The sequence below is a fragment of the Prionailurus bengalensis genome, chromosome D2 (genome assembly GCF_016509475.1).
Source record: "Prionailurus bengalensis isolate Pbe53 chromosome D2, Fcat_Pben_1.1_paternal_pri, whole genome shotgun sequence".
NCBI classification, from domain to species: domain Eukaryota; kingdom Metazoa; phylum Chordata; class Mammalia; order Carnivora; family Felidae; genus Prionailurus; species Prionailurus bengalensis.
The window spans coordinates 16263254-16407432 of NC_057351.1; the positions used below are offsets into that span (position 1 = coordinate 16263254).

The 144179-nt window shown below is 44.8% G+C and overlaps 1 protein-coding gene across 1 annotated transcript; it reads right to left on the reverse strand.

Annotated features, from left to right (window-relative positions):
• Window positions 1-25006: 25006 nt before the first annotated feature.
• LOC122492742 (disrupted in schizophrenia 1 protein-like) lies at window positions 25007-103523 on the reverse strand. The gene is made up of 4 exons (XM_043596306.1): window positions 102697-103523; window positions 52109-52385; window positions 34794-34911; window positions 25007-25565 (listed from the first exon to the last, which is right to left on the reverse strand). The coding sequence occupies exons 1-4, from the start codon at window positions 102732-102734 to the stop codon at window positions 25426-25428; spliced, it is 573 nt and encodes a 190-aa protein (XP_043452241.1). The 5' UTR covers window positions 102735-103523; the 3' UTR covers window positions 25007-25425.
• Window positions 103524-144179: the final 40656 nt, after the last annotated feature.

Genomic DNA, 144179 nt, shown 5'->3' on the forward strand with positions numbered 1-144179 from the left:
CCTGGTTTTCAGCGCTCAGGCTGGCTGGGGGTGTGAAGAGGGACGGTTGACACCTGCTGGTGCCTCTCCCCTCCACCCTGCCTTCCACCCTCCCACCACAGACTCCGCCCCTGGATGGCTGCTGTCGCCTATCGCCAAGGCAACCACCCACCCTGAAGCTCTGCCATCTCCAGAGCAAGAAAAGAGAAACTGGAAATCTCTAATATATGGGAAAATCTCCCCAGTGTTTGAGGTTGGTAACAAATTCAACTTTTTACATGCACTGCAGTCATCGACTTGCGCCGGGGGCTGAGTTCAGAATCCAGCACTCAGATCGCGACCGCCCAGCCATCCTTTCTATGAGGACAAAGTAATCAATTCCATGGTCTTTCTCTCTCTCTCTCTCTCTCTTTTTTTTTTTTTTTTGCCACTGAATCAACACAGCATAAACAACAGCACTATTAATTTTTCAGTAACTCATCCTGTCACAAAAGGCAGAGTGGACCTAGTTGTGTATGTTCGAGGAGCCCGAGGCCGCTGGCATCATTCTCTCTAAAACGGGAATAATAAAGTCCTTGCCTTACAGATGTTACAAGGTTGCCTTGAGGGTCAAACGCGGTAAGAGGTGCTTAAGAGTTCTCAGGACGTAAACACACCGCACGAAATTTGGACGGTACCCGGTGGAAGAAAAGAGGGCATGAGAATGGCTGGTGGATGCTTTCCTGTCCTGGCTGCAGACCTCGTCACTGGCTAGAGCCACGCTTCCTTTCTTCATGTTTAAAATCACCGCTTGTCACAGCGAGCGCCGCCAGCCCACGTAGCCGGGCAGGAAAAGGACAGTCCCCTTCCACGTCAGGTGGCTTTGAAGGAATTGTGCATGAATAGACACAGACCGCAGGCTGCATTACCCAGGAAGAAGAAAATAGTTACCCGTAGCAGCATCAAACTTTGCGGATGAGAATGCAACCGTATCCAGTGTGCTTACCGCACTTAGGAAGATCTGCCACCCAGAGTGGGTCCCTTTAGGGTGGAAGCCACAGGCACAGAGATGTGGCCTCGTAGCCACCGCTTAGCCCTCTGGGGCTCACTCAGGCGAACAGAATAGAGCCAAAGAGGCGACGAAAAGAGATTCCAAGTATCAGATGCACACTTTGTGTTTTCCTATTCTTCTTTGTTGTTCTGCTAACATTATTTATTCATGCTAACAGGTAATTAGATTGTGCCCTTCAGGACCAGCTCAACAGATGTGAAGTGAGAAAATGTGACTGTGTGTATGTGCGTGTGCGTGTGCGTGTGTGTGTGTGTGTGTGAGAATGTGCCAAAAATAAGTACAGGGGCCCCTAAAAGCTTCACAAATCACACCAAGAATACTTCACATGCTTTACAAAGCTTTAAAAATTTCAAAGCACGTTCTTGTGTGTTCTTTCATACATTATGCGTTTGGATGAACATTGTGAGTCTGTGGGGTGGGACGAGGGGTCACGTGGGTGTTCTGAGGTCCCAGGTCACAAGCACGAGCTAATGGAGTTGAGCCTTTCCTGAAATGTCCATCAGCCCCAAGGACTCTTTCTTGTTCCGCTTCTCCCAGCAAACCTTTGTAGCCTGGCACCTTCCCCGTGAAGCCATGGGCACCGTGAAGGGCCACTGAGGATGGGGCAGCATCTCAGAGGCTGCAAGTCGGACCAGGGCAGTCTGGAGGAGGGGCGACATCAGAAGGGGCGCAAAGAATGTCACCTCGAGCAACTGCCCAGAGCGCAGGTGCAGGTGGCCGGGGCCAGCGTCACCTCTTGCAAGAACTGACGTGAACAGCTTGTTGGAAATGTGCCGACTGTATAAGAGGACGCTTCCTGCACACCAGGCCAGCCAGAACCACCTTGCACCCGCTTCCTCACTTCACCCCTTCCACCAACACGCCCCCACACACATGGACACACTCGCAGACACACACACATGCAAACACTGTCAGCCCCGGTGTCCTCCCAAAGACTCACCCAGTGTGGACAGCTGGCTGGCTCTCAGGAGGGAGAGTCAGAATAGAACAGAACAGATGCTAGCCATGGGGAAATGTGGAAGGAGAAACACAGAAGGACATGCCCAGCCGGAGAGGGGGGAGGAAAGTGCTTCCGAAACTGTAGGAGCAATCATGAAGTGGTACCTGGATTGGGGTTATGTGCCAGCTTTCTGCCAGAGATCTCAGAGGGCTTTACCAGCATCATTGGAGAGGGGCTGTCACTTCCATTTTGGCTGGGGGGGTGGGGGGTGCTTTAGGGAGAAGAACTAGATCCATTTGGCCAAGGGCAATGAGTAAGCATGATGGGGAAGGCACCCAGGGTCCTTGCTCTGAGCCTTCTCCATTGGATTAGTTCAAATGCCTGGGAATCCGGCTGCACACTGCCATCCCAAGCATTCCTGCCCTGGACACCCCATGGGACCCCGGGCTGCAGAAACTTTCCCTTCCATTAAGACTGAATCACATGCCACAGGAAGGGGAGGTCTCTAGTCCAAGGCTTTGTCTGCGGCCCCATCGCTTATCATTTGCAACAATTTTTGTAAACTTGGTTATCAGATTTGCAGCTGCCAAAGATTTGGGGACGTGGTTCATTCCTTGGATGACAGAATTATATCACAAAACAAGCTTTTTAAAAGCTGGAACGATGGGTCTCAAAAATAACGATAAAATTTTAAGGGAATTAATGCAAAATCCTAAACTTAGGTTCAGAATGTCAATATCACTGCTACATGGCATAGGAAACCAATAATAACGATCTCTGTGGAAAGGATCTCAAGTGTTCAGTTGACTCAAATGTTTATGGAAAAACTTCCACGAAAGCTAATGCAACTAAAGACATGTTCATGGACATATACAGTCATGCAGTTAAAGAAAATTATTACTGAAGGTGACATTAAAGGTCATCTGACCCACGTTCATTACCTTATGGGACTGAAGCCTTCAGAGGCTACACAGAAGAGCAAATAGAATGGATATAAGACGGGTTCCATCTGGGGTACCAATGCTAACCAATGGCAATTCACTGTCCGGAAAATTGATTTTGAGAATTCTGAATCCTTCTCTAAGCTCAGCAGAAAGAAGGGCTGTGACGATTGGGTGATTCTACCATGGTCTGGAGAGGGAGCCTAAGAGTCACTGATGCAGACAGTGCTGGGCCCCACCTCTTCAGCCCCATGGAGCCTATCCATTCCAGAGTGTTCTGCATTGGGTCCTATACAGCACCTGCTATCTCTGCCTGGAAATTTCTCCTCATCTGCCCTGGGCCAGGCTGGAGTGCTGTGGAGTGAGTCCCCTCTGATAGACGAGAGCTTCAGGGTAAGTATCTTCACTTCTGTGCCCAATGCGGGGAATATTCCGAGGGGTTCTCTATAGTGTGTCCCAGAGTTGGCCAGCAGGATCAAGTCTCAGTTGCACAGGGCGGTAACCTGGCTTTACCTTTGACCAGCTTCCTTTCTTATCTATCCCACCTCCCCATCCCCTGCAGGTGCTTCCTGAAAGCATGTCCCAGATGAACCATGTGCACTCAAATCCTTATCTCAGGATCTGCTTCTGGGGAGCTGACCTCCCAGACAGCTACATAGTTGCCATCCAGATGGAACAAAGGAAATAACATCCACCCCAACCCCAGTCCAGTGATCCTACAGAGTAGAGTGTGGAAGACCAGATCACTGAGAGACCAGGGCACAACCTAAGGCCTGAGACCGGGATTGTGGAGGGTCTTGTGTTTCCTCCAGTAAGGCAGGGCTCAGACAGAAAGGAGTGATGAGTTTGGAAAACAGGGAGGGCAGATCTTTAATGACATGGAGGTTGTTTAGCACTGAGGTTATCAACACTGGCTTTGACTTCACAGTTCTTCGTACACAGGTCAGCTCTGCTCCCTACCAGCTGTGTGATCTTAGATAAGTTTTTAAAATTTGTTTGTACTCCTCTAAACCTTAATATCTTTATACTTTAAACTCTAATATCTCACTACCTTCCTCTAGCCCCTTCTGCCAGCTCTCGCCCTGACTTCCCTTCCAAGGCCCTGGTTTGTTTAAAATCCCCGGGGACTCTTTGTTTTCCTTCCTTATAAGCATATTTCTTGCAAACACTAATCTCAAGAGGCTAATTTGGTGCCATCTGGAAACAGCACTTCCGTCCTCCCCAGCACACCGCTTCGGAGATGTGTTTGCAAGGAGCCCCAGGCAGGAAGCTCGGCAGCCCAGTTCCAGGGGAACATATGGTAGAGGGAAGCCACCCACAGGGCTCTGGGAGAAGGGCTGAAAGACAACTTCCTTTCTTCCCTGATCTAGTTGTGAACAAAAGGTTCATGAACAAGTTGGGCGGTGGGCTTGACCAAAACCGGTGTCGGGCGGTTCCCCCCCAGCGTGAGACCCAGCCCGTCCGGACTGGGCAGCTCAGACTGGCTGTACCATCAACAAGAAGTCACCTCCCTTCCTTATCCAACATGCGATCTGCCTTCATTGCCCCGGCCCCGCCCCGGCACTGCAACAGGGCCATCGCATCCAGACTCTCTAGAGAGAGTACACACACACAACAAACTGCTGCTTTCTAAAAACATCTAAAACCTGAAAAATAAATAAATAGCTTCGGATCACACGCACAATACTCCCAACAACATCAAAATTAACCAAGGTTATTCACGTAATGTTATGTCGATTCCACTCTACTTGCAATTCTCATAAAAATATACCATATTTGAAAACCAATTTGCAGGTTAGAATTCCTAAGTTAACAAGTTCCTGAGTAAGCCCAATTCATTTGCTGGATAAACCACCGCTAACCCTAAACGGAAAGGCATTCTTACCAGCCAGTCATTCTTCAAGTCAACAAGCATTGATTGATGGTCTGCCCAGCAGGTGTCGTTTTAGGTGCAAGAGATTCAACCTTGAACAAAAAAAAAGACAAACTCCTTGCCTCCATGAAGAAATTCTTGCAAACATAAAACAGCATTCGGTGTGAGGTGTAATTGCTGAATGGTGTGGGTGAAGTCTATTTTGATTCAGAGTGCCTGAGCCTACAGAAGTCTGGACACACCAGCCCTGAACATTGCCTCAGCCATCTTGTACACCGTTAACTCATAACTAAGGAGATATGGTGAAGTATGAAGACACAAACCTGCACGTTTTGTCCTACAGATGGCCGCTGCAGGGTCACAGGAAGAACGAGACATGGGCACACCTCAGAGCGGAGGAGAGACCTCATCGGGAGGCAGGGCTGAACTTGAACAAATTCCACGCCTTTTCTACTCACCTCCCATGGTAGTATCTTCACTGAAGATACTTGTTCAGAGTTGGGGAGTAGCTCACGTTATTGCCCTGGTGGTAGAACGCAGCAGAATCCTAATCCTATAAGAAGGGAGTGGGATTTGGGGCGCCTGGGTGGCTCAGTCGGTTAAGCGTCCGACTTTGGCTCAGGTCATGATCTTGCGGTTCGTGAGTTCAAGCCCTGCATCAGGCTCTGTGCTGATGGCTCAGAGCCTGGAGACTGTTTCAGATTCTGTGTCTCCCTCTCTGTCTGACCCTCCCCTGTTCATGCTCTGTCTCTCTCTGTCTCAAAAATAAATAAGCGTTAAAAAAAAATTTAAAAAAAAAAAAAAAAGGGAGTGGGATTTTTCCAAAATAAGGATATAATTTGTATTGCTTAGGGTAGAGCAGAGTGGCTCTGTTTCTGAGGAAACAGAGCAGATTTCAAGACATGAGGCACCCCCTCAAAACAATACTTCTTTATCTTCTCTCTTGGACCCCAGGAATAGTTGTATTTAGCATCCAGGATAACTTTTAGCTCTCACCGCCACTCGATTTCCGTAACTCCATGCTCGCAAATGCACAGACTTGCGCGGGCGACATGACAGGGCTTGATGAAGGGCAGTAAAGGGAAATGTGTCCTCCCTCATCACCACCGAGCAGAGTCGATCTCTACTCTGAGTTCTGGTGATGTCTTTACGTCTGAGAACAGGGTAGGCTTTTCCAAATGTTCAGTTCTATCTCAGGTCTTTCAGGAATGCCTTCAGGTTTTCCTGACACAGGTATGAGACACTTCTCGTTAAAATACATCTAAGTATTTCATATGTCTAATTATTGTAGATGAAGTTTTTAATTTCTATCTTCTAATTAGTGTCCTACTCCTATTCTATTCTATTCTATTCTATTCTATAATTTCTGTGTATCCTGTTTCCATGGACAAAGACTGTTAAATTGTTGGCTAATACCCCCAAACACTATGTGAAATAACAGTGACTTTAGTGCTCCTGGTTTTAGCAGCAATGCCAGTGTTTTTCTCATCAAATAAACACGCCAGTTTGGGGGCTGAGATATTGAAGTACTCGTATACTTTTTATGTTTAAGGAGTATCTGACTTCTATTTATTTCAGGGTTTTTTTTTTTTTTAAGTTTGTTTATTTTGAGAGACAGCACGAGTAGGGGAGGGGCAGAGAGAGAGGGAGAGAGGGAATTCCAAGCAGGCCCCAGGCTGCCAGCACAGGGCCTGATGTGGGGCCCAAACTCACGAAGCCGCAAGATCACGACCTGAGCAGAAACCAAGAGTCGACACTTAACCGACTGAGCCCCCCGGGCACCCCTATTTCAGGGTTTTTCATTATAAATTTTGTGTGTGAATTTTGTCAAACTCCTTTTTCAGCATCTATGGAAAAGGTCATTTGCTTTTTTTCTCCCCTCAGTTCTAATAATATGTAGAATTAAATTAATGGATTTAAAGATATTTAACCATCCTTTCAATCCTGAAATAAGCCCTACCTGGTCATAATGTATTCTTGGAACTATTCCATGGGGTCATATATTTTTCTGGGAACAAACATAGAGAAGGGTTTTACTATGTGAACTTAACCATAACACTAAAGTAAGTAAAAAGAAAAAAAAAAAGAATTAAATGATAACACACAATATTTTTCTCCTTTTATATAGCAGGCCTTTATAATTTTCCCGAAGATTACTTCTAGCGGCTCTTTAGCAGATAATTTCAGCCAGCCTCTTGAGCAACCTAGGATAGGAATTATTGGGTCTTGCAGATTTGATCGTAATAAATCTGAGCAATTTTGACCAATATCCTTTCTTGATCCTGATTCAGTCTATGGAAGGAATACGGTTGTTTGTGGTACTACTTAGGTTACTGGTATCCAAGGGGTTCTTTGGAATACTTCTGTATTTTCAGCTCCCCAACAATTTTTTTTTTCCTTTTTAGTTAAAAAAAAGTCTTTCCTTTTAATCTTTTCATGAGTCTAAAGCATAACCTTATGTATTTCTATTTTACTTTATATCTCTTGGAAAACGCATTTTAGTTTTCAATTGTGTTGTTATTTATGCTGGGTCTTTGGCTAGTTTCTTTCTTCCCCCTCTCTCTCCTTCCTTTCTTATAAGCTATTACAGGAGATTATGTTATTTTTTTCCAAATATTTATTTCCCCCTTTGCTGTATTGCCTACTGCTATAAGACTAGTGTGCCTCCCATGAGAAGGGTGAGATGGCTCACCCAACTTCGGTTGGACTTGGCCATGTGATGCTCTTGGATCAATGGCATGTAAGCGGAAGTGACACATTCCATGTTCGAACAGAAATTTTAAGAGTTGTTGCAAGTTTCATAACGTATACAGCTACCAAAGTGATACTGCCTCCATGGGAAAGCTTTTTATTTTTCCTAGTGATGCTGCTTTAATGCAAAGCATTTTTGAAACTTCTCTTTTGGAATTACCTCCAGAGTCCCTTTTGAAAATCTTTAAGAGAGTCAGAGCTTCATCTTTCTGATGGCACATTTACTCTTTGAGAACAACCTAAAGCCTATCACAGCCAAGGACATTGCAATGGGGAAGAGCATGAGTTTAGATCAAGGCACACCTGTATTCGAATCACAGCTCTGCCCTTTTGTTTCTGTGGCAGTTGACTCAGGGAGATCCTCTGTGAATGGGAACAATAATAGTGCTGAATATTTTTGGTAACTGGCATCCATTCCTACTCCCTTCTGCTCCCTTTACTAGATCACAGGAAAGAACGATATTTCCCAGGATATCTGACATTTCTCTGGTTGTGGGCACACAGATGTGTGTCAGGCTCTGTGAGCCTCTGCAGGGGCCCCCAGGCCCCCCTCTGCCCTCACCCACCTTTGTGCTGATGGTTGACCATGACATTAGTGGAAATCTCTTGTAGTATCTTAATATGGACTATAGCAGCCGTTGCCTGATTCTCTGAACCGTAGTGGTGAACCTGAGAGCTGGTGGTGACCTTCCTTAACTTTTCTTCCGCTACCCCTTCTAAACCCCAAACTGCTTAGAAACCTTCGCAGGGTTCTGTTCTTCTGATTGAACAACTGATCTGCCATGGGATTGCTGAATATATTAAACGAAATGATGTATTTAATATGCATAAGATGTTGCCCCCAAATATTCCATAGGTATTACCATTGTTAAGAAGGTGACCGAAGGGGGGCGCCTGGGTGGCTCAGCTGGTTAAGCGTCCAACTCTTGACTTCGGCTCAGGTCATGATCTCGAGGTTCATGGGATTGAGCCCTGCATCAGGCTCCACACTGTCAGTGTGGAGCCCATTCGGGACTCTCTCTCTCTCCCTCTCTCTCTGCCCCTCCCTTTGCTCTTGTGTGCTTTCTCTCTTTCAAATTAAGCATTTAAAAAAAAACATTAAAAAGAAAGAAGATGACCGAGGGGCGCCTGGCTGGCTCAGTGGGAAGAGCATGTGACTCTTGACCTCGGGGCTGTGAGCACGAGCCCCATGTTGGGTGCAGAGATTACTTAAATAAATACAAAAAAAAACTTTAAAAAATAATACAAATTTTAAAACAGAAGCAGCTGATTAAATCTTTCCCTGTCACTGTCCACATTATTCTAGAAATGCCCTTTGCTCCAGACTCCTCTGTGATGTTCACACGCCAGCTCACAATCTTCTGTGTAACCGTATGGTCAATACGATTCCGTGTTGCCATCGACTATCCCACCTGCATTGATCTGCCCTGTCAAACAAACTGTAGGTACCTGTCTTACTTCGTTCAGAAACTGTAGACTGGACAGCTTAAACAATAAATATTTGTTTCTCACAGTGCTGGAGGCTAAAAAAAAAAAAATAGAGAAAAGACAAGAAAAAGAAGGTGGCGATCAAAATGGGAAAAACATCGTAAGTTGAAAAAAAAGTGGCTATCTGGGTGAAATTGGTATTCACGCATGGTGTAGAAATGGGATCCGAAGACAATTGTCAAAGCGGAATTAAGCTCACTAAAGTAAGACTGTCATCTCCTAGAAATCCTTCTTTTAAAGAATAATAGCCACTTGTATGGATGAGTTTTTCAATATTGGTTGTTACATAAGCCATTAATTTTTAATCATGCTTTGAAGTATTATGCTCAGAGGTCCCTTCTATGCTGGGGAATATACAGGCTGTGAACTAAGGGAAGAAAAGTGTTTCCTGCCACCACCATTGTTACCACTTTTCTTTTTAAAAAATTTTTTTTTAACTTTTATTTATTTCTGAGACAGAGAGAGAGACAGAGCATGAGCAGGGGAGGGGCAGAGAGAGAGGGAGACACAGAAACTGAAACAGGCTCCAGGCTCTGAGCCGTCTGCACAGAGCCCGATGCGGGGCTCGAACTCACGGACCACAAGATCATGACCTGAGCCGAAGTCAGACGCTTAACTGACTGAGCCACCCAGGTGCCCCAGTTACCACTTTTCTTCCTCCTCCTCTGCAAAGCCGGGGCACCGGGATGGACTGAACCGACCAGCATCTTCTTATATTTTCTGTGATTATTGCCTTTAGTTTAACAGCACCAGACAAAACTCCAACCATCATTCACACCTTGGGAAGGGGTTTACCTTATTCATATTTGATGTGGGTACTCAGCTTCCCTAGACAGCAAAGAAAGGGTTTTGGGAACAGAGTCGGTGTCATTAAGGGCAGATTAGGCTATCATATATGTATCTATAAATGTGGAGGAAGGCGGACCCAAAATAGAAGCTTTGAGAAAGCTGTGATCTTTTTGAAGATGGGCTCTGCTGTGAAGTACCCATTCAACTATTTATCAACAGTGGGGCGCTCATCGGCTCCTACTGTCTCCAGGATCGCCTGACATAATTTGGTCATGAAAATGACAAGCTGTGGATGTATTAGTTCTGCGTCTACCTACCGTGTCATTAACAGTTAGAAGAGAACAGGATGTGCCTGTGCGTTGGCTTAAGGCTACATTATTTTAATCATAAGACAACATGAAAAGGGAAGAAGGGTGTTTTCCTTTTCTGTTAACATTACTCTTTTTGGATATCTGGATAGAGGGCATCCAATATATTTCTTTACATGGAGTGACCCATAAAGTCAAGTTTCCTCATCTGCAGAAGATGGATGATAGTAACCACCTTGCAGGGCTACCAGGATTAAGATGATTTATATGAATTGCGTGAAAGGTCCCCGACCTTAAGTTCCCTACCATCTACTACAAGGTATCTGCTGTTCATCACATCAAAACTCCTCCCCAAGGGTTGGTGATTATTGCAGACTCCCATGACTTCTCCTTTTCTCCTCTTGGATTTCTCTTTCCTTTAAATATTTCTCTATTGCTACTTAGTTTTACCCATTTCCATGGCTTTAAATACCATCCATGTGACATGACTCTCCAGTCCAATTCAAACTCATACTCTCTGCCTGGAATCTCCATCGGCATGTCTAATAAAAATAATTTCAACTCAACGTGGACAAATTACTGGTAGCCTCTCCCCTTCCCAACACACACACACACACACACACACACACACCATTATCCTCTCTTTGCCAAAGCTTTCACTATATGAATAAATGACATTACCACTTGCTCAGGTCCAAAACCTGGGGCTCATATTTGATTGCTTTCCTTCTCTTGCACTCTTGACAAGTGAGCCTAAGTTAGATAAGTGAATACCAGCATTCAAGGTTAAGAGCACAGCCATGAGAAAAGCTATGTAAAAATAGGTGGAAAGCTGAGAAATGGTGAATAACCTAGAGCAGTTGGAAGGAAGTATTTCAAGATGAGTCTGGAAGGATGGTTTGGTCACAGACAATGATGATCTTTGAATAAAAACTTTATTGTTGACCCACAGCTAATACCATCCTCAATGTGGAAACACTGAGAGCCTTTTTTCCCTATGGTCAGGAACAAGACTGGGATGTCCCCTCTCACTATGGTTATTTAATATAGTACTTAAGTCTTAGCTTCAGCAGTCAGACAACAAAAAGAAATAAAAAGCATCCAAATCAGTAAGGTAGAAGTCAGACTTTCACTATTTGCAGACCAATGACATTCTATGTAGAAAACCTGCAAGACTCCACCAAAAAATTGCTAGAACCAATACATGAACTCAGCAGTTTCAGGATATAAAATCAATGTACAGAAATCAGTTGCATTTCTATACACCAGTGGCGAAGCAGCAGAAAAACAAATCATGGAATAAATCCCATTTGCAATTGCACCAAAACCAATTAGGCACTTAGGCATAAACCTAACCAAAGAGGTAAAGATCTGAATTCTTAAAACTATAGGACATTTATAAAAGAAATGGAAGATGGCACAAAGAAATGGAAAAGAATACCACGCTCATGGATCAGAAGGACGACATTGTTAAAACGTCTATACTATCCAAAGAAATGTACACACTTAAGACAATCCCCATCAAAATACCACCAGCATTTTTCACAGAGCTAGAACAATCCTAACACTCGTATGGAACCATGAAAGATACCAAATAGCCAAAGAAATCCTGAAAAAGAAAAACAAAACTGGAGGCATCAAGATTCTGGATTTCAAGCTATATTATAAAGCTGTAGTCATCAAGACAGTATGGTACTCGCACAAAAATGGACACACGGGTCAATGGAATAGAATAGAAAACCCAGAAATGCACCCACAACTATATTGACAAAGGAGGAAAAAATATCCAATGGAAAAAAGACAGTCTCTTTAACAAACGATGTTGGGAAAACTGGATAGCAACATGTAGAAAAATGAAGTTGGACCATTTTCTTACAGCATATAAATAAATAAATTCAAAATTAAAAAAATTCAAAATGGATGAAAAACCCAAACGTGAGACAAGAAACCATCAAAATCCTAGAGGAGAACGCAGGCAGCAACCTCTTCGACCTCAGCCCTAGCAACTTCTCACTATACACATCACCAGAGGCAAGGGAAACAAAGCAAAAATGAACTGTCGGGACCTCATCAAAATTAAAATCTTCTGTACAGCGAAGGAAACAATCAGCAAAACGGAAAGGCAGTCTACAGACTGGGAGAAGATATTTGCAAACGACAGATCTGATAAAGGGTTAATATCCAAAATCTGTAAAAACTTAGCCATTGCAACACCCCAAAACCAAATAATCCGGTTAAGAAATGGGCAGGAGACAAAGAAGACATCCAGATGGCCAACAGACACATGAAAAGATTCTCAACATCACTCCTCATCAGAGAATACAAATCAAAACTGTGATGAGATACCACCTCACACCTGTCAGAATGACTAACATTAACAGCACAAGAAATAAGAGGTGTTGGCGAGGATGCCGAGAAAGGGGAACCCTCTTGCACTGTTGGTGGAAATGCAAACTGGTGCAGCCACTCTGGAGAACAGTATGGAGGTTCCTCAAAAAGCTAAAAATAGAACTACCCTAGGACCCAGCAATTGCCCAACTAGGTATTTACCCAAAGGAAACAAAAATACAGATTTGAAGGGGTACATGCACCCCGATGTTTATAACAGCACTATCAGCAGCCAAGCTATTTAGAGAGCCCAAACGTCCATTCACTGACGAATGGATAAAGATGTGGTATGTGTAAACATATATAATGGAATATTACTCAGCCATCAAAAAGAATGACATTGTGCCATTTGCAACAATGTGGATGGAGCTAGAGTGTATTATGCTAAGCAAAATAAGTCAGGAAGAGAAAGAGAGATACCATATGATTTCACTCATATGTGGAATTTAAGACACAAAACAGATGAACATGTGAAGTGGGGAAAGAGAGGGAAGCAAATCATGAGCGACTTAAAGATAGAGAATAAAGTGAGGGTTGATGGAGAGAGGTGGATGGCAGACGGGTTAGATGGGTGATTGGTATTAAGGAAGGCATCTGTTATGATGAGCACTGGCTGTTGTAAGTAATTTGTGTAAGTAATTGGTGAGTCACTGAATTCTACTTCTGAAAGCAACATTGCACTGAATGTTAACTAGTTAGGATTTCAATAAAAATTTGGAAGAAAAAAAAAAAACTTTGGGCAACCGCAAATCATCGAGGGATTTTGAGCCTGTTCTGCGTTGGTATAGGAAAATAGCTTTGACCGTGGATTTAAATTGTGAGAAATTGGAGAAAGAAAAAACAGAAACCTGTAGCAATAGTTCAAGTGTGGCCAGAATCTGAACTAGACAGAGAATGAAAGAGATATGAAAACTCTCAATGCTAAAAGCAGAAAGACTTTTCTGATGGGACATGGAATGAGGAAGAAGTAGGAACATAAAGCAATTGTGAACCTTCCAGTCAGTGTCTCTTAGAAGATAGAAGAGCCGGGGCGCCTGGGTGGCTCAGTCACTTGAGCGTCTGGCTTTGGCTCAGGTCATGATCTCGCGGTCCGTGGGTTTGAGCCCCGCGTCGGGCTCTGTGCTGACAGCTCAGAGTCTGGAGCCCGCTTCGGATTCTGGGTCTCCCTCTCTCTGACCCTCTCCTGTTCATGCTCTGTCTCTCTCTGTCTCAAAAATAAATAAACGTTAAAAAAAAAAATAAAAGAAGATCCAAGTGCCAGATTCCAGGGTAAAGAACAGCTGAATGGTAGGTAGATTTTTAGAAGGAAAAAAAAACGAAGTTGGTTTTTTACTTTGAGATGCCTAAAATGTAGTGATAGAAATGTCCAGCAGAATTCAAAGCTCAGAAAAGAGGGCAAAGCCAGAGAATGATTTGAGCGTACTGTCCCATAAACAACTTTGAATTTGGGGCCTCACCTAGTACCTAAGGTGCTAGGTGCACGATAAATATTGTAATCGAATCTTATGCCTTTGGGAACAATCACTATAAAGATGATGTTGAAATTGTTGGAGCGGATGAACATGCCCAGGAGGAAAGGAGATTGGAGGACAGGGCCTTGAGGTATCCCTCTCCTAAGCCCGAGAGAGAGAACAATCATGCAAGAAGACTGATGTTAGGATGAGACCACAGGGGAATGTAGTGTCATGGAACCCCAGAGAGAAGGGAGGGTTCAACGAGAAAGAGATTTGCTTCAACACTGGACACTGTTGCCAAAATGCAGAGTAGAACAAGCCCAGAGAGAATGCCGTTGGATTTGGCAGATCATGTTCAAGATCTTCAGTGGAGTGATGGGACCAGGAGCCACAGCACAGGGGCTAAGAAGTGAGTGTATGACATGAGATCACAGTGATACAGAGATATCCTGTAGTGCTGAGTCCTGGAAAATATCTTAGATATCTCCCCCGTGCAGCTTTATAGTTCTCTGGTAGTTACATGGGCATTAATAAATCTTTCAGTCCTTCTGTCCATGCATATAATCGTTTGTTATGAGCATGTGAAATATGCCCAGTTGTGACAGTTCTATTCAGCTTTCCATCATGGTTCCAAACCAAAGCGTAAATTTTACCCCAACAACACTGTGTGGCTGTCCCAGGGGAATCATGTATCTGCCCCAAGAAACGTCTGGGGCAGGATGGAATAAAAGCTTCCACCCTGTGTGCCTTTATAAACGTTGCTCCTAATTTAGAAAGCCTTTCGGTAGCTCAAGAAAATTCTTTACGTCCTCTAGGGGAGAGAGGGATCTCTTTATGATTGAGGAAAAAAACATCACGGTAAAGTGAGTCGTCGTCTCTTGATAACAAAGCGAAAAATAAGAACTAAGCAGGTTGCGAGAGATTCTACTAATCTTCTTAGAGGCTATGGTTTCAGATTTGCCAGAACCATCATAAATGAAAAGATGATTTAACAAGAAAGAGGTTTAACCACAGGGAAAGGGAGAGTGGGGATGGGGGGGGGGGGGCGGGGAGAGCCGGGAAAGGTTTCTTTGTTGGCTCCTATCCTGCCCAGCTGAGACATTTGCAATTCTCTATGGGGCGACCCCAATTTCACCCTAGGGACACCTGCTTTAGGTCGATCCTCCCACCGGCCTGTCCCTGTCTGCCTTTGGACTTCTTCCCTGGACTCCTGGCATAGCCTAGACCCTGAGCAGGGGGGACCAGCCAGGCCTGATGCCTCCACACTTTCTCTGCCTGCCCCCCGCCCCGCTCACTGCTTGCCAGGGAGGCACAAACATAAAAGTGCACCGGAACACCAAACCAACGATTTCACTGCGATTTTGTGTGGACTGGCAGGAAACTCCTCCTCACAGCTGAGACAGGCCCGCAGTGCACCTGTCTCATTATGTGAGAGGATGCAGAATCCTCCTAGCAGAACACAACCAGATGCCCTTAGTTCAAACCTCTCAGAGTTAAGCAGCTCCCAGGTAATTGCCTGCTTCTGGGGCCAGGATGAGGCGCCCTTGTACAGTTGTCCTTAAAACTCAAAACCCGCGCTTAACGAGGCACCACTTGGCACATGCCCTCTGCGTTTCTGAATTTGTCTGGAAAATAATCCTTCAGCGATCGTTTTCTGTGCATCGTGTGGTCCCCGCCACCGCACAGCGGTCTGCTTCATTTTCCTTTTTCCTCCGAGGCTGCGACCTGTCATTTGCCTTCCGCTGGCCCCGTGCACACTTTCTGTCTCTTCCCGGATTCTGCAAGAGCGCCTTGTTTCACTGTCCCCTTGGCATCTTCCACATCTTCCTCACGCGACAAGCGCTTTTGCCCACAGGGTCGGGCGTCATCAATTTCCCTCCGGTTCTCTGGTTCCTCTATAAAGCGGTTCTTATGCTACTTGTAAAGGAGGAAACTCTCTGGGCCGACACAAAGCATCAGAAGCTACTATCCGGGTGAAGAGGGGCGTGGGGTTTTTATTGACTGAAGCCTCCCAGGAAAGCCAAGCGACGACGTCTCCGTTCCCAGCGTCCCCAGCTGTGTGGTTGTCACAGATGTGACGGTCCTGCTGAGAGCTGGTGCCCCCACCGAAGGCGAAGGCGGAGATGAATGCCGGCTTCAATGTTGGTAAATGAAGAGGGTGCTTTAGAATCACGGGGAGTTCACCCGGGAGCTCTCAAGTAATCAGAAACTGCCACTTTTCCTTTCTCCCCTAAAGAGGAAATGCAAATAAATGAGGTGAGGAAAAGAGATTAAAACAACGAAAGCACCCAGTGAGAAGGATTGGTAAAAGTGAGGACAGAGGGCCATCAAAGTTGGGTACAGGTAAAAAGACACCTTGAATCAAGCAGGTAAAAAGACACTGTGAATCAAGCCTGCATGGCTCAGTCGGTTAAGTGTCTGACGTTTAATTTCATGATCAAGTCATGATCTCGTGGTTTGTGGGATCGAGCCCCGCACCAGGCTCTGTGCTCACAGCACAGAGCCTGCTTGGGTGGGATGCTCTTCCCCCCCCCCCCCCGCACCTCCCCTGCTCATGTTTTCTCTCTCAAAATAAACAAGTAAACTTAAAAAAAAAAAAAAGAATGCATCTTTGGGAAGGAGATCAGATTCTGTGGTAACCTACAGGGGTCTAGAATCTTCATTCTCACGTCACTCAGGGGCTGAGGACATGAGATGGGTGGGGGCCAGGCTGGGGAGGGAGAGCTCTGGCTAAGGTCATCCAAAGCCAAGCTCAGGTTGACATGCAAGTCTGCATATTGCAAGACGATGCCTTAGAAAAAGACCCTTGCTAGGCTGAGTAGAGGAAGTCAAAGTAATCCAGAGCACTTTCTAGTTCAAACTTTCATATTCTTCTTAGTGAGAGCACCATGGGGTCTGGCGGGGGAGGGTGGCCAGAGCCACAAATTGGAGACCCTGGTTTTTTTAAGTTTATTTATTTATTTTGAGAGAGAGAGAGAGAACAAGCACTCGGTTTGGGAGAGGGGCAGAGAGGGAGAGAGAGAATCCCAAACAGACTCTGTGCTGACTGCACGAAGCCCGCCGGGAGGCTGCAATGCTCGAACCCATGAACCCTGAGATCATGACTTGATCTGAAATCAAGAGTCTGGTGGCCAAATGATAGGGTTTTGGAGTGGTGTTAGGAGTCTGAAGCCCACAACCAAGGAAGAATTCTTGAGATTTCTTGGGGGCAAAAAGGTGACTTTATTAAAGTATGGGGACAGGACCCGTGGGTAGGAAGAGGTGCCCCTGGACTGGGATTGTGGGGACTGACTTGTTATATATACTTGGGAGTCGGGGGTGGGGTGGGGAGGGGGAGGGAAAGTCAAGGAGAAGTTTCCAAAGGATTCTCATATGCTAAAGAAGACTCCCAGGATACTGGAGGCCTAGCTATTGTCAGGCTAAGGTTGGTGTTCCCTCTAGCAAAGCATTAAGACAGTAGCGAGCTCCTGGAGAAACGCTATACTGCACCTGCCTCAACTATTTGTCAATAGTTTATTTGCAGGTTATAAAAACATTTCATTTTACCTGCATTTCCTTCTGCCTCTGTTTCCCACCTGGAGGCTTAACCTACTGAGCCCCCCGGGCGCCCTGGAAACCTTCTTTTTTATACTAACAACTCCCCCCCCTCCATACCCCACGCCAAGTACATCCCAGAATGTACTTCAGGACGGGCACAGTGGTCTGGCCTGGGTTGTGCTCCCTCTTTGGCTGATTCTGTTCACTCCCCATTGGAGAAAATGCTCCTCACTTTTAAATGCCTGTATATGTGGCTTTGCTTTTGAAAAATCTTTGGGTAGACCAGCTGGAGCGGCTTCGGAAAAGCTCAGTGCCATATAGCTGCAGACAGAGCCCACACTGCTCATTTTAAATGGCACGGATTGCCCAACAGTGACTTGCCTGATGCGGTTACCGTGGACACATTCTTGCTGGCAGGGAACGCCACAAAATCCATTATGCCGATCAATGCCGGGCTGCACGTAGCGTTGCCTGTTACTTTCGGTTCACTCCCCAGCGCAAACTTCATTTCAACTGTGGCACACTTTCTTACCTTTTCTTGTCCCCTCACTCCTGGGACTTGTTCCTACGGGCATAATTCAAGGGCAAGAAAAAGCTACCCGCATGAAGATGTCATTGCAGCTGTCTCTAGAATGGCAAAATACTAGAAAGATTAAATACCCCGTTACATAGGAATATCTAAGTTATGGTAGATCGATTTGAGAGACTATTATATAGCAATAAATACAATGACGATAACGATTATGTGGCAAAATGGGAAATGCCATATTCAACATAAGAAGTGGAATAAAAATATGCTGGCTATAGTTTTTTTTTTTGTATATACATAGAGACTGGAAAAATAAAGATAGTGGGCTACGCATGAATTTTTTTAAATAATGTCTTTTAAATGTTGTTTTTACAGGGCCGCCTGGGTGGCTCAGTCCGGTAAATAGCTGCTTTGGATTCTGTGTCTCCCTCTCTCTCTGCCTCTCCCCTGCTTGCACTGTGTCTCTTTCTCAAAATAATAAGTAAACACTGAAAAAAATTTAATGTTGTTTTCACCAATAAAAATCATACAGGAAATAGAAAATAATAAATACTTGTTTGCTCAATATTAGCTGAACTATTATTGTGTCTCCGTGCGTGTGTCTGCGTGTGTGTGTGTGTGTGTGTGTGTGTCTGCACAGATGTGTATACGTGTACATGTGTGTCTGCATGTGTGTGTACGGTCTAATCACTTATTTAGTAGATTTAAAACTAGGGTCCTAGGAATCAACACTCAACCCATTTTCATTACTTGCTGGATGATTTTCACTAACCTTTTTAACACCTCTAGTTGTAAATTCATCTGTTTATAGGAAGAACAATTTTTATAGGAGGAGTTCAGTAAGTGTTTCATGGGCACTGGGAAGAGGTCAAACTCCCGTGACAGACATGAGCTTTGTTTCTAGTAGATGCTTTTCAAACTCTTGAGAAAGGGTGCTATAGTGTCAAGAACTTCTTTCGTGTTCCTGGAATAGGAAGGGAAGAAAAGGTATTCTCCGAACTGTCCTTCATTCCGGTGTCTGTGAGAACTTCCTTTCTAGGGTAGGAAAGTGCGTGTGATAGGTATACTCAAAAGCATACCTGTGGAAACAGAACACTAATGGAATGAGTAGGTCCCCCTAAGGGACAAGAGGGGACAGATGTGACTGTGTTTTCCCACTCCCCACTCTGCCTGCACAACCAGCCTACAGGGCTCTTTGGTCTACTATTCCAAGGAAGAGGCTTTACCGAATTCCCTCACCTAGGATGAGAACTGAGGTCCCAAATGGGACCGAAGTTTTGGTACTAAACTACTGAACGTGGATAGGTGCTCAACAAAGTGCCAAAACACATCCATCTCTTTCAGGTGACAATATCACAGCGGCACCTGGGTGGCTCAGTCGGTTAAGCAGCGGACTTTGGCTCAGTTCATGATCTCACTGCTCGTGGGTTTGAGCCCCGCACCCGGCTCTGTTCTGACAGCTGGGAGCCTGGAGCCTGCTTCGGATTCTGTGTCTCTCTCTCTCTCTCTGCCGCTCCCCCACTTGCTCGCACGAGCGTGCGTGTGCACTCTCTCTCTCTCTCTCAAAAATAAACATTAAAAAAATTTTTTTAAGGATGATAATAATTACAATGATCACGGCAATTACTTTCCTTCAAGGCATTCAATCATAATATGTCATAGTTGTCTTTTTGTCACCAATATGTGGCACACTGTCTCTCCAGCACCATGCTGGGCACACGGTGGGTGCTGAATAGGGAGTGAGTCTTGCATCACCTGGGCCTATGTGCCCTGCTCTACCTTAGGGCCTGTTCCTATATCTCCATGATTTATGTTTTTTTTTCTGCAAGAAATTATTTTATTTTTTCTTTTTTTAAAGGTTTATTTATTAATTTATGAGAGAGAGAGAGAGCACAAGCCCAGGAGGGGCAGAGAGAGAGAGGGAGACACAGAATCCAAAGCAGGCTCCAGGCTCAGAGCTGTCAGTGCAGAGCCCGACACGGGGCTCGAACCCATGAATTGAGAGATCATGACATGAGCCGAATTTGGACACTCAACCAACTGACCCACCCAGGCACCCCTATTTTATTTTTCAAATAAGTAAATATAACCACGTGGCATAACAATTTTGAAAGAATAGCAGTACACGGGAAAGTAAGTCTCCTTGCTACCCCTTTTCCCTAAGTCACCTGCGTCCCTTTCCAGTGATATCTCTGCAGATACGTATATGCACATAGAAAGATTTTAAAAGCAACTTCAAAGCATTCCATAGTGCGGATATACTTAATTTGTTTAAACAGTTTCCTATTGATTACAAATGAGGTTGCTTCCCATGGTTACTCTTGCACCCAGGGGTACTGGTAAAAAAGAAACTGAGGTGTATGAAGACATTTTAGGAGTTTGGGGAAACAGCAATTCAAATCAGGCAGCCGCAGGCTGGACGAGGCAAGGAGCACTCCACTGGCAGAGACTTGCGTAGAGAAAAGGCAGAAACGAAGCATGGAAAATGCTGACTGGCTGTAGCTTGAAGGCTAGTTGGCTGTTTTGATTGGCTGCCCTTGGGTTTCCATTTCGAGACCTTGAGGCATTTTCAGGCCTAGAGTTTGGTCTGTTTATGTCTGCCACATCCGTCTAACGGCCCCTTGCTTAATCAGATTGGCAATCGAATCAATTGTGTGCACCTGTAAGCATGTCTGTAGCACACTGTGCCTAGATGAGAAATTGCTAGAAGGAATGGGACAAAGAATGGATACTGGGGATATCTAGACATCTATGACTCAGCTGAGACCAGATAAAACTTATAAATTAATTTACAGAGATTGGACAATTTCTGATGACTTCATATCCAAAAGCTTGATGAGTGTTTCTATTTATTCAGTTCTCTTGTGAGAGAACTCTTCCTTCATCTTAAAGTTTCCTTCATCTAAGACTTCCTCATTTCTGACTTAATTTTATTCCTAGCTGTTTTCTCTTCCATTCTTGTTGCTATTAACTAATGTGGTCTTTTCTTTAGACTTTCTCTTCTGATTGTTGTTTGTATATGCAAAGCCCATCGACTTTGATGTGTTAATTGTGTAAAAAAAACCACATTTCTGTTAATTCTCTTAGTTTTCTTTTTTTTTTTAAGTTTATTTATTTTGAGGAGGGGGGGCGGGGTGCGGAGAGAGAGAATCCCAAGCAGGCTCTGTACTGTCAGAGCAAAACCCAGTGTGGAGCTTAAACTCACAAACCGTGAGATCATGACCTGAAGCAGAAACCAAGATTTGGACGCTTAACTGACTGAGCGACCCAGTCGCCCCTCTCTTAGGTTTTCTAGCTTACAATTACAACTCCTGTAAAAACTAATGCTGTATCTCCTCCTTCCCAGATTGTAACCCTCAACTGTTTTTCTCTCCTAAATGAATTAGCCAGTATCTCGAGTAAAATATTTCAAGTGGATACCCTTGTCTTGTTCCCAACTATAGTAGTAATATCATTTTCATTATCCTCAATCAAGAAGCCTGGAATATAAAATTCCATTGTTTTCTGATTCATTGAAATGGAAAGTAAACACACACACATTTTAAAGCAATGCTTTATTAGAAACGTTTTGTGCAATGTAACTGTACAATCAATCATCCTGCAACAAAAAGATGAAATGGATAAACCTGATACATTTTTCTGTCATCCATACTCCAGAAGACCAAAAAAAAAAAAAAAAATGTTAAAGGTGCACCACGGTTTGGATATCAGCTTTAATTTCATGTAACAAGAGTAAAATTTATGAAGCAATAAATTATATGACAAAATTCACAGATTAGATAAGGTGAGGATATTAAAAATAAAAGTACTCAATCACTTATACAAGGAGGCATTAACCAAAGGGTACAATGTTGTTTTCTCGAATGCTTTCAGGAAGGGTTTCTTTCTTTTTTCTGAATGATTTCTTTTCAGATTTCCAAGAAAATCTCTCCATTGCCAAGCAGTAAATGGTTGTTCCTGGTATGGTTTTTGTGGTGGATTGGGACTGAATGGTTGATTAGGACAGCAGGGTGGGTAGGTCTGTTGAAGCCTGTCTGAGCTGAGCCAGACTTCTGGGGCTTACCAAGGTGTGGGAAGCTGAGGGTTCCCTAGCAGGATTCCCAAGGTGATCATGCGTTCTTAAGTGAACAAAAAAGCCCCATGGCTCGAAGCCTCAAAAAGACATTGAAGCGGGGCGCCTGGGTGGCGCAGTCGGTTAAGCGTCCGACTTCAGCCAGGTCACGATCTTGCGGTCCGTGAGTTCCAGCCCCGCGTCGGGCTCTGGGCTGATGGCTCAGAGCCTGGAGCCTGTTTCCGATTCTGTGTCTCTCTCTCTCTCTCTGCCCCTCCCCCGTTCATGCTCTGTTTCTCTCTGTCCCAAAAATAAATAAAAAACGTTGAAAAAAATTAAAAAAAAAAAAAGACATTGAAGCATATTAGGAAGCGCATTCTACCCGTCTCTGGCCCCTACTGTCACTCCACAGGTCCCCAGCTCTGTGCCTTGGGGAAAGCTCACTGGTCCTCGAAGGCTCTGTTTCGTCATCTACAGACATCTATAGGGCTGATACGAGAATTTAATGAGATAATGATTATAGAGGTCTTAGGACAGTCCCAGTGCACACAGTTGAGCCTTTCCACATTCCTGGAGTGGGGAATCCAGCCTTACTACAGAGGAAGAAAGGTTTCCAATGTTAGATTTGGGGGAACATCATTTCAATCTTGAAATTTCAGGAAGTTGGAAGGAACAGAATTGTTACCAAATGAGATCATGCCCTAACTCAGGCTGGTCAAAGATAAATGGGCGGCCATTTGAATGCCAGCATCTCAGCCTGGTGGGCAGAGTAACCTGTGACTCATTCTGTCATACCACGTCACAGGGAAATCAGACTCCAGGTCACCATTTTCAACCTGCACTTTGGCTTGTGGTCTTGACTATCTCCGTACAAGCTTCAATTTGCATTGTGGTTTTGGTGATTTTAAATTCAGGCCCTGACAAAAACTGTCCTATATTATGGTTTGGAACACAAGGTCCCGGGTCCTCGAAGGTCACAGTGGCTGAAGAAGGGACTTGTCCTGAGGAGGCCATGTGGCCAGAGGAAACGTGCTGGCCTTTAGCAGGCTTCCTGGTTGACTCTAACAGCAGCATAAAGTACAGATGGGTGGCAGCACGTGGTTAGAGCATCATTCATCTGCCCTGATACTTACTCGGGAGTCTCGACAAAGAAACAAACACACTGTTCACTTGGGGGTCCTAGAGAACTCTTATCTGGGGCACATTGACAGCTGTTATTAGCTTCCAGAATTTTCAAATACGTCATGACGTCACAGAAACACTCATGATGGTATCTGAGTAACACGAAACACGTGGCTTAGTGCCTGTTAAGACGTCTTGTGTCTGGGAGCCTTCCCAAAATGATGCATGTCAAAGTAGACATTTGTTACTGGTGATATGGTCAATCCTGACTCTTCCCAAGTTTGGCTTCACTGGAATTAATTCAAGGATTCAAGGATTCCAAGCGGCATGTCACAAGGACATCACACCTTCCTGACATGATCATAAATAATTCACTAATTTGGTCCATCATTAAAAAAAAACAAGAATTCCTAGAACAAATTAATTATACTTATTATTGAAATGTGTACAGTGTATTTTTTTAAACGCTCAAGATAAAATTGAGGAACCACAATCAGCAAATTCACATGTTGTGCTTTCGCTTTGTTCTCTGGACCCTGGCCAGGTGCTGGCTGAAGCAGGGCATCTCTGAGGACATAAGTGCTGCCCAGCACGGGAGGCTTCGCAAAGCACCAGCTGGCTTCCGGAAATGACAGTGCGATTTCAGGAAATGACAAGAACTGTCCAGCCCCCACGGATCCTAACGAAAGGAGGGCCATCACTATTCTTGTAAGTATAAATGAGAACAGAAGCAAAAAAAAAAAAAAAAAAAACCCTCAACAAATCAATTAGACTTATCAAACCGTGGCAAGCAGTTCCTAAGCTCAACACTGTGCAAAAGCTTGAGTCTGGCTGCTGTCACAGCCGTGTACATGATGGAAATCAGTATTTGTTTGGACCATGACTTCCCCCAGAGAACGCGGTGCTGCACAACATAGATTGGCAGGGTCTTAATAGGACTTTAATAAAATCTATGATCCATTAAAGTGTAGGTTAGACCAAAAAAAAAAAAAAAAATCAAGCGGGTTTCTTTACTGAGCTCTGTCCCAGTCTGATATGCTAATGTGCACTGTGGCTCTCCAACCGGAAATGATGGCATGGCGTATTTCCCAAACGGATCTGACCGAGGGAGACCCGTTCATTTGTGGAGCATCTCTTAGAGGCTGCTGTGCTCCCTGCACCTTGGGAAATGCTGGCTAATTGAACGTAGCCTGTTTTACAGCTGCCTCCACAGGGAGGGGCCTGCAATGCCCCCCATTACTGAGTATTTACTACCTTACAGAGGCCTGTGCTGCCTTCCTGACTACTGCACTGCCTTCCTGAGTATGCACTGCCTCACTGAGCAGGCACTGACTCAGTGCAGAATACTATACCGCACGGAAGGTTTCCACGCCCATGCCCTGCCTGGCACGGAGCCAAACAGGTTTGCGAGGAAAACAGGAGAGGCCCAGATGTTTAAACATGTCACCCGATCCCTTCATGCCCCTGCTCCCCTTCCTGCTGTCATTGCGGGTGAACTTCGGGATGTCCCGGTGAAACACCCTTGCCGCACAAACAGGTGTTGCCACGATAGGAAAACCGAATGACTGTACCTCACTGACAGGCTGTTACTTTAAAGGAATATCTTTTGGAATTCTTCATATTAATTCTTCTGAGATTTTAGTGACTCACAGAAGGTGAAAAGCTGTTAATTCCAGATTCTGGGGTTAATTAGCCTTCTTATATCGTGTGCCTGTAGGAAAGTATAACAGGTGTGGCGAGAGAGAGACTTACGTTTAGTTTCCTTGTAACGGGTTCTTAAATCAGGAGATATTTTAATTGACGGGTTCTTAAATCAGGAGATATTTTAATTGCAGCAGAAAGCAAGACGGCACAGGGAAAGGGACATTTTTCTAGCAGGATTCACCCCTGACTTCTGTCTGATGGGGGCTGAGACGAGAAGACGTTCAAGTCTTGCGCAGAAGACTCGCGGTAGGGACACGGGGCAGGTGCCTCTGGCTGACATTCGGAAGGAAATTCAGATCGGTCCCCTCCTGTATTCCCATATGCGGTCTCCAGGATCTCGGCCCCAGGAGAGCCAACAGGGACCACCTCCCTGCACGGAGCCCTCCAGGCCCTATCTCCACAGTGGATTCAGGCACATGGGTCATGCAGGGGAGGTGAGCGAGGCCTCCCACGCATCTATATTGATGGCGTGGCCACTCCCCCTCCACCCCCCCCCCCCCCCCCCCCATGCTGTCCTGCTTCAGGCCTGCGCTTCCCGGACACCAGCTGTCACACAGGAAGCTGAGGCCTCTCTTTCTCCCGCCTCCTTTGCTGGCTGGAGCTGCAGGATCATGGCCTGCAGAGTTTCCTTCACCATCTGGAGCTCCCTCTTGAGAGACTGTGCGAACGTTGTTAAGGAACACACGCGAAGGTGACGGGCGGCCCTCCGCAGCCTCCCAGGGATCTCATAACAGCACGTGTGCCTGCCGGAAGCAGATGGGCACTGCCATCTAATTGCGGTGTCGAGTTCTCCCAAATTGTAGGAATTAAATATTAATACAAATTTTACACTTCGTGCAAGAGCGATTGCAATCTCTATGAGGCCTGAGGTTATTAACTCTCTCAAGGAAGGTTTCAAAACGGAAAAGGGAGACTCAGCTCTTAGACCGAAACAGATGGCCAACTGGGATGCTCCATGATGTTGGGTCAGCCTGACTGACTCCTGCTAAGGCCCAGGCTGGGGCGGGGCAACTGTTCCCGGTGCTCAGACAGCCGAAAAGGGCAGAAGGCTGGAAATGAGAGCTTCCTCAAGAAATCTAGGATTTGGGGGCCCCCGTGGGTCTGGACTTATGTGGGCCGTAAGTCACCTTGTGCAAATCACTTGGAACCTCAGTTTTATCGTGAAACAGTAATTTCTAAGCCCCTGTCGATTCCACTGTGCCGTCGCGTGTCATTTATAACCCCCAGCTACTTGTGAAATAGCCGTTCAGCCCACTCAAGATTTGACAGAGTGCGGGGAGCTTGCCTTTTCTGGGTGGGCTGGTTGGGTTTTCCATCAACTGTTGGGTTGTTAGTTTCCCGACCTGTAAAGTTGCTTCTCCCATAGAGAAAACCATCACAGAGAACTTAGCAAATAATAAACAAGGCTGTCATTCTCTTAAGAAATGAGCCCTTTCCTGGGACTACATTTAACAAATGGTGGTTTTTCTCTCCATGGTCAGGTCCCTGTTTCCTCTTGTACCTGGAGTCAGAACAACTCAAAGATGAACGGGATGAGAGACAGACGACATCCTTTTCGATTCATAAGCAAATTAATTTAACTTCATCCAAGAGGAATGAAGGGGGATATGGAAATATGTCAGTTAAACATCACTTCAATACTGTTAAGTCATCACATGAGGTCAGACGACTTAAACATTACCAGACCAGACATGAAGAAAACAGAAAGCTTTGGGAAAAGTAGATTGTAGAGATCTTAACCATTCACAGCCTGTCAAGGCTACAATGTTGTTTTATTTAAGTACAATGTCAGTGCAATGTCAAGAGAAAAAGAGCCCCCCGGGTTATGACTGTAGAAAGCTTTCTCTTTCTTTTTTAAATAAAGAACTCCGGAGGATCCTGGGAGTTATGCAAATGAACTTCTCCTAAGCAAAAATGCTGAACCACCCTGAGAAGCTTCTGGCAGCTTTTCTCCCTGAAGCTCCCCTCCAGACTTCATCTTTCGTGTAATTTACATTCATTGACTATGATGGTTCACTCCTTGCACTTGAGCTTGAGGGGAATGAGGGTGGGGATAAGCGGGTGCAAGGAAAGAAATAATCCAATATTTATATGTATTTTTTTTTTTCTTTTTGAAAAGGCTTCATTTTCCTCCATTTCTCTGGACAGCTCTGCTAATCTTTAGTGAAAACATATATGACTTTGTACGAGTAGAAGCATAAGTGGTCCCAGACTAACTACCAAGCTGCAATTTAATCACAAAATTATGTCACATTTATAAAGAGTAAGCACAGAGCTTAAGCAGTGTATGAATCCTGACAGATTCCTGAGATGTAATTACCTTTGATACTCAGGCTGGGACTACACGCCCCTATTGATAATAGGCTAAAAGATGACACAGGTTTTTGAGAGAACCGACCCAAAATGAGATGCTTCTTAAAGAACTTGTACAATTTCTAAGCCCTCGCAGAACACACTGAAAGGTCTCTTAAAAGAGACCGAGGGAGAAGCCACAAAGGAAGAAGGCTAAGTTACAGAATTAAACTAGCACGTCGGCCCTTCACACGACAAGCCGCATTGACACAGAGAAGCCAGAGGATAGAGGTTGGAGCAAATGATCACCAGCAACAGAAAGCTGGCAAATCACTTGATGTTTTCACTGTCTCACTCAGAAACTGCATATGCTCGGGAATCTCTCCTCTACCTTCTAGAAGGGATGCTGCTCGATTCATGAGCTATTTAAGAAGCAGCTTATTAAATAGTTCATGATCTTCGTGAATGAAATAAATTCACCATTCGATCTTCAAAAAATAAAATAAAAATAAAACACATAGTCTCATACCTTCCTCACAAGGCTAGAGTTAAAAGAAATATTCTTTTTTCTTGTGAGCGGATCGTGCCTTTTGTGAGGCACTATTAGACTTAAGGTTTATGCACTAATGTAGCAGATACAGCAAATACCTCAGGCTCTGTCAAAGCAGGACTGGATGTCGAGATCCTGGATGCCTCGTTTAGTGAGCCTATGGAGTAATGATCATCAGAATGATTAAAATCATGTTTTTATCACAACAAGTGTTGGCGAGGACGTGGCGAAAAAAGGAACCTTCATGCACTGTTGGTGGGAATGCAAACTGGTGCAGCCACTGTGGAAAACGGTATGGAGGTTCCTCAAAAAAATTAAAAACAGAATTACCATGTGATCCAGTAATTCCACTATTAGGTATTTACTAAAGAATGCAAAAACACTAAATTGAAAATATGTATGCATCCCTATGTCCATTGCAGCATTATGTACAAGAGCCAAATTATGGAAGCAGCCCAAGTGTCTACCGATAGATGAATGGATAAAGAAAAAGTGGTGTGTGTGTGTGTGTGTGTGTGTGTATAATGGTATAATGGAATATGACTCAGCCATAACAAAGAATGGAATTCTGACATTTGCAACAACATGGATGGATCTAGAGTATTATGCTAAGTGAAATAAGTCAGTCAGCGAAAGACAAATATCATATGATGTCATTCATATGTGGAATTTAAGAAACAAAACAAACCCCCAAAACAGACTCTTAACTATAGAGAACAAACTGATGGTCACCAGAGGGGTGGTGGGTGGGGGGAGGGGGGAAATAGGTGATGGGGATGAAGGAGTGCACCTGTTGTGATGAGCACCGGGTGAGGTATGGAAGTGTTGAATCACTATGTTGTACTAATATAGCACTGTATGTTAACTATACTGGAACTAAAAAAAAAACAACTAAAAATAAATCATGTTCTTATTTATAAAATACCTCCTTCTAACCAACCTGGCTGTGTGATGCCTTATTAAATATAAGTTCCAAAACATTTTGAATGCGCTAAAATGGAAGCGAATCCAGGATAAAATGGGGGGGGGGGAAGCAAGTTACAGAACAATTTATATGGAATTATCCTAATTTTACAAAAAAAAAAAACAACCAAAAAACCAAAAAACTCTAGACAGAAGTGATTTCTACCTAGAAAGGTGCCTTAGAAGGACACAGTGGTAAGCTTCTAGGGATTGGTCCTGGGAGGAATATGTAGCCTTTCTCCCCCATACTTCTGTAATCTTCAAATGGACACACATCCTTCTATATTTAAATCAATGTGTTTATAAAAGAAATCACTTGAAAGGTTCCGCCATTAAGCAGTTGGGGAAATAAAACAGAAAAAGATCCTTGTTCTTTCCTTAACTCATTCGAATTTTCAAACATCTCCTGAGCTCCTGCTGTGTACTAAGAAAGGTTCTGGATATAAGAAGCAGATGAGTGTAGTGCCAGTGCGTGGAGCAGAACGTAAACCCGTATGGGCAGGTGTGTAGACTGTGAGATGGGGGGCATGGAGGGTTGGAGCAGGGCAGTGGCTGATCACTTTGGCCGCTTTCATCCCTAATAGGCTAAAGGGGTCAATGGCAGAAGCATGGAGATGAGAGGAGGTGGTTGCAATAAAAGGCAAGAAAAGGTCACGTACTGAACCTGGGTAGTGGCCATGGAGGTGAGAGGTGACCAGATCCTACATATGTTCGGAAGGTAGAGCCAACGGCATACAGTGATGGACCAGATGTGGAAGGCGAAAGAAGGAAAAGGCATTGAGAATGACTCCCGGATTTTTTTTTTTTTATCTAAGCAATGAACTTATAATTTATCAAGGAGGAGACTGAGTACGTGTTGGACTTTTTTGAGGGTGGGGAGGAATTTTTGGAAAATCCTACTTGTCAGTCAAGGGGAGAGGTCGAATAGGAAGTGGACATGAGTCTGAGGTTTGGGGTGAGATCCAGCCTGCACACATGTACTTGGAGGTTATATTGAAAAGCAGATTTTAAAAAATATTTTCATACTTTCTCATTGTATTCCATTTGATACAGCTAACCAAGATCTTGAGGCTACTAAGTGATTGAATCTAGACTCAGAGTGTCTGATTGCCAGTCCAATAAACTCAAAGTGGAAGCCCACCGACATATTTGGCCTTCTTTTTTATCCAAGTGCTGAGCAAATAAAGTACACCTCCTGTCAAAATGACAGGAATTTTAGGTATATATGATAGAGGTGCTCACTACATCTAAGAGAAAGTCTCGAAGAGCTGAATGATTCTTGTGACACCTGTGCCATTGAGACCTCTATATAGCTAAATAGAAATTTCCCCTGTAACAGATATGTCACTAGATATCTGTGGCATCTAAGAAAAGTAGCACATTAATTACAATAATGGCACAAGGATTAATATGCCAACATCTTTAAAAACACCTTGGGAACCCAAAACCATTCTTTACCACTTTGGGATAGACTATACACATATTAAGCAAGGGTCTAAGTTCTTATACCCTTGCTAATAAAATAGGGCAAAATATGTTTGCAGTGAGCAAAGAAGTAAGCCAGTAAGTCAACTTTCACAGATGTCATCCAGGAATACAGTAGTAAGGCGATATTGCCAGTTGGGGCAGCCATTTGCAAAGACCCTCAAATTCTTTCAAAGAGGCTTTTTGTTTACGTTTAATAACCGTTGAGGGTTTGACTGTCAATTGGGTTTCCAAGCAATCTTTTAGTAGCTTGGTCAAAAGTAGGTCAGTTCATCTGGTCTGGTTCAATTCAAAAAGAGACAACAGTATTCCTTTGCAACAGCCTCTCATTTGCTAAAGTGTTTGTCCGGGATCAGCAGTGATGCCTTCCCAGCCACTGTGGCTGACAGTGAGAGGATTTACCTTCAGGAAAAAGGAAGGCAAGGAACACCGTTGCTGAAGAGCCAAGAGGAAAGCCTTACCCATACACGTGTCCTGCCTCAGTGGGGTTGATGCTCTTACAGGAGAAACTCTTCATGGTGCCCACCAAGTGCCCAGTTCGCAGTGCGCCAAGCCAGCAGGAGGACAGCCCGGTGCCCGCACCGCCTCCTAGGCTTCCTCTCCCCACCCGGCTCCCTTTGGTGGAAGCCCCTGGAAGAAAAAAAAATCCTGGCCACCATATCCGCATCTGCCCAGCGCACACGATGCTTTCAGGGACAACCTCTTAAGGTCTGTTTTCTTATCCGTAAGATTCCCAAGTAGAGTTAGTTCTGTGATCCTCATGGTGTCTCTTCCAGCCTTTTAGCTCTTCAGTGGAAAACATTTCCAAGAAGGCACAGCAAATCTCCCCAGACTCCTGTTACTTTTGTTTAAGCTACCCATTGGAAAGTTGAGCCAGACAAGGGATCGTAGGGGGATGTGATGTTTGTGCACGCGCCTGGCTGTATTAGAGCATTTGCATGCCATCAGGCACCACCAAAACGAATCGATTGGGCACCATGCATTCCAAATAAGCAGAGAGAACAGAATTCCATGATGGTCTCCCGGACATGGATGCAAATAGAACCAAAAGAGAAGCCGCCTGTCCCATCTCATCTGTGATTCAGAGGTGGGCAGAACTGCCCTGGGGGCTTTGAAATATGCCAAAAGTGTCCCAATCTGAGATGCACTCTTTCTTTCCCTTCTGGAAGTGTGTTGTAGAAGTTGAAGGAGAAAAAAAAAAAACAAGAAGAAATCTGCTTAAAAAAATCCACCTCACTTGGATAATTTTCAGTTAAAGCATTCTGAGCATGGAGGAACCGTTCAAAATGGTTTTCAAAACAGAACTGCTAATTAGGACCCCAAAGGACTGTGAAATTGCACTAGAGACTCAGACTAATGCTCTTGGAAATCCCGACTTGACTGGCAGGGGAGTCACGCCTCCTGTCCTCTCCTCAGGCACCAGGCATGAGTCACCTCCGTGATGCCGGCTCTTCCAATTAATGGTGGAGACTCTTTTCAGACACTTGCCGGTACAGGTCTGTGTCACCGTCTGGTCATGCTACGTGTAATTTAGTGAGTCCGTCAGGATGATGAAGACACGGGGTCTATTTTCTTTCCCTTCTCGGAGCTGTCAATCCAATGTCTTCTTCATAAAAGCAGGACACTCCCAGTAGGCTGCCCAAAGCCCCTATATCCAGTCAGGATGCCCAGGGGATCTGTCTGGAAACGCATCCCCACTGTCGACGAGTGGTCCAGCCCTCTGTTGACACCTTACTAACAATGCTTTCTCACATGCATGGGCTTCTGTGGAAGCCCAGTGCCCTCCACACGCCAAAAGAGCATTCGTAGCATCCAGGGCTGGAATGTTCTGGACGTGGACATTCACTGTGGACTCACGTTAATCACGTTCGCGCCATATCATCTGCGCGCTAGGCTCTGGCAGAGTGCTTAATGGAATCAAACAAAAACATTACACTCACTGTGTAATTCTTCCGTGTTGTTGATGGCAAGCTGTTTCTTTCAACTGTACTCAGCTTTGTATCTTTGATCAAGAAAGGAAACACCAACCAGTCAGAGTTTGGCTGGCGGATTCAGCAGCCTCTTTGAACCTGTAGATAAGGTCTAATTTGAAACAAGGGCTTTGGTTTGTGCAGGGAGCCTATGCAGAGCCTTGTAAATACGTCTTTCTATTTTAAGGTGCCATACCCCACTCCAATCTAAGGGCTGTGTTGTATGAGTTCAAAGATACCTTCTGTGTATTTGCTGTCAATCAGTGACACAGAACAAAGTTTGGGCTTCAGAGGAAAGTTTGGATTGAAATCCATATGGTAGTACAGATTTGCTTTGAGGGGTGGGGAGGGGAGTGTCTTCAGTAACTAAAACAGTGTTTCCCAGCCCTGGGTTAACATGCCCCCCACTACGTCTCTGCTTATCTCCGCAAGGATCGGCAAAAGTCTCAAAAACCCTAACGTCAATGAAATACTTTTATTATACCTTAAAAACTTTAGACTATCTCTGTGTCCACAGAACAGGCCTGACCACTTCCTTAGAGGTTGAGCTACCTCGCAAATGGACCGAGGACCATGGAGCTTGCCACTCATTAGAAATGACCCCGGGTGAGTCACGGAATTGCTAAGCCTTGGTTTTCTCAACTTTCAAGTAGGAATAATGAACCCTAGGCGTCTACGGCTGTTTTTTTAAACTTAAATAACTTTTCATACAGGCCACTGTGTGGTGACCAGTGGAGTCATTCAAGCATCATGACGAAATAATGGAGTATGCCTACCTTGAAAGGTCTTACATATAAATGGGATGTGGCTGAGGCTTTTGACACAAACACTGAAAATGTTGAGGCAAATGGACTTGTAGAATGTCATTTTCTACCGAAAACCTAGCACTTGTCATGTCCAAACAAGTTCAAGATTTTTCCTGAATCTAGCCTCATGAACCTGCTGGGCACCTGTCACACTGTTGCAGACGAGAAAGCTGACTCATAACAAGGCTTTATCAATTGTCCACGGTCTTACTGCCTCTGAATCTTGGATTGGCTGGAGGACGACTTATTTATACACAGCTCTTTACCCTCTCAGCCTCCGTCCCTGCCACTTGACCCTATTAGGGAGAAAATCTAATTCCCTACAAACAAACTCGACTATTAATTTTAGAAAATTTAAGTCTCTAGATCAACACAGACCCTGCCTGCTGCCCTCAGAATTGCGACCTGACATCACTGTAAGCCCCACTGGGGAAGCCCCCACCTGCCGGGCTGGGGCCAGGCACCCCTCTATACACATTGGCTCTCTGCAGTGCTTTGCTTCCAGGCACAGAGACTCATTTGTCCATTTGCTGGAGCCCATGTCCCCTTAAAGTACTCAAATTTAGGTGACCCATAAACATGGAATAAGCAAAAATGCAAAAAATTCTTCTGCCGTTTCTTTGGCCAACTTTCTAACAATGGCTTAAACACCAGTTTTGTAAGAGGCAGGAGGTTGTGAAGAACAGAATGTCTGCTTTTAAAAATCTACCTTGAGCAACGTGAAAGTAACCACTGATTAAGTTGAAGAAATTTTCTGCTAAGTTTAATAACCTAGGTCTAAGATTTAAGGTTATAATGAAGAAGGAAACAGCGTTGACTCCGTCATTAAACTGTGGATCTGAATATTTGTGATTACGATTAGTCCTTGACCATTCAAAGCCACTTACACACACACACACACACACACACACACACACATACACACACAGAGAGAGTCACTCAAGATAAAGTATAAAAAGAGCTGGAATTCTGAAAAGTAAATCAGCAATGAGAAGAATACATTTCCCACATTATAGCTACATTTCCCGCAAACACACGTAATTAGAGTCGCACTACTGAATAGAAAGTATGAGTGAACGGAGAAGGGTTTTTGTCTAGAGACATGCCCAGTTCTGATTGAATCATTGAAAACTGACAGAATGGGGCTTCATACCCCTTCATCCATCCACTCACCCTTCCATTTGCCCTCAAAATAACTAACCAGAACTGACGGCGTCCACCCATCAGCCCGGGATGTAGGGCTCCATACGGACACATCACAATGCTTCAGAATGTTCTCCTGCCGCCTTGCTCAGTGGCAACTGGTGTTGGTGAAGGCATCCGCGGATGGGACACCAAGTATGTGGAGTCTCGTGCAAGAAGAAATTGAAAGGGAATGATCCAAAGTCCTGTCAGTTATGACACTCTACTGCTCATTACAGAGCAGGATTGTACGGTAAAGAAAACCAAAGATGGAGTTGGGTTTCTTGGTACAGAGGAGCCCCTAGAAAACTGAGCCAGTCCACGTCACCACCATCTGAGCCCCACAAACCCAGCTTCCCACCTGCTGAAAACTGCATTTTGTTTTGGCCTTGTGTGTAGGTCTGAACTTCATGGTTAATTTTTAACGGTCAGGCTTAATCATCGAAAATGCTGAATTACCAAAAGCTAGAGAGCGAACGTCGCACACAGGATTATCTCCGAGATCTAAGGTGTGCCGTGCTATAAATAACAGCAGTATCTGTTTCCATGTGCTAGGGCATGGAAACACTGAGTCTTTTTTTAAGACTTGCTTTTACAAAAGAACCTAGCAGGTGCTTAATCTGCAAGATGAAAAGGATATGAATGAGATCTTCATCATGACTGTGAATTGCCGCGTGCAGCTGATCTTCCAAGTACAAGAGCTTCTTGTCGATGGCTTCACATTTTTCTCCAAGTTCGGCAGAAAGGACCCAAGATTCCTGGCCAGAGAAAAAGAGCAAGATCACTCGTAAGCTATAGACTTTTTCGGAACCATGAACCCATCTGTAATACCCGGTGGTACCCAGAGGAAAGACCTCCCAACAGAGCTCTCCCGGATTTGCAACCCAGGAGAACCATGCCAGAACCTCTGTCTTCCCTGGAGGTCATTCTTGAGACGACATGGGCTGATTTCAGTTTGTTACCAAATGACGAGCTCCACGGGTGACCTCCCTTCTGTGGTCATTTCAAAGGTTATTTCCAGTATGTCAACTCCTCATGTCGAATTATCAAAGGGGAAGCATGAGTTTTCCAGCAGCATCCGTAGGCAAACTCACATTAAAATAGGAATTCTAATCCAAGGGAGGCTGGGGTGAGTCACAGGAACAACCAGGTTGACCTGTGAAGCTACTCCTTTAAGAGCATAGGGATCTAACAGAGCACTGGGTATTTGTTTACACACCAGTCACAATCCCTGAAAGTTAGACAGTTAAGGAGACTCTATTTTATTTTTTATTTGTTTAAACGTTTATTTATTTATTTTGAGAGAGGGAGAGATAGAGAGCCAGCAGGGGAGGGGCAGAGAGAGAGGAAGACAGGGAGTCCCGAGCAGGCTGTGCACTGTCAGAGCAGAGCCCGATGGGGGGCTCGAACTCATGAACTGTGAGATCATGACCTGAGCTGAAACCAAGAGCCGGATGCTTTAACCGACTGAGCCACCCAGGTGCCCAATTAGGGCGACTTTAGGTGTTTGTTGTATATGCAGCTGCTGCTGCCATGACCACGGGTGCTAATTTGCTCTCTCTTTCACCTGAGGACAAGCCCCATAAGAGCAAGGTGGATGGTGTCTTGCTCACTGTGGGGTACAGAGCTTCTGACGCATGGCGGGCACAAGGTATCCATTGGTTCCGTGAATGAACATCCAAGTCTTGGAGCTCCTTCCATCCCAGTGCTCCCCCTTCAAACTTCTGTCCCACACATGAACCCCCAAGTGCCCTCTTTATCCCACTTGCCACCACAAAACCACCACAGAGCAGAAGCCACACTCTCCCCTCTCACAACCTGCCACTAGGCCCACCCCAGTTGTGTCACCTCATACCCTTACACACAGCCGCATTTTGGCCGACTGGATGGCCCCGTTGCTTTCTGGCACACCATTCCGCCTGCCATTCTGATCCGCGTTAGGTTCTCACAGGCATGGGCTATCCACTCATCCCAGACCCTCAAGCACATGACCTGGCATAGAGAAGCCCACAGAGTTTTTAAAAAAAAAGAATGAACAAGGTCAAAAAAAAAAAAAAGAGAGGAAATAGGGAATCTTAGAACAAAGGAAAAAGGAAAAAAGCAGCATTATGCTTAGTGAGAGAGGCCAGACAGAAAAAGACAAATATCGCATGATATCACTTCTTTGTGGAATCCAAAAAGGCAACTTAGTAGAAACAGAGCGTAGAATAGTGGTTAGCAGGGCCTGGAGGGTGGGGGTGGGAGATGTTGTTCAAAGGGGCAAACGTGTCTCTAGAAGATGAATAAGTCCTAAAGATCTAATGCACGGTACAGTGATTACAGTCAACAATACTATACTATAAACTTCAACAATGCTAACAGACTAGATGTTAAACATTCTCACTACGACCAAGAAATGATAATTATGTGACGTGATAGAAGCGTTAGGTAAAGCTAGGGTGATAATCATATTGTGATACATAAACATCCCAAGGCAACATGTTGCATACCCTACACTTATACCCTGTTCTATGTCAATTATATTTCAGTAAAAAAAAAAAAAACTAATAACAATCCATAAATAGATAAATAAGCAGCAAAAAGTAGACTCAGAATTAAAATCTAACCAAATGTAAAAGTAATATTTTCCCAACTCAGAGTGAAAGTCTTAAAAAGTATGCTAAAAAGAATTTTGCACAAGGAAAAGAATTAAGATATATATTTAGATTAAACTGCAGGGTTACGACCAAAGCTACAATTAATACCCAACAACAACAACAACAAAATGCCCAGGTGTGGTGATATTTACTGTTAAAAAGGCCTTAGAGATCCTGAGTTATGTAATATTATAATTGGAGGCCATGAATAATCATTAAGTCCAGATATGTAATTTAATATTCGTTATATTAACTCCACATTGCTTTTGAGTTTATATCCCAATTGGTCAACTATCTTAGAATAGAATAGGGCTAAGGGGAACGACAAATAACTATTGCAAATATTGGGGAAGTCCTTTATACTGCAAGTAAATGTATATACAGAAGGGAAAAAAAATCTAGTGACAACCTCATACAATTTTCAAGGACAAATGGACACAATTAGACAAAAAGGCACGTGAAGCGTGCACGAAGGTCTGCCCATAATTGACCACAGCTGGGATGACGGGAAGACAGCAAATATGTAACAATCACATATACGTCCATATTTTACTGATCCTAAAAGTAATAACATTATCATTCAAAGATGCAGAATTACAAGGCAGACAAATTGCATGGAAGCAGAGGCCGTGGGCACTGAGCGACGCCACAGTCATGCATGAAATAAAGGAGACATGATGAAAAAGAGCATCTGGAGGAAAACAATGGACAGAGGTGAAACCACAAGTCCTATGCGGAGAAAAGCAGAGCGCTTTTGTTTTTAATCTTTATTTTTGAGACAGAGAGAGAGACACACACACACAGAGTGTGAACAGGGGAGGGGCAAGGAGAGGGAGACACGGAATGTGAAGCAGGCTCCATGCTGTCAGCACAGAGCAGACACGGGGCTCGAGCTCACCAACCCTGAGATCATGGCCTGAGCTGAAGTCGGATGCTTAACCAACTGCGCCATCCAGGTGCCCCAGAAAAGCATAGTGTTTGGGGGGAAAATATATATGACTGAAAATACACTTGAAGAGAGGGAAAAGTATAGGCTCAGAACATGGACCCGAGGTACATCTTAAAGTACATAAGATGCGGCCAAATGACTTAATCCTCATCTTCAGGCTCAGGGCCACCTGGTCGGTTGAGCGTCCGACTTTGGCTCAGGTCACGGTCTTGCGGTTCATGAGTCTGAGCCCCACGTCGGGCTCTGTGTTGACAGCTCAGAGCCTGGGGCCTGCTTCAGATTCTGTGTCTCCCTCTCTCTCTGCTTCTCCCCTGCTCACACTCCATCTCTCTCTCAAAAATAAATAAAGATTTAACAAAATTTAAAAAAATCCTCATCTTCAGGCTGAAATAAATATAAATCAAAGCTGAATTAAGTTCCTTTAAAACCTGGCTTGACACCCCACAACCCCCCCCCCACAAACAGGCAACTCCCACCTGTTTGCCTTTTAAAATTATGTACAGACTGATAGTGATTGTGTGCATTTGGAAACCAATTTCAGACATATAACAAACACTTTGAATTGTTCATTGTCTCTAATCCAATAATTCTGTTTCCTAGAATCGATCACAATGGAAAAAACTTTTATTTAGATTTAAATATTTTTTTATTAAGCCTTTTAAATAAGTATGGAAATGTTATCATATATGTTAAAGAAAAATGTATTTCAGTAATGCAAAGATAATTGCTTCGATTCATATTTAGCTATTCACAAAATATTTAATGATGAGGCAATACATAATAGACAAAGCATGCAAATGTTAACAATTATTATTTCAAGGGGTGGTGTTATAGAAGGTTTTTCTTTTCTTCTCTGTACTTTGTTGTATTTTCCGTATCTCTAAAATAGAAGAAAGAAAAACGTTACCAAGAACGCTAGTTCAAACCATAATGGAGAAGTATGGAAGGAATACATGTGAATATCTTATAGAACAATTTTACAGGTTAAAAAGACACAAAGAGGGGTGCCTGGGTGGCTCAGTCAGTTAAGCATATGACTCTTGATTTTGGCTCAGGTCTTGATCTCACAGTTCGTGAGACTGAGCCCCGCTGTCAGCCTGGAGCTGCTTGGGATTCTCTCTCTCCCTCTCTCTGTCCCTCCCCTGCTCAGGCAATGAATGAATGAATGAATGAATGAATGAACAAATAAATGTGTAAATAAATAAATAAATATCTCTACATATTAAAAAAAAGGACACAAAGAGGCAAAAATAATCAGATTCAAAGAGCTCAAGGTTCTATGACCACTAACAGAAGATCTGACTGGCAACCTGACACTGGCTGTTTCCCTAAATTACAGAATCTCTACAAGGTTCCTGCACAAATCACTACTCGGTGGCCCGGCTGACTCTGCTCCTGAACTCCTGGTCCTGCGTGTGGACTCAGATGCATGTTATTTGAGGAGTTTATGGCTCTACTCTCACGCTCTCACTTGGAACCTTGGGAATCTAGGTTAAGACCCCACCTGAGCAGTGACAGCCGACGAAGGGCAGATTTACATATTTCTACTAAGCTGGTGAAAAATTCTTCTTTCTCCAGAGGAATCCTAGTTGTCTGTAGAGGCTAAAGTGGGACCAGAGCCATTAATACAAGCTGAGCACAGCTGCAGAGATCCTGCCTGTTAACCTTAAACTCGAGGGACTGGTCAGAACTTCCTTGTATTTTCCATGCTATGCCCAGGTAGAGCAGAGTGCCTGTGTGGCCACAGCAATACAGCTTTCCAGAACCTTGCCTCTCTATTGTCAAGAGTTTACTATTCCCTCCCCAACTCCACCTGGAGCCTGGCTGGGCAGCTGAGAATCTTTCAATGGACAGAACATGGCAAAGGTGACTTTCCTGACATCCAAAGCCAGCTCATAATAGATGATGTTTTCTCAGATCACGTGCCCTGGAACGCGGTCTCCATGCAGTGAGTAAGCCCAGGGTCCGTGGTCAAGCCATGTGTGGGTGTTTGGTTGAGACTCCCAGTGCTCTTCATGCACTAGGCTCCTCTTGGCTTGAAATTTGTAACGTTTGCTTCCATTTTTATTATTAAATTAAATGTGGCAAGGGGCGCCTGGGTGGCTCAGTTGATGACGCGTCCAACTTCAGCTCAGGTCATGACCTCACGGTCCATGAGTTCGAGCCCCGCGTCAGGTTCTGTGCTAACAGCTCGGAGCCTGGAGCCTGCCTCCGATTCTGTGTCTCCCTCTCTCTCTGCCCCTCCCCTGTTCATGCTCTGTCTCTCTCTGTCTCAAAAGTAAAATAAAACGTTAAGAAAAAAAATTTAAAAAAAATTAAATGTGGCAAAAAAAAAAAAAGCCAAAAAATGAAAACCTCGCATGACCATATGACTTGATAATAAACACAGCACCCGCTACAAAGTCACTGGTGTTCCTAGCTGTAATGGAATTTTGTAGGATTTGCGATTCGGAATGGATGAATTACAGGTTGTTTGGCATTTCAAAGTGGCTTTGAAAACTCTCCACTAATTCGCCCCATCAGCCAGACATGACGTGGGTGGGAGTAAGTCTTCAAATGATTCCAAGTTCCACGATCCAGTCATCCAGCTAACGCTCAAACAGTGTGGGGCAGAGACGGCCCTCCCCACGAGGCCCCATCCAAATTGCTGACCCACAGACCCATGCGTACAGCAAACGGTTGTTCTAAATCACTAAGTTGGGGTGATCTGTTATGCAGCTGTCGTAGCCAGCACAGCAGGCTACGCAGGTTTTACCGCACAGGATCCCGCGGGGGGGGGGGGGGGGGGGGGGGGGGGACTGTTGAAGAACGCCAGCCGGAAGTACACTCTCACCGGTCCCAGCTAAAGAGCCACACCCAACACTGACTAGCTCTTGAAACTCAACCACGTGCTAATGCCCACGCCGGGCCCAGGTGGGGAGGTCCCAGCCGTGCTCAGAACTGCAGCAATGAGCTGAGATGTTCAAGAAGGAGATCTTGATGAGCCACCACTACCACCGGTGCCTGGTCCCCAGATCCCTGGCTCCCGGTCAGATGTGCAGGCAGGGCTACGAACCAGCGCAGGCACACATCCTCAGCAACATATCTGCTTGCGATAACACCAACAGGGCCTCACTCCCTTCTGCCTTTGGGAGAATTGACTCTTCCTGTAGCAGACGTCTCAGCACAGGAAGGGGCTTCCAGCACAAGAGGTAGAAGGAACAGGCCAGTGGATTTCTGCCTTGGTGTCTCACATTTACCCCAGGGGGCACACTCACTGCATGGAATGGCTATGTCCTCCTCAGAAAGTGAGTGCGGCGCATTCTACAGTCACGCAAGACGGCAGCCTCTACGGGAAGCATCAAGCATGCTTTCTCTCTTGCTTTGAGAACGCCTTTCCTGAGTGTGTTCTTTTAAGCCAGTGGGTTTTAAGGCTTTACGCCGCAGAGATGACGTGGCAGGAAAGCAGGGGGCTTTGCCGTCAACCATACCCCAGTTTCTGATTTTACCCGCTTTATTTGTCTACACCTCGATGGAGAATTAAAACAAGCAAAGGAAACAGGAGCTATTAAAGGGGGTTTGTTTGCTTGTTTGTCTTTCAAACATGAAATCTTTAACAGAAATCTCTGGCGTTTCTGTTAACGGGAACTGTAAGTCAGCCATACTGTTCGGGAGTCGACAGCTTGGGACAGAACTGCGTGACAATGAAACCCCTCATCTGAACACCCACCTTGTTTTCCAGGACATCAAATGCAAGCATTTATAAAGGGCCACCTCAGTCAGGGCCACTAAGGATGTCATGAGCCCTTCCCGGAGGATCTTGATACCTAGGAGCAGAGAGAATTGCAGCTGGCAGGGGGGGACTTAGAAATCATCTAGTTCAATTCTTCCTTTTGTACACACGGAAAGCATCTCAAAGAGCCTGAAGGTCATACACTGAGAAAGGCGCAGGTTGGGGTCTAAGACACGGATCTCCCAGATCTAGCAGGTTCTTCCCTCAGAGTCTGACTTAGCCGTGCAGAGGGGAAACACAGAAAGGGATTCTTGTTGGGCTGGCCCAGGGTGGGAATTGGGGGGGAGGGGAGGGCACAAAACGATGATGGATAGAAATCAGAGAAGTAAACGGTGCCTGAAGATGTGACCTCTCCTCTCTCCCACCCTCAGAACTCTGCGAAGTCTGCTCTGATTCCTGGAGGGCTCTGTGTCATTAAGGGGGTGCGTCCTCCAGGATTCAGATACGTATCAGCTGGAGGTGGTGATAATGGCCACAGGACAAGCTGGTTGCAGGGGTGAGCCAGGAACCTTTTGTCCACATACCCATAAAACATGAGGCTGGTTTGTAACATTCGTTTCCATTTGCATTATTAAATTAAATGTGGCAAAAAAAAAAAAAGCCCAAAACCAAAAACCCCACATGACCGATCCTTGATAAATAAACACATCACCCACTACAGAGTCACTGGTGTTCCTAGCTGAAATGGAATTTTGTAGGATTTGCGATTCGGAATGGATGAATTACAGGTTGTTTGGCATTTCAAACTGGCTTTGAAAACTCTCCAGTAATTTGGCCCATCAGGCCATCTTTTCAGCAATCCAAAGTATGGCTTTTTTTTTTCCTTTCTGTACCTCTATCCCCTCACTTAGCCCTAGGAGGATTTTTCCCTATGGGTCAGAATGAAAGAAACATCACCAGGTAAATGGCCACACTGTTCAGCATTTCCCCTTCTCTGCCTGGCTAATACCATCTCTCTCTTCAACCCCCTGCAGATTCAGGGTGCTTGGGTGGCTCAGTCAGTTAAGCATCTGACTCTGGATTTCAGCTCAGGTCACGATTCCAGGGTTGTGGGATTAAGCCTCATGTCACGCTCTGCATTGAGAGTGGAGCCTGCTTGGGATTCTCTCTCTCTCTCTCTCTCTCTCTCTCTCTCTCTCTCCTTCTTTTTTTCTCTCTCTCTCTCTGGACCTCTACCCTTGTTCTCACGCTCTCTCTCTCTTAAATAAAAATAAAGACATTAAGAAAAAAAAAGGGGCGCCTGGGTGGCTCAGTCGGTTAAGCGTCCAACTTCAGCTCAGGTCATGATCTCACAGTCTATGAGTTTGAGCCCCGCATCGGGCTCTGTGCTGATGGCTCAGAGCCTGGGGCCTGTTTCAGATTCTCTTTGCTCCTCCCCTGCTCATGCTCTGTCTCTCTCTGTGTCAAAAATAAATCAAAACATTAAAAAAAAAAAAACCCTGTAGGGGCACCTGAGTGGTTCAGTCAGTTGAGTGTCCGACTTTGGCTCATGTCATGATCTTGCAGCTTGTGAAATCGAGCCCTGAAGCGGGCTCTGTGCTGTTAGTGTGCAGCCTACTTCAGATCCTCTGTCTCCCTCTCTCTGCCTCTCCCCCACTCATTCTCTCTAAAAAAAAAATATATATATATATATGTTAATATTTTATTTAGTTTTGAGAGAGAGAGAGACAGAGTGCAAGCAGGGGAAGGGCAAAGAGAGAAGGAGACACAGAATCTGAAGCAGGCTCTAGGCTCCCAGCTGTCAGCACAGAGCCCAACGCGGGCTCAAACTCATGAACCACGAGATCATGACCTGAGCTGAAGCCAGACACTTAACAAACTAAGCCACCTAGATGCCCCTATATATGATATGATATGATATGATATGATATGATATGATATGATATATATTATATATAATATAATATTCATATATATAATATATATTAACCCTAAAGGTTCCATTTCTTCCCCACTTCTTCTAGGAAGGCTTCTGGATCCCTCGATCTCCTATACCACCTCAACCCAGTTAGGACTCTAGCATGTTACTTTTTTTAATGGGTACATACCCTCCTGCTACTTCGGAAGGTAGCACAGGGTGTCTTGCCATCCCTGAACCCAGTGACTAATGCCCTGCCTAGCACTCCAGAGGTGCTCAGTAAATATTTGTGGAAGAAACAAATGGGGATCCTTCTTTACACCACGTCGAGAGGAAGCTAGGCTGTTTCTCAGATTGCAATGCCCGTGGCATCCTCTCGCCAGAGTGCGAAGAGCCAGGCGGGAGGCCCGTGAGGACACCTCTCTGAACGCAGTCCCTTTCCCTCAGTGCAGACAGGAACAGGCTTGCCTGGGATCCATCCCTGCTTTCCAGGGTCACTGGCGAGTCCCTTCTATACAAATGCATCTTGCAGGTGCCTCAGAAAAAAAGCCGTACATCTCCCCTTCTGTCCCACATGGCCGCGATTCGGGAGCACCAACTCGGCTGGGTGGTATTTCAGATATAATTTGCCTAACTCACCTCATGACCAAAACCTGTAGACTTGAATGTGTGGGCAGAAATGTTCAGCTGTGTTGAATCAGCGATGATGCCAAAAAGCTATCCTACTCACCAAACCCGGGAAGCGTGATTTAAAACAGAAAAGAGGATTTCCTTTGCCGGGCAGGATTTTCCCATCAAAATGACTGTCTACAACATTGATTGACAAAAGTTTACCCTCAGATCCCAAACTGCATTCAGGTGCTAGTCTGTACAGAAGCCGACATCTCACACTCTGGTGAAAACCAGTCACACACTCCATGGCCCGGGGCTCCGAGAACTTTTTTACTTAGCCGTATTTCCCAATCCTTGCCTAAGACACTTCGAACATACCAACATTTAACGTTTTCGTTTTAAAACTAGAGCCCAGACGCAAAGGATAGGGAATATATTACATAATAGTAATTGTTTCGAAATGAACAAGTATCTGGTAAGTATCTGGTAACAACAATATTTCCTCAGGCTGCACCTACAGAGGTAAGGAAATCATATCGATTATTTTCATTCTGAGTAGAAAATGCGTGTGAACAGGAAGCCGTGTACTTTAGTTTGCTAGTTAGGCAGATAACGCCGTAGCTGCCCACTTTTATTTATGAAAGGCTCCCGCCCCTAACAGAGCACACATTTCCAGAAATGTCCATCACTGGTGATCTGCCACAAATCTCAGCAGATGGGCTACACCTTGCGTTGAGTCAGTGGATCGAGAAGTTTAAACTGTTGATTTTTTTTTTAAGCTGTCAGAAGTACTTCCAAAGGAAGAGGCAGTGTGATGTCTGAAATGGGAAAACCTTATAACCAAAGTAAGAATTATTGCTATGATTTCAAAATTCACCTGATAAAATCAACAAGGACCTTTTAGGTCTACATGTCATGTGGGAAATGCACTGAGTTGGGTGCTACCCTTCAAAGTCATCAAATACCCTCCCCCCTCCTTGCTAAGGAATGGGGTCAGTGAAGGAAAGAAGTCCCTACCTTGGATACCCTACTCTTTGCTGTAACTGAACAGCCGACTTAGACCCCCGTTTTCCTTGGCCACGTGCTAAGGCATCAGCAGTAGCTGACTATCCATAAACATATTTACTTCCTGCACTAAAACCCACAGGCTACATAATAAAGAAAGGACAGGTGACAGAGTAGTGTTCCCTTATGATTGGCAAGCCACTTGCATTAATGGGTCACTTGAGCCACGGCAGTAGTTAAGTTTAAAAAAAAAAAAAACTTAACCCCGCACTGCACATAGACATACCTGCAAAAAAAAAAAAAATGTGACTTGAGCCTCATGATGTTTGTTCTGCTGTTAAGATTCATTCCCTCTTCTATAGCTTGAGGTAAACCAGATGTGATTACCACCATCCGTGAGCTTAGCTGATGCATTAAAGCGTTTCCTTAGCTCGGTATTAAAATCACAGCCTTAAATATGTTCCTTTGGGCTGTTTTCCAAAATATTTGCTTGGCAAATACATTCCAGGAATGCTATATGGTTTTCTTTTTCTTTTCTTTTTATTGTCCACATAAAGAATACTTACCTAAGAAAAACTCCTGTCCGTACTACAAATAATATCTTGTACATCTATTTGAAATAGACTCCATGAGTATTTGTCTTTACACATGAACATTCATTCTACAGTCATTAATGCCAGCAAGCAGAGAGGCACAAATTAAGAAATTGAAGGCATATCTTTACTACTCCATGTAATACAAGTATTCATCCAAATACCCAAGTTATATGGCTACACCCGGAGTAAGTGGGTATTTCTTTTAAAAGCATCCAGATGTTGTGAGTGGTAAGGAAAGCATTTGAAATATTTAGATGTCCTTCGGTCAAAGTGAGCAATAAATTGTCTTCACGTATCTGCACGCTTATCACAGAGAAGGTGCCGAGAAACAGGTTCTAAATAGGACCACTTAACAGAACAACAACAAAAGTTGTTTCAGTAAAAGAAAGATGGGCTGTTAATTTGTATACGTTAATTAGCCTACGGTTTCCAGCTTACAGGAAGGACAACGTTTGAAAGGCTATATTTTATATCACATGATCACTCAAGAGGATTTACACTGTTTTCCTTTTAGCATACATCAGTTGAACATCAAAGTCCAATAAGGCCAGACTCTACCAGAAACTTCTAGGAAAAATCTATTTGTAAATAATAGTCATGCCATCAGCAAGTACTTAGATAATTTCTATGCAACATAAGCATTCAGACTTGGGGGGTAGTGATGTCAAATCCTAAAACCCTTTTGTATAAGAAAATGAAAACAGAACACAGTTGGAGGGATGCCACGTGAGGAGAATGTGCTCTGCAAACTGCCTCTTGCCAATACTGATAAAGAGGAATTATGAGAACAGAATCAAATGACAACTTTCACCTGCGTTCATTTCAGATTAAAAATTTTCGCATTTCTAAATATTTTTTTCCTTGTTAGTATAGTGGTAAGTATCCCCGCCTCTCTGAATATTTTTTGTAAATGATGCAAATATGAAACTACCAGAATTACTGTTTTTAAGTGCCAATGGAGGCTTCAGGGTGGCTCGGTCAATTAAGCTTCTCTTGATTTCAGCTCAGGTCGGGATTTCACGGTTTGTGAGTTCAAGCCCCACGTTGGGCTTTGTGCTAACAACGCAGAGCCTGCTTGGGATTCTCTGTCTCCCTCTTTCTCTGCCCCTTCCCTGCTCTATTTCTCTTTAAATTAATTAATAAATAAAATAAAATAAAATAAAATAAAATAAAATAAAATAAAATAAAATAAAAGTGGCCTGGGTGGCTCAGTCCGTTAAGCATCCGACTTTGGCTCAGATCATTATCTCACGGTTCCTGAGTTCGAGCCCTACATCGGGCTCTGAACTGACAGCTCAGAGCCTGGAACCTGCTTTGGATTCTGTATCTCCCTCTCTCTCTCTCTCTGCCTCTCTCCAGCTTGCACTTTGTCTCTGTCTCTTTCTCTCTCCCCAAAATAAATAAACATTAAAAAAATTAATAAATAAACAAATGCCAATGTTTAATTCTGGTTCTGGATGTCACCCAGTAGGAGGAGAGCTCATCTTCTGCTCTATGCAGATCCAGGTCTCCCACCTGCTCAGGCTCAAAGGGGCGGGAAGTTGTGACAGCCAGCTTGTGGGGTACAGGAAGTTCCTGATTTTAGCAGCTCTGGCCCCCAAGAGGTGAGAGAATCAGACAGCAGCCTAGGCATGACAAGGGGGGCAGAGGGTGAATTCATTTTGCAGAAATGTGCAACCCTGCATTTTAAAAATCTCTCAGCAACTCCAAAGAAACAACTGCACGGTCCTCAGATAAGCCTCCAGCGTTACAAATGCCGTTAGTCCTTGCCATGTAGGAGGTGACAATTTTCTATCGATCCCTCAGCCTTCGTTAGTCAGGGAATGACAAGGAATTTCCAAGGTGAAAGAGTCTCCAAGAGCCCCCCAAGGCTGGTTTCCTCAGAAGCACTGACCTATTTTTAATTAGTGAAAGAAATGCCACAGTTAGGCCCTGGAGCACAGAAACGTGGTTCCGTGGTTTTAAAAAAAGGAGGCAAAGCAGGCTGATCAGAAGAGCCCACTTCCTTTCCTTGGGCAGGTGAAGGAGGCTGAGTTGCTGACAACATTAATTAACTGAGAGAAGCAGCAGGAGCCGCTAAATGATGACAGTGGAAGCCCCTGCCCCACCACCCCTCCCACCTCCCAGCTTGCCCTGCGGCTCTGCGGCCTCTCAACAACTCTGGGGGGCCAAGGCCGGCGCCAGGGCGGGGGCCAGGGCGGGCCCCGGGGAGCCTGCGCACTCCTGCTCCTATCGGATGAGCTGTGTTTGTTTCTAATTCTAGGTATGCCAGCTGTACCTGAAATTCTAATTACACGATTTAAACAAACACTATGTAGAGCAATGAAACATTCACGTGAAGGAGACTTCTTGTCTCTACATACGCCAAGGTTCAAAACCTTGGGAAAATTCAGTCATGTTTGAGAGAGAAAAAAGAGGAGGCTGACGACTGTTTTGCAAGCGCTCTGTCCATCTCCAGGGAAACCCAAACTGGAAAGTGTCAGCGATGCATTATTGTTGCGGTTTCTGCAAGACGGGCCACGAGACGAGGAACTAGGAGGTGGTTTGAGAGACCTGTGTCCTATAATAAAAGCTACACCGTCTGGCTGTGTCTTACTGCGAATTTCTTTCGTCACGGACAGCACGCTGGCTATTCCAATACTGCGGGAGAAAGCTCTGGTCCTTTGTTGGCCTTTTTAAGCCTCTTTGGTGGCAGCTTACTGGCTTGGAAAGGAAGCAGCTGGGGTTAGGGGAGAGTGATACTGTCCGGGGAACTCCGCGGGAGGCGAGCCCACTTTGTAGGAAACACAGAAAGCACCCCAGCAGGACAGTCTGCAGACAGGAAAGAGAGAATTACGCAGGTATTATGGCCAGAACAGCGAGCACAAAAGAGCAACTTCACAGTGGAGGAAGCTGGCTCACTGATTTCCCCAGCTCCTGTCTGGCCCCGGTGCAATTTCTGCACCGTCTGTAAACCGGGGCCAACAGCAGCTGATTGTTTCCAGAGTCCACGGAAAGGCTTGCGGGCCAGCAGTAATGAAACAGAAAAAGAAGTGTTCTTCCAATCGGAGGAAGTGCATGCTAAAATTGGCCCTTGGCCCTGTGGCCGAATTCCTCTGCAGCGAAGCCCCAAGCAAATGACTTTGCCTTAATGGGCCCAGCTGTAAAATGGGGGGACCCTTACGGAGATGCACACGGGGTGAAAGCTTTAATTAACGAGAAACACTCCCACTCGTTACAACAACGTACAGCGGAAATGCACGTACCCACGTGGGCCACTTGAAGCACACGGTGAAGGCTCTGAGAATCCGTGCCCCGGTGGGCCTCCCTAAGAAGTCAGCAATTTTTCATGGAGGATTTGGGTTATAAAGAAACTGACTGCCTTCAGTCGGTCATGCTTCAGTAGAGAAACCCTGTGCGGGATGGCCAGCCCCAGCAGGGAGTTCCGGAGCAAAACCAACTCCCAGCTGCAAAGCGAGTACACGCTTTAGCCACTGGGTAAGCCCACACGTATCCAGACTTCACTGGTTCCCTGGAAAACCCAGGTGGGAAAACGGGAACACCTTCCTAACGAGCCTGCTGCTGTCTAAAATCCCATCTAAATACAAACAAGATTCTTCTTTTATTAAACTTTTCCTTTCTTGGATTATCTCCCACTAATTCGTTGCCTGCTTCTGCTTCTTGATAAAGAAAGCCAGGTATATTATTTTTAAAAGGTCTTAGGGAAACTTGTGGTTGCCAAAAAGGAGAAATAACACCCCCCCCAAAACAACAAACCCATTTTTTAAGCCTCTCCTCACTGCTAGATGCGTTATTTTATTGAAATCCTTACAACCTCACAAGATAGTTTTTATTGTCCTCTTTGGGGGGAGGGGCAGGGTGTTTAGCGTAAATGCAGCCTGTGGATGGTCTAACTCGAATCAGAGCAGAGACTCTGAGGCTCAGGCTGTCTGCCTCACTCTACTGTTTTAACGAGAGCCCCAAGCCGGGTGCCCCGATCCCAACACCTATAGCCTCGCTCTTAAACAGGCGGATGTTATTTTTAAAACTTTGGTCACCTTTGTAAAGTTATAGATGATAGAATTCACTCTGGTGCAAAGTTACAGACATAGGTACACAGTCAGGTAACTACCACCACAATCAAGGGACAGAATGGTTCTGTTACACACACCCCCAAATTCCTCTCTGTTGCGCTTTGTGAATCATTCTCTTCCCCCAATTCTTGGCAACAGCTCATTAGTTTTGGCCTTTCTAGAAAATATCTACCCATCTTAACACATCTGCCACTCACGAATTCAAAGGGTGACCGACCACCCTTCGATGTGAATGTAAACCCAGAAAAGCGGTAAATTGGATGAGGCCTGGCGCAGGACACGAAGACATCACTGAAAGTTTAGCAAAGCTTTAAAATACCGTCTGTCTCCCCCACCCCTACCATGATAGCAGCAAAAAACAAAACAAAAAACCTGTGGGAAACCCTCAGAATTTCAGTGGGTGGTGGGGAGCTGGGGGTGGGCCCCAGAGCTCAGAGAAGCAGCCACTGTAGTTCTGCTCCCTGGGGTACAGTCCGGGCCTCCTCCTCACCAGAAACTTTAAGTATCATTCCATGGTAAGGCTCTACACTATTCTTCCTTGGCTCTGAAGCTCCTACTTCTAGGCAAACAGAGCTGTTTTCCCACAGTCAGACTGGCAGGTGCTTACAATCTTGTGCCCCCCCGGGTAGGTGCTTTATAATCTTATGGAGGAAGAATAATCCTATACCTGGGAAAGTCATCCCCCAGAGAGCCTGGAAGAACAGATGAGCACAGCAACAAAGGAAGGGAGGCAGGGAGACAGACTCCCGCAACAGGTGGAATTTGCTGAACCAGCCCTGAGCTCTAGGGAAGGCCCATGTCCCAGCCTGACCCCCTTCACACACCTGGCTTGACCCCTGCCTGTCCTGGCACTGAGCTCTTGGGAGCCCACCGTGGGCAGCCAACCCTACCTTCAAAGCCTAGGACCCTGAGCCCACTGTTTCTTCAGCTCGGGGCTCCCATTTGCTTGCTTGCGCGCCACTTCCCTCCACACCAGAATCTTCTTTCCAGCCGGCCAACTGCAACAGGCAGCGAGTTTTCAGTCACTCTACCAACAGGGCTGGTGGCCAGGCTTTGGGGAGGATTCCACCTGCAGTGTTTCAGCTAACAAAGGAGTTGAGATCATCTATAGCCTAATTTAGAGCCCAATTTATGAGGCCAGCAGGATTCCAGAGACTGACAATAGCCTTCCTTCTCAGAAGGTTATTCAATTCAAATATAGGATCAAGTATCAATTTCCCAAGCAGAAGGCGGTAACTGTAGCATGTGTTGTCAGCAAGTTTCTGCTCTCTGGGAAGACCAGGGGCCTACAGATAGGACAGGCAGGCCTACCTGGGGGCGGGGGACGTGGTAGCAAAGGCCCAGGGAGGGGAGGGACCTCTAATGTCAAATGTGAGCCGTGAACATGAAATGACATGTTCCTCCAGCCTCACCAGGCTTTTGCTTCCTTTTAATATTCAGAACACCTGGGTACCTGGCCAGAAAAAGCTCCAAAGACCCCTGTTGTGGTTCTAAAATGGGAAAAGAAGTTTCCTAGAGTCCTTTTATCATAAGGTGTCTTCCTAGGGTTGGAGAGGTTGGGGGGAGAAAGATGGACTGGTGAGAGAAGGGAAGGGGAGGGGGGAAAGGGGAGAGAGGAGAGGGGAGGGGAGCTCTTCTCTGTTAATCTAGGTCAGCCTTGGAGTAAAATGTTATATAAATCCACATTTTCATTATATATATGATATATATCATATATATATCATAAGCCAAGTATTAGGTTTTTTAAAAAAATGAAAAGAGCATGGGACGCCTGGATGGCTCAGTCACTTAAGCATCTGACTTCGACTTGGGTCATGATCTCGTGGTTCAGGAGTTCAAGCCCCACATCAGGCTCTGCACTGACAGTGTGGAGCCTGCTTGGGATTCTGTCTCCCTCTGCCCCTCCCCCCCGGCGCTCGCTCTCTCTTTCAAAATAAATAAATAAACTGGGAAAAAAATTTAAAGCAATGAAAAGAGCATATTACAAAGAGCATAAAGGCCCATTACCACCTTGTTTGGGCCAAAACAAAGGGATATGTACGTATATTGGAAAATGTGATTCTAATAAATAATGATATATAGATTCTAAATATATAATTAAAATCACAGGTGACATATGTAATAGTATATGCAATAATTATATGTTATATGTGACATATATGGCATATGCTATATATGGTAATTATATACCAGGTTTATATTCTAACTCTAGCCATTAAATTAGAACATAGAACTAAATATGCCAAAAGTGATTTTTTTTTGTTCTTCTATATTTTAAACTTCCGCAAAGATTCTACGTTATTTTGTAATCATATTCCAGGGTTATTAATACCTTCAAAAGTTTGCATGGTTCAATGGGTTGCCCTCCCAATATTTACTGTTCCCATTTGGAGGGGGGGATCCAGAGTACCCCTCAGGGTAGGCCCCCTGCTGGGGCTATGGGGATGGACAGACCTCCTTCTGTTCGCTGCCAGCGCAGTGCAGAGATGCGGTCAGGTGAACCTGCCACTCTTCGAAGGCCTGCCAAGGGATCCTCCTCTCGTCTTCAGAGTGGAGCCTGGAGGGGATGGCAGGAGTGGCTGTACAGGTATCTCCCCCTGAGTCTTCTATAAGCCTCTCCTCTTCTGTGGACAGGGCGCTCCTGGCCTCCCGGAGCTGTAGGCTCTGGATGAGCAACCGACAAGCTTCCAAGTCAGCTTCCCACACTTTTCCAAGCAGTGGACACTTGCAGCTAAGACCCAGGGGAAACGAAGGCATGAAAATGTATTCAGTGACATTTCATCCTACCAACTCAATAGCCTGTCTACCTGGCTAAAAGTTAGCTAGTCTTCTTACTGTTAACAACTCAATTTTATATAGCGATGGACTGTTTCCACCAGAAGGTAGAGAGGGGCCAAATATGTGTCCCGTCGAGTTAACAGTGAAATAACTCTTGGTCCTTCGCAGCTACTTGTTTTGGATCTGGTGTAATACAACACGGCCTCTGCTCATGTCTGTGCTCTAGCCCTGCTGGCTTCCTTTGAGTCCCCAGGCTTGTCCAACTCACCCAGCTAAGTGCATTTTCATGTGCTATTTCATATGCCTAGACTGTCCCTCCCCTCCCGCACACTCCCCTACCAACACCCACTCAGCCGACGTAAATGAATGAAGCAGTGCATAGGTAGTATAAACCATGGCAACAGCTATGCAGCTTCAGTGGCAAAAAGAAATAAGGAAGAGTGGACTCCGGCTAATGGGAAGAGTATATCCAACTACAGACAGCGCTCTATCAGCCCAGGCCAACTAAAGTTTCAATTCCAACTGAAGGAATATATAGGCTCGATGTTCACAAAAACTTTGATTTTTCATGAAAAAGCAAAAATCTGGGATTTTATAGGAAAACAAACATGTTTCACCTATCCATTCAGCTTCAGGCTGGATATTTTCTAGACATCTGTCTTCCCTTTAACAACCCCTCCTTCTACCATGTCTACTAATCTGCTATGCAATGTGTCTATTGTGCTCTCAATTTCAATTACTTTTCAGTTCTACATTTTTTATTTCACTTTCTTTTCTACATTTCGGTGCTCTGTTTAAATGATCTATCATGCCCTCCAGCTTCTTAAGCATATTAATCATCATTATTTTAAAGCCTACATTTATAAATGATGAATTCTGATGGCAAAAGAATGAGACAGAAGCAACATTATTAAAATATGAGCTAAGAATGTTAAAATATTGACAAGGGATATCAAATTACACATTCAGGAAACACTACAATCTTAAAACAGGAAAAATCAAAGGAAAAAAAAATGCTCCTGGGTTCATCGCAGTGAAACTGCTAGGCACCAAAGCCAGAATAAAATTCTTTTTTTTTTTTTTTTCCAACGTTTATTTATTTTTGGGACAGAGAGAGACAGAGCATGAACGGGGGAGGGGCAGAGAGAGAGGGAGACACAGAATCGGAAACTGGCTCCAGGCTCCGAGCCATCAGCCCAGAGCCTGACGCGGGGCTCGAACTCCGGGACCGCGAGATCGTGACCTGGCTGAAGTCGGACGCTTAACCGACTGCGCCACCCAGGCGCCCCAGGAATAAAATTCTTAAAAGCAGCCAGATTAAAAAAAAAAAAGGCATTAACTTCAAAGTAATAATAATACGGGGGACAGAAATGGTAGAAGCCAAGAAATGATAAAACAGTATCTTTAAAATGCTGTAAGAAAATAGCTGTCAATCTATAAATTACACAATCATTTTCAATTTCCTTCAAAAACAAAAGTAAAGTGAGGATATTTCAGATACATAAGAACTGAAATAATTCTTTGGCAACACATCCAGAAAAAAAGGAAAGGATCCCGGTTGAAAACAAGGACATGAATAAAGAAATGAAAAACAATGGGAAGAATAAATATGTAGGTAAGTCTAAGTAAATGTGGATGTAAAAAAACAGCAATAGTTTTTTTTTTGTGATCTAGAATACATGTCGAATTAAAATACGTGACAACCAGCACAAAGGGAAGGAGGGTCCTTGTGTTGTCCAGAAAGCGAAAGAGTGCTCATTTATATCAGAGTTTAAAAAGTCAAAAAATCCTATGCAACCTTCTATGGTAATTGTAAAACAGGTTAAAAGAGTATCTAACTGACAGGCTAATATGAGAGAACATTTTAAAAATTAAACCTACTTTATTGTCGTTTTGCTATAATGAAAGCAGTAAAGGAGACAGGAATGAACATGCTACAGATGGGGAGAGTGATAAAAGTGGAAACATTTTTACCATAGAAAAATCAAATATATTAGATTTACATTACATATAAACAATAAGGATTGTATTTAAAAGGCAAAGATTTTAGACTAGAATAAAAAAAATCAAAATCTATATGTTGCTTACAAAAATATGCTTTAAAAATAAGGATATAAACAGATGACAAGTACAAGGGTAGGAATGACACATTATGAAAGCATTACTCTTTAGTGGGAAAAGGACAGTTTTTCAATGTATTATACTTATGTTGATTGAATATTACTATAGGAAAAAAATCAAATCATGATTACTGGCTCACATCATACAAACAAGTAGATTGTATATCAAAATGTGAAAGCTAAGGGACGCCTGGGTGGCGCAGTCGGTTAAGCGTCCGACTTCAGCCAGGTCACGATCTCGCGGTCCGTGAGTTTGAGCCCCGCGTCAGGCTCTGGGCTGATGGCTCAGAGCCTGGAGCCTGTTTCTGATTCTGTGTCTCCCTCTCTCTCTGCCCCTCCCCCGTTCATGCTCTGTCTCTCTCTGTCCCAAAAATAAATAAACGTTGAAAAAAAAATTTTAAAAAAATGTGAAAGCTAAAACATCAAAACTCCTAGAAGATAATGTAGGATAACATCTTTATGACTTCATAGTAAGCAAAGATCTCTTAAATGAGATATAAAAGGACAAGCCATAAAGAAAAAAATGATAAATTTGATTTCATTTATATCATGAACTTATATACTCAACAAAAAAACACCACTGAAAGAATGAAATTATAAGCCACAGAGTAGGAAAAATTATTTGTAACACATGTAACCAACAAAGGACTGATTTGAAAACATAGCAGGACTCCTACAAGTCAATAAGAAAGAGACAGACAACCCACTTTTTATTTATTATTTTTAATGATTTATTTATTTTTAATGTTTATTTTTCAGAGAGAGAGAGAGGGAGCACAAGCAGGGGAGGGGTGGAGAGAGAGAGGGAGACACAGAATCCAAAGCAGACTCCAGGCTCTGAGCCATCAGCACAGAGCCCGATGCAGGGCTCAAACCCACAGACCGTGAGATCATGATCTGAGCTGAAGTTGGACGCTTGACTGAGCCAGGTGCCCCGACAACCCACTTTTTTAAAAAGGCAAAGACGGAAACAGGTACTTCACAAAAGAGGACTTCTAAATGGCCAGTAAGTAACTGATGAAAGGATGCTCAACACTATTAATCATCAGGAAAATGCATGTTACACCACAACATGATGGACTACACATCAACAACGTGGCTAAAATTTGAAAGTCTGACAATACCAAGTGTCAGAAAAGGTACAGAGCTATTAGTATTCTCACATACTGATGGTGGGAGTGAACATGAATGCAGTGTCTTTAAAATCTCTTTGATGGATGTACTGATGTTGAAATCATGTCTATCATTAAGACCTAGCAATGCAACTCCTAAGTATGTACTCAATGAAATGCATATATTGTCAATTCTCATATTCATGGTGATTATGTTCAATAAAGTCACCACGACCGCTGACCTAGCCAGTACTGAACAGGTGCTCCCCAGGGAAATGCAGGGTGAAGCTCCTGCCAGCCTCTGGTCACAGCATTTTCATCGACCAGTCAATATATAACACTTTGTTATATGTGTTTCTGTTTGAAGACACCTTATTTAGAATATACTGTTGATTCACTAACACTGAACTCATGGACAACAGCACTATAACTCATGCCTGGACGTACATTATTTTCTCCATACAGCACATTACGGCCTTCTTGCCCTTAGGAGAACTAGACAGCACCTCAGCATTCAGATTGGGCATCATTTCATTTCATTTCATTTTGTTTTATTTCTATTTTAAAGAGAGAGAGAGAGAGAGAGAGAGGATGCAAGCAGAGGAGAGGGGCTGAGGGAGAGACAGAGAATCTCAAGCAGGCTCCGTGCTCAGCACATAGCCTGATGCGCAGCTCAACCCCACGACCCTGGGATCGTGACCTGAGCCAAAATCAACAGTCAGAGGCTCAACCAACTGAGCCACCCAGTTGTCCCAGGCACCATTTTAAATAGTGAAATCACCATGAAAAAGTGCAAAAATTTAAAAAACATGACACTAAGTAGACCCTGAGAATGACACTGGTTTGTAATATGAGAACTGTAAGAAGACAGAGCATTGCCTTGTTTGACCTCAGCTGAGAACATGCACGTCAGGTGACTCGAATTTTTCACCACTCTGTGCATGTCTATGAATGACAGTGAAAGCGCTGCAGGTATTGAGTTCAGGGTTACAAATAAATTTTAGTGAGCAGGCAAATTCACAGAATCCATGAACAATGAAGATCAACGTATACATTGACCATACGACATTGATTGTAACAGCCAAAACCTGGGAGAGAAAACGAACATCGTCAATGGAAGAATGGACAAATGGTGTGGTATCCATTTGTTGGAATATCACACTGCAAAGAAGATGAATAATTTACCACAGTCGGCAACAGTATCGTGATCTCATTAACACAAGGCTGGGAGAAAACAAAAAGATAAGAGAGGAGGCACTATGATTGCATTTATTTTGTACTTGAAACTATGCCAAACTAATCCATGGTGTTAGAAATGAGGACAGCGGCTACTTAGGGGAGGAGGGGGATGATGACAATGAGAGGCACAAGGAGCAAAGAGCAAGAGCCAGAATAGAGTCTCACGTGAGAAGCGATGGTCCTCCGTTCGGCATGCTAGACTCACCCTCTAGCTTCCTAATCGGAGCCAGGCTGACAGGTGGCATCTTCTTTAAGGTTTCATCTCGCCACTAAGTGGCATCTTCTTTAAGGTTTCATCTCGCCACTAAGATTGGTTCATAGCCACTCAGGTTTTCTCCTATGAATTTTCCTTTCATATCCATTTCCTATTTATTCCTTTCTCAGGTTCCCCGTGCCTTTTCTACGGTTTTTATTGAAGGAGATATTTTATTGCCACTTCAATACCTTTATTTTTATAGCCTTGCTTAAATTTTTTATTTCTTCTTGGGTCCAATTTGACCCGTTATCTCCTTTATAGAAATCAATCCATTTTCTAATGGATTTCGTATGTATTATAATGTTTGCTCCTAATTCCAAAAATTATTTTTAGAACAACTTGTGTTCCTGTATATAGACAATTCTCCTTTTCATTATTTATTTACTCTTCTGATTTATCTTGTTTAGTCTTATCAGAGGTTTGCTATCTTATTAATCTTTTCAAAGAAACACCCTTGCTTTGTTAATCTTCGTTATTGATTTTTGTTCTCTATTTCCTTGATTTCTGATCTTATCTTTCTATTTCCTTTTTCTCATTTCTTTGGATTTATTATCTTTTTATTAGCTTCCTTTGTTAAAGCTTAACTTGTTGGTTTCCTTTTATTTTTTCTTTTCCTCTCTTGCCATTTTAATTTTCTGAGAATTATATTTAAAGCTCTAAATTTTTGTCTGAGTTATAATTTAACCATGTCTAATACATGTTTAAGTTTGAAAATTATTGAATATTTTAAATATACAGAGCAATATGGGAAATAATTTCACAGACATCTTTATATCTACTGTCAAACTTATTGATTTTTAATATTTTCCTGTAACTGCATCAGATCTAATTCCAGAATTGACAACATTATTTGACCACAAACTTTATATTTAGTGCTTTCGTTGTCTTTCCTCATGATTACCTTTTAACTCGATGACCATTTAATAGTACGCTTTTCAATTTCTAGATAGAAGAGTTTTTTTCAGATCCCTTTTTGTTAGGTTAATATCTAATTGTATTGCATAATGGTCAAGAATAAACTTTATAAAATTAATTGAGGCTCCCTCTACCACCTAGTACTTGATAGTTCTTTGTAACTGTCCCACATGTAGCCAAAAGAAATCAGTGCTCTGTTTATTGCATCTAAAGCTGAGGCATATTACATTATTAAAATTTTTTATTCATTTGCTCTTTTTTACCTGCTTCATCTACCAGTTTCTAAGATGAGTGTTTTACATTTCCTACAATTAAATTTTTCCTATAATTCTTGATTCATTTATTTCTTCCCATAGTTCTATTGACTGGTTTATGTATTGGGGGGGGGGCATTGTTTGTTTTATTTTTTTTATTTAACTTTTTTTTAATGTTTATTTTTGAGAGAGAGACAGAGAGACAGAGCATGAGCAGAGGAGGGGCAGAGAGAGAGAGGGAGATATAGAATCTGAAGTAGGATCCAGAGCTGGACGCAGGGCTCGAACTCCCAGACAGTGAGATCGTGACCTAAGCCGAAGTTGGATGCTTAACGGACTGAGTCACCCAGGTGCCCCTTGTTTGTTTTTAATTTTTTTAAATGTTTATTTGTTTTTCAGAGACAAACAGCAAGTGGGTTAGGGTTAGGGTTAGGGTTAGAGTTAGGGTTAGGGTTAGGGTTAGGGTTAGGGTTAGGCAGAGAGAGAGAGGGAGACACGGAATCCAAAGCAGGCTCCAGGCCCTGAGCTGTCAGCACAGAGCCCGATGTGGGCCTCGAACTCACAAACTGTGAGCAGAAGTCAGACGCTTAACGGACTGAGCCACCCAGGAGCCTTGGTTTATGTATTTTTGGATTATGATGTTGGACATATTTTCCAATCATTAAATTTTCTACTGCTTCTTTTCAGTTTATGATGATCTTCTGTGTTCGTATGATATTTGTTCGTATGATACTTTGTTAGTGTTAGTATGTGTTAGTCTGATATTTTGGCCTTAGAATCGATTTTGTCTGATATTATAATTGTTACTCAAACATACTTTTAGTTCAATTTTTCCTGGATTAGATACATACCATCCTTTATTTTCAACTTTTATGTATTTCTTTTTTTTTTGAAAATGAATCCAGCACAAAACATTTTGTTGAATTTTCTAAAAATCCATTCTGGGATTTTATCTTTGGGATCAGCACTTTTAAACCATGCATTCACACGTACTGTAATTATTGTGTAATTGTTTCTATTTTTCTTATTTATGAAGCCAAGATTATTACTTTTTAACAAGTTTTATGTCTTTATTTCTTTTTTCCTACCTTCTTTTTTCTTTCTATTTAATTCACATACAATGGTGAGAAAGAATGCAGACGGATCCCAGGGACTCTTCACCAAGTTTCCTGCAAATGGTAACACCTTGCAAAATTGTAGTGCAATTATCACAACCAGGGAGCAGACATTGGTACAATCCACTGCTCTTGTTCAGACTTCCTCTCACGTGTGTGTGTGTGTGTGTGTGTGTGTGTGTGTGTGGTGGGCAGTGAGTGTGTCTATAGTTCTATACAATTTCATCACTTGTGCAAGTTCATGTACCCACCACCACATCCAAGATATAGAACAATTCCACAGCCACAAGGATCCCTGGTCACATTTTATAACCATCCTCACCTGTTCCACGCTGTCCCCCACCTACCGACTCTGGAAACCACTATCTGTGCTCCACTCCTGAAATTTTTCTCACTACAAAAATGCTACATAAATGGAATCATAAAGTATGCAGCCTTGGGGACTGGATTTTCCATTCAGCTTATGTCCTTGCTTTTTATTGCTGAGTCGTGTTCCATGCTATGCTTATACCACAGTTTGTTCACCTTTTCACCTGCTGAAGGACATCTATGATGCTCCCAGCTTGGGGATATTAGGCATAAAGATTCTGTGAATATTTACATATGGGTTTTTGCATGAAATTCGTTTTTATTTCTCTGAAACATCCGAGAGTCCAATTGCTGGGTTGTATGGTAGTTACGTATTTAGATTTAAAGAGCTGCCAAATGATTTCCCAGAGGGACCACACCAGTTTACAATTCTACCTGCAATGTGTAAGCGATCTAGTTTCTTGGTACCCTCAGTAATATTTGTGGCTATTGCTGTTTTTTTCCCCGATAGTTATATAGTGGTAGCTCACTGTGGTTTTAAGTGGCATCTTTCTCATGTATAGGGATGTTGAGTATTTTTCAAGTACTTATCTGCCATCCATACACCCTCTTCAGTGAGGTGTCTGTTCATGTCTTTTGCCTATTTCCTACCTCTATTGATTTTCTTTTACCATTCAATTTTAAGAATATGTTCTTCCTTTATCCTAGACACTAGTCTTTCATCAGATACGTGGTTTGCAAATATTTCCTCCGTCTGTAGCTTGCTTTTTCATCCTCTTCACATGGGATTTGAAAGAAGTCCAATTTATCAATGTTTCCTTTTAATGAGTCATGCTTTCAGTGTCAAGTCTTAGAAATTTAGCCCAACACTTACTCCTATATTTTCGTAAAAGTTTTATACTTTTATATTTTACATTTAAGTCCATGATCCATTCTAAGTTAATTTTTATATAAAGTATGAGATTTAGGTTGAAGTTCATTTTTTTTTTTGGCCTGTGCATATAGAATTGGGGGTTGTTTTCTTTCATCCTTTGAAAAATATGCCACTTCTTTCTGGCTTTTATGGTTTCAGGTGAGAAATCCATTATTCAAATTGATGTTCTCCTACAGGTAGTATACAATTTCTGTCTGGCTGCTTTAAGGTTATTTCTTAGTCTTATAAGCTTTCAGAGATTTAACTCTGATGTGTTTTGGTATGGATATTTTTGGATTTATTCTATGGGAGGGGAGATTTTCTTAGCTCTTGAATCTGTAGATTTGTGTCTTTCACCAAATTTTGGAAGTATTTAGCCATTATTTCTTCAAATAATTTTTTAGCCTACTCTTCTCTTTCTTTGACCCAATGATAGGCGTTGGACTTTTTGTTATTTGTCCCCCAGGTCTCTTAGGCTCTGGTCATTATTTTTTCTGTCTATTCTCTTTTGTTCACATTGGGTTAATTCTCAAGTTCACTGATTCTGTCCTCTGTCATCTCCACTCAACTACTGAATCTTTCCAGTGAGATTTTTATTTCTGTTTTTGTATTTTCAGTTCTGTAATTTCCACTCAATTCCTTTTATATAACTGCTCCCTCTTTCCCAACATTTTCTTCTTTAGAATTTGCAGCTCCTTATGGAAACATTTTTGATGGCTGCTTTAAAATCCTTGTCATGTGATCCCAACATCTGATTCATCTCCATGTTGACATCAAGTAATTGTTTGATTCACATTCAAGCTGTGATTTCCTCTGTTTTTATTATTACGAAGGATTCTCCATTGCATCCTGAAAAATTTGGCCATTATGTTATGAGATTCTGAGTCCTATTTAAATGTTTTATTTTAGAAGGCAATAATCGTGGTAGGTTTATCACACAGGTGCTGTTCTGCTTTTATGGGCAATGGTTCCAATTATGTTTTAATTTTAAGAGACTTTGCAGTGAATTTGTGATCTTCTTAGGGAGAGCTGTTTGGGTTTGGTTTTATCTGCTTAAAATATCTGCTCCCATTAGGGCTTCCACTGGTCCCAGCTGAACTGCCTAAGGCACAAAGGAGATTCCCCAGGCCAGGCCACTGAATGTCTCTAGGAAGGAAGGGGAGTCTCAGGCCAGCAGGAAAGGAGAGCACCCCCCGGCCCCGTGTGCTTATCATTAGCAGGTTACCCCCTGTGCTGCTGATGCTTTCTCACCTATGTTGTCTGAGGGAATCCCATTAGATGGAGTAGAATGGGCACACCTGGGCCACACCTTCACCTACCATCAATTCCCTTCCATGCTGCCACCATCCCACCTCCAAGGTGACATATTTGTATATATATTGAGGCTTTCTTAGTTCTAGGTTTTTACCAAGGCACATTTCTGTTTTCTCATAAGTTTTCTATTTCATCAACAGTAAAATTTACTAAGTATTTTTCATGCCCTCTTTCACATAGCTCATACTGGACTTATTTTTCATCTTGTTAATATACTTCATCCAAGAATGTGTCAAAGAATACCAGGTATGGCAAACATTTTAAGGACTTCCAGATCTGAGAACATCTTTATTTCATACTTAAACACTAAATAATAATATAGCTTAATATTTTGGATTCAACACTCTGAAAATATTATTCCACAGCCTTCTTGCAGACTGTGTTGCTATTGGGAATGTCTGATGATCTTCTCTTAGAGTCTTCTCCTTGTCTGTTATATATAAATTTTAACTACAACCCATTGATGTTCCACCCCTCACCCTTTTCTGTCCTGTTCTGTACTCGATCAAGCCCATCTGCCTAAAATCTTGTATCTTTTCCTTCTTCTGGGGAACTTTCAGTCACTGGTCTCTCAAATATTTCCTCCCTCCCCTCTATTGTTTTCTTTCCTTCTGGGATTCTTTTTAGATGAGCGCTGATCAAATAACTCTATTGTGTATTGCTTAATTTATCTTTTCTATTTTCCTTCTTCCTTTCTGTTTCTAATGCCCTCCAAATACCTTCTGATAGCTTCTGGCTCACTAATTGGTTCTTCAGCTGAATTCATTAGGCTGTTCATCCCACATACTGAGATTTTTTCTTTTAAACTTTTATATTTTGCGTTCCCCAAATTTCCATTTGGGTTTATTTATGACTTCTTCTTTTACTTCATGTCTCCAATATCCTCCCTTCTCTTTGGGAAATACTTAGTATGTTTATTGATCATGCTGTAGTGTCTAATTATGCTTTGTCAGGTATAAGTCCTTCCACTTGTACTTTTAAAGCAGTTACCCTCCTAATAAGTCTCATTTCTTTTCCATATGTGTTCAGATTTCCTTAGGCATATTAACTGTGTTGGTTGGTAATGAGTCCTTGTAGAGGAGATAATGTCAAAGCCCTAATTGGTGCCCATCCTAATAGGGGTATGTCGTGGGTGGGGCACCATCTCAGGGAGAAGTGTCTCTGGTGTAACAATCTGTGCTCCTGCACTTGCAGGAACACGTGGGGTCCCTCGATTGTAATTACCCACCCCTCAGGAAACAGGGAGGGCTCGGGGAATGTTCAAGATCCAAGCTCTCTGTTTGATGCCCTCCCATAGCAGTGCTTCTCCGAGGCTACTGTTCTAGTTCTTTCTCCCTGCCTCACCAGTTGGCAGGTGCTTGTCTGCTTCCAGAAGCAATGGGGTAGGCACGGGCCTTCCCAGGCAATGTGAGAGAAAGGAAAGGGCATGCCTAAAAACCTCTCCTCCACTTTATCTGTTCCTTCCCTCTATGGGGACCAAATCACCTCCATCTGCCTGAGGGATCCTCAGTTATTTCTATTATTAACTTGACAGATCCATCTGCCTGTCTGGCTTCGAATGGTGAGGGCAGGGCTGGATTCAAGGGAAAGATCCAGCAGCCCAGCTCTCATAACTAAGGAAAAATGTTTGCTGCTTCCATCAGCAACTTTCTACATTACAGCAATCTGAATACTGTAAGTTCATGTCACTTTGCTATTTGAAAAATACATTTTGTGTCGTTTTGAGTGAAAGTGGGTTTGTCCTGAAATATCTCCCGGAAGACACACATCAAAGTCTCAAAGTCTACAAAGCCAATTTTAGAGACTCATGCTGAGTGGTAAGTAAATCTTGTAGATATAAAATTGCAGTGCTTTATTATAGCCCATGTAATAATTTCATCAAGCTTTAGATTTTTAAAATACCCTTTTACTGACTTCATTTGTGCTAAAGAGAGTAATGGTTGATTTCAAAGTATTGAGATGTTTTGCTATCCCTGCACAGGAGAGTAATTAAGTCATTAATAACAATCCCTTAAATGAATGACTCGCAGCTCCTTGAGCTATGTGAGGTCTTTGGTGATGTTTTACAACCAGTAATGAGGCAATTTAAAGATACAATTTCAGTATTGGGGGGAAAGTTCTTGAATAGAGAATTGAAATTCATTATTTCTCTTACTCCTGCCAGTTGGAAGTAACATGAGGCCTCACAGATCATCTGACCATGGCTTGAATCCTTATGAAACTGAGACCCGTGTGTGTTACTTATGGGGAACGATGGTAAGGGAAGGAGCAAGACGTTTGCAGGTAAGCTTCCACCCCTTTTCAGAATGGAAATACTGAACTCTAACACAGACATCAAGAGTTTCAGTTCTTGGTACCAGACTTTCTTTCTTGACTTATTAATGTTTTTACTTCAAAGGCATTAGCGTTTTACCAAATTCTTTGGACACTTTAAAGATAACCAGGCTTTCTTACAGAACCAAAATGGAATAAAATATCAAACCGATACATGAATGGCCAATGGTACTATACTTTCACTGCAAATTGTGTCAACACCGACAGTCCCCATACTTCTGAAACCTTTTCATTCCCCGGGAAACAATGACTTAATCTCTAATTTTAAACAAAACTGTTGTTACCAGAAATATTTACATTGTATTCCTTTGTCTTCTATTTTCCGAAAAAGAAAAATTAACACAATTCTTCACTGAACAAAGACCTTTAAACATTTTAGCCTCCTTCGCAAAATGCCATCTGAAAATATGACAGAAGGACATGTAGTATACGAAAGAGTGTTTGTCTAGGAAACTGTTGTAGACACAGTTGTTTGCTGAGCCAACATGTCCTCCTCTTTTGGTCTGTCCTAACAGAACTTAGGTAGTATTCAGGTAAGCAACTCCCCTCCCCCTGCCTTTAGGACATTTTGGATGGTGACTCCTCCCTAGTTCTTCAGGTAGACTGTGATTAGTTGAGAGCAATCAACCTATAATATTCTACCAGACAAGCCTTTATAGTTCAGAGATTGGCCACACAGAGAGCTGAACCATGTCTTGTGGTCCACGCTGGGATGTTGGCAGGTGGGGAGTAGTTTTTACTCTCTCTCCCAGTAGCAATGAGCAAAAAACCACCCTTATCTGTCTAATGACCCTAATGGAATCAGCCTGTAGACAAAGCCTATGCATTATGAAAGGAAATAGCTAAGCAGAGAAACGGAAAAAATCTGGTTTTTGATGACAAGTCGGAGTTGCTGAATCAATCAACCCAGCTGCCCATCCTACTCTTGTTGAAGCCACTTAGACCTGGCGTTCCTATTAATTGTGACCAAACATGAAGCTGATTCAACCAAAGTCAAATGACTTTGGCTGGAGTTTAGCCTCTGCTACATAGGTTTGGTGACCTTTGGGAAACACTTTATCTCAATTTGAACTTCAACATTTGTAATATAATAACATCTTTTATGTCTATCTCACAGGATAGATTATAAAAAGGAAGCTACAAATGATACATACAATATATAACAGTAAAAAGTACATAAGTTCTCAAATCTTGAATTGTAGGAGGCACTAACAAAATGAAAATCACTTGAAAACGTACACGGTACATAACGGCCAAGATGTGACCATTGAGGTCCATATTAGTTTATGATTACAATGTTAAAAATAGAGACTGGTTGAGACCAATGATTAACTCCACCCAAGAGTCAACCGGCCAGCAATAAGAAAAGGTATTTTGCAGAAGGGTGATGCAGTTTACTCATCACCATCATCATCATCCCCATCACTATCACTACTGCCATCATCGCTGTTGTTAACAGTTATTGGTCAGGAGTTGTCCTGAGAATTGTTAATCTTCAAAACAACCTTAAGAAGTAGATATTGCTGCTACATTGTGTGAGTTCTAAAACATAATTCAAATTCTCTGACACTGCTATAGTCGAGAGGTAGAGTCTACGTCCTCTCCTTAAGAATCTGGTCTGGCCTTACTTTCTCGTAATCAACGGGGGATCATAGGGGGAGTAATGCCACACAGCTTCTAAGGCTAGGTCAGAAAATGCCCTGCAGCCTTCACCAGATGTTTTGGGACCCTTGCTCTGAGGGCAGCCCAACGCCATGGCAGAAGTCTATCCATTCTGAAATCGTCACGCGGGAGAGACTACGTAGAGTCACTAGGTCAATGGCATCAGGTGCAATCTCGGCTGATGCCCACTGTCAGCTGCCAGCCACGTGAGTGAGCCATCTTGCCTGTCCAGCCCAGCTGAGCTGATGGAACCAGAATCTCCACCTCATGTCACAATCCCAAGGGAGAACTGCCTACCCGAGCCCTAGCCAGGCTATGCCCCACAAAACAGTGAACAAAGTAAACATGTGCTGGGGCAGACCTCTGTTTCACCAGGTGAGAAAATTAAGGCCTCTTCAGAAATCAAAGAGATGTTCTGATCACCAGCATGATCAGCCTCCTTTTCCTATGGTGGATGAGCCACACAGCCACGGATCCCAGAAGTCCTTCCACCTTTGCCGTCTATTTAAAACCCCCTGCATCACTCCGTGGTACACACCAGGTGAAGAAGGAAAGAGAATACCCCCAGAAATAATCAGGTAGATAATTATCTGGAACAAGCACTGAACACTCAGTTTTAAGACCTGAAGTCAAAGTCATCAGGAGCCCCATCAAACCACCTCTCCTCTTAGTTTCTCTGTTTCTATCCGCAGTCTCTCTTCTTGCCTCATCCTGGCTCGTTTGGTGTTCTCGCCTCGTTGGAATTCTATCCCTTGAGAGTGGGAATCTTGTCTGTCATGGCGAATCCTCTGCTCCTCGTGGCTCACAGAGTGTAACACATACTGGGCACTTACATGTTAGAAGAGCCAACTGAATAAAGGCCAGCAATCACGGTCACTTGTGATGTGCTTCTTTCCTTCAACTCCCAAATCCAACCGTACACTGTATGTTGAGAATATTGTTCGGATCCATCTTTCCCCTTTATGACTGCTACCCCGAATTAAGCATTTCATTTCTTCACCCCCAGCAAAGCTACAATTAATGATGAGCTTTTCTGCCTTCCAATATTTCATTCTTTCGATCTGTCCTCTCCACCACTGCTCCACAAACGTTAGTGGCTCCCGTTGCCTGCTATAAATGGAAAGTAAAGCCCTTCGAGCTCTTTCCCAAGATGGCCTCAGGTTGCCCTGGACTCCTCTCCTGTTGTCCCTCTGTGCATTCACAGATGGCAGCAAAGTGGTCCACTTGCTCTTCCCAGGACAAATGCCCAAGTTTCAAATTACAGACGACTATTTCTCATGCCTCTCTTCAAAATCTTCACCCATTAAAAGCCAACCAATTCATCAAGACCCATCTCAAATGTCACTTTAATAAAGAACTCTGCCCCGATCCCCGCACCACATGTAATATCTCCTTTCTCTGAACCCGCATGGCATCTTACAGTACCCTTCAGACTGTTACTACACTGTGCCTTGATGTCTGGGTTGTGTGTGCAGATACTTTTTCTACTGTATATACTTGATGAGGTTTGAGACTATTTCAGACTTATTTTTTTTAATCCTATGAAGCATATAGCCTAGAAAGGTATTAACCATAAAAGGAACTCAGTAAGTACTTAATTGACTGAATGAACTTTCAGGAAAGTTGCATTTAAAGGACTCCTCCAATTTGAAGCAAATAATTGAGTGTAAAAAAATCCATCCTAATAAAGGTTAATAGAAGAAAAGCTTTCCTGATAAGAGATCCCAGTGGATTGACCACATTAAAAATTAAAGTCTCAGGGTAGGGTCTCAATATGCCACTCAACTTTGCCAGAGCAGTATTGACTTCTACTGTGTGCAATGACTAAATGGAAAGTTTAGATTATTTGACTATAATTTTGAAGTGGAGAAAGACTTTCTAAGCAAGAAGCAAAACCTGGAAGTCAGAAAGGAAAAAGAAAAAATAATGTGCTAAATCTGGAATCATATATTTCAGCTTCTACATGGCAAAAATGCCATAGGTGAAAGTTAAAATACAAATGGCCTATTAGGAAAAAATATTTCTAACCTGTGGCACATAGACCAAGAGTCAAATTCGTGGGGCACCTGGGTGGCTCAGTCTGTTAAAGCGTCTGACTCTTGATTTCGACTCAGGTCACAGCCTCACAGTTCGTGAGTTCGAACCCCACGTTGGGCTCTGCACTAACAGCACAGAGCCTGCTTGGGATTCTGTCTCTCCCTCTCTCTCCGCCTCTCCCCATCTCATGCATGCTATCGCTGTCTAAATAAATAAATAAACTTTAAAAAACAAAACAAGAGTCAAATTCTTTAACCTTCAAAGAGCTTTGAAAACCAGTACAAGAAAAAGCAAACATCCCAAGAGAAAACAGGAAGAAGAAGCAGAAGAGACATGCAAGCAGCCAATAAATATATGAACAGATGACTGGCCATGTTCAAGGCAGAGACGTGCCGTCTGGGAAATGAAAGTCTCAAAGTGGTATCGTTCACTCTTTCAGGGGGAGGCGGACAAATCAGCACCCTTTTGTAAGGAATATAATTTGGCAATATCTGACAAAATTAGAAGGGCACCTGGACTTCGAGATAGCTGATTCGCCTCTAAGCATTTACCTTACAAATGTATCCGGACAAACAAAAGAAAGATAACAGTAAACGCATCAGGAGAAATAACTGGAAACCAAATGGAGAAAACTGGAAGCAAGCACACTGATTGTTACATACCACGCAACCACTCACAACAGAAGGCTGGACTGCATCTTTTAAAATGGAAATATTTCCAAGGGAAATTAAGCGGAAAGAGATAAGGCACGGAACAAATACTACTCTCTTGTGATCGCGTTCGAATTCTTGCGTTCTTTTCAGTTTTTTTTTACATGTTTATTTTTGAGAGCGAGAGAGACAAAGTGCGAGTGGGGGAGGGGGGGCAGAGAGGGAGACTCAGAATCCGAAGCAGGTTCCAGGCTCCGAGCTGTCAGCACAGAGCCCGACACGGGGCTTGAACCCACGAACCATGAGATCATACCTGAGCCAAAGTCAGACACTTAACCGACTGAGCCAGCCAGGGGCCCCTCATTTGAATTTTTTAAAAGAGCCAACGGGCAGGCATATATATCCACACAGGCCTATGTGGGAGTGAGATATTTCCAGAGCGGTGTACTTGTTTCCTCGTGATTGGGGGAGGGATGAGGGGTTTTGACTCTATATGTTACCCCTTTCAGTTGTATTTCTTTTTTTTTTCCTTTCGAAGAAACCACAAGCATCCTTTTATAACAAGAAATAAATTTTAAATTTTTAAAAAAGTATCCACTTCTTTCCCTTTTGTCGTTTTGTCAAATCTTGCACAGTCCTTAACCTCGATGCTAAACGTCCCCCCACCCCCACCCCTGCTTTGCAGAATCCGTGCCATGGTTTGGGGGACCACGTTTTGATCAGTGCAAGCTGGAAGTCGGGGAAGTGGCTTCCTAATCAGAGCTCCTCAGAAATACAAGGCTGCATTCAGTCCCGAGAGCTACAGGATAAATGGAAGCACATGCCCACAGGGAGGGCGGCCAAGGAATTTTAAAGGGAAACAGGAGCAAGACAAGAAAGCCCGCGGCTTGTAAATCACCCCTCGGCTTATCTCCTGGGTCCATTCCAGTAGCTCAACTCGGAATGAAAAGGGACTGGTCAGACCAGAGCCGGCACCGTAGGTGAAATATATGATCCTGCCAACCTCCCAGAACACGCCACTTTCCAGAGAGATCTCGGTAATAAACGTCAGCAGAGCGGACGGAGGACGGACCCGGGGAAGAGCTCACGCGCCAAGAACTTTATCTGACAAATGTGCGGCCCAAAGTATTAATCGGGGCAGGAGGATTCCACACAGCTGGGCAGACATGTGTATCTGGCTGTGGGGAAAAGCAGATACAGAAATGTCCCCAGACTATTTGGGGTCCTAGGTAGAACAGTAAAAGCTGCTCAGGCACACGCGATGCTGCTACGTGGGGGCGATGGGACAGCACAGTGAGGACGGCAGGGTCTGGAGCCAGGCCAACGCCACCGTGGAGTCCAGTTATGTGGAGCATCTTAGATGGGCTTTCCCTGGCGTCTGGTATTCCCTATCGACGGGTGAGAAGGTGGCAACGTTCCTCTAAACAGACAATAGTCGTGGCTCAGGAGACGGTGAAGAGCCTGCCTACGAGGGGCAGAGCCTAGTTTCCGACTTTGGAAAAGGATCCGTGCCAGTGATCTTCAGCTTCATGGGGTGTGTGTCTGCAGGCTGAGCTCGCGCCCAAAACCAAAGACGGGACCGACCAACGTCTACCTCTGGCTCAGGGAGCTTAAGGGTGGCTTCTGCACAAGTGACACACAGGCCACAGGTGCGAGAAGCAAAGGGCAGGAGGGAGAAACTAGAACTCCAGCTGATAGCTCGGGTGCACAGGTGGCAGGGCAGGAAGAGGAATGTGACAACGGTAAGGAGTGGTGCCCAGCGACCACGTCTGCCTTCCTCCCAAGCAGTCTTGCCCCCAATTCCCACCCCGCCCCCATCCCAGGATTCCGGCACGGGACGCAGTGGGCCTTGGCCGGGAAGGAGATGCTGTCAGGCTGCCTGTGAGTTTGCTCTCTGGTGTCATCTGTCGAGGTGACCGGGGCTCTCTCCCCTTGCAGTGGAATGGCGGGCTCCTCCGAGATAGAAGGGGAATGCCTCGTGTGTGGTGTGATCAGATTCCCACACAACAGAACCACTAGGCAACCCAGAGAAATACCCATTTCTCTCTCCCCCATAGCTCACATGGTGACTGGGAATGGCTGCTGCTCACTGATGCAGTGAGAACGGGTGGAAAGAATGAGACACCCAGGGAGGGGGGAAGCCAGCCCATCCTGAGTCCCGGGACAGGGGTGGGGGGCTGCAGGCCCTCTCCTCCAGGTAAAGGGGTGCTCTCTGCAGGGGGACCAGTGCAGGAGCCCCTGGGCAGGTTCGAAGCCCAGCTTTACCACATGCAACTGTGCATCTTTAGGCAAGTTCCTTAACTTCGCTGTGCATGCTTCCTCATCCATCAAGGGAGGACTGTGGGATGGAGAGGATAACAGGCTGGGTCTGTCCCCCAGGGCGCAGCAGCTATGAGCGAACTGTTATGGCCACCTGCTTGCTCACTTCCGATCATGTGACTTCCTCAACTTGCTCTTCCCAACTCTCTTCTGACCGTCATCAATCCCACAGCCCTGGTCTCAGGCACTGTCCTCCTCATCCCATGAACCCCAACTCATCTCCTTGGAGTTCTCCCTCACTCCTCTTGGACAAAGCTAGTTACTCCTCCCTTGGGATTAACCACGGCCATCTGTCCACACCTCTGTTTTGACACGTATCATATATTGTAACCATCCACATGTATTCACTCCCTCCCAAGGCAAGACTGTTCAAGGTCGGGGCACTGCCTTGACAAAGGAATCAGTGGGTGAACAGACTGACTCCCAGGGTTTGCGTCAGTCTGTCTTGCGTTTCCTTCGGCCACCATCGGGGGAAATCAAAGCACATGGTAGAACTGGGGATGAGCTTCCAGAACGAGCTGGATTTGCCGTGGGCAGAAAGAGCGGGAGAACCTGGTCCCTTCCGGAACTCTCCAGAGCCTGACGTGAGTGGGGCAGAACTTTGGTAGTGACAGCATTCCACTGGCAGGTCTCACCACACAGTCGTCCTAAAACACTCAGTCCCCGTCCCTAAGTTGAGGGAGGAGAAAGTGAAAGAGCCAAGTAACCAAGCAGGAACACGAAAGCAAGGACTGAAAAATGAGAGCCCAGGGAAGCTAGGGACCCGAGAGGCCAACAGGTGACTGTCCCTGAGGCTGCTGCTCCTTAGACGTACAAGATCCAGGCATCAAAGTGAAGGCTGACTCCATATCACGGCCAAATAGCAACAAGGTCGGCAGAGCAGGGGGCCACGGCATTCGGGGTCTCCACCGGGCATGCCCTCAGAGTCTGCTGAGTGAAGAAATTAGATGCAAGATCTTATATTTGGGTGCACTTTTAGGAGAATCGGTTCTACGGATATCGTGCGATTCTAAAAAAGGTTTGTGATTTCAGAAAAAGAAAAGAAAACATCTTGTGACAATGCAGGTTCTGGCTCCTAAGCCAGGGCGGGACATGAGGTGCTGTGCTCTAACCACAGCCGGTGATGTCAATGCTGCTGGTCCGCAGCCCGCACCCTCAGTTGCCAGGACCAGTTGCATCAGCAAGTCGTGTGCACCCACAGAATTCAGTGTGCCACAAAATGATCTGAATTTTAGCACACGTGACAAGATACACAAGACGCAAGACAAGCTCAGGCAGGTATTCCTGGCACTTTTTAAGATCCCTTTGGAGTTGTGGACGAGCTCATTACAATACAGAAGAGCTACGAGGCTGCCCGACATCAACGCTGCAAGAAAACATAACCTGGCGTCCCCAGTTGTCCGAGCCCTTCTTGTTTGTTCAGAAGGAAATCCAGCAAAGAGTATTCCCTCATTCTGGCTTTCACCTACCCCCTCTGAGAAACTGGCTGGCAAAGCAAGGGTGGGCAGGCGAACTCACTGTGTTTACAGAGAGTCTGTGTGGCCCTGAATATTTTCTGCATATGAAAGATCAGATGAAACCTTCACGGGCAAATTGAAGTCTTGGTGGCTGCTGGTTCCACTGGCAAACGCTGTGGATACGGAGCACATCGCAGCCCTCGGGGCCTGGCTGCGCTTGCAGCCACCGAGGGGGACGACGTGACTGAGCGGTGCTGAGGTCTGGTCCGAGAAAGGAAGTCTATCAGGGCTGGTAGAAAGTCCACCAGCTACCGGCTGGTAGAAAGGCTGGAGTGTCTTGCCGCTGAATTGTGCATCCACAGCTCTATCCCTGGTACACAAAGTATCATAAAGGCTGAAGTCCAAATTGAAGTCTAAAAATAGCACAATAAAATTATTTGCTTCTTTCGCTCCACCAGAGAGCAAACCGGCTGACATCAATATCTGCGGGGCACAACGGACTGCTTGGCGTTTACGTGGAAGGAACGATTACACAACTGCCCTTTCTCACCAGCAGACCGACTGCCCCAGAAAATAAGGGAGGGAAAGCAATTATTACACTGTTGCCGAAAACCAATAATGGATATTTGATTATGATTATTAATGGGGAGAAAAGGAGACAGACTGCTGAGCAGAGACCAACCACTAAGTGAATCTGCGTGAGATGCCAAGAGGGGGAATTAATTTTTTGTTTCCTTTTCACCTCTCACCCAGTCATTTGAATGTGACACCAAACTTTAAGCATGGCCTGTCACATCCTTATCCATATTCAATGCCACTGCACTATGGCCACATTATCTCCCCTGGATCCCCAAGTGACAGGCTCCTTGCTGTGGGGGATTGTTTTCTCTTAGCCTCTAAATGTGAGGCGGATATGTAGCGGGGGAACTGACTTGTCAGATACAGGAAATTAACTAATTTTCAAGACATCAGAAAGACATTTTGTAGCAAATATTTACTTCTCTGTTTCTTTCCTACTGATATTGAACGTACATTATCTAATCTGGAGGATGCTGGATTTACAATCGCTGTGAACAAAGGGATGTTATGGCTCATTCTAAAGGAAACAATGCCATCAATTCCTTCAGCCCCTGGTGGAAACGCTATTGCAGCGTGAAGTACATTTGTCAAGAAAGAATAAAAGAAACAAACAAAGAACAGCAACAACAAGGAGAGAAACAGACTCATAAATACAGAGAACAAACAGGTGGTTGCCAGAGAGGGGAGGGATGAGGGGATGGGTGAAATCGGTGAAGGGGATTGAGCGGTACAAACTTCCACTGATAAAATAAGTAAGTCGTGGGGATGAAAAGTAGCACAGGGAATATAGTCAATGGTACGGTAATACACTTCCTGTGGTGAGCATTTTGTAATGTACATAACTGTTGAATCGCTGTGTTCTACACCTGGAACGAATTCAGTATTATATTATATATCAACTACCATTAAAAATAAAAATAAAATGTTTAAAGAACCAAAGGGACCTTGAGGGATGGAGGTAGAGAGGGGAGTGTGCAATTTCTCTGTCTTTATATCAGACCCTGAAAACTAGCTCCCCTATATTGCCTTACCTATTCATTGAATTTCCAATTACCGTCTGCCTCAAGGTCCACATAAACACGATAGTTTCATTAAAGTTGGCCCCTGGCAACTCAAGATCCCCAAAGGGGGAATGCGGGCAACATCGAGGGCTGAATTAGAAGATGCTGGGTGAGGTAAGTGATGTGAATCACCTTTTCTGTGCCTGGCAGGGTTCCAGGCACTTTTCATGCACTATTTCTTTCTAGTGTACGATTTCACTTTAAGGGGAATATGATTATTATGGTGATCTCAACTTTAAAGATCAGGACACAGCTCGAGAGATTCTGACGTGTGCTCACTTACCTAGCTAGCTAACTGGTGGAGCTCAGATTGAATCCCATCCCGATGACAAAACCTATGCTCTGATGGCAGCAGATTTTCACTCACTTTATGAAAAATATATTTAATCTCTTTCTCCACCTGGAAACACAATTTCCTAATGTATACTGAAAACAAACAAAAACACTTAGGAGATTATGGGACCAATATCAGATGCACAGCCTGAGACCCACAAAACTGTCCTTACCTGATAGATTTTTTTTGTGGTAGACCTCATCCATTGTTGTGCAAATCTAGGAACGTTTCTCTTGTGATTGCAAAAACAACAGTAGTTGTTGTAAATGGTAATGGACAAAATAGGCATTCATTACTATGTGCAATATTGAACATTTCCTTACACTGCCTGTTACAAAAACAAAGGTTTTGACTAAAAATGATTTCAAAATTCTACATACACATACACACACAAGCACACACATATGCACATACATATGCGCATACATATCATGACACATTTTATGTCTAATCCTGATTACTCTTCCCAAGACTCTATTCTTCAGCCTCTTCCAATAATACATAAATAGTAAATATTATTATTATATATTATAGTATTATATGAATAAAATGTTATATTATTATAAATCATAATGATGATGATGGCAGCAAACATTTATTGAGCCTGTGCCCTTATTGGTGAGAACATGCTTTATGTATCTCATTTAATCTGCCTCATAGCCCTGTAACAAGGGTACGATCTCATTTCCTTTTATAGACAGGAATACTGAGACTTAGGTTAAATAATTTGCCCAAGGTCGCAAAACTAGAAAGTAGAGAGGAGGCCAAGGATTAGATAATCTGACCCCAGAACCCATTAATTTTGGTCTCGTGTTATCCTTTTTTCCTCAGCATTCCCTGTTGGAGTGGATCCCTCAGGCACTGGCCTTTGCTAGTGCTGGCCCTGAACCTACAAGGTCCTCCTTTCTCTAGCCATCCTGGCCAGCTCTTCATCTGCCCTCAATGCTTCCTTTCCTTGGCACTGTCCCTCGACCTCCTCGGTGGGCAGAACTGGTTGCTACTTAGCATAAAGAAGCCACGTCTCAGCCACGAGGCAGAGGCTCCTTGAAGGAAGACCGTACTACCAAGTGCAGTGTCTGGTGCATGGTCAATGCTCCATATAGAATTGCCTACAAGCCCATCCACTGGCTCCCTGTTTTTTGTTCCCCCTTCCCACCCCCCAGCTGTGAGGAACATTTTATCAACATCTTCCAAATGGCATCCTCTCATACCCACAGCAATGAGTTTTGAACTTCCCCCTCCTCGGTTTTTGTTTAGCTGAAGGAGCCCCAAGTCCATCAAACTATACTCAAAATATTATTTTCTAGGATTCTCATCACACCATTTTTTTTCACCTTCCCCTACTCTAATTAATGTTTACTGGTACATTTGTACTTTGTTTTCAAAGTAATTAAAATTTCTGAATTTACAAATATGGACAATAGAGGAAGAGGCACCTGGGTGGCTCAGTCGGTTGGGCGGCTGACTTCGGCTCAGGTCATGATCTCACGGTCCATGAGTCCGTGAGTTCAAGCCCCGCACTGGGCTCTGTGCTGACAGCTCAGAGCCTGGAGCCTGCTTTGAGTTCTATGTCTCCCTCTCTCTCCACACCTCCCCCACTCTCTCTCTCTCTCTCTCTCTCTCTCTCTCTCTCTCTCTCAAAAATAAATAAACATTAAAAAAATTAAACAAAAAGAAAATAGAGGAAGCTGGTTTAATCACAGAAGGGCTGCCTGCAAAGCCCTTTCAAGTACTTGTCTTTCCTGATGTAATTATCTGTCTGTTAAGGACGAGTAGTGATTTGAGAGTCTGGCTGGCAGATCTGGAGTCAGACTGCTCTTGTTTGAACCCTGGCTCCACTCCTTACTAGCATGTGACCGTGGGCAAGTGACTTACCCTCTCTGTGTCTCAGGCACCTCGTAATGACAGTGTCTACCTCATTGGGTTGTGGATAAAAACGGAGTTAAGATACATAAAGCACCAAGAACAGTACCTGTCCCTGACAGACCCCACCGCCACCATTCCTACCACGGCGATCAGGGCCCTGATTACCTCCACATGCCAGTTACGAGTTTACTGCCTCTCGGCTCCAAATGTATCCCTCATCGCCTGCCCTACAAAAATGTAGCTTGGTCCCTTTAAATATTCTTTCTTTGCCAGCTGGCACAATACTAAGTGTTGTCAGTAGAGGAAGCTGGAGAGACATGGCTGGAGGTGGGGGGGGGGGGGTGCCTTCCCAGGTCCAGAGCGCTCTCATCCGCCTCCCGAAAAGTGGATGGCTTCTCTAGACCCTGCTTCCGCGGTATGCACGGCTTCACCCAGCTCCTGACGCACACGTGGGTCCCCCAGGTCCCAACTCCTGCAGTGGAGACGGTTGCTCCAGGGCTCAGCCTCTGCAGCCTCTGCAGCACTGGGCTCCGTCAGACACACAGCGCCCCCCGTGTCTGCTCCTGCTATACAGGCAGCTTCTCCAGCACCAAGGCGCTGCGGCGGGCCTACCTGCTCCAGGGGCGTCAGCAGCTCCCAGAAGCCAACGCTTTCCCCGAAGACCCCCTCAAAAGTCTTTTAGCAGACTGCCTCTGGTGAGACAGCTCCTTATGAACCGTCTTGTTTGGCACCCTGGAAAGTAGATTCCAGAAGGTTCCAGAGAGAGGACTTCCAGCGAGGTACACGGTGTAGCACCGTAGCTACTTCTTGGCTGGCCAACGGTCATGCCTCCCTAACAAGGTCTGCACTCTAGCCTGCAGCTGGGGGCACCCTATCTCAGCCTTGTGGGTGGTGGCCACGGCTTATGTCTGCCACTCTTCCCTTCCCACTGGTGGACTCCTCCTCATTCCAATCCTCTGTTATCATGAATAATCCTTTGTATTACACTGTCTCTGGTCAACTTACTGTTTGGGTTCTGTCTCCTGATCAGACCTTGACCGAAGCACTCTCTGCCCTTGTTAGGAACCCTCCAGAGAACCCTCCAGGACCCTCCGCCTTCTCTGTGCTCTTCAAACACTCCAAGTCAATTCTTGTCTTAGGGTATTTGCTTTTTCTACCCTGAATGTCCTGAAATACCAGCAGATCTCCTCATGGCTGGTTTCTTGGGCACTTCCTCTGAGTCGCTCTCCCAAATTTCCAATCTGACGCAGTCCTATCCAGTGCCCGTGACCTCAATCACCATCGAGGCCTGTTTTGCTTTCTTCCTAGCACTTACCACTGCATGAATTATCTTGGTCCTTCACCTGCTTCCCTCCCTAATTAAATGCAGCTTCTATGACCGCAAAGACTGTGCCTGTAACATCTGCTACTGTAGCTACGGAGAATCCTAGCCAAATGTGAAAGTACTTGATAGATAGTTGTATAAAGAAGATGAGAAGGTAAAAGAGGAAAGGTAATAAGGAGAGTCGGAGGAGGGAACCCATCATACCACCCCCTCTCATTCTCCTTTTTTTTAAGCTTAGTTATTTATTTGAGAGGGAGAGAGAGAGAGCATGCGCGTGCAGGTGCACGAGTGGGGGACAGACAGGCAGAGAGAGGGAAAGACAGAATCCCAAGCAGCCTCGACGCTGTCAGCACAGAGCCGGATGCAAGGCTCGAACTCACAAAACTGTGAGATCATGACCTGAGCCGAAATCAAGAGACAGACACTTAACCAACTGAGCCACCCAGGTGCCCCTCATTCTAATCTAGTCCCCAGTCCTAGTGCCCCTGATGGAACAGTTACTTTAATGAAAGTAATGTCCTAATCACTTTTCAGATCCCAAATCCCTAACTCCCCATTCTCTGTCACTCTCCACACTCATCACTAAGACCCACAGAGTTTTTCCTAAATTTGTCCTTATTTTCGCTCCCTCTTCTCCAATAGCTCCATCATTCTCCACAGACATCAGTCATGTCTCCGTGGAATCTTGACTTTATTACCTCAACTGCCTCCCTACTGGCTTCTCTAATTCCACGTTCTTTCGCCTTTTTAATCTGCTTTGAATAGTGTTAACCAGCCAATTTTTCTAAAACACTGCTTTTGCATCAAGCCCTTCTCCACTTCTTTACAGACTCTTGTCACCTGTTTCATCAGCCTAAATGTACTTGTCTGCCTTCTAAGGCCTTCCTTCCTACACTGACTGCCTGCTCCCTGCCCATTCGCCATAATAACCCATGCATGAGCCGAGCCATCCCCATCCGAGGGCTTTTCCTCACGGGGGCTCTCTCCCTCCTGATATCCTGAAAGGGGGCAGCTCCCACAAAGTCTTCACTGGCAGCCCCAGGGTCACTGATCGATCAGCTTCTTCTCTCAAATCCTCTACTCCAGAAAACAGCTGGATTTCTTTTACAAATGTATGTTGCCTTTTTCTCATCTTATCAAAAGGAGTGCGATGCTCCCTAGCTTTCTGTGGCTTCAGGCTGGGTGTTGAACAAGCAGTAGGAGACGATGTGATAAAGAAGTCACAGCCTCCTGGTTGAGGATCGATAGGAGCTCTGGTTCCTAGAGGACCTGCCTTGCCGCAGTCTAAGATCCTGTTCCACCAGAATGCTCTCAGACCATCATCTGACCCAAATCACAGTCTTTCTCATTATTCATATACTAAATCTCAGATGTCACATTTTGCATATAACTTGTATGGAAATTTTACTTTAGGAAAAAAATGAGAAATGAGAATTTTTCACAAAGGATTTTGGTTTTGTTTTTGTTAATATATTTTTGAAAGAGAGAGAGAGAGAGAGAGAGCGTGCACAAGTGGGGGAGGGGCAGAGAGAGAGGGAGACACAGAATCTGAAGCGGGCTCCAGGCTCTGAGCTGTCAGCACAGAGCCCGACGCGGGGCTCGAACCCATGAAACATGAGATCATGACCTGAGCCAAAGTCAGTCACTCAACTGACTGAGCCACCCAGGTGCCCCGGGGTCTTTGTTTTTTTTAAAAGGGCCTCTTCCTGTCTACCACCATCCCTTGTATTTTCCATATTTGCCTTCTCTTGAAATTGTTAAGAAAAAAAAGACTTTCTTTACAATGAGGCAAATTGTAGTATGTGCACTCACTGGGACGTGAACTACTACTGAAATTATGGTTATAGATATCATATAGTAACATAGGAAAAATACTTTTTGACAAACCACCTGGTAGAAAAAAGCAGAATTTCCAAAATCAGTACTTACAACTAATTATAACTGTTGTCAGTCCTGAGAGATCTCAGGGTGGTATATTCCAAGTACGAGGAGTAAAATATAGATGTCAGCACAGAATGGGTCACAAACAGAGCTCTTCAAAATAGGAATCTCAAGTGGATTCTGGCTCCCAGCTCCTTAGGATGTGACACTGATGGGCTTGCAATGAGAAGGTGACTAATGATATGATGGGTTCTGTTTCCTATGCCTAGAAAGTTTTACATTCAAAGTCGTGTTGCTGGGTGCGGAACACGGTCTGCAGGGCTGCACCTTTCATCTAAGTGGAGATCGTGAATATATATGGCTACATTATTAAAAAGCAGGAGGCGAAGCCAAACTTGAATAAAAAATGGTTTCCTGCAGGGGGAAGTAAGGAATAGGTTGGAGAGAGGGAACGACAGCCATACTTCTCCGAATGTACCTTGCTTTGCACATGTGATTTTGAACCAAAAAATATTGTGTTACATATTCCTAGAAACAGCAACCACTAAAATAGAAGGCAAAAGGAAATAGATAAGCCCACCGTGCATTGAGCTAATTGTGCGTTGAGTTGATAGTCGAACTACACCTAGGGAAATTAAAGTGATTTTAAATCTCTGGAATTTCACTTTGCATCCCAATGAACAGAAAGAACTGCAAACAAGTTTTAAGTTGCTTTTAGTTATTGCATTATTAATACTATCAATATGATTATTCTGAAACTATATATATATAATATGGATATATCAAATATTCTATTATATATAAACATACCATATACATACAGTATACATGTATATGTAGTCAAATATGCTATTTTGTATATAAATATAGATAAATGGTAGATAAAATAATTACATTAGTAATATTAAAAATCAAAATGTTCAGTGTACAAGAAAAGATGTACAAACATAAAACTAAAAAAGTTAAGTGAAGCCATGTAATCCTAATTTGGACTGGAAATAACAGTATGAATCCATGATATAATTTGTCTAAAAATATCCTAGCTGTGTCAATTGAGAAAGTCAAGAAATAATAACCAACCCAGTAGTTATGAATGCTCCCAGGGCCCAGATTGTGGCCTCTAAATATCATTTCCTTCTAAAAGTAGCAAGGACTCCTTGCAGAAAATTCTGACTCCAGATCTGGAGCAGGAAATGTACAAGATGAGCCTGAAACCTCTTGTTACATCAGAAAACAAGGAAGCTTCTAGGTTGATGTTGAAATATTCAGAAGCCAACTGGAAAGGGCTCTCAGCCAAAGATGGGTGAATTTGAAAAAGAATGATTTCTGCAAAGAACTGAAAACACATATGTTCAAAATCTCTGACCTCATAATGATACACACACCACACTTTTTATTCGCCTTTGGAGCATACTAGAAAACCAATTATTATTCTGAAAACTGGTGCACAAAGAGAAAGAATCAAACATTTATCTTGTCCTTCATAATTGTAGCTCAGGACAATCAAATAGATGTTGAAACAAAAAAAAATTGTTTTTTTTTTAACTTAAAGACACGTATTTACTTTCTCTCATCACCAGTCATGGGTCACTGTGAGCGAACTGAATGGTGGCACCACACATCTCCTTGGAAAAACAGCACTGTTGAATTCTGTGCCATCCTGCGCAGAACTTTGGTCTTTGGTCACAAAGACCTGCTAGAGCTCCAGGTTGCACAGCCCACAAGCCCCCATTAAAATGACCTAAGGAATCTTCTTCTTCTTTTTTTTTTTTTTTTTGGAGAAGAATTCTAGCTAAAAAAAATAATGAAGACAGTGATGGAATTCGAATATGACTGTTCTGAAACTCACTAGTGAAATAACAAAGCCAGTCAGTAATCACCAATGTAGGTAAAAAAGCTGATAGGGAACTTGGTACAAAAGGGGAGGACTTTAGACACCTGAACCCAACAATCAAGCTCAACGCCACACGAGAGAGACAATAGCTATTCTTTGCTTCCTTACGTGATTCCGTAGAAAGTTACAACACTGAAGCCCTCTTGACCATAAAAATCAAACCTCAGTATAATCAAATCTCTAGATCTAACTAGCAGTTTGTGGGAAATATGTGGAAAAGAGAAACATGACAATGACCACAAGGACACGATCAGACCAAATCGGTCAGAGAAAAAACTTGGTTTCTTCAACAATAAAAACAGACAACTAAAGTAAAAGAAGAGAGAACCTGGTGGCTAAAAGAAACCTAAAACACATTTCTAAATTTGAATAGACCACCTGTTAAAATAAAATCATGAGGAAATTAAGGGAAATTGAACACTGACTGGGTACCTGTTAATAGCAAGAATGTCTTGTCAATGTTTTTAAGCGTGATAAGGGTATTACTTTTTAAAAGTCTTTTTTTCTTTTTGAAGATAGAGCTGACATATTTATGGGTGAAATAAAATGTCAGATTTGCTTCCAAATCTTCCTGTTGGGGGTGGGGTGGGTGTGGTAGGCTGAATAATGGCTTCCCAAAGATACCCGTGTCCTAAGCTTCAGAACCTGTGAACGTTACCTTATATGGTAAAGGGGACTTTGCAGATGTGATTAAATTAAATGCTTTAGGATGGGGAGATGATCCTGGATTATCTGGCGGGCCCGATGATGTCACCACAAAGGGCCTCAAAAGAGAGAGGCAGAAGGATCAGAATCAGAGGAGAAGGAGGTGTAATGACAGGAGCAGAGACTGGAGTGACGTGCTTTGAAGATGGACGAAGGGGCCACAAGCCAAGGATACTGGGGGCCACTAGCAGCTGAAACAGATAATGAAACAGATTCTCCCCTTGGAGCCTCCAGAAGGGAGGAGCCCAGCCAACACCTTGACTTTAGCCCAGGGAAAGTGATTACGGACTTCTGAACACCAGACCTGGAAGAGAATAAATGTGCGTTGGGTCAAGGTACTAGGTTTGTGGTCATTCATTTCAGCAGCAATAAGAAACTACTACAGTGCCAGGGTGAATGGGGGTATAGCTGAAATCAGTATTGCCACGTGTTGAAAATTGTTGAATGTGTGTGATGTGTACATGGGGACTCATTATCCTCATTCATTATATAATTTCTCTGGTTTTGTACATGTGTGAAGTTTTTCATAGTAATCAGGTTTTTTCTAAGTCTTACTGAGGGGATTTAAACCAAAAAGTCTATTTTTTAAAAATTTTTTAAATGTTTTATTTATTTTTGAGACAGAGAGAGACAGAGCATGAGCAGGGGAGGGGCAGAGAGTGAGGGAGACACAGAATCCGAAGTAGGCTCCAGGCTCTGAGCTGTCAGCACAGAGCCGACGCGGGGCTCGAACTCACAAACCGCGAGATCGTGACCTGAGCCGAAGTCAGACGCTTAACCGACTGAGCCACCCAGGCGTCCCCCCCAAAAAGTCTATTTTTAAGATGCAGTTTTCAAGTTTCACACATGTGGCTCATACCCAACTCCAGAATGTTGTACCAACATTGGTCTTGGAGAATAGAGGCTCTGAGGGAGGTTGAAATAGACCATGATACCCAAAGAGTACTCCCTGTGGGATCTGGGCACAGGGAGCCCAGCTTCTCTCTGAGCCCCAGCTGCCTTATATATTTGGGTTAATAACGGAGCTTACATCCCATTGGGTTACTAGAAGGCTTAAGTAAAATAATCCATTTCAAGCATTTAGTGGATTATCTGACACACAGTATCTCTTAATAAAGGTTAGCTCGATATTATCATTGCATGTCCTTTCCAGCTTTCAAACAAACATTTGAAAAATGTCTCAATCTGTCTCTATCCTCATTACCGCAACCATCTAAAATGCATTTGTGACACTAGTATTTAGAACCTATTTGAATCACCCATATTCCACTTTAAAAAGCTCTTGTCTTTGTTTGACTGTTTTGTTCTGATGGTCTCCCCCAGATAATGAGCAACTCAGAGCCAGAGGGATCTTGTGAAGCCCAACCGGGAGGCTATAAAGAAATCTCTGTCCTGGGAGAATAATGGCTGGCCTCTCAGATTCCAAATCTTCTCTAGTCCTTTCCCGCAGGATGAATGCCTCTGTTCCCGGTTTATTCTGCAACATGGAAGAATCAGAACTCTCATTATCCTATGTAAACTGAAGGGAGAACTTCCTTTTCCTGCCCCAAAGTTACCTCTTCCTCTGAAGCCGCCGCAAGGAAGGTCAGACCCGCTCTTTTACGAACAAATTTGTACGTGCTACTCTGTGCCAGGCTCCTTTTCAGAAGCACTGTGTTTTCTGCTAACTGGTGGCAACGGGCTCCTCGTGGGGCTTAAAGCTGGAGTCCGGGCTGATGCCCAGAGGCTACGAAATAATCGGCACTTAAAAAAAAAAAAAAAGAAAGAAAGAAAAAAAACGCTCCTTTTCTCTGTGCACTGAAATGTCTCAAGTCCATTTGAGGCCCTGGAGTCTCCCATGTAGTTGGAACTGGGACTCGCAAGCCTATTAAACCCTTTGCATCAAAACAGTTGGGACGCTGGCTTCCCAGGGAAGCAGTGGAGGGAGGGGACTGAGAAGCCCCTGCTGGCCTGGCCTCTCCTGTCACAGAAGTCACAGCACCTCAGGGGCACCTGGGTGGCTCAGTCGGTTAAGCATCTTGATCTCTGCTCAGGTCATGATATCACAGGTCATGAGTTCGAGCCCCACATCGGGCTCTGTGCTGATGGTGCAGAGCCTGCTTGGGATTCTGTCTCCTTCTCTCTCTGCCCCTCACCTGCTTGTCCTCTCTCTCTCTCTCTCTCTCTCTCTCTCAAAATAAATAAACTAAACAAAAAAGGTCACGGCACTTCAGAGGGACCCGCAGTGAGCCAAAGGGGGTTGTGTAGACACGTAATAAATACACTGATCAGCTAAGGCTGAAGTATTTTTCAAATAACTCAATGCATTTCTTAAAGAAAATGATAACATAGATTGACTGGCATTACCAGTTCATTTTATTATCATGCTAGACTGGACTTTTAAAAGCTGGCAAAAAAAATACCAAAAAAACACATCGGTTGACAAGACAATGTGGCTACATGAGTTTAATCATGCTGCCTCCCTTCTAATATGCCCACGTTTTTCTTGGGCTTCTTATCATGGGAGTTAAGAAGAGAGAAGCATCCGCCAAACTGGGGACCCAAGTTTTTCCCTTAAAATCCACGTGGATATGAGGGGGTTGGTAAAGCAACGTCTGTCACCAGGTTTTCATTCGGCTCATTTTTCACATTTTCCGAGGACCTGAACATAAGGGATGATATTTATTTTCCCTGATAGGGAAAAATCTGTTATAAGATGGCCAACAAGACTGATAGGGAAATTCCAGTCCCCAACTGAAGGTTCCCCTTCCGGTTCTTCCTACCCTGTTTGCCAGGGCACCAAATTACTACCAATTTGGAATGCAGAAGCAACAGACGATAAATTGTTCCCTCCGCTTACGCTCAGGGCTCAGATCTCTGGAGACTGATCTCCTTTGAGCCCGCCCATGTAAAATACACCTCCTGTCTCCCAAGATCTCCGGGTGCCGCTTGGTTCTTCTACTGGGTGATCCAGACCAGGCTCTATAACATCCTGACTTAAGAAAAAAAAAAAAGCCAATAGGGGCACCTGGGAGGCTCAGTCAGTTAAGTGTCCAACTTTGGCTCAGGTCATGATCTCACCATTCATGAGTTCAAGCCCCACATGGGCCTCTCTGCTGTCAGCACAGAGCCTGCTTCAGATCCTCGGCGCCTTCCCCCCACCCCCCGCCCCTTCCCCTCTCGTGTTTCTCTCTTTCTCTCGCAAAAATAAAAAATAAAAAATAGAACATTTTTAAAAAGGCCAATAAAATAGTCTAATAGGAAAAGGACCTATAATGTTGATTTTAAAGGTTGTCCACTTCATTTTAGGTGGTGTGGTTTTAGTGTCCGTTTTGTTGTTGTTCAATCAAACCGAAACCCTGAGGAGATACAGAAGCTGAACACGCAGGGAGAGAGGACAGCTTGGGCCACCCTGAGACCACAGGCAGGTCGGCCTCGCACACACGAACGTGCGCCCTACAGACCCTGAATCATGCTTCTCTCCTGCTGTCATCCACTTGACTCTGCTTGGCTTGTGGGCCCTGAAGATGGCAGCTGGAGGGCTACAGCTGCAGGAAATACCATTCTGCAGGCATTGACACCTACATCTGTAAGGGAATGGAAAACCCACTACGAAATCAGAACGACCAAAACAGCCATTAGCTTCAGAAAAAGAAAAGGGCTAGTTTGGGGTGGGGGTGAGGAAGGTCTTCCATGTTGGAACCTGCCTGCCAATGATTAAGCAGCCGGCTTTTCTAGCTTTTGACCCGTTGAGCCCTGAAAATACTGAGTGCTGTCTAGAGTATCTCCTTGTTATTGTTATTAACGCAACTATTTTGTCAAACAGATGCTTGGCTCCCAACCAGAATCTTGTAGTCTCCGTTGGTAAGGAGATGCTAACTCCCTTGCTTGGGGCATGGAGGAGGGCAGCTGTAGGACGGGCAAGACGCACAGGACCTCAACAGGCAAGAGAAATCGACTGATGCTTTGGGTGGGGAGGGGGGGATCCGGGGGGGGGAGGGGGCCGTTGACGGTGATTATAAATCACATCCCCAAAGCCGCCCATTCTCATATGTGGAAATCAGGCCAGCAGTGACCATGATCCGTGTGATGTTGATGAGGGAGCATGAGGCAAGCTGACAGGTGCAAACACCCTCTACCCCCACCAGGTGGGATGTGTGTGAGGTTCCTCGGGCACTCCTGGCTGCCCAAGAACAAAGGAGAGGGGGGAAACGAATGGTTAACTGATAGAGCTCATAGTCCCGCAGGACTTAAGTCTCCATCACCCCTCCATGGTGATGTGGGAAACAGAGGCAGAAGGAAATGGCAGACAGAACTAAATTTCCTTATAACCTGCAGCCCACTGACGGATACTTGAGGCTGGCAGAGTTAAAGTTTCCCCAGGAACTCCCCACTGTCTTAATGTTAGTGCTTTGCTAGAGGGAAAAACAACCTTAGCTTGACAACAGCTAGGCCTCCAATAACCTGTGAGTCTTTAGCATAGGAAAATCTCACTGGAAACTTCCCCTGGACTTAACCTCCCCCAACTCCATAGCGTATAACCAGTATCTCCTCGTGGTCCCAGGGGCGGCTCTTTCTGCCCACGGGTCCTGTCCCCGTGCTTTGATAAAATCAACTTTTTGCACCAAGACATCTTCAAGAATTCTTTCTCGGCCATCGGCTCTGGACCCCATGAACCCCACCGTCACCCCCCAAAAAGCCTCATCAATGCGGTGGGTTTGAAGGCACTGGAAAACCCTACCCTGACTGAAATCACTCCCAGACCGCCAATCCCTGCCCCAGGAATTCCTGCTTTTAGACCTTTGAGTAAAGAAGTGGACGTCTCGCCAATATTTGCTTAGTTTTCCCCGAAAGGGCAAGACACTGACTTGGTTTTCCTCACTGTCTCCAGTTACAATTGATCAGGATCCACCAAATGATTGTGAGGGACTTGAGGGTGGGTTGCTGAGGGGGGCCGACAGGGCTCACTTGGAACTAGGGCCCACGTGCCCTCCAAGGGGCATATCGCCACAGCTCCCTGGGGCAGCCTGTCTGCTTTTCCCAAACCTTCTAGCCGCTTTCCTTCTTTCTTCTTCCTCTTGGGTTCACACGGTGCTGATAACTCAGCGTAGACTACAACAGCAACAGGTTGGCACAGCATTCACCATTTTCTTTGTCTACTTCCAAATCCCTCACGTCACGAGGTACTGGGGGTGTTATCAGGAGTCAGACTTGGACAGCGAGGCACAGAGACGGAAGCCAAACGCCTGGCCAGTTTGCTTTCACGAGACTATCTCTCAGCGTGTCTGTCCCCGAGAAGACTCTTTCCTCCTAGGTTAAGACTAGAGTAGCTTGAGACTCAGCTAAGCTCCCATCGTCACAGCTGCTCTAGAAGGGTCTAAATGTCGACAACCCGGAAAACAAACATGGGACCAAATTCGTTTCGAAGCTGTACAGTTCCACTTGACTAAACCCTTGTAGCGCAAAGGATTCATAGACACTTACAGAAGCGGATGAAACATAACTCCAGGTGAGACCTTGCCCCTTTGGCAAGCAGGAGGGCAATGCGACTTACAGAAATACATTCCACCTTCACGCTCCAATAAACCACAAGAAGGAGCCCCTAACGAGGGCCCTGGCACCAAAGCGATACTCTAGAACAATTTCCATCCCGTAACTGCAAGAGTGGACAAACACCATTATCAAAACAAAAGGAAACTCCACTGAATGGCAATAGATCAAGAACATTCTAGAGACAGAGCATCAATTAAAAGAGGCGGGTTTGAGTTCACTTACAGAATAGGAAGGTATATGGCGCCGTGACCAATCTGCACCAGTGAAACCCATCTAACTAACCAGGGCATTCGCTTATTTTCCCATTTATAGAACAATAACTCATTTATAGAATAATAACTCAAATTGCTTTGTGTAATTGTCGTAAGTCATCATCTTGGTGACTCTCTTCTCCTCCTTAGGCCACTAAATAATTTCACAATTTCTTTAGGGGATTTTTTTTTTTTTAAGAAGCACAACTAAAAGACCCTGTTTTTGTGATGAATGGGAGCTACAGAATTATCTTTTGAGGCTTAGCATACAATGCGGTCACATAAAATTCTCCCAGCTCAAGAAATGTCATCTTTACATCAGCAACAACAGGGGGAAAAAAAAAACTGCTTTCCGCCTGAGGCAGTTGTGATAAGGGATTTAGAGCCCATCCTGGTGTGAGCTCCCAGATATAATGAGATGCAACCCAGCACAGAAAGTGTCTGCAGCTCGCTGCTTGCTTCCTAGCTAATGTTCACACAGCTGTTCTATGACTCAGGCTGGCTGGGGGGTGGCCGGGTGGGGAGGAAAAAGGAGCAAAATGAGTCACAGAAAATGTTGTGTGTGATATTTTGTCTAACGTACATTTTCCAAGGCTGCTGCAGAACTGGCGTCTCACGTAAAGTGAGATAAGGGCATTGAGCGAAGTCTTAAAAATGACAGCATGCTGGAAGTGAGCATCAGAAACATTCCGTGAGGAGTTTCGCTTGTATTAATCATGTGTCTGAAGCTAACAGGTTCATACCATGTTAGCAAATTAAACTATCATGCAATCTTGACAATGCTTCCCTGAATTCTTAAAAAGTGTTCTCATTTTAATTAATGACAAATTGGATATCTACCTACTGGGGTTTCCATTGATACAGCAATTAATTTTTCTTTAAGATTTCTCAACTCTCTGCCAAAAGGCACCAAAAACACTCAAGCTATCATGGTTTCTTTTGAGTTTGCAAAATTCCCCTTAGCTTGGACATTCCCTATTGATTAATTATAATTGCTTTTTTAAAAATGTGACAGGCACCTTGAAATGCACACACTCTGAAGCACACTGGCTTATCTGGCGGGCCAATGGCCACACAGGCTCACGGATAGTGGTGGACATCACCTCTGGCCAGTCTCACCTAGTGATCACAACTGAATGTCTGTCTCTCAGTCACCTAAATGAAACAGGATAAAGAAACAGGAATCACTGGGCATCTGGCCAAGTCTTGAGCCTCCTTGAAAATTGGTTGGCTTCTTAATTGATCTCAGTGGACAGAGTGATCATATCACAGGTTTAAAGCAGAGAAACTTTGGGCTGAGCTGCACAAACCACAGTAGAATCTGCCAGCAGAGCCTTCTGTTTTGGATTATAATCAATCTCTTGTCTATCTTCTATTCTCTTAGTCAAAATCACGGTCATCCTTTTTTTCCTGTTTGCTTTTCAGGCTACTTAAAAACAGCCCCACTTCCAATTAAGCCTTAACGTATCAATGACAAAGACAGGGATGACAGGTGACTACGACCTCTTCACAGGTATTCCCACCTCTCAGTTCTGACCTGGCAATCAAAACCTGTTTTCTCCCTGTACCCTGTCACTCTGCTCCCCAGATTCTCCCTACTAAGACCTCCCTCTTTGAAGCCCATCACCAGACAAGCCCAGAGGGCTTCTGTTTTACTTTCTCTTCTTCCCTTCTGTCACCCCCTTCTCCCAGGCAACATTTTTGCTTCCTCAAAGGAAAATATCAGAGGAGAGAAGCAAGTGTATTGGAGTCACTTTCCTCAAAAAATGCTATGCCTGAGAGTGAGACGACTGTGGCCTGAGCTCCACAGGGTCAAGATGAGGTGCCTTGGAGTTCTATGAATCAGAGAAGAAATGGTACATTCTTTCCAGCCTGAGCTCTGGGTTTTCTCTGTCTCAAAAACTCCAGAACTGGCCAGACTGGTTCTAAAGACATAAGTTTGCTCCAGGATTTTAACGTTTTGGTCCGGAAACCACAGGAGGCTCTAAACCTTTGTCATAGCCATTAACAACTCAATTACCTCTTTTCTTTCCCTCTCCACCCGCTACAGGAGGTGCTAACAGCTGGCTAAAGGCAGGCAGCAGACAGAGTGGTGTTTGGGTAATCAACAAGGGTTGGCAGACTCTTAGTGGAGGCCATTAACTACAAGCAGACATCTCTCTTCTCCCCATAATTTCACGAGGAAGACAAGGGGCTCTCTTCTGGCTTAATAAAATTAGGGTTTTCTTTAAATGTAATATTTGGGTTTCCTAATTTTTATGGTGTCATAGCTGCTACTAAGGTAATAATAACTAGCATTTATTACGCCCTTAATGTATGTGAGAAACATTCTGTATCTTACTCTATTATTGATCCATTTTCATAACAGAAAATTGGATCTTGAAGGGATTTATTGACCTAATGGCAGCCCACGGCTCAAAATCGGCCTCACTCAAACCGAGGCAATCTGGTTGCAGACTCTGCACAACCCCATGACCCAGCAATTGCACTGATAGGGAAAAATCTGTTACAAGATGGTCAACAGGACTGATAGGGAAATTCCAGTCCCCGACCGAAGACTCCCCTTCCGGGTTCTTCTTCCTGCCCCACTTGCCTCCTGGGCCAAATTACTACTAATGCGGAATGCGTAAGTAACAGACGATAAATTGTCCCCCATGCTTGTGCTGGGGACTCAGACCTTTGGAGAAGTTGTCTCCTCTGAGCCTGCTGGTATGAAATAAAACTCCGATCCACCAAGATCTCTGAGTGCCGCTTGGTTTCTCCACCAGCGATCCAGCCTGGTTCTGTAACAGCACTACTGGGTATTTACCCAAAGAATACAAAAACACGAATTCAAAAGGATACATGCGCCTCTATGTTTATAGCAGCATTATGTACAATAGCCAAGATATGGAAGCAGCCCAAGTGTCCACCGATTGATGAATGGATAAGGAAGATGTGGTATACATGTACAATGGAATATTATTCAGCCATAAAAAAGAATGAAATCTTGCCATGGGCAACAACATGGATGGAGCTAGAGAGTATAATGCTAAGTGAAATAAGTCAGCCAGAGGAAGACAAATACCATATGATTTCACTCACATGTGGAATTTAAGAAACAAAACAAGGGGCGCCTGGGTGGCTCAGTCAGTTGAACGGCTGACTCTTGATATTGACCTAGGTCATGATCTCATGGTTAGTGGGATCGAGCCCGGCCTTGGGCTCTGCACTGAGAGTGCAGAACTGCTTGGGATTCTCTCTTTTTCTCTGTGTCCCTCCCTCACTCACACTCTCTATCTCTCTATCTCAAAATAAATAAATAAACTTAAAAAAAAAAAGGCAACGAAATATGAGAGAGAGGAGACAGATCAAGAAACAGACCCTTAACTATAGAGAACAAACTGGTGGTTACCAGAGGGGTGGGCGGTGGGGGGGAGGGGTAGGAGATGGGAGAAACAGGTGGTAGGGATTAAGGACGGCACTTGTGATGAGCACTAGGTGATGTATGGAAGTGTGGAATCACTATATTGCATGCCTGAAACTAATATAACACTGTATATTAACTAACTGGAATTGAAACAAAAACTTGAAAAAAATTGAAATGTCTCGGGTTCGTTATCCTTGTCAAGACAGAGAGAGAGTTTAAGGATTGTTTTTAAGGTAATAACTCTGGGGGAGGGAGACCCATTATATTAACTCCTGCTTCTGGGCGTTGCTGGCAGGTGCACCCAGAAGGAAAGAGTGGGTTCTGGCCCCACTTTGTGGACCAGGGGTAGAGGCCAGATGGGACTCAGGTGGAGGCAGCCCTGAAGGAAAGATGCCTCATTGGAGGAGTTGGGTTTCTAGAGGCAGGAACTCTTCCTCTTTCTGAAGAGCTGTGTGGAGGCCTGTTTCAACCGATCTGAGTACTCTGGAAACCGAATTCATCATAGCTGAACCTTTCAGGGGAAAAAGTTATTTCTGAGCAAAAACTGATTACTAGAGTTCTTGGAAACTGGAAAGTATTATAGTGAATTGTAAGGCAAATGTAGATCCACAAGGCTTATTATAAATGACACCATTTACATACACAAAAAAATGTAACTTAGTTTTATATAATAATCAGTCACCCTCAATTCCATTTCTAGTAAACTACTGCATGCAGACTCAATTCCATATAAATGTGACCCACACTTTCCCTATCTTTGTTTTTCCTTCTGTTTTCCCCCTTTTTAAAACTTCATGCTGTCTTGTTATATTTTATGTATTATTTTTTTTTTCTGCATGTTTGCCTTTATGTATTTAAGCATTATTATTTTAAGTATGCTTAAGGTTTTTCTGGTATAAGAGGAAATGAAGTTAAAAATTAAATGTAAACAATCAATGATGACATATTATATTGATCACTGATCATTGCTTCTCTTGGAAAATTAGACAATATGGCCATATTGCCCCCAAATTCAAAAGTGGGAAAATCCAGTCATGAATATTTTCATAAAGGCTTTCCACGTACAGTTGGTCCTTGAACAATGGACAGCTGAAAATCCACATGGAACTTCTGACTCCCCCAAAACTTAATTACTAATAGCCTACTGTTACCTGAAACCCTTTCTGATAACAAAAGCAGTCAATAAACACATATTTTGTATGTTTTATGTACTTTATACCAAATTCTTACACTATAGTAAGCTAGAGAAAAGAAAGTGTCATTAAGAAAATCATAAGGAAGAGGGGTGCCTGGGTGGCTCAGTTGGTTAAGTGTCTGACTGACTTCAGCTCAGGTCATGATCTCAAGGCTCATGGATTCAAGCCCTACATCCGGCTCTGTGCTGACAGCTCGGAGCCTGGAGCCTGCTTTGGATTCTGTGTCTCCCTCTCTCTCTCTGCCCCTCCCCCACTTGTGCTCTGTCTCTCTCTCTCTAAAATAAATAAACATTAAAAAATTAAAAAAAAAAAAAAAAACGAAGGAAGAGAAAATACACTTACAGTACTGTACTGGATTTATAAAAAACAAAAACGAAACAAAACCCAGCACAGTGGACCAGCATAGTTCAAACCGTGTTATTTAACGTTTATTTAGTTATGGGACAGAGAGAGACAGAGCATGAACAGGGGAGGGGCAGAGAGAGAGGGAGACACAGAATCGGAAACAGGCTCCAGGCTCTGAGCCATCAGCCCAGAGCCTGACGCGGGGCTCGAACTCACGGACCTCGAGATCGTGACCTGGCTGAAGTCGGACGCCTAACCGACTGCGCCACCCAGGCGCCCCAAACCGTGTTATTTAAAAGTTGGCGCCTGGGTGGCTCAGTCGGTTAAGCGGCCGACTTCGGCTCAGGTCATGATCTCGAGGTTCCTGAGTTCAAGCCCCGTGTCAGGCTCTGTGGTGACAGCTCGGAGCCTGGAGCCTGTTTCCGATTCTGTGTCTCCCTCTCTCTGACCCTCCCCCGTTCATGCTCTGTCTCTCTCTGTCTCAAAAATAAATAAACGTTAAAAAAAAAAATGTAAAGGTCGGCTGCATAGATACGTAGGATCAATTTGTCTGGTTTTAGAAGGGAAGTGTGGGCTTGCTAACAAAGGTATCAACCGACGGATGAAGTTACAAGTATTTCCTGTGTTGGAGAACTAACTCTGAGCAGGCAATTGAGGTGACAAGGCGGGACACGGACAGTTAAAAGGCAGTGTGAACAAACAGCAAGCATGCGGTAGCCAGAAGACAAGAGAGGAGCCAGAAGAAAGAGAAATCACTGGGGGCCACGTCTACTTAAATAAAATCTGAAAGGACAGACAGGGTTCAACTCAACAGACAGCCTGCTTCTCAGGCAGGGATGAAAAGTCGCCTGCTAATGAGAGAGACACAGCTGATAGAAACAGCCCCCAGCGTGGAATGGAGGTGGATGTAGGAGGTTCACGCCAAATCAGGGAGGGGAAAGAAAGAAGCTGAGAATCTCCGTCTTTCCGAGAACAGCAGAGGCAAAGCAAAAAGGGGTCAAGGCCGCGCAGAAGCCGCGAGAAAGGCACCGAGCCCGCTGTGAAGGAGCGAGGTCTGGGGGTGAGAAGTAACATGGTTGACGTGTGCCCGTTAAGAAAGCGAGGAGGAAGGCAGATGTCAGCAATGAAACAGAAAGTATGAAAAAACAAACGGAGGTGTCCACGTGTGTCTGCTTCCCTTTTCTTTGTGCCCAGAGGGGGGAGGGGGTTCCCATGGCAGCCAGTTGCTTATCCACCGGCTGCCATTTCTTTCATTCATTTCCCTCAACAGCTTTTGAAATAAGTTCAATATGGGTTGAAAATGGATTGTTCCAGGTGCACAGGAACTTCAAAATTACCTTGCATAATTTGGCATAAAGGGCATTATGTGCCGGATCTCAAAGAATTCCATTCATTGTTCGGGGTGAGCAAGCCTCCAAGCCTGCCATGAAAGCCAGCGTTGCTTGGTCAAGTTTGGAATACACTCCTAGGATATGCAGGCTCTTAGGCTTTCAGCCATTATGCCGCCAAGGGCCATACACCTGAATAAGGCGCCTGAATTCTCCCCCCAAGTCACCAATAGCTGCTACCACATTTTCAATCCCCTCTCCTCTGCATTTTCTCACCCTGCCCCCTCAGTCTCCATGCCCTGCCTCTTTCATCGTCTTTGTGCAGTCTCAGTGTTGCCCCCTCCCTCGTAGAATTAACTCCCTGTTTCCTTTGTGGATGCGGAGACAAAGACAGCTGCTGGATGGGGTGGGTGGATCCTAAATGTGATATCTGGTTCAGTTTTAGAAAATAAGTAAAGGAATACTGTCTTCGGCACTATCTCGGGTATTTTTTATTATGTCTGAACTCATCGGTAATGAAAATCATGAGCCTGCACCCTAGTATTTGTTTCACAACTTGCGTACCTGTAATACTACCAACGTCTAAAACATTTCAAGAATGAGACCGTTTTCAAGGACAAAATGTAAATGGGTAAAATGAAAAAGTAAAATATAATTCTAGAATGTTCTTCCCACACCCAAGTGTGGGTAGTAGCTGCTTCAGAAACAAGTGCCTTAGAGAGCACATCCTCAGCTGTGATTCCCATCTTCATTACATCGTGGGCAATCGGTCGTCAACACTTGCTCTTGGTCATGACTGACAGGCTCTGAGAGCCTTGCGAGAGGGAACAGACCTTGGTCTCTGAGGCATGTCTGAGATTGTCCCCATACCAGGCACAGTTCTGTGTACAATGCTGCTTCCCCTCCAGATGGCATGCCCTTTGAGTGCAGGGACACTGCCTTAGTCTTCTGCGTGTCCTTCTCGTCTAACGCTGTACTGGCTTACATAGAAGGTCAATGGAATTTTGCCAGATAAGTACTCTCGAACTCCGGTAAGCTGTCTGACTCTCAGTTTCCACTGACTTCTGGCGTGAAGGCAGAGCTATCCACACAGGCAAGCTGAGAGGTAGTAGGGGGTCCAGGTAGGAAGCCACCAGGACTCTCCCTCTCTGCTCACTCCCGCTAGGTGTTCATTAGCAGAGTGAGTTTGACCCCACGACCATTTCCCACCAAGTTGTCCATACGAAAACTTCAAGATAATTAGAAACTAATCATTAATGTTTTAAAAAGAAGGAAATCACCTTTAAGGGTGTGTCTGGATGGCTCAGTTGTTTAAGCATCTGACTCTTGATTTCTGCTCAGGTCATGATCTCACGGTTTCATGAGTTTGTGAGTTCAAACCCTGTGTCGGGATTCTCTGCTTAGGATTCGCTGTCTCCCTCTCTCTCTGCCCCTCTCCTGCCCACACTCTCTCTGTATTTCTCTCAAAAAAAAAAAAAAAAAGAACCAAATCCGCTTTAGAAAAATATATCAGTCTCCAAAATTGAAAGTAAATTCAGATGCAAATGATGAGTGTTTGACAGTTCTTTCTAAAGCTAAGAAGGGCCTCTAAGAAGGTATCTAACTACTTGTATATTCAAAACAAAGTTTAATGATTTTTCTCTTTTCTGATTACAAAAATATGGTACGTACTCAAAGGGGAAAAACACTCGAGAAACACACAAGAGCACAAGGAAACAAAAATAACCTATAATCCAGTGAACTGTACTTACAAAGTTTCATATTCAACTGCAGAAAAAAAAGATAGCAATAGAACCAAGAGATGCTAAAAAAAAGGGACCGTTTCCCATTAGTCACGCATATAAGAGATTCCACAAGGTTAAACGGAACCACTACTCATAGCCATAGGGTGGAGGGCTTGGTTCACACTAGCCAGAGACACAAGTTTGCCATTGGACAATAATTAATTTCTCCTGCACCATGCTTAGAGATATAACACATGGTCAGTAAAAAAGGTAACCCATCCATACAACTTTTGACTATTTCTTTTGAGTCTTTGGGAAAGACAGCTAACAGAGAATATGTAATCATTGAGACAAAGGAAATTAAAGCAAGGTTTAGCCACAAGGGAAAATCAGCCAGGCCAAAATATCACACTTAACTCTTAACCTCTGGAAACAATAAATCTGAGGGAGTAAGATTAGTCTTACTCTTTAAGAGGGGAAAACTCTTTAAGAGTAGATTGTTGTAGGGGCGCCTGGGTGGCGCAGTCGGTTAAGCGTCCGACTTCAGCCAGGTCACGATCTCGCGGTCCGTGAGTTCGAGCCCCGCGTCGGGCTCTGGGCTGATGGCTCAGAGCCTGGAGCCTGTTTCCGATTCTGTGTCTCCCTCTCTCTCTGTCCCTCCCCCGTTCATGCTCTGTCTCTCTCTGTCCCAAAAATAAATAAACGTTGAAAAAAAAATTAAAAAAAAAAAAAAGAGTAGATTGTTGTTGTTGTTGTTCTATTCTCTTACATGCCATTAAGATTTGATGGCAAGACGAAGGGATTTCTGGGGCATTATATCTTCTTAGGCTGCCTTAACTTTTTAAATCTAATAGTTAAAAATAAAGTCTCCAGATCCAATTGCTATTTAGCCATTCATTCTTGCACTAAATATAATCTTATTGAACGTTTATCACATGCCAAACAGCAAGCCGGCCACTTGGAATACAGAGCCAGTCAGGCATGGAACCCATTCTCAAGGATCTCACAGCCTAGTAGACTCAGACACAAATCATTGCAACAAATTGTCGGTAGCGGGTGCCATTGTGGGTACCAAGAAGGAAGCAGAAGGCCATAAAGGCTTTATAGAGAAGGAATATCGTGCTGAGCATTAAGGATGAATGTGCAGCCAGGCACTAGGTTGGAGAGGGCTCCAGGTTGAGGGGCACTAGGTTGGAGGGATGTAACAGTGAGAATAGAGAGGAAAGCACCAGGGGACCGGGTCTGTCACATGGCCATGTCGCTCTGGTTGCCCCCACCCTCCTGCCTATCCAGCTAAGACAAGGGAAGGAGGAACATCCGTGAAACACGTGAGCAAGGGAAAATCCTCAAATAGTATCTCTCCTTTGTACAAGGGGAAATAGGAATGTACCTGCATCTAACTTATAACTCATTATTTTTTTCATCAGTTCATTTTCTTGTGGAGAACAAGGTGTATTTGCCAGAGGAATGTTGCCGACATACAGAAATGGTAAGCCGTATTCTCCCCAGTGCCTAAGTCACTCCCTGATAGTAAGGTTAGATATTAAAGGAGAGAATGTTACCTCTTTCTGATCCATAGACTTCCAGTCAATGCATTGTTACTAAAAGAGAATTTTCAAAATAAGTAGAATAATTATGAAATATGTTTATTTCTCAATTGCAAGTTTGTGTGTTTATATGAGTATGTGTACATATCCATGTATATTTATATATGTCTATATTTATTCTCACATACATTATATGAAATAGAGCCTATGGATGTAATTTACAAATATATAACTTCACTATCTACTTACAATTATACTTGACTGAATAGGTATCTTGAGGATGTAAAATAGCATAATTGATATACTTTAAAGTGCATCAAATATTTTGCAGCTTTTTTTGTTTGTTTGTTTGTTTACTTTTGAGAGAGAGAGAGAAACAGAGTATGAGCAGGGGAGGGGCAGAGAGAGAGGGAGACACAGAATACAAAGCAGGCTCCAGGCTCTGAGCTGTCAGCACAGAGCCCGACTCGGGGCTCAAACCGACAAACCGTGAGATTGTGACCTGAGCTGAAGTTGGACGCTCAACTGACTGAGGTATCCAGGTGCCCTTAAATATTTTGCAGCTTTAACATAGTTTGATAATGGAGTGCATGGGTAGCTCAGTTGGTTAGGTGTCTGACTCTCGGTTTCTGCTCAGGCCATGATCTCATGGTTGGGGAGTTGGTGAGTTCGAGCCCCGTGTCAGGCTCTGTGCTGACAGCTCAGAGCCTGGAGCCTGCTTCAGATTCTGTCTGTCTCTCTCTCTCTCTCTCCCCCTCCCCCACTTGCACTCTGTCTCTCTCTCTCAAAAATAAATAAACATTAAAAAATTTTTTTAATTAAAAAATTTAAAAAAACTGATAGCACACAAAACCATGGTTAAAATCACATTTTGAAGAAAAACCTTCTGAATTTTTATAATCACTCAAATCTAGAAGGGAATTTCTTTTCTTTTTTCTTTAACTGAGATCATTAAAAGGCAAATATTTGTTTGAACATATACTAAAAGCCCCCATTTAACATTTGTCTGTTTTGTGTTTTGTCCTATGCAGGTATCCCTTTGAACAGCCAATAGAATCGGATACTTCCTAACTTCCTTATTCACTTGACTTTCTTGATAGAGAATGGGACCTTGAGCCCAACCTCTTTCGTCTCAGCATAAACTCAGATGGTAACAAAGATATTGTCATTTAGACTTGTCTCCCAGATCATGACTGGCCAGATCCAAATCTCGCTGTTGCACTGGTCATAAATTCTATATGTTCTAATGGGAAATGAGCAATCTATTCAGTTGTCAGCCACTTTCACTTTGAAATCCCGGTAAGACCAAGAGATGCTACAGATGGTTGTAAGTAAGTAACAAAGACTTCTGTCAGCAACTGTTGCCTTGCTTTGGTCAACATCCTGCAGTATTCACTGAGCGGCCACCCAGACGCAAACCGCTTCAGACCCCGACAACTGGTTTTGTGTTTCAAGACGTCGGTTCTCCGGGGAAAGAACCGGGACTGTACAGGATCACTCCTCAGGCCCGGTGGGGAGGACGGTTCCGTTGCAAGAGGGAGAGAGCTTCTCCAGCACCTAGTCTGGCCTCCTGCTCTGAGGCACCTGCGCACACCTGGAGATGCACCCAGCCTCTCTGCCTGCTACTCTGCCTGCCGCTTGCCGCTTTCCCTCCCAGTCCAGTGTTGCTGTGACGCCAGTTCAAACAGATCTGCGCCAGGCCTCCTGACAGCTTAAAAGAGCAAAGGAAAGGGCCCTCGAGAAGCAGGCTGTTAGGATGGGGCAGCTACCACTCTGGTCATTTGAGGCTGCTGAAGGAGCCTAAGTGACGAATGTATGTGAGTCCCGTGTCCACATGGCCGGAGAGGCAGGGAGAGAGGCAGAAGATGACGGAAGATGGGACTGCGGTGCCTATAAATTCGTTGCATTCACTCAACCATTAACTCACCAAGTATTTGTTGGGTACCCTTAACACTGTTCAGCGCCGTCAGATCACGGTGGACACATTCTGAACAAGGCAGACATCTGCACTACCTGTTGTTAAGCACTTTGAAAGCAAAGAGTTCAGGGCAAAAGCACATTTTGGGAGTCTTCGGGAGTCATGGAAGTCTTCAAAGAGGAGACACCTAAAACGTGAAGGATGAAAAGATGTAGACAAATGAAGGGAGGGTGGGACAGAGTGGGAGCGGAGCAGAGGCAGAGAGGGGGCGGAGCAAGGGGCGGAGCGGAGGCAGAGAGGGGGCGGAGCAGAGACAGAGAGGGGGCGGAGCAGGGGGTGGAGCAGAGGCAGAGAGGGGGCGGAGCACAGGCAGAGAGGGGGCGGAGCAGAGGCAGAGAGGGGGCGGAGCAGGGGGCGGAGCAGAGGCAGAGAGGGGGCGGAGCAGAGGCGGAGCAGAGACAGGCAGGGGGTGGAGGGGAGGCAGAGAGGGGGCAGAGCAGGGGGTGGAGCAGAGGCAGAGTAGAGGAGGGGCAGGGCAGAGTGGGGGGCGGGTGGGGTAGAGCAAGGGCAAAGCTGGAGTGGAGCTGGAGGCAGAGTTGGTGTGGAGGCTGGGGTGGGTGGGGAGGGGGGGGGGGGCAGCCACTGGTGCACCTGCAAGGGGAGGGGGCGGTGAGAGCAAGTGTGCCCAATATGCCAGCGTGCCATGGCGAGGACACTGGCCAGTCTCAGGCCAGAGCTTCTGACCCTCCTGAAGATGACTTCAAATCCCTACGTATTGGGTTGAGACTCCTTAGGTCAATGTGATCTAATACCAGTAATTTCACACGGCTGAGCCTAATACTTCCCCGGATAACTTCCCTTGACCATTTCCCTGTCTAAATTAGTGTCTCCACCGGAAAAAAACGCACAGTAGCATTGAGAAACACAAGAGAATCAGTACGAGTAGGACAGTGGCAGGGTGATGACGGATGCTGCTGCTGAAGAACACACAGAGGCCACTTGGAAGAGTGAGGAGCCACACTTTATCCTCAGGCTTCATCCTTAAGATGAGAGGGATGTGCAATGACCAAATTTGTATTTTAAGATGCTCGCTCAAGACCACTTGGAGAATGGAGTGGGAAGGGCAACACAAAACGGAAAATCAAAAAGTGGCTACTATGGTCCTTCAGTGGGAGAAGACAGACCCATACTAGCAGGGGGAGGGGGAGGTGGGCTTGAGGACACAAAAGGGGCCCGCCTGGCAGGACTCAGGGGACTCTGTGACTCCGAGGGGGAGGTGAGGGCCCGGGGAGTGAGCTTGAGTTGGTGATGCCCCACAGGCAGCCAGGTTCAGGTCCCAGGACTGGTCCAGGTGGGTGATGGGCCGTTCTCTGGGCCGGATACAAAGCAGGGGAGCTGGCTTGGAGGGAAAAGGATGAGTTCTGGGCATGTCTGTTCACTCAGTTCCAGTGAAGAGGCGAGAGAAGGTCAGGAGCAGCAGAAGGAGGAGGGAACTAAAATTTTCTGACTGCCACCTAGGTGAGGCCTTTTTCCCTGCTGTTCCGTAAAACCCACACCTTAACTCCAGAGGACAGGTACCTTCCTTTAGCTTTACAGCTACAGAGGCTGACGGTGAATGTTGACTGGAGGTGAGGGAATTGGATAAACTGCAGAGCTGCATTTTATTTTATTTTTTTTAATGTTTCTTTCTTTCTTTTTGAGAGAGAGAGAGAGAGAGAGAGAGAATGCACAATCAGGGCAAGGGCAGAGAGAGAAGGAGACACAGAATGTGAAGCAGGCTGCAGGCTCTGAGCTGTCAGTACAGAACTGGACTTGGGGCTCGATCTGACAAACCATGAGATCGTGAGCTGAGCCAAAGTGGGACGCTTAACCAGCTGAGCCACCCAGGTGCCCCTGTAAAGCTGCATTTTAAATGGGCGTCTCTCTACCAACGCCCAAGCTCCTACGATTCCAACCTGCTGCCCAGTAACCTAGCGGAACGAACAATATGTGTGGTGGTTACGGCTAAACATGGTAGCCGGATAAGATCAACAAGGCATGTGCTGAAACGTGCCTTGGAACGTGCGGGGGAGGGGAGGCCGGACTCAGAGCAGTGCACCTGACCCAGATGAATATCCTCCTTTCCAAGGAGGGGAGACATTTCCTTCGAGGATGCCCATACCTGCATGCCCTCCTTAACCCCACACTACCTACTACCTTGGTCGTAGCCTCTCCATGTCTGGAGGCAGGGAGCTATCAGTCAGTGGTTGGAAGAACTTGTTTTGCAAGCTTTGGAACAAATCCCAAAGTACCTTCCTTGCCCTGCAGAACTGAACTCAGCAAGGCAGCCCCTCCCAGAATCCCTTAAGGGAGAAGTATTTTGCCGATGGCATTATCTCAGCTGACAAAGTTTTAAGGCATAGTGTATTTAAAGAGTTATTTACCAATTTCCAAAATAGTAGCAAAACGGTCTCCATAAAGCTAAGTGACTCCCAGGGAAGAAAGTACACATTACATTCTCATACTTGTTTCCTTAATTAGGAACAGATCCTGGTGGCTGGGACTTATTTTCATGAGCACACATCCACAAAAATGAGAAACATCTTGACACGCTGCAACATCCATAATGTTTCTCAAATCTCAATTCCTAATTGGGTTTAAAAAAAAAAAAGCGACCACAAATTTTCACGCTGGTTTTGATTCGGGATTCAAAACAGAACCTCAGATATGTATTTCTTACATTGTTCCAAAACGTGTATAAGCTGGGTCGAAATCCACTTCAGACATTAAAAAGAAAAGAATTAAAAAAAAAAACAAAAAAACAAAAAAACAGACCAAGGCATGAATTTGGAATTTAACATGGCAAAGAAGATTCTTCCTATGGAACATGGAAACTAACTTGTGATCTCCCCCACTTTTAAAACATCTTAATCTATTTGCTTTTTATAAAGAGGAGAAAAGGGCTAGGAGATGTTTATATGGCACCTGCTTCAATCCTCTTAGAAGAGGCTCCTTTGGGTGTGTTTTTTCTTTGTCAACTCATTCCACAAATGGACTAGCCTTTTTCTCTGCTCTCACTAAATTCCCTTTACAATTAAGAATCCAGATTGGGGCGCCTGGGTGGCGCAGTCGGTTAAGCGTCCGACTTCAGCCAGGTCACGATCTCGCGGTCCGGGAGTTCGAGCCCCGCGTCGGGCTCTGGGCTGATGGCTCGGAGCCTGGAGCCTGCTTCCGAGTCTGTGTCTCCCTCTCTCTCTGCCCCTCCCCCGTTCATGCTCTGCCTCTCTCTGTCCCAAAAATAAATAAACGTTGAAAAAAAATTAAAAAAAAAAAAAAGAATCCAGATGAACCATGGAGTCTGTAACGTAGAAATTCTTCTCCTTACCTACGCAGTTTATCCTCAAGGATTTCCATGTACTTCATGGTATTCTCCTTCACACTCGTTTCTGCAAAACAAAAACCTGAAGTTGATGCAATTGTACGCAAAGATTGAACACAGCCCAAAAATGCTCGACTAAAAGCCAAAAACCCAAAGGATCGCCGTCAGGCCGATAGCGATGATCACATCCTAGGTTTGGAAAACACTCGAATGCACTGAGGCGGCTGCCTGGAGCGAGGTGCTGGAAATGCTCTGAGGCCTTCAGCATCTCTGCCGGAGATGAAGCCAGGGGGCAAGGTCACCATGCCGCGCGTGGTATCTGGCAAGCCAGCTCATTTGGTGTCTGGAATGGAAGCCGCTGTGTTCTGTGCGTTTTCCCCTTTCCCACCTGGTGGCCAAGAGCTTGGGTGCAGAGTATGAAGAAAAGACCAGAAAGAGGAACAAGTCCCGTCCTATGGACGAAGCAAAAAAACCTCACCAGCGGTAGCATGGGATTGCGGCCCCTTTAACTGAGGAACGCATGGAAACGTGATCCTGACAGTAGCTGACATCAGAGGCTTGGCTTCCAAAGCTGGGAGATCAGCGGGCTCCTCGAGAGAAACTCAGAGCCTCGTAATCACCAAATGTTGAAGGAACAGATGATTGTTATTCCTCCCGTGGATCAAAGAGGCACTTTACCAATAAAAAGAAACTTGGTACATTTTGGGGCAAGCCCTGATGGCCTGTTTCCTCCTCTGGGGAACGAACGTGCCTTCCTCTGAAGGTGACCGCTGACGGAGATGTGAATATGAAGTGCCCAGAAGAGCAGGTGGCAGCAGAGAAGCCCCCAACAGATGGCAGCTGTCATTGATGTTATTGCCATTTCTATCATCACTGTTATTATTGCTAAGGTGGACTTTATTATTTTTTTTAATTTTTTTTAACGTTTTTATTTTTTTGAGAGAGAGAGAGAGAGAGAGAGAGACAGAGCATGAGCAGGGGAGGGGCAGACAGAGAGGGAGACACAGAATCCGAAGCAGGCTCCAGGCTCTGAGCTGTCACAACAGAGCCCGACGTGGGGCTCAAACTCACAGACTGTGAGATCGTGACCTGAGCTGAAGTCGGATGCTCAACCGACTGAGCCACCCAGGCACCCCTATTATTATTTTCATTTCACCCTTTATTCCCAAAGGTAATTCATGCATGACACTCTAAAGTTGGGGGATGTGGAAAGCAGAAGTCCTATTGCCTGAGCCTCTGCCTAGAGGGCTCTCGGGATCTTATTTTTGCCAACATGTATGTGCAAGGGTGAGGGGCAGAGGGTATATTTGGAACTGGAAAACGCACCTTGAAATTCCTCAAAAAGAAACCAAATATTTATCCAGAAACTAAAACAAAAGTTCTGGTTCATCAGTTCATAATAGATAAAAACAGAAATGTACGCAATGAAAGCAACTATTTAAGTTGGTGTCCTATCGTGTTGATTTACGTCGGTCTCATTTACAAGTTAAGCTGTGTTGAGTTTTTTCTCCAAATAAATTCAATTTAATTTAATTTAGTAAATAATTTAATTTAATTTATTATTAATTTAATAAATAATTTAATTTCATCTAATAAATAATGAAAAAAGATATTTATTTTCAGCACCTACTGTGTGGCAGATACTATGCTAGCATGAGGAATAAGTGGTGGTGATATGGTTCCAGGTAGCTGAGATCTGCTCACTGGTTCTTCTGGAGCAGGTACTGCAAAAACTCAGAATGTCCCAACCGGAAATGCTCTGCTTCACATTCTATACTTATTTTGTGCCATGCGCTGTTCTAAGCCCAGGGGGGTAAACTAGTGAACAGAAGCAACAAAGATTCCTGCTTATGTAATGCTTAATTCTGGTAGGGGCAGGTAATAATTAACATAAAAGTTCCACGGAATACTTAGAAGGTAGTAAGTACTACGAAGCAAGAGAAGGGGATCAGAACGGGGCAGCAGAGTGGTCAGGCACCACTGGGAAGGTGACATTTGAGTTAAAGCATGAAGAGGGCGGAGAGGAGCACATAAGCAGCCATACTGGGAGGAGCACAGTAAACGGAAGGAACAGCCAGTCTAAAGATTCTAGGGCAGGAACATACGTGAGTCCTCCAGCAAAATCTGGAGATGTTCTCTGGGAAAAAGAGTAAGGCAGAGAAATAGGCCACCTCCAATCATGTAGGCCACTGTGGCAGATCACATTTCCAGCACATGGCCACAGTCATATTCCTGGTCCCACACACTAGTCCAGAACTTGGCCACTCCCCATCAAGCAGTGAAATCTGTCTCCCTCCTCTTGAATCTGAACAGGTTATGACATTACATCCAATGGAGAATGGCAGGAAGGATGCTCTTTAACTTCTGAGGCTAGGGTCCAGCTTCTGCCTGGCTCTCCCCACTGGGAACCCAGCCAACCATGTTGTGAGGAAGCCCAAGCTACATGGAGAGGCCATTCACAGGTGTTCTGGCTGACGGCCCAGGTGAAGGTCTCAACTTACAGCCAGATATGTGACTGAGCAAGCTTTCAGATAATTTGAGCCATAGAGTCTGAGGGACCCAGACATCAGGAAACAGAGACCAGCCATTTCTGCTGCTCTAGGTCTAAATGCCTGACTCTCAGAATTTGTACACACAATAAATGGCTCTGAGTGATTAGGTCTGTGGATGATTCGTTACATAGCGGTAGTTACTGGAAAGCCGTGTCAGGATTTTGCGTGCCCTGAACGAAATGGGAAAACACTGGAGAAGAAAGGCCACAAACTGGCTCATGGCTTCTCTGTTGAGAATAGACTCTAGGAAGACACGAGAGAAGCAGAGAGACACAGGGAGGTTAGAGCGATCATCCGGGACAAGGGGGCGGGGCGGGACTGAGGCCATGGTGTCTCAGGAGTTGGTGATAAGAGGCAGGTTTTAGATATATTTTAAGGACAGAGGCAGCAGGAGTGCCTGATGCATTGAATTCAGGAGTGTGAAAAAGAGACCCATCTCGAATGACCACAAGGTTTTTGCCCTGAACCACTGGAAGACAGAGTTGCCATGAAGCGAGGGAGAAAGAATGCAGGTGAAACCAGTTTGGGGAGATGAGCAAGAGTTCAATCTCAGACTGAAATTTGCTGAGAGTAGAACTTAAATGTTCTCACCAAAAAAAAAAAAAAAAAAAAAAAAAGTCAAATATGTGTGGATGTGTTAATTAACCAGATGGAGGTGGGGGAGGGCTTCTTTCACAACGCATACATGTATCAAATCATCACGTTGTATACTTTAAATATCTTACACAATTTTATTTGTCAATTATACCTCAATAAGCTGGAAGCGATAAAAGCAATTGAGAAGCTTAAAAAGAGTCCAATTTTGGATCTGATAAAGTTGCGTTTATGAGCCATCCGGTGGCGATGTCAAGTATGAAGTTGGCTATGTGAGTCGAGAAAAGGTCTGGCGTGCCGATGGACATTTGCAAGGCACTGGTGTGTGAAGCGACGAGACTAGATGCTGTCACTGACAGAGTGAGAGTCACTTAAGAAGCCCGCGGTGATCATATGTAACTACAATTACATTGTGATGCCACCTTTCCTCCAAAGGACAAAAATTCACAGCACCTCCCTCGAGGACAAGAAAGCCATATTCTTATGTTTAAAAGTAATCCGGGTATCTACCATATTCATGCTTCTGTTCAGAAATAACTATGGTAGTTAGGACCCACACAGGAACACCCAGGGAGTTTGATGAGCCTTTCCCCTTGCCTGGAGGCCACCATCCGAAAAGGATGTTGCACTGAAATACTGGATCCTGACCCATCTCCCAGCCAGCCAGCCTAAAATGCCTTGCACACATTTTCACTAGGTTGACTGGTAACCTTCCAGAGAAGCCAGGACTGTAGACAGGGAGTTTAAGTTTTTAACTTCCTAAATAATATGCCCCAGATGCATGGAGAATAGAGCTCATCTTTTCTTCCCTTCTTTTTTCCCTTCCTTTTCTAACCGGGTCTTAGAGCAGAGACCAAAAGGGTGGTAGTGGTATTGAGGCCAGCTTCCAGGAACCAAGGATGGCTGAAGGAGGCTGACCACTACAGGGAAAATGCACAAATGCCTCCCCTCTGCTCCATTTGCTGAGCGGATCTGGTTTCCAGGTTCAGGCAATATTATCAGAATGGGATTCATATAATTAATTTCATGAACCCAATTGAACAAAAACTGATTGATAATTAAATGCGGTAAATCTGTGAAAACATTTAGCAGAGTGCACGGTACAAACACGAATCAACGTTTCAGGAATTTAACCCGGGTCCTACTTCACGCCAGGCACTATTTAAATCTGAAAGAGACATGCCATCAAGGGACACCGAGAGAGCTGGGGGCCAGACTCTAACGTTGACTTCCCCCTGGAGAGCACAGCAACATTTTCCATAAATCTTCATGATAACTGATGATCCAAAAATGTCCCGATGAGTCTGATGAAAAAATATTACCGCGTTATCCAGCAATATCCCTTACAGTGTAAACAAGGAAGGTAAGAGAATGTTAAGTGGAAAACAAATCTAACGAGGTTTTGTGTGCATTGTATTTTTTCTTTGCATAATAAAAGGACAGCAATATTTGTCACGATCGTAGTACAGGAAATGACTTGCTATCAGATTGAGTGAAGCATTTGACTATAAAGAACTTCAGCCCCACCACCCTCAATCAATAAAGACAGCATCATGAGATCAGCACAGTATGACCTCAAATTTGAAAATGGAAGCCGAAGGCACCCCATTAGTTTAGCATTAATCACAAATTTTGTCTAACATTTGCCATTTTCTTGGAATTTTCAATTAACATAATAATTCTAGTAACACAAGGCTTGGCCTTGGTTTACAGAAAGAAGTCATCAGATTTTGAAGATCATTATTCAAGGATCAATGTAGTCACAATCAACTCCCATGAGTAAAATCCTCCAAAAGGAAGAAGTGAAAGACAAAAGAGAAATTGCTGAATTCTGAGAAATTGTGAAATATCTAAAGTATTATTCTACTTGAGTGAATGAAGAATGTGTTTATTTGAGTAATTAAACCATGCACAGAGATGAAGTGGTAACATCGAGCTAACAAAGACCCAGGGAAGTCAACAACACGGAAAAATGGACTTGCAGCTTGATTGTCTTGATACGTGGGATGGAACAGTATTGTCTAGGACCTTGAAAGATGGCAGAATCCATGATACGAAGCGCAAGTCAAGTTTTACACTGGAGGGCAAGACGGAAACACCAGCCATGAGTCCCTGCTGATACCAGAGTGATCTTGTCACATTGGAAACTCACTGTGCAGAAAACACGATACCAAGGTAATGATATCAATGATATAATGATATCCTTGAGAACTTCTTGGGTGGCAGGTACTGTTCTAAACACCTTGTTCTAAATATTAAATAATGATGGTACCTACAAAGCAGCTCTATCGTTATCTTTATTTTATATAGGTAACAGAGGGGCAGTAGGACCAAAGTCACACAGCCAGTGAGGGAATGTCCCAGAGCCCATTGTTAGGGAACACGTGACTTCCATTTTAAATAACACAAGGGCTCAGAAAATGCACATTGAATAAATGCATGCGAAATTTTAGCCACCAACAAAATGGAGCAGGTGTTCACAGACAGAGTAAATTAAGGGCAGTACAAAGATGCTGTAAGAAGTCAGAGTTACAAAGAGCACAGGCAATTGCAGAAAACAGCCATCAACAAACGGAAACCTGATTGTATATAAACTGTACGGAAGAAGGCTGATAACATATTTGCTTAAAATAAATTACCATTTTGTAATATAAATATATATTCATATATAGGTGGTTTCATCGTAGGTTGAGATGAGAAAAATGATTAACAGTTCTCTGTTATTATATTCATGTTGCTTCACTCCTAATAATAAGATAACAACTTCATGTGGTTCCACAAACAGATTTTTATTTGCATGTGTAAGTTTGTTTATTTACAGGATTTTTCTGTTACCACGATGTGTGGTAGTCATTTAAACTGAATCTCAAGAGAAGGTTCCTGAGTTAAACAGGATACAATCCCGCCTGGGTCTTAGAGTGGTTATGGTCAATTCCCTAGGGTTGGAACCAAATAAATACACCATCACTAAATTAGCAATGGATTCACTTCTCATTGGCAGGTCATTATTCAGTGCTGTTGTTAATTTCTCTCTCTTTCTCTTTTCCTCTGATGTCCATAAGAGATTTGCAGGGAGAAGAAAAATGACCAGATATGTATCTGACAGAATTAATAAATGGTACCAGAGAGCAGACTTCTCTTTGGGGGTGTGCCTGACTCTCATTCTTATATCCATCCAGAGTTTCTTAAACGTGCCCGGCTGTGCATTGGTCACTATGGCTGCAGAGTTGAATCTGACGCTGCCCTTTGCCTGAAGAACGCCAGGTTCGGTGACATAAATGCATGATGAATAAAAGCAGGTTGTTCAGTTCAGTGGTAGAAACTTAAAGCAGCACTCATTCTGGGAGAATCACCAAAGAGATGCCGCCCCGCTTGAGGGGGTTAAAAAACGACCCCCTGCGGAAGTGAATGAAGTAGAGATCTTGAAGGATTTTCCATGCTGGCTGAAGCCAGGGGAGGCATGGATAATCCGAAACAGCAGTTGCACAGAAAATAAGATTTGTGTTTTGGAATATCGGGCATTTAAAGTCATATTATTTTACTTTCCCATTAATTTCCGAATCATTTTTTCCCTGAGCTTACATTAAGATTAGTCGATGGGGTACATGATCCCACGCCAAAGGAAGACAGGGTGTCTGCAGGACATGGGCCGGTCCAAGGGCGCAGGATCCGACCTCCCACTGCCAATGTCACAGCCACACCTGGAAGTGGATGCGGAGATGAACTCTTTCATCCAGACATTCCCCTTGGGGAATCTGAGTGAGAATGTTGTGTTATAATAACCTCACTGGCAGAGGCACCAAAGGTCAGGGGGTGGCAAAGCTTTTTCAGAGCTAGAGCATCATCATGGGAGTCAGGTGCCCACAAAGAAAGTAAAACCAATTATTCTGAAGTTATGTTTATGCTGCTGCTTGCCCTATTTAGCTCTGCCTGATGGCGTGTGGCTTTGGCTGCCCAGATGCCCCATGGCTGCCTCAGGGAGCCCCGACCCACTGCCCTTGAACTCAGAGCGCATCTCAGGGACTTGTCCATTTTGACACTCAAGTCTGTAAACACCACCCCTGCATATATGGGAAGAGATGGCGGGCAGGTGGGAAGAAAGGAGAAATGAGTAGCTAAGCTCCATGAGGTTTAAAAAACGTTTTAATATACAGTGACTGATTCTGCTACATAAAAGATAAAGCCCGAGTTCCAGGTTCACCTGCTGTGCTTGTCACGAGTTAATTGGGTATCATCTGATACAGTAATTCTCACTTTCCCAGTTCAGACCTGCTCCTGCATGCAATCTGCCGGTGCCCTAGAAGCGCACAGCCTAATAAATCAGCACAATGCAATGGCAAGAAGAAAAACCAAGTAGGCGTGGTATGGGAAGCAGGTCAGGAAAAAAAGGTAACAGTATCAGCTCCCAGCACCCCGCACCACAGCCCCCCATGCACATGTCCTCGCCAGCCAAATGTTTCTACCAAATGAAAAGACAATTCCACTCTTCCCAGCTCTCCCTGCAGACCGACCTTTGTGGGCTGTGGTTTGCCTTTAGCTTTCTAGCACATGTAATTGAAAGAGTTCTGACCTGAACATCCATCTGCAATATTTAAAAAAAAAAAAAAATTAAGTTTTATTTGTTTGAGAGCGAGAGAGAGAATGAGCAGGGGAGGGGCAGAGAGAGGGAGACAGAATCCCGAGCAGACTCCACGCTGTCAGCACAGAGCCTGACTTGGGGCTCAGACTCAAACCACGAGATCATAACCTGAGCCAAAATCAAGAGTCGAACTCTTAAGCTACTGAGCCACCCGGGGGGGGGGGGGGGGCTCTGTGATATTTTAAAAACTGTTTAAAATGTCTATTTATTTGCATTGCCTAGTAGTGTACATTTGAGAACATACACTCTTCTTTTTCCTTCTCCTCACTTCCCTCAAACATGCACACACGCATGCACGTACCACATGCACACATGATTTACTTCTCCTCTTTTTGACAGACAGAACAAGGAATAGAATGTGGGGCTTGGTTTTCAAAACGGAATACTATTTTCTTAATCTGTGTTTGAAGAAAAAGCCCAGGGGCGCATGGGTGGCTCAGTCAGTCCAACTTCAGCTCAGGTCATGATCTCGCGGTCCGTGAGTTCGAGCCCCGCGTCGGGCTCTGTGCTGACAGCTCGGAGCCTGGAGCCTGCTTCGGATTCTGTGTCTCCCCCTCTCTTTGCTCCTCCCCTGCTCATGCTCTGTCTCTCTCTGTCTCAAAAATAAATAAAAACATTAAAAAAAAAAAGCCCAAATCCACATTTGATCTTCTTGAGCTAAGGAAAGTGAGTTCACACAAAGTGCTGGCATGATGGCCATGTGTGTGCGTGATCTCATTTACAATAACTCTCTAAATAAATCCCTTTTGAGGATAGGGAGACTGAGGCTGAGGGAAGTTAATTCAAGGAGTAAATAAAAAATTCAGATCCAGTTCATTTGTTGGTTTTTTTTAATGTTTATTTTTGAGAGAGAGAGAGAGAGAGAGAGAGAGAGAGAGAGAGAGAACACGAGTTGGGGGGTGGGAAGGGCAGAGAGAGAAGGAGACACAGAAGCTGAAGCAGACTCCAGGCTCTGAGCTGTCAGCACAGAGCCCGACGTGGGGCTCGAACCCACATACCATGAGATCATGACCTGAGCTGAAGACAGATGCTCAACTGAGTGAGCTACCCAGGCGCCCCAACCCACTTCAGTTTTATGACAAAGTCTATATGTTCTCAAATACATAATCCTACTGCCCAATTGTCATGAAACATAATTGACGAATCCCCCCCCCAAGGCATTCTACATTTCACAGAAGAATTTACTTTTCCCTCTAACACAGAGGCTACATAGTTCCATACATAACTGTTAAATATTTGAACCTGGCATCTCTCTGTTTGAAACCCTAGGTGCTCTACCCTAGGTCTGACCTGGGTTATCGCCCTTGGAAGCGAGATCCTGGAATGTGGGCAGCAGAAGTCAGATTGTGCTCAAGGGCAAGGAATGGCAACCCTTTGAAGCCAATCTGACCCCCAGCTACATGGGTCTCCATGTTGGCTGTGCCCCTCTCAGCTGTCTTGAGAAGTAACTAAGCAGCCACCCCACTTATGGCCCGCCCCTTGCACCCAGCAGATCTTGGCAGGGAGGCGTGGGGATACAGAGGGAACGCTTTTAACACCAACTGCTCTGCTCCCCAGTCCCATAGCATATCAATGTTCACCACCTTTAGCAGAGGAATTGCCCAGCACCCTTCCCTTCCAGGGTGCTCACCATCCTCAACTCGGCCCCTTGCCGGCATACCCACCACCTTAGCTGAGTCTGTCCCGGGTAGAAGACACATTCGTATGAACCAAGTGGCTCCTCGATCCCGAGTTTTCAAACATGCACTGGCTAAAGAGGACCTGCCCTCTCCATGGCCAAAGCTGAAACACAAGGGCTGGATGCTGCCTGCACAGTGAGTTTAGGCACAGTGAGAGGACAAAGCCGACACGGGCTAACAGGGAAGGGGGAAGGACAGAGTCCCGCAGCTTCAGAGCCCCCGGGTCCAGCATCCGGGTGCCCTCCCATCCCGTCTCCACGGTGGTGTCTTGACCCAATGCACTGCTTTGTCTGACTCGTAGACTTACGTCTTGGCTCTGTTTCCTCTGCCTGGAACACTCTCCTCAAATGTTTTCTGCCTTTCCACCCACCGAGATGCTCTCTGGGCTACAAGACTCTGATTGCTTGCCCTGAACCCCCTCTTTCCCATGGTGCTCTTGCCTCTTGCAGGCTTCCAGACCTTTCAGACCTTCCTATAGACATCAAGTTCATGTGGGACATGGCTGATCCTCATGGATTCTATCTTCTTTTTTTATTATATTTGAGAGAGTGAGCAAGACAGCAGGGGAGAGGGGCAGAGGGAGAGAGAGAGAGAGACACAGAATCTGAAGCAGGCTCCAGGCTCTGAGCTGTCGCCACAGAGCCTGACGGACAGCTCAGAGCCTGACGTGGGGCTTGAACTCACCAACTGTGAGATCATGACCTGAGCTGAAGTCGGACACTTAACTGACTGAGCCACCCAGGCGCCCCCAGTGAGAGAGAATCTTAAGCAGGTTCCACGCTCAGCGCAGAGCCTGATGCGGGGCTCAATCCCACAACCCTAGAATCATGACCTAAGCCGAAATCAAGAGTCAGATGCTCAACTGACTGAGCCACCCGGGCGCTCCAGGGTTTTCTTTTCTTGGAACCCTTAGTGCCTAGCGCAGTCCTGAGCTCAGAGAAGGTGCCCAGTATATCTTGCAACACCAGCACAGGCCGGGTGCTGTGCCAGCCGCTGGGGAAGCACAAGGAAGATGATGCCGTTTATGTTCTCAACCTGATAAGGAGACAGAAATCAGAACAGATTATCAGGACGCCAAGCACCTGAGGTCATCAAAGAACGACTCAGGCGAGGGTGCAGGAGAGAGACAGATGCAATCCAGGCTGAGGGGGAGAGAGAGGGCCGCACAGGCTCCCTGGAAAAGAGGACCTACGAGCTGAGAAAGAAATGAATCTACGGACACACTTCAGTTTCTATTACAAACAAAACAGAGCACATGGGGACGAGAGGGGCAGGTGCCAGAAGAATGAAATAAACAGAGAAGATGGCAAAACTCCCGTGTTTAAATGCCAAGTCATCAGGCAAGCCGTACGAGGTTCTTAAAGACAGAGAACAAACTGAGGGTTGCTGGAGAGGTGTTGGCGGGGAGGGATGGGTTAGATGGGGGATGGACATTAAGGAGAGTCCTTTATTGGGACGAGCATCGGGTGTTATATGTAAGTGATGAATCACTGGGTTCTATTCGTGAAATAAAAAAAGAAAAAGAAAAAGAAAAAGAAAATTTCTGGTGGAAAACCAGGAAGGTAATTTCAAGCATAGGATTTGTTGCACAGGGTGGCTGCACCGTGAGAGAAAATTAAGACATGCATATTTCCATGACTCCATGACATACAGTGGTTGATGGCATAGATTCTGGATTCAGACTGCCAAGGTGAACATTAGCTAAGCCACGTATTAGCTGTGTGTCCTTGGTCAAGACACTTAACCACTCTGTGCTTCAGATTTTCATCTTTCTTTTTTTTAATTAAAAAAAGTTTTTAATGTTTATTTATTTTTGAGAGAGAGAGAGAAAGAGAGGGCATGAGCAGGGAAGGGGCAGAGAAAGAGGAAGACACAGAATCCAAAGCAGACTCCAGGCTCCGAGCTGTCAGCCCAGAGCCCGATGCGGGGCTCAAACCCAGGAACCATGAGATCATGACCTGAGCTGAAGTCAGACACTTAACCGACTGAGCCACCCAGGCACCCCCAGGCTTTTGTCTTTTTGATGGGACCTTAACATGCCTATCTCATTGTGTTATGATAGAGATTAAGGTGATTCATACCTATAAAAACAATAAAATACAATAAACACCAAGACATCAACAACGCCTCCTGCAACACAGAGGCACCAACTCCCTGCCCTTCCTGTGCCTCGTCCGTCCTAGCTGGCGGGCACCGGAACAGCACAAATCCGGATGAACCTGGGTTACGTGGGGACAACTACCTCCTGCAGGCTGTGAGGGCGGCCAAAAGTGAACTGGCTTTTTTGTCTACGTAAGGGCCAGCTAGCAGCCACCACTGCCCGGTGATCCCTCCCCCTGGGTGTGGTTCCGTTCAAGGCTCTGAATGGAGGCCATGCCTTTTACCAACCAGTAGACAGTACCCACCTCCAAGGCACGCTCAGCCCGGAGGATCCAGCTCACAGCACCTCCAGCCTCTCCCCACCGTGCCCAGATGCTGAAAGGAGCAGGCAGACTCAGGCGTCTCAGTAAGACATCCCCAAGGAGATAAAATATCTGTGAATTTGGGGCGCTGGGGTGGCTCAGTCCATCACGCATCTGCCTTTTGATTTCTGCTCAGGGCATGAGGTGCGGTTTGTGAGCTGGAGCCCCCGACCCAGGCTCTGCACTAACAGCGTGGAGCCTGCTTTGGATCCTCTGTCTCCCTCTCTCTCTGCCCCTCCCTCGCTCGTGCGCTTGCCCTCTCTCTCTCTCTCTCTCTCTCTCTCTCTCTCAAAAGTAAATAAACGTTTAAAAATGTTTCAAATATATCTGCGAATTAAAAATCTAAGTTCCTACCTACAGTTTTGTTGTTGACATATTGTCTCAAACCTTTTCCGTAACAAGGGGGGAAAGGCCAGATGGGTCACACTGAGCCACCTGGTGAGACGGGAATATTTTCCATTTGGGGACAGTTTCACAAAAGTATGTGTTTAGCTGACTCTGAGGTTCCTTCCTCCTAGGGACAACCCTCCCCACACATACACGCACACGCGGTGCCCACATCCAGACACTTCCCGTCACCCCCACGGGGCCCCGCGACCAGCCACGCAGCACCACGCATCTGCTGCTCGTGGACCGAGTGTTCACAGAGGGCCAGATGCAAGCCCGTGTGCCTCTCCTTTCCTTCAACACCCAGCCCACGCATGGCGGCGAAGCCAGGCCGTTGAGAAAATTAACAGAGAGAAAACATGACAAACGCGTGCCAGGTGGGAGAGATCACACGGTATAAAATCTCCCAGGAAAATACCTGAGTGAAGCCTCTTGCTTCTGCCCAAAGCCATTCGTCTTCCGAAACTCTTCAGTCCAGGATTGCCCTACGACCTACGCAGGAGGGGCCTAGAGCCGAGAGACCCCATTCTGGGCCTCTCCACACAGCCCCTCCCCACAGGGCCAGGGGGCCACAACCCTTGCAGTTCCTATCTGTGCTCTTGGGACCCAGGACGCTGGAATTTCCCCACCCAAATGTCCCCGGGCCCACTTCTTAAACTCAGGCAAGCCTCTTCCCCAATTTAGTGTCCTCAGGGTATCCAGCACCGGTGGCCCAGGGATCCCTAAGCCCAAGGGGCCCTGGGAGGCTGGGAGGCTGGTGGTCAGCAGGGGAGGGTGTAAGGAGATTGGCTGCGAGAGGGGGTGCTAAGTGAGCTAGATGTTTATGGAGGAGTGCTCTTCAGCTCAGAGCCTGTGGGAGTTTAGAGAGGAGCAGGATTGCTGGGCTGCAGCACAGCCCTGACAAATGCCTCAGCCCAACCTATGGGGGCTCTGGAGCCAGCCAGTCCTCCAGAGTTGTTCCAGGCTGTAATGATGGACCAGGCCTTTATGCCCCTGCATTGACTGGGTGCTGGGTCCAGGCATGAACCTTGGCATCCCCAGCAATCCCCAAAGAGACTGAGAGCTGAGGGCTGTCTCCCCCCAGCACACTCAGCATCCAGAGGAAGCCCATCCCTCCTTCCAGAAGGGGATCTGGTAGCACACTCAAGCCTCATCACAAAGGGACGGACAGAGCTTGGACATGCAAGCTAGTGTGTCTTTAGTCTTGTGTGTGTGGTGCTTATGGTTGACAGATGACAGAGATGACAAAGAAAGGAGCCAGCCCTCAAGCGGGGGGCTGGGGGCCATGGCCAACCATCCTGCGGTCAGCTTTCTGGCACAGAATCCAAGGGATCCAAGAATTCTAAATCCATACCTGGTCTCCAACCATTAAGAAGTTATATTTGCCAAGGGCATTAATCATATTTTTATTTTCTTACAGTTCATGGCTACTTATTTATTTAATTTATTAATCTTTTATTGTGCAATGTTATAGAAGTTACAGATACACAACACCGTGAGTCAATAATTCCATATGTTATGAGCTTTGCTGATCCTGGAAGGACCACCCGAGATAGTGAACACATCGCCAACCAATCCAGAGCCACCTCCTTCATCCAGCTCTCACTCGGGGCCACCATCCCCCGGCCCTTGTCACCCAGGGCCAGGTACCAGACAACTGAGGACAGCCCGATGCTCTGGAGTCCTGGAATGATTCGAACTAACTAGTCCTCAGCCTGTGTGCCCTGATGCACCTGTTCCTTGCCCCTCAAAATAAAGTCTCTTGCCCACATTTCCCCTCCGTCCTTCTGCCTCCTGACTGAGCCCCGTGCTTTCCCATGGGGCCCCCAGGGTGTGGCGTGTCCCTCCCCCGGGAACCTATGAGTTACAAACTCTCTTTTCAAGGACAGTCATCTCCTGACCTGGTGGCCTTACTGTACCTGAATAATAATAAAACTTATACTTCAAAGCCGTAACTTAGGACAATAGAACCTGCAATACTTGGCCATTTACCAGGCAGATTTAGAGCTCTGAACATTCAGATACACGGTATGTGTGCCTCATGCTGTATCTTTGCCCCAGCCCCACATGTATAAGTGATGAGCCTGCTCTCACCAACATGTGCCGTTAATTCCATAATGGACAAGGGAAAAGAAAAAGACAAGCCTTATCAGCAATGAACACGACATTATGAAAGAGCTGAGTTTCAGCCTTATCAAAACAGCCGCCAGGGAACATAATCCTAGATCTTCCACAGCCCAGGCAGCGCCTCGTGGTAGGAGGCTCCCGGGTGGCACCTTGCCGGGAGAGGCATCAGGGAGGCAGGCAATACTGGGTGCTTATCAGGGGGGTGGGAGAGGGGGGCGAGGGTGCCCACCCTGGCTGCGCTTCGAAGGGGCAGAGGTTTGGCACATCCGGCCATTGTGTTTTCTATTTCCACTCAGCAGAGGGGAATTAGAATTGCAGAATTCTGTAGAAACTATTAGTCCTGTCTTCTCCAGGGCCGCTCCGCCAGGCCCCCAACAGGGAAGGAGCCTGAGATTCCCAACCTTTCTACGATGGCCCTTCTCGTGAGAGAGAGGCCACAAAACCTTGCTGAACACCCCGCGCTGGCTTCCTTTTGCCCTGGGAACCAAATCTAAAGCTCTCCACAAAACACGCAGGGGGGCTGCATGGTCCCTGCCCCGGTCTCCCCATCCACCCCTCACATCCGGCACCCCCTGACCTGTCCTCGTCCTCTCCATACAGGCTCTCTCCCCACCCTGTGCCTGGCACTCCCCTGCCGCCTGTGTAGAGGTGATCTTGCTATCCTTAAGCTTCAGCTTACATGTGGGAGAGCTCCTTCCCCACAGGCATTGGCTGCTTCCCCCCCTGATTATCTTCTCTCTGATTCTTCATTGTTGCCTTCGCAGGCCTCACAAAATCCTGTCGTTATTTTCTTTACGGGTTCATTTACCTGTTGTTGGTGTTGGTGGTGGGGTTTTTTTTTTTTTCTGGTTTTATTTTTCTGTCCCTCCCGTTAGATTTCAACTCTCAGGAGAACGGCACCCCACAGTGGGCTCCCCTCGGCATTTGTTACATTGTCTATTAGCTCTATTACAACGTGTGTTTGGTTTCGCTTTCCTGGCGATGCCGCTGAGTCTCACGACGGCTCCAGAAAGCAGAGAATGACACGTGGGGGAAACAATGGGCACAGGCGGCGGGCTTTTGGGCCTCCCTGGGGAAAGCGAGGGCCAGCCGTGGGCCACGCGTTAGGAGACAGCAGGGGTCACTGGTGCCTTACGGGCTCAACTTCGGCGTGAACATTCAGCACCACCAGTGGCATGGCGTCTCCACCACACGCCCAAGGGGTACAGAGAGCTTGGTAGAGGAATACGTGTGAGAGCGGAAGGTTCTGCGCCCACTCCTAATGTGAGGATGGGGATTCAGGACCGGGGATGAAGGGGGTGCCTGAGCCCACCTGTGCGCGTGGTGCCTAGGAGAGCAGGGTCTGGAAGTCAGGGGGTCTGTACCCACGGCCAACGCCGGCATCTTCATCGGCTCCTGCCCGCCGTCGGCAGTGGGCGTGGCTGAGGCAGGGGAACGTGTGGAAAGCAGGGGAAAGAATGTCGAGACTCCCCACTTGTGACCCACAGTGCAAGCTGGCACCTCATCACAATTGAGAACACAGCGCGGCCAAGGTTGAGGCTGAGTCTTAACTTCAGCGTTTGACTTTGGAAACTGTATTTGGGGCAACGCTAATGCGAAACCGTATTAAAACAAAGTGCAATAGAGAGGGAGGCAAACCATAAAAGACTCTTAAATACAGAGAACAAACTGAGGGTTGATGGGGAGCAGGGAAGAGGGGAAAATGGGTGATGGGCATTGATTGAGAAGGGCACTTGTTGGGATGACACTGGGTGTTGTACGTAAGCGATGAATCATGGGAATCTACCCCTAAAACCAAGAGCACATTGTACACACCGTATGTTAGCCAACTTGACAATAAATTATATTTAGAAAAAACCGTGCAATAATAATAACATGGTGCATCTCTAACTGCTTACAGCAAGTGTCTTCCTTCCCTCCTCCCTCCCTCCCTCCCTCCCTCCTTCCCTCTCCCCTTCCCTCCCTCCCTCTTACACACACCCTAAAGAGCACAAGATCCATGAGAATTTAAAAATAGCCTAACATGGATTTCAAGTAGAGTAAACTAAATGAGTCCAATTTTCTATGCCTTTCATTTTAAATTATGCGCTAAATGTCTAGAAGCATGGGATGTAAGTGAGGAGGATGGGACATTTAAAATCTAATTTTCAAAAATTGGGTCCTAAGGCAGAACAGTGAAAATGCATTTACACATATAATTGTGCCTGGAAATCAACACTGGCAGAACAGGTGCCCTTCTGGCCGGTGAGGTCGCCTGGCCTGGGCTCACCAAGCCCCAGGAAGCCAATTCACTGGGTATGTCCTGAGTCCCAGCTAGGTGCCAGCTGGTGCACTAGGTGCTGAAGTAGATCGTGAGCCCCAGCCCATGGCCTCAAGGACCTTGTGAACTAGCGAGGAACGGCAGGGGTAACGAGGTCTTTACACATGGGGCTGGAAGCGGGGGGGGGAATATGTGGGGAAGGCGGAGAGAAGGAGAGAAGCCAAGACAGAATAGCTAGTGAGCACAGAGACAGGCACTTCCCATGATGGAGACGGGTGGAGGTCAGGAACATGTCACAGAGGAGAACAACTAAGCTGAAATATGGCGAACAGGGCAAGTGGCAAGGAGGCACATCCCAGGGCGAGGAATCACTGCACAGTCTTGGAAGTAAAGGGAGAAAGGGCATATTTGGGAAACTGAACGTTCAGGCTGGCTGAAGGTTAGCGAGTGAGGAAGGAGGGAACGGGTGAGAGGCGTGTGGCAATTTCCCTGCAGCTACACTGCAGAGTGGGTTCTAGGGGAAAGGAAGGTACGTAAGGGGAGCTCTTGAATATTGCTGCTATAATGCAGAAGGACTGGACTCAGGATGCATTCGTGGGATGGACAAAGTGGGCTGATCTAAAAGACAGTAGGGAAATAAAATGAACAGGATTTAGCTTTCGGCTGAATTCATTCATTCGTTTGTTCATTCAGCAACTACTACATGCTGGGCACTAGTCTAGAACCTAGAAATACAGCAGTGGGGAAAAAATGTGTATTATATAAGTGGATATTTGTACAACTGCGTAGAGAGATGCCTGATGTTTGGGAACTAGTGTGTTACTGCTTGTTACATAGAATGAATAAAATAAATCAGACATGGAGCCTACATTCCAAGTGAGGGGAGGGAAAAGCAAAGAAGTGAGTTTGATACACCAGAGGCTGATGTGAAAAAAAGACAACGTGTGTAACAGGGGGAGGGCCACCACCTGAAACAGGGCGATCAAGGCGCCCCTCCTTGAGACGGTCACAGCTCAACAAAGACCCGATGGAGGTGAGCCCACACAAGCAGTAAAGCAGGGAAGAATCTGGCCTACAGCCCGCTCTCTGGCTTGGCGAACACCAGAGACAGAAAAAGATTTGGGAGGAAAGAAAATTAGTTCACTTTCTAACAGGTAGAGTTGGACACGTCTTTAAGATATCCAAGTAGAGTTGCCCAACAGAAGGTGGTTGTGAGGGTAAGGAATTCCACAAGGTGCAAAACAGGGATTCGCTGTCCTTTACGTGGTTAGTTGAAGCTGTGACAGTGTAGAAGAGCTTTCAGGATGAATGTTTCCATTTGCTATGGCTGCTGAAGCAAGTTGCTACGACCTTAGCAGCTGAAGACAACACAAACGTATTACCTGACAGTTCTGTAGGTAGAAAGTCTCTAGCTGGTGGTGTCTCAGCTGGTTCTCTGCTCAGAGCCTCACAGGATGAAATCAAGGTTATCAGTAGAAACCAGCTCTGTGGGACTGATGTGCCCCCCTTCCCTGATAGCTGTCAGCCAGAAGCAATGCTCAGCTCCTAGTGGTTGTCCACATTCCCTGGCTGTTGGCCCTCTCCCTCCCTCCTCAAAGCCAGCCATCAGTGTGCTTTTAAAGGCTCTTATGATTAGATTTGGCCCTCCTTTATAATCCAGGAGCTCTCCCTGTCTCTTAATCACCTCTGCAAAGTCCCTCTGTCCAGTAGCATCACATATTCACAGGTTCTGGGGGTTAGGGGTGACGATCTTGAGGGCCATCACTCTACCTAACACACTAGCCATGTAGCATGAAAAGGAAAGGTGGCTGGGGACAGAGTTCCAAGGGATAAAACCTAGATGGGCAGAGAAAGAGGAGCCGGCAAAGATAAGAGTGGAGTCATTGGAGAAGTAGCAGGACCCCAGAAGGGTAGGGTCTACGGAAGCGAATTAAACGTACAATGTTTCCAAAGGAGTCAGCAGGAGTATACACTGCCAGAAGGGCTGGAAAAGATCAGTGGGTTTTGTAATGAAAGAGTTATTATTAGTGATCTATAAGTGCCTACACACACACACACACACACACACACACACACCAACCACAGCCTGGACATCCCAGGACCGGCCAGCAGAGCTGCGAGGAGGGGACAAGGTTTCAATGTTGTCACATAGGCCGAGGGCCAGGACCTCATCAGTCACACAGACATCAGCCTGGGTCTTAAATAATCAGCCCGGCTTTCATCCCATGTGCACATTCTCCCTCCCGTAGAACAAAAGGAGAGCTCCATGCGTGGAGAAGGTAGAGAATGGAGCCCCTTCCCAGCAAATCCGTGGAGACTGATCCCCCTGATATGTAGAAGCACTAAATGCTGACAGAAAATCTATTCTCCGATCCCCGTAGTTTCCTGGTATTTGTCTTAAGTATTTTAAATGCATTAGGCTTGACACTAAAATGGTTAATAAGTTAATGTCCTAGATATTTAGGTGGAGGTAGGTATAAAATTATTGGCTTAAAATGATCCCAGTGAAACCATTTCTTCTGACAAGATCATAAAATGCACTTTCCCAGTGAGTCATACATAACTGGCCCAAGTCTATAATAAAATGGGGATTCAGGTTTAATGGAAAGAAGGACCTGCTAGGCTGCAGATTAAAGGGTAATTTTCATCTCATGTTGCCGGGCAGTTGAGGGATCGCAGTATCTTTTTCCCGATACTTTTTCTGTCATCCGCCTCGGAGATAAGTGAGCAGTCTCTCCTTATCACAGGCCATGTCATAAATATGGGAGTTGAATGGTGACCCTTCTGACCACAATGAAAAAGAAAAAAATGGGAAGTCTAAGCCTTATTTTTGATTTTACAGACAACATTAGGAAGGCCCTGTTACCACCTCAGAATCCTATTAAGGTTTTAGCAGGGAGTTGGTTTTAAGGCATTGTTAAAATAGACTCATTTTGTTTATTTTATTATTTTTTTTAATGCTTATTTGAGAGAGAGGGAGGGAGCAGGGGAAGGGCAGAGAGAGAGGAAGAGAGAGAATCCCAAGCAGGCTCTGCACTGTCAGCTCAGAGCCCGACTCGGGGCTCGATCCCATGAACCTTGAGGTCACCACCTGAGCCAAAATCAAGAGTCAGACGGCTAACCAACTGAGCCATCCCAGGAGCCCCTAGATTTTTTTGTTTAAATACCAGAAGATAATGTGGGTGGAACCCCTTTTGGCTTGTTCTCAGCGACAGGTGTGGAGATCCAGAGACATGAAGGTGAGCGGCCTCGGTCCCCGGTACAGACACAGTTGCCGAATCTCTGGAGACTGGTATTGTCTGCCTTTGTGTGAACCCAGACCTGTGGGTTTTCTGACCTCCACCATGTGCATTGTACAATTCTGTCTGCCATGTACCTTCTGCCAACAAAAAGAGGAGAAAACTCCTTGAAAATGAAGAATGGCAATGCTGTCACTCACTGCGGTCCATGCACGGTGGGAGGGGGTGGAGAGGGACCATATCGAACCCACGTGGTCTCATTTGGCCCCATGGTGCCTAGAAACATGTTGCTGGATTCCTGGACAGAGCAACCAGCTCTCCCTTTGGTGGTAACCCCACCTCTACTCACTCTCAGCTGGGGAGGGACGAGAGCACGTAAGTGTCCGCCCCGAGCACTCAGAATTGGGTTGGGGCAGGGCTGGACTCCGGGAGAACACAGGCAAGGGTGAACGCGGCTAGTCTGCGTGGAGAAAGCAGAGCAGAGGGTGGCTGGGCTGGGAACCCGAGGTGACACTCATAAACTCCATACATGTGACTAGGGGTGTTCCATGTGACTGTTTATGCAATAAAAATACTGGAAAACCACACCTCATTATGTATTATATTATTACATTATTCCATTTAGTGTTGTGCATTGTACACTTACATACTCAAATTAGTGAAAAGACATATATGTATATATGTATATGTATATACGTATATGTATATATATATGTATATGTATATATGTATATATATATATATATGTAACCTTGTATACTGTATTTTATGCTCAATTTAAGAGATTTTCAAGGACAATTTTAAATATGCTTAATTGCTCCCTTAAACTTTACCTTTATAACCCAACCCCTGCATAAGGTAAAAGCCCCTCGACTTCCTGAACTGGCTCTCTCCGGCTGCCCAGTGAACACCAGGATTATACAGGGATGCAAGTTGTTTGAAAGGTGTTTTCATAACTTTCCTCATAAAAGGCTTTATGCTAACTATGTTCTCTGAAATCGGATATTGTTGAGCAATCCTATATTGCGTGTGAAGAACAATATGCACATTTGTGAGACATGCTCAACCTTCATCTAAACTTTCCTGCTTTAGAAAATTCAGGATCTGAATTTTGAGAACCACTTTAATAAAATTTAGTGCTTCCCCCTTCCTTTTGTGGATTTCTTTCCTTTGTGTTCATGAGGTTGTTAAAAAAAAATCTGTGTTAGAAAAGAGGTGGGGGACCCACCCAGCATTGTTCCCAAGGGGCATGGCTTCCCCTGGTAGATGCCACTTGGATATTCAACACTCAGGATGAGCTAGTGTCCCCGGAGGGTTGGCTCATAGCTCTCCATAAAGTCCTGAGCACAGACTGGATCATCCTGCTGTATTAAGATGTCCTGAACTCTCTTGAACACAATCCTTCCTTGTCCCATTTTGGCAAGAGCTCCCTCTGAATGCGAGCACACAAGGGCTGTGTCATTTATCTCTCTGGCTCAGACCCAACCACAAGTTAATCCCTGCAGGCTGTTCAAACAAGAACAGGAGCCTCTGAGATAAACCCCTTCCTCCGGTTTCACCAAACCTCTCTCTGAATCAACTCCAGTGAAAGCTGCGCATCTCGGAGCAAGCTCGCCCTTCAAATTGGGCTGGGGGGCTGTGTACCCCCTTCATTGCCAGAAAGGAGATCACTTCCTCAGAAGCGGAGGTCAAACTTCAATTATGAAATGAAACAATTTCCCATCTGATCAAAATAAGGAACTACACATTTTCTGTAATTTCATCATAATGATGGGTTTAGCTGCTATTCATCCAATTGGTCACAATGTAGGAAATGCACATCTTACAGCTACAGAGCAGCATACAGTAAAACCTTGGTTTGTGAGCATAAGTTGTTCCAGAAACATGCTTGTCATCCAAAGCACTGGTATATCAAAGCGAATTTCAAGAACCATTGGCTCAGTTGTGATCACGTGACATTTGGCGACCCGTGCTACTCGTATTGCGAGACATCGCTGGTTTATCAAGTGAAAATGTATTAGAAATGTTTGTTTGTCTTACAGAACGCTCGCAGAACAAGTTCCTCGCAATCCAAGCTTTTATTGTACATTTAAGAAAGAATTAACGCTAAAAAGATTTCAACTTGTAAGTTTAATATTTCTACTGGGATTTGTGTTACTTCAAAAAAAAAATCATTCCCTCTTTCTTTCCTTTATCTGTGCTATGTGGGGCCCATTAAAACTCAGCACAGACACGCTAAGGGTACCTGTGCCTGACTGCAAAGATAGGAAGACCCTATCTCCGAGGGCGTGGCCTGCAGGCAGGTGATGGATGTATATTCGTAATGCTGATTGGCTAGATTTCTACCATGTTTATAAAGTAGTTTGTTTTACTCTTTAAGCAAGCAAAGAAGACTTAGAGGCTGGGTCAAGGAGAGAGAGAGGACAGAGACAGAAATGATGTCTCTAGATCACAGAGCGTGCCTGATTGATGCTGGTGGCCCTCGCAGCTACTGCTACACATCACTGCTCCTCCCCTCTCTCTCCTTCTCCTGTTTGCTTTGCTGCCTCTTTCCTCCAACTTTCCTTCCAGAGATATCACGGGATAAACCTCAGCCATGTTGAAGGTTAAAAGGGCAGGTTGACCTTGGCTTCCTGCCTCCTCATCCAGTGTCATTTCCAACCACGGAGTTTGTGGGGTCTGGGCAGCAGATCCTGTAGGGGGAATGAGGGGTGGCTCTTCCAAGGGGCATATGTCCCACAGGCATATGTCTAGGTGACCCACGTACACTCAGATTTGGAGAGGATGGGAGGCTGGGCCAAGGAGGCTGACCATTGAGGGAACGACTTGATTTTGTCCCAAAGTTTTGGGTTGTAAGTATATCCCTACTTAATTTACGACACGAAGTCTTCCCCACTGTCCTAGTCTGTTTGGGCTGCTGTAACAAAAATACAGTAGCTTGGGTGGTTCATAAACAACAGATATTTGTTTCTTATGGTTCTGGAGGCTGGGAAATCAAAGAATGAGGTACTTCCAAGTTCTGTGTCTGGTGAGAATTTGCTCCCTGTTCTTTTCACTGTGTCTTCACATGATAGAAGGGGCAAGAGAATAAAGTCACTAATACCAGTCATGAAGGCTCCACACTCGTGACCTAATCCCCTCCCAATAAATACCATCACATTGAGCATTAGGATTCAACATGTGAGATTGGGAGGAACACAAACATTCAGTCTATAGCACCCACCAATAATTTGCTTGATAAAGAATATTCAGTTTTAAAGAAAGCTGGGTTAAAATGAGATTAGAGAATTTTTTCTGGACACTCATGAATTACTGTATGAAAATCAGAGATGCCACAAAATGTCACAAACCTAGGTATAGGAAAGACTGTTTTGAGGAGATGTAGCTGGTGTGTCATAATCAAAAAGACCCAGAAATGTGTGAGAGGAGGCAATAAATGGTTGGATGATGTTTCGTGCCGGATCATCTTTAGGATCATAACTATCGCTATTTATTTGCTTTTGCTTGCAAAGCATGAACCCAAGCTCTTCTTATAATTGAAAGACAGTAGAATATGAGTGGCTAAGAGCAAGCCCATGGATTCAGGCTAATCTGGGTTAGCTCTGCAACTTAGGAGCTCAGTCAACTTGCAAGCTAATTACTGTCTCTACACAGCATTTCCTTATCTGACAATTGGGATATTTCTTGTACTTCCCTCCTAAGGTGGCTGTAAGGAATGAAGGAAATAATGGGCACTCAATAATCGTTAACTTTTACCTTTTCCTGCTTTTGCTATCATCATCAGTTTCACCATCAACAGCGCGATGCTGGTGTTGGGGCGGCACAGGGACATGGCCTTCCATTTCACATATTATTACTTTTGATTTCTCTTCTTTTCCAGTTTTATTGAGATGTAACTGACATATATCACTTTATAAGTGAAAGGCAAACAGCATGATGGTTTGATTTATATATGTTGTGAAATGATGACCACAATAGGTTTACTTAACAACCATCATCTCCTATAGATACAATTTTCTTAAAAGAAAAAAAAAATTCTCCAAGGGATGAGAACCCTTAAGATCTACTCTCTTCACAAGTTTCCTGTGTATCACACAGCAGTGTGAACCGCTGTCATCATGGTGTATATGACAGCCCTGGTGTTTATTTATCTGATAAATGGAAGTTTGACCCCCCTTCCTCCAGTTTCTCCAGCCCTCATCTGGTAACCACAAGCATCATCTCTTTTTCTATGAGTTTAAGGTTGTTTTTGTATTAGAGTCCACATACAAATGAGATTATACAGTATTTACCTTTCACTTATTTCACTTAGCATAATGCCCTCAAGGTTCATCCATGTTGTCATAAATGGTAGAACTTCCTCATTTTTTATGGCTGAATAATATTCCCATGTGTGAAATGAAATAGCTTCTTTATTTATTCATCCATTGATAGACACTTAGGTTGTTTCCATTTCTTGGCTACTGTGAATAAGGTTGCAGTGAAACATGGGGGTAGGGGGTGCAAATATCTTTTCAAGTTAGTGTTTTCAGTTCTATTGGATATATTCCCAGAAGTGGAATGAATGAATCATAAGGTACGTCTGTTTTTAATTTTTTGAGAAACCTCCATACTGTTTTCCACAGTGGCTGCACCAACTCACTTTCCCACCAACAGTGCACGAGGGCTCCCTTTTCTCCACATCCACACTAACATTTGTGATCTCTTGTCTTTCTGATGTGGCCATTCTAACAAGGCATAAGGTGATATCTCATTGTAGTTTTAATGTGCATTTCCCTAATGACTAGTATTGTTGAGCATCTTTTCATGTAGCTGTTGGCCAGTCATACGTCTTTGGAAAAATGTCTACTTAGACCTTTCCCCACTTTCAAGTTGGATTGTTTTTTTTTTGCTATTGAATTTTATGACTTCTTCATATATTTTAGATATTAAAGCCTTATCAGATATGTGGTTTACAAATACTTTTTCCCCATTCTGTAGAGTGTCTTTTCACTTTGTTGATTTTTTTTCTGTGCAGAAGCCTTTTGGTTTGATGTAGTTCCATTTGCTTATTTTTAATTTTGTTGCTTGTGCTTTAAGCATGGTTTCCTAAAAATCATTACCAAGACCCATGTCAAGGAGATTTATTCCTACATTTTCTTCTAGAAGTTTCATGTTTTAGGTCTTACATTTAAGTCTTTAATTCATTTTGAGTTAATTTGGAGGAGGAGTATAAGACAGAGGTCAAGTTTCACTCTTTCCCCACAGAGTATTCTTGGCTGCCTTGTCACAGATTAGTTGAAATATAAGCTTGGTTTTATTTCCAGGCCCTCTAATCTGCTCCATTGTCTATTTATCTGTTTTTGTGCCTGTACCATACTGTTTTAATTACTGGAATTTTACAGTATAACTTGAAATCAGGTATTGTGATGTCTCCTGCTTTGGTCTTTCTTAGGATTTCTTTGGCTATTCAGGGTCTTTTGAGGTTCCACATAAATTTTAGGAATCTTTTTTCTACTTATATAAAAAAATGCCATTGGATGGTGATAGGATTGCATTGAATTTATAGGTGGCTTTTAGTAGTATTGACATTTTAACAATATTAACTCTTCAATCCATGAACACAGGGTATCTCTCCATTTATTTATGTCTTCTCTGATTTCTTTCATCAATGTTTCATAGTTCTCAGAGTAGAGATCTTTTACCCCTTGCTTACCTAAGTATTTTATTGTTTTGAAGCTATTGTAAATGAGATCAATTGTTTATTTCTTTTTCAGAAAATTCATTACCAGTGTATAGAAATGCTATTGTTTTTTATATGTTAATTTTGTATTCTGCAACTTGCCTGAATTCACTGATTAGTTCCAACAGTTTTTTCATTGAGCCTTTAAAATATTTTGTATATACAATCATGTCATCTGCAAATAGAGACAATTTTACTTCTTGCTTCCCAATTTTGATGCTTTTAATTTTTTTCTTGCCTGAATGCTCTAGCTAGGACTTCAAGTACTATTTTCAACAGGAGTGGTGAGAATGGACACCCTTGTCTTATTCTTGATCTTACAGAAAAAGAGCTTTCAATCTTTTTTTTTAATGTTTATTTATTTTTGAGAGAGAGAGAGAGAGAGAGAGCACAAGCAGGGGAGGGGCAGAGAGGGAGGAAGACAGAGGACCCAAAGTGGGTTCTGCATTGACAGCAGTGAGCCTGATGTAGAGCTTGAACGCACAAACTTCAAGGTCATGACCTGAGCCAAAGTTGGATGCTCAACCGACTGAGCCACCCGGGTGCCCCAAAGCTTTCAGTCTTTCCCCATTGAGTATGATGTTGGCTATGGGTTTGTCATCTGTGGCCTTTGTTATATTGAAATACATTTCTTCTGTGCCTAATTTATTAAGAGTTTTTATGGTGAATGGTTGTTAAATTTTGTTGATTGCTTTGTCTGTGCCTACTGAGATGATATGATTCTTTTATTCTATTAATATGATGGAACACATTAATTGATTTGCATATATTGAACTATCTTTGCATCCCAAAGATAAATCCCACTTGACTGCGGTGAATGAATCTTTTAATATGCTGCTGAATTTGGCTTGCTAGCATTTTGTTGAGAAGGCTTTTTCTAATATGAGTATAAATTGAGCTTAACTTATAAAGAAGCTTTACAACTTGATCAGTGCTCTCCAAGGTTGAGAATCAGAGGCATATTAGGATTTTTCACAAGTTGTGAGAATAACAGAAACTTTGAATTGTGTATTAATACCAGATAAATGTTCAAAGTATCCAGTAGAGATAAATTATTATTCATTTTAGAATTATTTCATAGCCTCAGTCACCCACTGAGTTTAGAATACTGAACAGACATGAGACTGGCTCCTGGAGAGGCAGTGAGGCACAGTAGAAAGGAGAGAGCTGCTTGTTTCACAATTCCAAAAGCACTGTGCACATGAACTATAATGTGAATGGTGTCCCTGGACTTGGTGGTGCCATTGAAGCCAGAGAAAAAGCATAGTCTTTGAGGTCGGATAAACTGGGATTCAAGCCCAGCTCCAGATATGAACACAGGCATGCTACTGAGCCTCAGATGCATTTCCTAATATGCACAGTGAGAAAAACTATTCCTATATGTTAGGTTACTGTAAGAATTAGGAATAATAACTTATGTAGGGCATAGTTCAACAGGTGCTCAGTGCAGAAGGAGCTATCGATATTACCATAAAATTACTTCTATCGTCCTCTTAGTCCTAATATTCAATGTGGGACAAACATTAGTCTTCATCTAGATCAGTCATTTCCAAGTATTTTTAAATAATGGTATTTTCTGTAAGCATCTTTCCTCTTACCATTTAATCAGATGGTACTGCCTGAATGTGCAGCCCTAAGAGAAGACAAGAGGCTCAATGTCATTCGGTAGTTATTTTGCAAGGTTATACTCCCAGGTCAGGCTACCATTCTGCACCGCTCTGAGGGCACCATTCTCATGGAAAGCCAGGCCATGGCACTACCACTGATTTAATAGGTACTGTGCTTGCAATTTAAGACACAGCCACCAGGTGTCAGTGCTGAGCAATAACCACAGGGTACAAACAATCTAGATTCCACAGCCAGGAGCAGTAATAGATATACAAGTCAATGCTGAAACTCAGCCATACAGCAGGTAGATTAATCGTGTGTCAGTATAGCACAGACATCCTATTGCTCTGGAAACACTTCTTAGCAGATTTGGTTCCCTCAGTCACTCACTCTTTCACTTAGTGAATCAACAGATATTTACTAACCTTCCCGGGAACTGCTGAGTCAAGTTAAAGTTTTGTAAGCAAACTTTCTCCTGGTCGCTACATCATAAGCAAGTCCCTAAGGCATCTGCTATACATCTTCACACCAACACAAACGCATCAGAATAGGGAGGAGCTGTTCGGACTCACTCACTCCTCCAACCCGACACTACAAGAATCATAACAAGGGTTCTGAACATCGTGAGGATTCCAGGCTGGTTCTGGCTTCTCTCGTGTGAGGGACCACCAGGAAATCAGGACCACCTCCAAACATGCAGGAGATGTCTGGCTCTACTCTGGGCGATGGAGAACCACCTTAACCTGGGGATCCTCCCAGGACAAAACAGGAGCCCAGCACTCAGCAAAAGTAAGTCTCTGATATTCAGAGGGGGAACCAATATTCAGAAGTGGACCCAGAGCAGATAACTAACGGGGAAGCAACTTGCCCAGCCTTGATCTATCAAGTGAGAGGCAGAAGGGTGATGGCTGGCTGCTCAAGCAACATGTAGTAAATCTACTAGTAAATCTGAGTGGCGGCCAGGTTTCTACCCAGACTTCTGCTCACCAGTGAGTGGACCCCTGGAACCAGACTTGTATCTGGCTTGCGATCTCCTCCATTTAGTTCCCACGTCATCAGCTATCTACTTATTTTGTACATATGACATCATTCTGTTCTCCTTCCGCCAAACAGCTACAAGTGAATCCTCATGTCCCCTTGGTGCCCGCCTGTGTTCATGGGTGGCTTCTCTTTCAGTACCTTCGAACACACCTTCCGCTAGGGATACAATGTTCTCAACAGTGGTTAGCATCTCAGACTAGCCGCCAAAACCTGTTTAAGGCTGAGCAGGTCACAGGCGGCAGTGGCTCAGAGCATCGCTCCGGAGGCTTACTGTCTGGCGGGACCCCGGCTGTCACTTCCTGGCTCCGGGCAGCAGACTGAACCTCACCTTGCCTCGGGTTCATTGTGGATCAAAGTAACGACAGCAACTTCACACCATTACGGCAAAGAGCAAATGTGTTTAACATGTGTAAATCACTTAGAACCATGCCTGGCATACCCAGCACTCAATGTTAGAGAGAAAGCACTGCGGGAGCAGCCAGAAGTAAACGGTTGGCTGTGCACTTCCCGTAAACTTGAACCTTAAGCTGCCACTGAACTTCTCTGACCTCACATCTCTTATCTGTAAATCAGAATTTAAATTACATGATCTCGGAGGTCCTCCCAATTCAAAAACCAAGGAAAAATAATGTTGGGGAAATTTGGCAATGTGTTTTCTAAAATTCCCTATTTAAAAAAAAAAAAACAAACACTTTTTTTTTTCTTCTTTTCCAGTGATGTTGACAGTGACAGCCTGGTTGATCTCAAATTCCCTGGCTTGTAACGAGTTCCAGAGGCTTCCAGGCAACCTCTCCCCCCGGCTCGATGCCCAGAGCCCACAGCTGGCCCACGGGCCCCTTTGTCGCCCAGACTCTGGCACCATATTAGCAGTCAGGTGTGAGTAGCCGCTGCGTCCCACCCACTCCTCAAATGCCCCTTAAATCACAAGACCAGGGGGAAATCAGAAGTAGTTCTTGAAGAAAAAAAAAAAGGTGGCGTTCATTTAGAACAACTTTCTCTTGGCTGTCTCCAGAGAAAATTAGCCTTATCCTTCATTGTTTTCTTTCTTCCCATCTGGGTTTTGAGCCACTGCAAGTCCCTTTTCTGCCCCCTGAACTCCTGGAGCCACACTGGGCTTCATGAACCAGATGGGCTCCAGAAGGGTCTTTTGGCTTGTCCCAAGCAGCCTCCCTGCGGCGCACTCTGAGGAAGGCTGACGACCTGCACATTTGGAGAGCCGGCTTGCCTTTGCTTGAAGCCGGTGGTGTGCCCCCGATAGCGCGGTGCCGCGGGGGTTCATTAAGCCTGGGAAAAATAACAACACGGCGGCAGACTAACAGACGACAGCATGAATGATTTAAGCCATTTTCGAAGTCTCGGGGTTAAAAATACATTCTGTTGGCTGTGAGATCGTGTATTGTGATCAAGACTACTTGGGGACAGGATTTCCATACTTTGTCAGGAGTGGGGGAGGCGAGCAAGAGAGGAAGGATGAAGAGAACAATAAGGTTACTCGAGGCTGGCTCTGTGAAAGACTAGCCTGTCGCAAACAGGAGGGCACAGCCTTCCATGCAGAGGAAACAGAGTCATCTCCGAATGCCACCGTGCTTTATGCGTCCCCTGATACTGACTTCACCTATATTCTGAGAAGCTTTGTGTACCCATATCATCCCTACCTTGGCTTGTGCCTGCTTCTCCAGTTTTAATATCCTAAGAGTGGGCATCTTCACTTAGTAGGCGCCTTCCCTGACTTAACTGAATAACCAGGAGAATGCAATGTTAGACAGGTAGTAGAATAAATTTTCTCTCGTAAAAACAAGTTCCATAAGCCAGAGCCCATGCTCCCGGGCAGGGTGGCTTAGATACAGACCCACGAGAGCACCACCCAGGTCCGAATCGGCCATGCGGGTCCCAGCATGGGGTTGTAAAGGATGGGGCAGCCTGGAAGGGGAAGGAATCTGGAACCACACTTTTGGGTTTCAGCGAGACCACGATGGGGGATCCCCCCAGCTGCAGGCATTGAAGGAACTTGAGTCTGCTCGACAGAGCCCATTACCAAAGGAGTCCAGCATTTGGAAACCAGCTCCTGGACCACTTGCCCATTTTTTCTGTTCCCACAAAAATCCACCTACAGAGTTGTCATCACATTTTATGAGAGCTATCCACTTATTTTGTATGTCCTCTCCATCACTTACCTCCTTTGTGTCCTAAACATTTGGCACAGTTCTTGGCACAGAATGGTTCCCCATGAGTGGGGCACCAGGAAGGGCAAGCTGGGGGCAGGGAACGTTGGCAATGCATGCAAGTGGGTGGGGAGTTTCCAGGAAGCCTGGTTCCCACAAACAGCCAGAGCGGTAAGACGGGGGAGAGCAGTACAGCAAGAATGATCCAACTTTCCGAATTCTTGGGACACCGGACACGTTACCAAGATAGGATGTGTTAGCCAGCACATGACAGGCTCCCAACTACCTGGGAAATTAGGTCTTAGGAAGCTGAAGCACCAGATTATGCAGACATATGTCAATAGCAGAAAATGACCTGATTAGCATGACCTTTCATGTTCCTAACCTACAAGTGTACACATAGGCCTTATGCTTTGAATCAAGTATTGGTCTTGGACTTATAGGCCAATAAAGGACTACCTATGGAGATCATGCGGCCCCAGCTACAGCGGGGGGAAAATTCAGGCAGGGAATAAGAATGCTGACCTTCTCCATCCTATCTGTCTCAAAGCAAAGGAGATTCTCCTTCGTATCGGGAGAACATCGAGTTGGAAAGACAATCAGTACCATCCCCCAAAGGCTTTGTAATCAATCAGGTTACAGGAACACACTGCAATGAAAACATCTGCCATTCATTTTATTGGTAAAAACCATGGCCCTTGAAAACTTATTGTTGGACTATCTGGAATTCTAAGTAAAAATTCCAGGAAACCAATGGACTTCTGAGAAAAGTACATAAAGTGATGAAGACAATGTATCATCCCCTTGGGAAAGCCTCATTCCTCAAAGCTGGCCTTCCTTAAAGGAGGTCACGAAAGGAGCATGAGAATTGAATTCACATTTGAACCCTCCCTCCATCAGGCTTTCAGTCCTTAGATTTAGTGAAGGATAAATCTCTGCCCCTGCCTTTACATCCAAAGAGCTTCCTTTCTCCTTTGTTCCCCTTGGCTTTTCTCCCACTGTGCGTAAAAGTGCTGTTACTCCCTCAGTTCTCTGTTCGGCCTGATCTCTCAACATGCAGACTCAAAGGTAGTCACTGAAACTGGGTCAGGTACAGATAGGTGAGCCTGAGACTCATCACCAAGTTTATAAAAATTGTGATTGCAACAGCTAAACCTCCAGATCCAGCTGTCTGAGCCATGAGCACAGAAGAAATGTGTAGCGAGGACAGATTTCCGGTAAGAGCCCTTGCCCCTGCCATAACAGACGTTGTGATACCTCGCCTGGCATTCTGAACGGAACTCTCCTGAATTTTATGTTCCACACTTCACGTAGATAACACACTAGTGCTTTTTACGTAAACCTACTTCTCACATAGGTCTGGACTGTCGAGACATGCCACTAATCCTAAAGGTCTTAATTTGCTACCCCTAAATAAGTGCGTCCTGTCCTCGTAAGTCTATCGACAAGCAGGGTTTGCAGAAGAGCTTTTACTTCCAGGAAGTTAACCGACAACAACAATCCAGGGTTGGGAATGTTCTTGGAAGTGGAATAACTGATCTCTGCAGGAGCACACAGACCTACTGCTGTTAGTCACAGCAGTGGAACCTGGAAGAGCTTGTCATCACGGAGCGCTTCTTAGGGGTCAGGTATTGCATCAGCTTCCTGAGGCTGCTATAGCATCACACCACAGTGGTCACTCAAAACAACAGGAATGTATCGTCCCGCAGTTCCGGCAGCCGGAAGTTCAAAATCATGGTGTGGTAGGGTTGGTTCCCATTGGAGGCTCTGAGGGAGAATCTGTTCCACGCCTCTCACCTGGCTGCTGGTGGTCGCCAGCAACCGTTGGTGTTCCTGGGCCTGCAGACGCATCTCTCCCATCTCTGCCTTCCCCTCTGGAGGTCTCAGTGCCTCAAGTCTCCCTCTCCTTTCTCGTAAAAGAACACCAGTCACTGGACTCAGGGTCTGCCCCAAATCCAGGATGCTCTCATCTTGAGATACTTAAATTCATTATCTCTTCAAAGCCCCTATTTCCAAATAGGTTCACATTCATAGGTACCAGGGGTTAACACTTGGACATATCTTTGGGCAGGAGTGGGGGGGGGGAACGATGTACCCCATCACAGGTATAAGAGGAGGCACTCTTCATGTGTTATCTCACTGATGGAGGACACCTCTGAGGTCATCTTGTCCCTCCACCTGAGAACTTTCTCTGCAACATCCCCAACACCGACCATTCAGTAGCAGCTTGACCAGCTCCCGAGCAAGGGAGCTCTCAACTCCCTGATGGAAGCCATGCCAGCTTCAGACCGTTCTAGTGCTCGGAAGATCGTGCTAGGTGGGTAGCCTCACCGCAGAGTTGGTGATTCTATCATTACCGTCTGTTAGACAAGAAACTGAGGCCAGAGCAGTATGTGAACTAGTGAAGGTCCTGCAAATAGCGAGCTGGGATCTAGGCCCCACACATTCTTAACTGCACACCATCCTGACTCTGCAGAAGGACTACAGAGGAAGAGGCAGAGCTTCCAGATGAGCTCACCGTAAAGATGAACCTCCAAGTCCAACGACCTGGCCATATATAATGCCATCCCAACCTCGCCTTATCCGTAAGACAAATGTTGAACTGACTGGTGCCAGCCCAACAATCGGAGCAAAAGAATCATTAAAAAAAAAAAAAACAACAACCCTGTTGCAAATGTTGTATTGACAGAAACGTTGCCTTTTTTCCTTCTGCCTGGCTGTGAGCACCTTCACGCGCGTCTCTCTAACGACAATTAGGATTCCCAATATCACCCCTTCCCTTCTTCCCCCGGATTGTTCACATTATCCTCATTTTACCTACGCAGATATATTCACACCCACCCCACACACACTCTGCTGCACATCACACAAATGTTTCGATGGATGTTCCAGGAGAAATATTTTTGTCCCAAAACTCTGGTGCTCACACGCGCCTTCTTCGACAAGAATGCTCCTTACCCTTCCAGCTCCAACATGTGAACAAGCACGCAGCCTCGCTTGTATGTTCAGCGGTGTCTGCTCTGCCGCACCATGTGTGGGCTGTCCTCCCCGGGACAGGTGGTCTCAGGAGGGAGGGAGGCGTTCCCTCCGTTCCTTCTCCTGGTGCTTTCCTTTGATTGATTGCTGCCCTTACTCACCCGGGGGAAAAGTTCATCTTTTTCACTTTACATGTATTTATATGACAAGCTCCCTAAATTCTGTGATTAAATTCCCATTGAGCTTCCAGAGAAAATACAAAGATGTTGAAATAAGCCACCCTTAGGCTCATAATACGGGTGAGAACAGGTAAAGGGGCACACGCAGGACTTGTCAAGTGAATACAAAAGAACGCTCCGATCTGTGACTTTGGAAGCCAGACACATATCCCCTAAGCTCCCATCGGGCCTCCTCTTGTGGGAACAGGGCGCTTGGTGAAAGACAAAGCCGCACAGAAGCAGAATTCTCATTTCTCATTCCCGGGCTGCTCTGGTTTTCACCATCTGACACCCTATATAAAGTCTTAACAGGAAGATCTTGTAAGCCAGAGCTGACGGCTGACATCCTTTCAGCAATGATGCAACACTGGAAACTCATGATGACCGAATCCATACCCCCCTGAGAGATGCTGTCTCGGGAAGAAGCCCCAAGAAACAGCCTGAACGTGCACTCCACGGGGTGAGTCTGAAAGGGTGCAGGAGTTGGTGCAAAGTTTTTTTCAGTGGAGAAAAACATACCAGGTGAGGTGATGTCTGTCTACAGCAGCCCAGGGACCAAAGGCTCCTTTCGAGGCCCCAAAGCAAAACATCGCTGAAGGAAAGAAAGATGAGGCAAAATTTTCAATCAAAAGTTTAACTGCCGACACCTCCGAACACCTGGTGGCAGGGGTGAGATGGAGGAGGGAGCCCCCAGGAGAGCAGATGTGGGGGGAGGGCCCCAGGAAACCGTGGTGCAGGAGAGCCACGTGGGCACCAGCTGACTTCTCCTCTGAGCCAGTGTAGGTAGATTAAAACCATTTTGGCTTTTGTGAAAAACAAATATTGCATTTCCTCAAGTTGGGGGTTGGTGGCTGGAGTCCTTGGTGCTGCTCAGATGATGTTTTGTAAGTTGGATTTTTCTGAGTAGGTTGGAAGCACAGAAGGCGTTCTGGAAAAAAGCATCCTTCCTGAGGGCTGGGCTCAAGGGGCTCTAAAGCACCTCTCCAGAAATTCTGAAGGAAGATTACCTCCAGGGTTGTCCTGGCTGACCTCACATCACCTCCTGCCTCAGTTTCCCCCGCATGTGTCACTTCTACATCCTTCCAGAAGCATCATCTCCCAGGCTGATGTGTCGCTGAGTGTCAGGATGGCTATTCACTCTGGAATCAGGATGCTTTGACACAAATTCCAGTTCTGCCACTCAGTAGACTCACCCTCAGGGAAGCTAAACTTCTCTGTGCTTCACATTCTTCACCTGGGAAAAGGAATCATGATGACGACACAAGCCTCCGGGGCTCAGTGTAAGGATTCAGTGCAACAATGCACCTAAGACCTTTAGGCTTGTGCACAGAACACAGCAAGCACTTAATAAATGCTAGTAATTATCGCTATCTTTGTGTCATCGAAACCTCACCCCAGCTCCACAGTTAAGCTTAGCTGAGCACCTGTCACCGGCCAGATATTCCCACAGAGGGAGCGTTATCTGTATTATTTCCATCATCTCTTAGGGTGACCCCACTGGAGAAGGCATTTGTGTCATCTGTTTATTACAGATAGGAAACTGAAGCTGAGTAAGCCCCTTGCCCAAAGTGGGTGGCACAGCCAGGGTCCACCCAAGTCCCTGTGCCTCAGAGGCAAAGTTCTAGGTGGCCACACTCAACTGTCCTCAATCAGGTAAGAGTAATCTATTAAGTGGCTTTCTCTGGGTGGTAGACAATGCAAAACGGGAAGAAAGGGATCATTTGTAATGGAGACCAGTGGACAGTGAGGACCCCAACTTGTTTCTTTAGCTTGACTCTTTGAAGAATTCGATCGCGATATTATTCTCTCGATAAACACCTTAATAAACATTAATTTACCAGATAAAGTGGGTGAGAAGCAAATCAAAGTGAAAGGTCAGCAGCTGCATCACCTTTCCCCAGTTGCTGACTCACAAAGTTGAAGAAAGCAAATGCTACCGTGCCCACCTTGCTCTGCATGTGCTGCACGGTGCTCAAAGTCTGGGAATACCCAGGATTTAACATGTAAGTTGTACATGGCAATCCTAAATTCAACTGCTGTCCATGCAGCCCCAAGCCAGGGCCTGAGGAAGGAAGGTAGTGCCTAGGGTCATGGTTCTTAACCAGGTAAGATTACCCGATAAAATACAGGATGCCCAGTTCATTTGAATATCAGATGAACAATGAATAATTTTTAATGTAAGTATATCCCAAAACTACATGGGATATACTTATCCTTTAAAAATCAGCAGCAGCAACCATGTTCATAGCAGCATTATACACAATAGGCAAAAGGTACAAACAACCCAAATGGCCATCAGTGGATAAATGGATAAACGAACGATGGTCTATCCACACAATGGAATATTATTCAGCGTTAAAAAAAAAAAAGTAAGTTCTGACACAGGCTACAGCCTGGATGAACCTTGAGGACATGACGCTAAGTGAAATAAGCCCGTCACAAAAGGACAAATACTGTACAATTTCACTTACATGAGGTACCTAGGATAGTCAAATCTGTGGAGACAGAAAGTGAGCCGGTGGTTGCCAAGGGCTGCGGAGGGAGGGATGGGAAGGAATGGGAATTTGCTGTTCCATGGGGACAGACTTTCAGTCTAAGGAGATGAAAATGTCCGGAGGCAGATGGAGGTGATGGTTGCATGACAAGTGAATGTACTCAATGCCACCAAGCTGTACCCCTGAAAATGGATAAAATAGCAAATTTTATGTTATGTGTATTTAACCACAATAAAAAAAAAATTGCAGCTGACTTGAAATTCAAATTTAACTGGGTATCCCCTGATTTTGTTTGCTGACTCTGGCAGCCCCGTCCCCAGGGGACATTTGGCCAGGTCTGGAAACATCTTTGATCCATCATGACTGAGAAGGGGATGCTGCTGGCATTTACTAGGTAGAGGCCAGCGACACTGCCCGACATCCTGCAGTGCACTAGACAGCCTCAAACACCGAGAACGATCTGGTCCGGAAGGTCAAAAGTGCCCAGGGGGAGAGCCTCTGCCCCTGAGGGAGCCAGCAGGGAAACCCTCACTGCTTTGGCCCTGGTGCCTGGCAATGTAAACTTCAGCCGCAATCACAAACAACAGATTCCCACAGGGAAATAAATCAAAGCACACAAATCCTATCTGTAGTCAGGCACACCTAAAAATTATTTGTAATCACTGTGCACATTGTTTTTATGCACAAACGTCTGTTTGTGAGAGAAACCACAATTGCCATTATACATTTTCCAAAATAGACGCCCTTACAGAATTCATCTTGACTCATTCTGATGAAGATTAAGAGTTTATCAGAAAAGGTAGGGGTGCCTGGGTGGCTCAGTCAGTTAAGCGTCCAACTTCAGTTCAGGTCATGATCTCACAGTTCATGAGTTTGAGTCCCACGTCAGGCTCTGTGCTGACAGATCACAGCCTGGAGCCTGCTTCAGATTCTGTCTCTCTCTCTCTCTCTCTCTCTCTCTCTGCCCCTCCCCTGCTCCACACTCTCTCTCTCGTTCTCTCTCTCAAAAATAAACATTTAAAAAATTTTTAAAGAAGAAAGAGTTTACCAGAAAAGGTCTTTCTGTCCAGTCTCAGCATCAATATGTTTGGTGAGGACTTTAGCCACAAAATAAAATTAGGAGATTTTATTAGGAATAAAATTAGCCAAGGATGAACTTAGAGCAAACCCCCATAGCAAAGTTCCATGCACTAGCCAGAAGGCATACACTTAGCCCATTGCGACAAAAACACCCAACCAGAAAGCCTTTGTGCCAGGGAGAAGCTTAGCTCTCCCCATTTGACCTTAAATTTACTTGCTAAACCTTTTAAGAGTAAGAAGAAAAGGAAATCTACCAAGAACTTGAAAACAACTATGGCGAAGTCTTAAGCACATTTTTCACTATTATCGAGGATAACACGAATCCATGGTGTTTTATTAATGCTGAATTAAGAATCAAAGAGAAAGTAGCAGCTCATTGTCAAAGCTGTCTTGAGAACAACAACAAAACAAGATTAGTACCGCTGAGATGTGTATAAATTATATAAATTACACTCATGTTCCATCAAGAAAATCAATCAGTGAGGAGGGGGAAAAAAAGTATTTCCTGCTTCTTAAAAACCATCAAGATTCATCCATCAACAAAGACTTAGTGCAACACAAAGGGTAAAATCTAAAGGAAAATAAATGTCAAACAAAGTAGGCACTAGAGTGGAAGATGACAAATTCTTTAAAATTGAGGGGCTTTATGGAAAGTTAGACCAAGAAAAAAAAACAAAAAACAAAAACAACTCTGCCCAGGGAATGGAATGTAGAAAACATATAAATAATAAAGAAAAGCTATAACCAAAATTAGGTCACAATGGGACAGCTGCTACTGAGGTTTCCGGAGTAGGGAGTTGGTGCAGGCTGCCTCCTGGGTAAGGAACTAGGCATTTGTCTCCTTCTTGCCGTTCCTCTTTCCTTCCCTCCCCAAACGTCTCTTCCTTCCTGCTGACCTAGGGTCTCACAGACCTTGTAAGCATTCGAAGTGCATTTAAGAATACATACCAAGGAACCCTGAGAGCAAAAGAGACAGATGTCTCCGAACGGAGGGTCCCACAGGATAATTGTAGGTGACATACAAACTGGAAAACTGTCCTTGGATTTTGCAAATGTTGTATTCCAAGATAATACTAGCTCTGGACCAGTCACTTACGAATACACGTATAACACAGACAGGCGTGCACAGAGGCAGGTGACGGCTGTGATCTCACTTGATTGGAATGCAGCCATCAGCAAGCTCCCAGGACCTGGAACGCAACCCAGAACCAGGAACCGAATCTGAACAGTCACTTAGGAACCAACAAGGGAGGTCAGAGATCCCGTGAATGCTATTGGCAGGCCCCCACCCAGCCCAGTCCCTCCTCTCTTGCCTTGCATAAAGACGTAAACCATCTTGCTCCTCATTGCTAACGTCCTAACGGACGAAAACAAACAGATTAAAATGGGAAAGAGCTGAAATAGGAACGTTGCTAGCACAAATATAGCTCGTAGCCTGTATGGGGGAGAGAGGGGAGAAAAAGGAAAATGAGGAGGAGAACACAGGACTCAAAACACAGCAGTCCCCATGGCCATTTGACGAAGGGGCCTGCGGCCATGCACCACTCCACAGACCCTGAGGCTATCGCTGTGCGCACAGTCATGAACTTGGGGTCACATGTTCCAGTTCCAATTCTAATTTTGCTACAAGTATGAGCACAAATACTTTAGCCTCTTTGAATCATAAAATGAAGATAATCACCTTGACCTTCCTAATCTTTGTGTTCAGTAGGAACACAGCCTCAGAATTAAAGTGTGATTATGTATACAGTTGAAGAATATTATTTAATTAGTATAATTAGTATACATAATGTTCATCCTAAGTCATCAAGAAGAGGTCAAATTGCTGTCTGTGTGTGGAACACGAACGCTGTAATTTTTTACAGCCAAAGTGAATTCATCTTCTCAAGGAGAATAAATTCAATGGCCACGGTATTTACATCATTAACAAGACCCATGGATGAAACAAAGCTCTGGGAACTTTTCTAAACATGGGTAAAGATTGTGGATATCCGAAGGAAAGAAAACTGTAGCATCATATGAGAGGTCTCAGTTTAGACGCAATGACCTTCTGTAAGTCACAGGAGGCATGCTGAGCTGTGTAAATATTATACAGGAGAAATGGCAGAGATTTGAGTTCTAAGAACTCAGCATCCTTCTTTTTTTAATATTTACTTATTTTTGAAAGAGAGAGAGAGAGAGTGAGGGAGACAGAATGGGAAGCGGAGGGCAGAGAGAGAGAGAGAGAATCCTAAGCAGGCTCTGAGCTGTCAGCACAGAGATCATCACGGGGCTTGAATCCATGAACCATCAGATCATGACCTGAGCCGAGATCAAGCTTAACTGACTGAGCCACCCAGGCACCCTAACTCAGCATCCTTCTATGAAATTGCAACCTGTTGGTGCTACAATGCCCCCTTGGAGAATCCAGTTAGGTAACTTCCATTCGAAAACTGTCTACTTCTCTTTTCTACCTCAGCTAAAAACTAGTGTAACTTCCTATCACTGCAGAGATTCAAAATTGCGCTGTGGACAAGGGCTATTCTTTATAGCCTCACAAAAGCTACTGTTAAAGCTCCCTCAGGCCGCCTTCAGAGGCATAGTCCACCCTGTGAAGGAAGTGCCCATGGGCTGCTGAGAGGGGCAAGCACAGGTTCGTGGCTTGGCAATCCCTGAAGTGACCTTCAGATAGAGGGCTGTGCCCAGACAGAGACTGCTAAGTGCCCCCCAGCTTCCATTCTCCTCTCCATCCACAGAATAGGGCCTGGGGCTGGGCCTCCCTTGCAGCCAGATGTGGCCATGGGACTAAGACCTACACTAAGGGCCATAACTGGAAGTGTCATTGGGCAGCTTCTGGAAACCCTCCCCAAGGGACAGAATGCCTAGGCATGGTATGCTGTGTCTCCGCATCCAACCTTCTTCCTCAACCACCACATTTCTATAGGCCATGAGGTTGAAGTCACATGTGAAGAAGCTACATGGCAGCAGCTTGGGTCCCTGAGACCGTGAAGGCACCGTGACAGCCCTGGACTGCCTACCTGCACATTAATGTGAGAACAACAACAAATCATGTCTATTGTAAGCAGCTATAATTAAGAATTATTTGGGATTTTCTGTCATAGCTGAGCCTAATGCTAACTAACATAAGGTCAAAAACATACAGGATAGAAGAGACAGCTTGAGGTGGGTATTTTGTCAAGGTAACAACATTCCTTCTTCAGAGAGAAGATTCTACAGAATCTTACTAGACAGAACATAAATGTTTTTTTAACTACCAACCCTTGGTGCCCTACCTACTTCATTCTTCATTTCCCTTCTTTTGCAGCCAAGCTAGGTTCCCGACCACCACCAGAACCGCATACACAATTCTCACACACCCGCCGTGAATGTTGTTTTCTCTCCCCTTGGACAGGCCTCTCTTTTTGTCTTTGCCCACATATACTGATCACTTCTTTTAATATCTGGGATAGAAATGTAGCGTGCCTGTAGCAGCAACCTGCTTTTATCTGTTGTCCCATCCTCAGGAAGCCACCCCTGCCCCGGGTGGTAAGGTGGAGATGACAAGAATGGCTCCTGTCCCCTGCCATCACAGGGATGGACGTGCCACCCAAGACAACCAGAGTCTTCCCGAGACTGACGTTCAGGAATTGAAAGAAAAGAGGTTCCTTTCTGTGGTGGGGATGACAAGGGGGGGGGATGCAAGCTGGCAGCAGCCAAAGGCCACCTGGCGGCCATTTGCCTTGTCACCTGCTGTTTCCAGCCAAGCAGAGCCATGACAAGACCACCAGTTTCCTACCCTAGAGCTATTCTCCCAACATAACCAACCTCTTATTGGGGATGGCAACATCCTTAGCTAAAAGTAAATAAACTCAAAACAAACAAACAAAAAACCACAACGCCAACAACTGGATTTCAGGTTGTCTTGCAGACTGGGCGGCTGAAGGACACAGTAGTGACCAATGGGACATAAGCATGAGCCACTGGTTGGGCTTGTGAGAAAGCTATTTACTAGAGAAGTGGACTTATCAGTTATGCACCTCTTGCCCATGGTCTTGTCTCTGCCTAGAACATAAATGTGATGCCAGAAGAGGGGCAGCCATATTGTGAATACTGGGAGACAAGCAATGCTAAGGAGGGCTGAGTGGAAACATGGAAGGATCCAGGCTCTCGGGACATCTCCCTGCTGACTCTGGGCTACCTGTCTCCAGGCTTCTTGTTGCAAGAGAAAAGCAAGTCCTCCAATTGATTTAAGCCACCACGCGGAGGCTG

Excerpts from the sequence above, each read along its gene's own strand:
- LOC122492742 (XM_043596306.1), bottom strand. The coding sequence starts at position 102,734 with ATGAAGTACATGGAAATCCTTGAGGATAAACTGCGTAG. Across the intron at positions 34,912-52,108 it reads CTGGCAGCGAACAGAAGGAG|GAATCTTGGGTCCTTTCTGC; the intron begins GTCTGTCCATCC and ends TTCTCTGGCCAG. Across the intron at positions 25,566-34,793 it reads TCATGATGAAGATCTCATTC|AGTCTCTCAAGAGGGAGCTC; the intron begins ATATCCTTTTCA and ends CAACGTTCGCAC.